Below are 135,975 nucleotides of genomic sequence, written 5' to 3'. Positions count from 1 at the left end.
ACTATGATTGAGAATATTATGATAACTGAAATTTTAGTATGTTTGTCATTATATCTTGAAGGCCATGTTTATTTGGTTGGATTATTTAATCATCATGCCTTCAGCAATTTACATCGGTTGTGCTCTAAGTAACTTATTGAATTTCAACATGGTCAAGCAGGCGGTACAAATGATCCAAATGTTATTGTGACGGCTTCATGCATATGCTCATTTATACTTGATTCTACTTCCGAAGAAGTTCTTCTAAAGCATCCTGATTTCAACACAGACAACCTGATTGCTGTTGCACAGCTGATTAAGAAAAGTTTGGATGCATCTAGTCAGGTGATTTTCGGGTTGTTTTACCAAATCATTGCTTTATATGATTTTAAATATAGTGATAAATCTTAAATTTACACCCTGTGATTGGATGATTTTGCTGTTTTAAGGCTCCATGATGCATGCTATATTGGATTGCAAGTTAACTGAACCGATAATTTACACATAGTGGATATTCAATCATTCACATGGTACCGGATGAACCTTGGTTCGCATTTTTAATTCTTTGATCCGGCTCTAAATTACTGTATTTATATATATTTATACTGAGCTTCAAAGAAAAGCATTAGTTTTTTTTCTTTGAATATAGAAACAGATTTCATTTACAGAGAGTAACAACAGTATCACTCGTAAGTTACAACTTACAACCAGACAAATAAATCAACATTTCCCCTAGTTATAATGGATCTTTGTTTTGCTCGTCTCGGCGCTTTGCCTGGTTTCAGTTCAGATTTTTGTTTTCATCGTGATTCATGTGTTTTTGTTTAAGCATATGCATAGTACCTTGGTAACTATGATCATGCAATAAATACCCATGAAAGTAGACCCTTATACACTACACTTTTGTTAGTTTATTTTGTGAGATTTTAACAGTCTGCGGTCAACAACCAAAACAGGGTTTGATATCGGAAGATGATGATTCAGAGGTTGATCTTCGCCAAATAGTAGTTTCAGGTAATTTTTAGCCTAATGGCAACAATGCTAATCCTCTAAAGGGGCAAATGGTTGTATGATTTCGCAATTCTGGATGATGGCAGGATATTCTTCTTGGGCAAATCGATTTCCTCACATAAAGAAAATTGTAGAGGGATGATCGGTTTTCCCTGTGTTCCTCCACACGGGCCACGAAGTCTTGTTATGTTACTGTCAGTGGTCGGAATGGATCGGAGACGTGATCGGAATCCGGTGTCGGATTCAGGGCTGGAGGGCTGAATGCTAGCAATGGAGAACCATCCTTTAATGCCAGCCGTAGAGGTAAAACAGCCTGCCTTGTCTGTAAGAAACAGAAAATTGATTTGATTTAGATATTTCATGTTAAATATTAATATGTTTTTGTAGAGAACTTATTTATTGATTTGCCAATTCTAACACCACGTGCATTTATTCTTGTGTTAATGTTATGTTTGAAAATGTTGGAAGAACGAAGTGGGAGTGAGCGAGTCTGTCGTGTATTTGGATAAGATTACTTTTGCACATGTGACTTGCCAAGTATAGATGAAATATAGAAGCTGAAAAAATAAATTTATTTTACACGGGAAGTAGTATTCATCGTGGACAGTTTTTAACAAATAAAAATTTAAATTAATATTCTATTTCAAAGTAATTTTAAAATCATAATCAAACAAATTCAAGCTTTATTTAGCATGGTTTTCATTAAAATATTTTGATTTTGTTATGTTCGAATTTATTTTTTCAAATTTCTTTTTATTATACAAATTAAATATACTTGTTTGTAAAAATATATTATTTTATAAAATTTTATATTTAATTATTATTTAAATTAAAAAATATATATATATATGCTCAAAGTAGAGAGAATAGGGATGGCGAATGGGCGACCGGCGACGACAGTCCGCAGATAACAAAAGGATCAGACCCACAGTTTTGCAGGAAATCAGCGAGCAGGCCCACCAAGCCTAACAGTCTCGCCTAGCAACCGCCACGTGTCAGTCATCGGGTGTCTGATCCCATCCACAAAAACCCTCGGAACAAACTCTGTCTTCCCCAACGAACCCCTTCTCTTTTGCGCCACCCTTTTGCGCTTTTCGCACTGCCCTTTTACAGCTCGCTCTATCTCTCTCTCTTGCCCATCTTCATTCGCACTCATGATCAATTCTTCCCATCTTTCCAATATCACATGAACAAATGCTGGATCTTTTCGTCCTCACCCACTTCCGCTCCCTAATCTGTTTGCGCAAAAGGAAAAAAAATGAAATTATCTACGTGCTCTGATTTCAGTTCCGATGGAGGATTCGAGAATTAGGATGTGGATTTGTTCTTACTTTACGGCTTACGGTTTCCGGAGTTTCGGTTTTTTGTCTTTTCTTTTCCACTGCTTACATAGATAGATAGAAAAAAACAGATTTGGTAGTGTTTTGCAGAGCGAGCAATTAGGTTTTTGAAAAGGGGAAATTGAAAGTGGCGAAGATGAGTTTGAGTGCTGCGGAGGAAGATTCAGCTTCCGAAATCCATCTCCCAGCCGATATCGATTGGGAGATGCTCGACAAATCCAAGTTCTTCTTCCTCGGAGCTGCTCTGTTTTCCGGCGTTTCAGGGACGCTTTATCCGATCGTCGTGCTGAAGACTCGGCAGCAGGTGATGTTAAGCCACGTCCCCTCTTTCAAATTGGCGTCGTCGATCTTCCGTAACGAAGGATGCCGAGGATTCTACCGCGGCTTCGGCACTTCCCTGATGGGAACCATCCCTGCGCGTGCTCTATACATGGGAGCTCTCGAGGTAACCAAGAGCAATGTCGGAAATGTCGCCGCCACTCAGCTGGGGTTCTCCGAGGCCTCTGCGGCGGCGGTTGCTAATGCTGCTGCAGGGCTGAGTGCTGCCATGGCGGCACAGTTAGTTTGGACGCCAATTGATGTTGTTAGCCAGAGGCTGATGGTACAAGGAGGTGGTGCAGTTGGACTGAACAAGTATAATGGTGGGATTGATGCTTTTCGGAAGATTATCCATGGAGACGGCGTCCGCGGATTGTACCGTGGATTCGGGATCTCTATACTAACTTATGCCCCATCGAACGCCATGTGGTGGGCGTCGTACTCAATCGCGCACAGAGTGATTTGGGACTGTATCGGTTGTTATTGCTGCAAGAAGAATGAGAACGGTAGTGGTAATGGCTATAGGCCGGATGGGAAGGCGGTGGTGGCGGTTCAAGGATTGAGTGCTGCATTGGCTAGTGGGGCTTCGGCGCTGGTGACAATGCCGTTGGACACGATCAAGACGAGGCTACAGGTTTTGGATGGAGAAGGGAATGTTGGTCGATCTCCCACGATCATACAGACCGTGAGGAACTTAGTTAAGGAGGGTGGTTTGAGTGCTTGCTATAGAGGGTTGGGACCAAGATGGGCTTCGATGTCAATGTCAGCGACGACAATGATCACGACCTACGAGTTTCTCAAGCGGCTGTCGACCAAGAATCAAGAATCCTTTGCTCTTAGTTAAGTAAGGGTGTTAAGTTGCAAGAAAGAGGATAGGATGGTGAGGTCAAGAATGGGAAAGGGGTGAAGAAATGTTTAGGTAATTTCAACCCCTGTTTTTACTACTGTAGTTTTATATATCCCGAATATCATCACACCATTGTACATTCTGTATAGATGTAGAAATGCATGTTTTAACTTTCTCTGGCTTTGATTGTGTGCAATCCCAGTCAGTCAATAGGTTATTTCATTTCCATGGCTTTGTCAGCTCTTATCACTTATCTGGTTTGGTATGAAACTTTTAGTTTAGTTTCCAACTGTGCCCTGCCCTATTTTCTTGATTTTGAGTTGAAGTTGGAAGGTTTAGAAATCAAGAAATTTGAAATTATTGTGTTGGGATTTTTAGTTTGATTGATCACTGATGACAGGATTATCTTATCCGATTTCGCCATTTTAGTCTAGTTTATTCCAGATCAAGATCAGGGCCCCATCCCACCCCACCCTACCATGATTGATTATGGTAAATTACAGGCAATCTGGTGTGGTGTGTACCTACCACCTGCAGGAAAAGCTAGTCTTTCGATGCAAACCCCATGCTGGTAATCACGTGGTGATAATCAGAATACCATTACTGTTTCAGACAGATCTTCTTGAGTATTTATTTTGGGGATTCTTTCTTTATATTGCTCAGATCAAGATTCTTGAGGCTTAATATAATCCCTCTTCAGGTTCATACAAGTGGCCGTTCATTATTGCAAAAAAAAAAAAACATGATTTTGAATTGTCTCATTTGAGCATGGTCAGCAAAAGATTTGGCTTATTATCTGAACTAATGTATGAAGAAAGGTTATAGAACAGGAGGATTCAGGTGGTGATGAGCCTTCGTCGTCGATTGGTTGCTGTTATCATGCGGTGGAAGTTGTTTATTCGACTGCTGCTGAAGTGTTTGGGGAAACACGGCTGCCGTAGGTCTCAATTCGGAGGGTGAAGAGTTGCAGCAGGCCCGGATTGGGATGTTGGCGCAGACGATGCAGCCGTCGTCTTCTTTGGCCAGGACATGACGTGGAGCTGAATGCTGTCTCGTCTCTCCATAGCTGAAAACAATGCTTCCTTAATTTCGTTGTTGTCGCAGCAATGGATTAAGCCCTCGGAGTCAACAGTTGAAGGTGTCAAGCTCTTCCCTTGCAGCCTAGAGACGATGAGCAGGTGCTCGCTTCTTTTCGCCTCCTCAAATAAATCGCCCAGCCCTGCGCGCGCCGCTGCTGTGCCTTGTGTTACTGAATTGACGCAGATGAATCCCTGTCATATCCGGACAGTGTTAGCGAAGGATGATTGCGTAAGTTAATGCTATTAAGTTAGTTCCATGCCTCTTCGGTTCTTCTCATGTCTAACCCGAATCTGGATTCTCCGGTTTCAGGAAACAGCTCAAGCAAAATCTCTGCAATGCCGGGGAGAAACCATAGTCGTATACCTTTTTCGATGTTCACGACGGTGTTGCTGTTGCTTTGCTGTCCGCCCCTGATTGTCTCTTTCCCGGCTGTTGCGTGGTTCCTCTCCTTCAAGAAGAACTCGAATCACGAATCTTGGCAGCGCAATGAACGAGGATTCGGAGTTAAAAAAAGAAAAGTGATTTTACCGAGGTGATCATAACTTGTTCGGTCTGGATGTTGATAAAGATTAGAGGAATCCCCGATGACATTGCTGCGGAGAACCACGCCATGGCCCTTCCAGTGATTCGATCAGTACTTGCCTCTCTCGCCCGAGGTAGGAAAAGAATGGAGCTAACGACTGTCGCACGATGATCGGGCAGGTACGTTCCTACCTTATTTTTCCAGTCGTATTTTATCCCCTTTTGTCGAAATCCCCGGAAATCCAAATTGATCACTCTCCTGCTCATCTCTGCGACACGAGCGCGAGGTAAATAGCTGTTCGATATAATATATGTATATCTGGAAATGTTAGAACTAATACTACCTTGTAGATCAAAGCATTCTTTGAAAGTAAGGTCCGCAAGAACGGCGACATGCCGTTCATCCGTCTCGGCTCTAACGGTGAACCGTTTCTGCAGCTTCCCATGTCTATCCGGGACGACGCAGACTCGGAGTTTCACTGTGCCGGGCCCCCGTCTCACCTTAAGCCACGCGTGCTCGGCGACGCGGTTGATTTTCCCCAAGTGCAAGCTGAGTTCGGATCTTGCCTTAGCGGATATGAACGCATCGTCGACATCGTGCTCGGCGACCCCTTCAATGATGTCGCCGGGCAACGGCATGCTCTCGTCCCATTCATCCGCGACGTCTTGCTTCACTTGCTTTACGCAGACTACTGTCACGGAGTGCGACGAAGACGACGACATTTTTTGGTGTAATATCAAGAAGATTGAGGAGTGTTGATTGGATATAAGAGGATAAGGGAGTGAGAGGGGATGTCCGAGCTCGACGATGTTCTCTAAGGATAGTTTCTTTAGGACTCAACGTTGGATCATCTTCCTATGTTTGTTTTGATTTCTTCGATGATTTTTTGATTTACAAACAATGTATTGTCCTTGTCTTGTTTGCTAATTTGTCTTATCTCAAGATTCAATCTTTTTCAGCACCATACTGGATATATTGATTCGGGTCGACAAGAGCAACCATGGAGTATTAACTATAGGTTGTGTTGATTTGATTGCTGGCTAGGTTTAGGGCAATGGATGGTTTTTGTAATAAAGATATGTTTGTTGGTGAATATTAAGTTGGTAATTGCATGTGCAATTTTTCTCTTTCTATTTACTTAATTTTTAAATCCTATTACAAAGATAAGTAATTTAATAAGAATAATAGTATTGCATATTAATTAAAGTCAACAATGAATATACATGTACTGAGATGCTTCCTAACCAATATAAATATAATAATAACTACCCTACATACATTCATATTCATCTTTAACTACCATTAAATATCATTTGCAAAGCCTTATAATTATAGATCAATAATTCAAGTTATGAACAAGAATCAATAAATTAGTGCCATAAACACAAATTAATGATCCACCACTAAATTCCCACTTCACTCTCTCCAACTATATATACACATGTTGTCCTGACTTTCTCATTTCTTTTCTATCAATTTTCTTACCAAAAATTAAAATGGAGAAGATGATCAAAGAGAATCATCACAAGTACAACGCCAAGCCAAGAAAATCCCACCGCAATACGGCGTCGTTTTCGTCGACACTCCTCGACGAGATCTGCCGCTCGATCGACGGCGGAGATTGCGCCAAGGCGTGCGACAACAACGGCCAAGATGGCTCGTCGAATTTTGCGAGGAGGACTTGTTTCGTTGATAAATGGATGATCGAACAAAGCATCAATGCTAACTCGAACAACAACGCCGTAAGAAGAAGATCGTCGATCCTCCCCGATTGGGAAGATTGGATAAACGACACCAATAGCGATTCGATGTTCTTGAGCTCGAAGTCGAATTCGATTTCCTCCGGAAGTACAACTTCCGGAGGAGCACGTACAAGTTCAGACATCGATTTCCCGGGACCTTTAGGTCTCTCGTGTTTCTCGACGAGACCTAAACCCGTTCGAGTAACATGCGAAGAGACGAAAAACAAATCGAGCCTCGATCAAGACGACCATGTCAAGTCTAGAAGATCGACGGCCTTAAAATTCTACGCCGGTTTGAAGAAACTTAAGCAACCGATCTCGCCGGGAGGGAAGCTCACGAGCTTCATCAACTCGATTTTCGCCAATGGTGCGAAAAAAAAGTTCGAAAAACATCAACAACCTCACGATCATTTGCAATCGGAGCCATCGTCAACTTCCTCTTTTTCGAGGTTCTATTCTAACAAGTATCGTCCGAGGGACAAGATCGCGACAAATGGCGATCAACGGACGGTCAGATCCCATCCTTCCGGCGAGCCACGTCGCCATCGGAGCATTCATTATTACAATGAAGAATGTCATAGAAGACCTCCGTTGCCACCGAAGTCCGGCAGCCAGATTCCGAGGAAGAATGAATTTTATGTTCCGAGGAGGATTCGACGCGACGAGGATGATGATGCCGACGTCGACGCCGCGAGCGAATCGAGCTCGGATTTGTTCGAAATTGATCACTTGTCGGTGATCGGCAGCAGCCGGAGATTCAGTGAACAACTTCCGGTGTATGAATCTACATACTTTTTTTAAGTTGTAGTTCTGAAATAGCCGTTGAATTGTAATATTTACTATTCAATGAATAAATAATTTGTATATTTACTTTTCAATGTAGATATTGTTAAATTTTTACAATAGTTAATTAAATTTTGTCAAGTATATTAGTTTCTCTATCTCAAATATTTGTAATATTTTACTCTCTCATTCCTTATTTATCTATCCGTACAGAATTTTACCAAAAAGATTAAAATAATTTTATTAGTATTATGTGATATAAATATAATGACATTTGTGTAATACATCTGTAAGAGTATTTTTAATGTTAGTAAAAGAATATTTATTAAAAAAATAAATATTTTATTATGGAACGAATCAAAATAAAAAAATAATACATTATTAAAGAACAAAAAAAAAAAAACTATCTGTCACAGATATTTTGTAATATTTTAAAATAAAAAATCATTAAATTCAGCTCGACTCTCGTACTGAAAAGAAATATTGCTTTGTATTCTATGCTTAAGTGAATGTTAAATTATCTTTATTTTCTAATTTTGTCTAAAAATAAAATACGAATTATTATTATTATTATTTTGAATGTTGTTCTACCTTTTTTTATGGGCAGTCAGTCGTACAAATGATTGATTGCTCTCTTTATTGAATTAAATGCAATAATTTTGGTGTCATAAAATTAATGTCACGTGTATGGTCAATGCTGCACCGCGCCGTATTCTTATTCAAACAATGGTGTGGCAAGTTTGTTTACTTTACATTTTTCTTTTGGTTTAATTTTTTAAAATAATTATATTAATATGAATATTACACATAAAATATTATATTTGATCATTATTTTACCATATAAAAAAATATATATATATAAGACAAAATAAACTGTAATGTTGTCATATTTATGCTGGCAAAAAAATCGTAGGTTCAATTAGTAAGATAAAAAAGTCATGAAAATTGTAAATTGAAATTAAACACATTTATTTGTCGAAGGATAAGGAAGGATAATTATTTTACAATGAAGTGTGGGTATATTCGTCATTGTGTTTTTGAAGGACTGAAATTTAAATGTAAAAAAGAATAGGAGGACATGATCAATTAAAATAAATCAACTACCCATACTTAAAACTCCGCAGCCAATTATGGGCGCTGCAATTAATTTCTAGTTTTTGTTTTGGTTAATAATAATAATAATAATTGCAAACTTTTCTTCTCATTAATAATACTAAAATAAAAATAAAATAAATACTATGTACTAATGAGAAGGAATCTTTTGGTATGATGTACTTGGGCCGACTATATATATATATATAGCTAAAGAGAATGAATTAATATTATCATTATAATGTTGTCTTTTGATTATTATACTAATTAATTTCAACTAATGAAGCGTAGAAGGTCATTAGGGTGGCTCCCCTTACCTTCCTATCTTTATTTTTATTATTATTATTATTATTATTATTATTATTACTGCGGGGGAAAAAATTATTTTTGGTCCAAATATAATAAAAATTCATCAATTTTGGTCTCAATATATCTAAAACTCATCATTCTTAGTCCAAATATAAAATTTTTATCAATTTTAGTCTCAATATAACCAAAACTCATCATTTTTTATCCCAATATAATCTAATATTTTCTTTTTTGGTCTCACCGTTAACATACCGACGGAAAATGCTGACATGGATTTGCAAGATTGTGCAATTTCTTCAAATATAAATATAAGGTTTGATTTCTTTTTACGTTTGTTGACGGTGAGACCAAAAAAATAAGGTTTAATTATATTATGACAAAAAATGATGAGTTTTTGTTATAGTGGGACTAAAATTGATAAAATTTTTATATTTAGACCAAAATTGATAAGATTTTTATATTGAGACCAAACTTGATGAATTTTGGTTATATTGGGACCAAAAATAATTTTTTCCAAGTCATTTAAAATTTATTTCGCATCTAATCCATGGAATAGTTTTCATCTAAATTTTACTTAAATTGTATTTGTACGTGTGTTGAATCAAAAGCAATAGTAATTCGTCAAACTATATGCATGACACAAAATATTTAAAATTTCCATTGAAATTCAATTTTGTGACAACTCAGAAGTTACAAAACTATTCGTGAATTTTCCCAATATATGATTAGAATGATATTGCAATGTGAACTCACTCCATATATAGATAGGGTCACCCAAGGAACCTATGCCAAAATATTATAAATTTGATAAGTGTGTTCATTTAATAATATTTTTTGTACTATTAAATTTTTATATTTTTAATAAAAATATATTATTGTATATATAATATTATATTTAAATCACTATTTGATTAATAGCTTAAAAGTAGACTTAACTAGTCCACAAAAATATAAACCACTATTACTGTTTGATTTGAGTCAATTTGGACTTTGTTTACACATCAACTTTGTCTTATTCTCTTAAAAAAAAACAATTACATTAAATATATATATATATATACCTTTTACAAAATATCACATTAAATTTTATTTTTTTTGGTATTTTTTTCAAACTTTAAAAAATCTTATCTAAACAGAGCTATAAATAAAATTGGGTCGTCTTTTTGTTCAGCCCAATTTTTGGCATGTTTTTATAATGTTGGGTTTTTTTCTATTTATTTATTAATTTCATATACATGTTGACATAAAGTAATTATAATTGATTAATTATTTTAAAAGTAGCTATCAAAATCATTAGAACAGAATCATGGATTATATTCAATGGATTCACGCAATTGTAACAACAATAATAATAAAGTTTTAAGTATTGATGGTTGAGTAATTTCACTTACTAAAGAAAAAGTTACTTTAGGAAATAGAAAGGGCAAGGCAACGACAAGGGTTTGTTTGGTTCGACTTTGTGTAAATGGTGTCAGTTTTTATACAATATTTTGTAAAAAAAAGAAAAAAAAACTTATATCATATATCACAAGACTTGCTCAAAATTGTTTTATTTTTATCTGTCTTTTAGTAAATATATTTTTTATTATATTTAAAACTATCAAATTTATGTATATATAAAAAAGGCAAAGAACCCTTTGAAATGAATTATTTAAAAAAGGCAAATAATAATTACTTGTTAAAAAACTCCGAGAGATGAGGTGTCACTGATAGACGCTTTTAGCTTGATATGTCCCATAATAGTAACGTCTCTACATGACATCTATCTCATATAGAAACAACTGGGAGAGAAAGATTGGAATAACTTGTCCAGATTTTCTTCCGTCAGTAGCTTCAAAAGATAATTTAATTGTGTATTATTTTTTTAAAACTGACCATGGAACCAAAAATAAAATAAATCCTCCAAAATATTGGGACGGGTCAACTCACGGTTTTGGGCTGAGCCGCACAAATTTATTTTTGGATATTTTTCAAAAGACCTCGTACCAGTAGAGTTCACTTGAAATTTATAAAATGTTCCATTTTTTTTCCCAGCTTCCGATCTGAAATTTGGGGTTGCACCCCCAACACAAAATAGGTATATTGCATATGGTCTTTAAGGGCACCTCTAATTTTGAAATATCAACTTGTCACGTAGCTCTTGTCTTGGTGTGAGTGTGAGATATAATTATAGAATAAAATAAAAAAAATCAAGCAGCTTTGGCCTTTTGCTTCCCAATTCCGAATATCGATCCTTCCTGACCCCAATTTGTCGTCTTCCCATTTGTTGGAATATTATTTTCCTTTTTCTGGCCCTAGTATCTACCGCATTCTTCATGCTTTGATTTGCAGAACATGGAGGTTGAAGTTGGGATTCCATTTCCATGCCTTCAGAGGAACGTATTTTGTTTCAGGTCGTCTTCTCTCGCCTTGCAATCCCTTGGTCAAATCTGCTGTCTATTATACTTTATAATTTGCTGCAGTAAACGACATATTCTAAGCAGTTGAATCAATTTCCGCTTTTAAGATCTTTCTCAGATCCACCCCTTCCACTCTCACTCCCACTCTTATTCACACTCACTGTTTTCTTTAGCAGTTCCTATGGCGGAAATTACGGACACGAGATCTGCATATAAAATTGCTTTCACTCTTTTCGGCGCTAGAATTTTGTGATTTTACAGGTATATATACATACATATATATGTATATATATATAGTGTGTCTGCCATGAATGTAGTAGCTGCAGATTTAGGGATTTTTCTTAAACCCTAGAACGTTCTACGAGCTGATCTGTATGGTTTCGTCGCCTAGGTTTAACCTATGGAAGCAAAATACAAGAGCACCGCGGAAATCAGCATGACGGAGAATCAAAAATCGCCGAGTAACCATGTAGTCGTGCATATTCCAGCCAGCGAAAAGGAAGACGCCTCCAAGGAGCACCACCACAAATTTGCAACCGATTCGCCTCAAAAAGCATCGAATGATTCCACATTCGGTCCTCGCAGCTCTGCCACTCCGCCGGCGACCTGCGCTTCTCCAGAAACTTCAATTCCGAGCTCCAACAAGCCTCCCAAAATCCCCACCGCCTCTGCTCTCACCAAAAGGAAATCACTGTCCCGGTCAGTTTACTCGAAGCCGAAGTCACGATTCGGCGAACAGTCAGTGGAGATTGACGCTAAGATGTTCGACGAAAGTCCATCCCTAGTTGAAGGCCACCCTCTGTCCAGTCGAGGCTCCCCTGTTTCCAAATTGGACACCACTGCTTCGACCATTAGAGAAGTTAACAGAACTGTGTCGATAACTCCGAGAACGCCGCTGATGTCGTCACCCGGAGGCCTCGGCAGAGCCATTGAGGTAGACGAGGGCGAGGAAATCTACAAAAGAGTGAGTAGCCGGAGGAAACTCAAGCACAGGAGGGTGAAAACCAAGGTTCTGGTTGAGTGGCTGCTGTTTCTGTCGATTCTCGGGTGTTTGATCGCAAGCTTAACCGTCGATAGATTGAAAGGAATGAGGCTATGGAGCTTGAAGATTTGGAAATGGTGCGTGCTCGTCTTGGTGACGTTCAGCGGCCTGCTCGTGACGAAATGGCTGGTGCATTTTGCAGTTCTGTTGATTGAGCTGAACTACATGCTGAAGAAGAAGGTCCTGTACTTCGTCTACGGCCTCAAAGGCAGCGTTCGTGTCTTTATTTGGCTGGCAGTGGTTCTCTTTACCAAAGTGTTGCTGCTCCAGGAATCGGTTGAGCGTTCGGAGCTAACCATCCGTGTCTTGAAGTTCATAACATGGACGATCACCTCGCTGCTCATCGGCTCATTCTTGTGGCTCCTGAAAAATTTGCTGCTGAAGATTCTAGCTTCGTCGTTTCATGTGAATACGTTCTTCGATAGGATTCAGGAATCGATCAATCATCAGTACATCCTGTTGACCTTATCTGGCCCTCCTCTGATGGATTCGGCGCAAATGTTGGGGAAGACACATAGCGATGGAAAGCAGTTCAGCTTTGGGATCACGAAGAAAATCAAGGAAGGTAAGGAAAAGGGAAAGGATAAGGAGAAAGAGGTGATCGACATTCACAAACTCCTCCAGATGAAGAGGGGGAAGGTCTCTGCCTGGACGATGAAGATGTTGATTGAAGGAATCACGAACTCGGGGTTCACCACGATCACGAATGTGATAGATGAAAATGCCTATGGCGGAGGTAATGAACAGATGGACAAGGAGATAACGAATGAAGAGGAGGCCATTGCTGCTGCGTATTACATTTTCAGAAATGTTGCACAGCCGGGCTGCAAGTGAGTTAATCGACACATCATTGTTGGTAAAGCCTGTACTTCTTTTTTCTAAAACGTTCTGATCTTTAACTTCTATACACAGCTATATTGATGAATACGATCTAAGAAGGTTCATGATTAGAGAAGAGGTCGAGATTGTATTCCCGATGATTGATGTGGCTGAGACTGGACAGATCGATAGAAAAGCTTTAACCGAATGGGTGGTACGTTGCTTGTTGCTTACTTTGGTAAACAGCTTCGAAAATGGTTTGAACTGAAACATTTGCACTTCGATTGCTTGTCTGTGCAGGTGAAGGTTTACAAGAGCCGGAAAGCGCTAGCCCACGCCCTTACCGATACCAAAACTGCTGTAAAGCAGCTGAACAAGCTTGTTACCGGGATCTTGATCGTTATCATCATAATCATATGGCTTTTAGTAACCGGGATTGCAACAACCAAAGTGCTTGTCTTCCTCTCTTCGCAGATACTTGTAGCTGGTTTCGTGTTCTCGAACACTTGTAAGACTATATTCGAAGCGATCATCTTTGTGTTTGTGATGCATCCATTCGATGTTGGTGATCGCTGCGTCATTGATGGGGTTCAGGCAAGTTTCTGAAGTCGACCATACTTCACTTCATTGCACCTCTTTCGGTATTAAATGAGTTCTCCTACACGTGCTTTGATTCCAGATGATTGTCGAAGAGATGAATATCTTAACGACTGTACTTCTCAAGGCTGACAACGAGAAGGTGTTTTACCCAAATTCGGTGTTGGCTACGAAAGCCATCAGCAATTACTACCGCAGCCCGGACATGGGAGATTCATTCGAGTTCTGCATCGACTTCCGGACACCTATGGAGAAAATAGGTGGGCTGAAGGAGAAAATAAAAAAGTAAGCTGCCTTTGTAGCTCTAGTCGTTAAATTCCATTCAATGAGTCTTATATCAAACTGCATTTCAGGTACTTGGAGAAGAATCCGCACCATTGGCATCCGAATCACAATGTAGTTGTGAAGGAGATTGAGAATATCAACAAGATAAAGATGGCTGTTTTCATCAACCATACAATGAACTTCCAAGACTTCCCGGAGAGGAACAGGCGGCGAACTGAGTTCGTGTTGGAGATGAAGAGGATTTTCGAGGAGCTAAGCATTAGATATGATCTCCTTCCTCAAGAAGTTCATCTCTTTGAGAAATCTGAAACTAGCAAATGAGTATTATGTATCTGGCCAGGTAATATATCATCATATAGTAAGTTCTTGCTCTGTATCCAATTTCTGCATTGGACATGTGTTAGACTTAAGATCATGTTCAAGAAACAATCGAATTTTGGGATCCCAGTAAAATTAAATGAGAAATTTCTATTTCTATCTGCAAATAGACACGTTAGATGACACATTAGCTGCTGCTGTGACTTCTAAATTGCAATTGATATGAGCAGAAGGAGACGAGAGTCTCCATACATTTGCCATTCTAAATCGAAGCTATATATATATATATAATATTTACCAGTTCATGTGGAAGGAGGAGCCTCAACTTGTACTGAAAGGAGTAGATGCTTCCATCTGCAGATTAAATCCATTTCAGCTTCTTGCAGGTAAAAATAAATCAATCAGACCAGAAGAAATGAGAAAAACTACACTCCGCAAACCCGAATAATAAGCGACAGTGGTAGAAGATAATTAGTTATTCACCTCTGCCTCCACGGACTAACCGAAGATGGTTGTCCTGAGTGATACATACCAGATATGGAGGCAGGCCTGACTGATCGAAAACAGGAATTAAAGAAATCCTAACTGGTCCACAAGATCTTGCAAATCCTCGCCTATAACTTGTGTCGATGCCACCAAGTCTTCCACTTCCACGTCCGTTGGCTGATCAGCTACTGCCGAGGCTTCTTCTCCCGTGGGGTCGTCACTGAAGAACTTCTCCCATATACTCTCGATCATAGGATTCAAATTGGCGTCAGGATCGCTTGCAGAGGCCGTGGCCTCTGTTGCGTCGCTGCTAGACGCATCATCGAATGCAGCAGACAGTAGTGTCTCCACCTCCAGGTCTTCGTGATCTTGTCCTGGAAGATACGAAGGCTGAGAGATGGCTGCAGCATCCTCGAGATTCTCTACGCTTGGGCTCATGGTTAGTCGCCGCTTCTGCCCAATTGCGATGTGCTTATCCTTCTGCCCATATTTGTCGACGCACTGCTTGAGGAAGGAAGAACTCCTGAAGGCTTTAGCAAGGAAACTCATGATCTGCTGCTGCTTCCGCTCCGTGCCTTGAATTCGATCCTCCATTGCCATGATTCGCTCTCTCGCCGCCTGCTGCTGCTGTTTGAGCTTGATGACCTCTGCAATCAGCAAATTCCGATCTCGTTTGAGCCTCTCGAGTTCTTCCTCCATTCCGTACTGCCCCAGCTCTACACAGCTGCCTCCACCTTGCTGCTGCTGTTGATTCACGTTGTGGTGCTGGACGACGTTTCGCCGGCGCCGGATATTCTTCAAGAGATGCTTCTGACCTCCTAGAAATCCCTCGTTGGCGAACTCCCATCTGTCGGGATCCACTTTTCTGAAGCCCTGCATTTTCAGCGGTTTAGAACCGAGAGAACATTGCAAATTATTGCTTCTGATGATTACCATAAGAAACAATGGGGCAAAACAATCCAGTCAGTCTCTCTCCATCTCAGGTACCACCATTACTGCAAATTTGAAAGCTTATCAGAACCAATTCATATTTTCTCCTAATTATTATAATCCTAATCTCCTCATTCAGCTGAAGATTTTATTAGGGAAGAAAAAGCCCTAGAATTTGGGCGGGGCGGAAATAGTGACAATTAATGAAGGAGAATTTCAGGATTCGGTTTGGCGGAAGAAGAAATGCAGACTATGGATGCCAAAATCCATGAAATCATAAAGCTGAAGCAGAGAAGTTCATAAAAAATTTTGAAAAATGGAAATGGAGGAACGAGGTCACTTACATACGTATTGAGCTGTCGGATGAAGCTGGAGAAGTTTCTGTGCTTGAAGTATCTAGGAAGCAGAGTGGTGGAGAATGTGTGTGAATCCCACACGATGAAGCTGTTCTTCGCCGCGTTCCACGAAATCACCGAGTCTGTCGCCGGATCCTCCACCATTTCGAACGTTTTGATCAGAAACGGCGGTGGTCCGAGCTCGTGCAACCCCTCCATCGGCTGTGGAGAAGACGACGACGACGACGAAGCACCGCCGGCGCCGGCGCTGGCTGTAGCCCCCACTTCTACCTTCACCGTCACATCTTCCATTCCAGGAAGACGGATCTTCAAATTCCGATCACAAAATGAGAATTCGTAGTCCAAAATCGATGACGATCGCTACTGCTCTGTCCCTTCACTTAAGCTGAGAGGAGAGGAAGAGTGAGAGATAGGAATCTTATTTATATGCATACTCCGATCGACGGGGAAAGTTCCAGAAAGTGCTAGAAAAAGGGCACCATGGATATTTCGGAAAATAATTAGAAGCTCCTGTGCGTCGCGCACCGTAAGCATCTCTACCGTTGATTATTAGGGCAAGAGTGTGGGTCCAACATCGCAACGGTGCAACCCGTCGGGAGCTGAAGTCCCAGGAGCTTCGAGGTGTGACGAGATATTTCCACAGATTTCCAATGGCACTGTCTGCGCTGCAAATGTCGTGTGCTGTGAGGGGACAGCAGGTATGTATATAGCTTCTGCTCAAGATATTTTTTTTTTCCCCAACCGAACAATCTAGAAAGTTCTCAGATCAATTGAATTTCCTTGAGATAATATTCAGATATTTTATGAATTTATTTATAGATTAATTTTCTCTTGAGAGTAGTCGCCCCCATTTCTTTCTATGTTGGCGTATCTATGGACCGATTTTATTTTATTTTATTTTTTAATTTTTAATTACATGCGACTATAAAAAAATATTTGTTGGATAAACTTTTGGAACCAGAATTTTTTAATAAAAAGGGCTAATTTATCAAATTTTGGAAATAATATAATATATTTATTGTTGGTTTATTTTATTGTTCAGATTGTTATATTTTAAAAATTTTACAAAATTACAAAATTAATGTGCAATAACAACTATGTAACATAATATTCATTTTTATATGGTTTCAAATCAATAAAATTCTTTAAACAATTGTGAAATAATTTTGGGTGTGTTTGTTTGAGGGTTTGGATTTTGAATTGGGATTTGAATAGTAAAAATTTTGCATTTGAATAGTTGTATGATGTGATATAAATAGGTGTTGATGTGATGTTTTGAATGTAAAATTGATTTTTAATATAATATAAAAAATGAAAAATAGGTGTTTGATTTGATGTTTTTGGGAGAAAAAATAGGATGAAATAGTGGAAATCCAAACAAATCCCTCAAACAAACACACCCATTGAAGATTCTTTACTATTTCTTCCTATAAAGAAAATAAATCAAACTTTTTCTAAAATTTTTTATGTTATAATAAAAAATAATTTTACATTCAAAATATTAAATTAATACTTATTTCTATCAAATTTCAAATAATTATTCAAAACCTAAATATATTCCTACATAAATTTTTAGCATTGTTTTGATTTATTTTAGTTATTTTTTTGTATATTATATATTATTAAAAGGACAGAAAAGTGAAAGTGTATTTTTGTATGTATATACACACACAAAGGGTGAGAGGGGCTGTTTCAGCCCCCTTTACATTATGCTGCGGCCATTCCTGATCGAACCCAATATCCTTCAAACTAGTCGTAAGTTACACTAGGCGAACCATGTGTGACAGTTGACTTGAAATTCTATAGCGTGTGAATGTAACATAACTAGTATTCAAAGGGAAAGAGATTTGGCATTGGAGAAGCAAAAAAAACGATCTAGAAGAACCGTGAATTCAACATAAAATCAAACTCTAATTCATCCCCTAGAAACACTACCCAAAAGAATTGGACTTGCCTACAAATTCTATAGTAGCACCTTACCGGAAAATCACACGTTCATACATCCGAAAAAAGCTATTGAGGGAGAGAAATGTATAGCAATGGAATGAATGACTCTCGATGTTTAGATATAGAATTGTTTGGGATATTATATTTAATAGCGGGGCACAACACAACAAGTATACGTACAAACAACCCCAAAGAAGATCCAATGTGGTTCAAACCATTGCTGCGGAAAATTTAAGAAAAAGTTAACAAGAACGCAAGAATTTGATTATCTACGTCGGAGACTAAGTTAGAATTTTACTATAAAATACGTATAATATATGTTAAAAAAAAAAGACAACAAAGGGTTTTTTTGTTTGTTTTTAACATCAGAACATCAAAATTAAGTGTAAACGATAATACTATTAGAATGAATCCACCTCTGTTTAAAGTCGTGTAAAAGATAACCTAATAATGTGAAATGAAATCGTAATTACGAGATTATAAGTTCAAACTTTATATACCTTTAAACATTTGTTAAATTAAAATTTTCATATAAAAAAAATCTAAATGAAAAACATTTGTTTGACAATAGTTTTGAATAATTTTTTTACTATTTAATCTTTATAATTTTTTATAAAAATATATTATTATTATTACTTATAAAATAACCAAATACAAATATTTTTTAAGTTATACATTTAAATTTAAATTCAAATCAAAATTAAACAAACTTTCAATCTCATGTGAAAAAGAATGACCTAGGATGATTTGATTATGTGTAATTAATTTAACTAGCTGAATAATGAATATATTAACCACTTATACTAAAGTATTTGATAAATCAACTGTTAATATTAAGTATTTATACGTATAATGATAATTAATGATATTTTATATTTTATTTTAAAAACATTTTGTTACATTTTATTTTGTATATTTTTTTAAAAAATTGTTAATTATTAATTTTTTTTAATTATTATTGTAATAATATTTTCTTTTGTTATTTTTAAATATTTGTAAGAAAATTAATATATTATTATTTTATTAAAAATAATGTATAATATAAAAGAACAAATAATTTGTATATTTTATTTTTATTATGTTATTTTTAATTAATTATTTTTTGATAAATTTATAATTTCAAATAAGTTTATTTGATTTTATTCAATTTTTTATACAAAAATTTTGTGATAAAAAATTATATATATAAATAAATAATAATATTAATATATATTTTTATTTTAACTAATTTAAATATTAACAAAAAAAACAATTCACATGAAAAAAGTAATAATTTCAATTACTTTAAGTTTATTAAAGAAAATTTATGACTTACTAATAGAAAGTGATAATCGAAATATTTAATTGATCGGATAAATATCAAAAAAATATACGATATTTTTTATATATAACAAAACTATTAAGTTATACATGATTACAATACAAATATTTTTTTTTATAAATATCATACGGTAACAAAATTGTGATATCATCAGTACAAGGTATTTTCAGTATTTTTTACCACCATACGTCCATTCCTCCAATATAGGAATCTAACCAAATAATGAAATCTAATCAAATAATCATCTGTTTCTTCAATCAAATTTATTAAATTTTACTCTATGTGCTTTTTTTTAAAAAAAAAATATATTTTTTATAAAATATTATTTTAATATTAAATTCAAATCAACTTTTTTTTTTTAAATTAAAAAAAATACCATCCTAAATAAATATAGGAATCGTTTTCTCTTCGACAGACGTCTTAGGGGTAAAAGTGTCAATTTACAAAACTACAGAGTGGTAATAGCGTAGGTGGTCTGGCAATACCATTTTGGATTTCCTCCACTAGGGTTTCTTTTATAATACTAGTAAATAAAAAAACATATTTCTATATAGATTTTTCTCTCTCCTCTCCTTCTCTCTCTCTCATTTTGGTCGACGTTTCTTCATTTGTGCTCATAGAAATTTCGATGTTCTCATACGCGTAGTTTGTTGCGAGTCGAGGGAAGGGGGCGAACTCTAGCTGGTTGTCTTTCCGTTCAATTCTCGGCAATTTGAGATAAAAATATGGCTTTCAGGCGGCTTCTTATTGAGGTCAGTTGCAAATCTCGATCATTTTCTTGATATCTAATCGATTTTCTTTCATTTTTAGATTGTTAGATTTGTGACGAGGATAAATCACTATTGTGATTTTCTTGCTGCTGTTAGTGTGCCCCAAAAAAGCCCTAATTTTGAAGATCTTTTCATTTTTAGGATTTCAGAATTATTGTGCAATTATTTTTGTGGGTTCTTTTGGGCGTTTAGAGCGGGGGTTGGAGGCGTTGTTGAGCATTTACATTAATATTTATATTCTTGTTTTCCGTATGTTAGAAATGGAAATAATTGTTGGTTTTTTAGGCTATAGATAGCGTCCTCCTTTATTTCTGCACTCTGTAGTTGTTTAATTTGTTTTTCATGGTTGACTTGAAGTTTCTTGGATTCGATTTTCTTGTAAATGCCTCTGTCATTGTGTTTGTTTTTATAGATATGACTTGGATGGGTCATTTTCTTGCTTAAAGTTTGTTGTTTTACTTTAGGTCAATAGGCAGGAATCGCGACTGAGGCAATTAAGCAATTTGGCTTCTCGAACTTATAGAACTTCACCATATGAAAGGGGAGGTATGGATTAATTTATCTGACGCCTGCTCTTTATATTTTTGCTATAAATCGATTCGGTGGCATTTGCATTTTCTAGGTGGAAGCTAATTCTTGTCTGTCACATTTGTTATTGCAATATAGATTTGTGAGGCCAAATGGTGGAATCGTGTTTTACTTGATCAAATATCGTTTATTTACTGTTCTGAGTGTTCTTGTAGCTTTGAAATATCGGATATGTTTGAAATTTGATCTACTTTTTAATGCTCCTATGTATCAGTTTCATGTTAATGTTAATTGTTGGTTGCATAGTGTTTTCCAGAGTAGCATTTATCATTTTACCAGTGTTGCTTCAATCTTGCCATAACCATGTTGCTGATATTGTTTGTCTTCTAAGTTTGTTTTGTTCGGGAAGGATAAAAACCATTTTTCTGAAGCATAGCAGCGTAATTTTTTCATTTATATCTTCCATCTTCTACTGCAGTATCAACATGACCACTACCCTCTTATTTACTTATGTAGTGCGAAAGGCTTCGAGTACTGTTGGGACAGGTAGCTATGGAAGATCTGGATATTTTGGTAGTTTACCTCGTAGAGTGCGTGACACTGAAGGATCAGTTGATGCTGCATATCTTAAGGAACTGTATCATCGAAATGACCCTGAGGCAGTCATTCGGTTATTTGAGAGTCAACCTTCCCTACATTCTAGTCCATCTGCTCTTGCCGAGTATGTCAAGGCCCTGGTTAAGGTTGACCGGCTTGACGAAAGTGAGCTACTGAAGACATTGCACAGAGGTCAGCACATAATAATTTCTTCTATAAGTTTAGATTTCCAATCATCGAAAAAGTTTCCTTATGATTGTTAGGTCAGATGCCTGTTGAACTATATTTAAATTTTCAGTTTTGATTCCCTATTCGTGATTTCTATTAACTTCAATTACAGGGATGTTGGGAGCTGCTAGCGCACACTTGGATGAAGAAAGCAGTGGAGCACTTTCAGCTCTTCGAAATGTGGGGAAGTCTTCGAAAACTGGAATTCTTGGCACTGCAAGTGCTCCCATACACATGGTGACTGCTGAAGGGGGGAATTTGAAGGAGCAATTATGGCGCACTCTCCGAGCTTTGGGGTTGACCTTCCTTTTGATTTCTGGTGCTGGGGCACTTATTGAGGATAGAGGAATCGGAAAAGGTAATGTTAACGAGCATTTCCTTGCTGTTTTATATAGTGCATCCGATGCATCTCTGGCTTAAAAGAAGTTCTATATCTGTATTAATTTTATTTGCTGTTGACAGGGCTTGGTTTGCACGAAGAAGTGCAACCTAGCATGGAATCTAATACAAAATTCAGTGACGTGAAGGGAGTTGATGAGGCAAAAGCTGAACTCGAAGAAATTGTTCACTACCTTCGTGATCCAAAGGTAACTGCATCACAGATCGGTTGTTTAGTGAACTTCTGCATTTCAAACACATACTGGATATTAAGAGCATCGAGTGATGGCGTTGGAGTCTTTTTTTGCGAAGCTAAATTTATGTGAGTTCTTATTGTAGCTATCATGTAACTGCAGCGGTTCACACGTCTTGGTGGTAAACTTCCTAAAGGTGTTCTTCTTGTTGGTCCTCCCGGAACTGGAAAAACTATGTTAGCAAGAGCCATTGCTGGAGAAGCCAGCGTACCATTTTTCTCTTGCAGTGGCAGCGAGTTTGAAGAAATGTTTGTTGGCGTTGGAGCCCGTAGAGTGAGAGATCTCTTTGCTGCGGCAAAAAAGAGATCACCGTGCATTATTTTTATCGATGAGATTGATGCCATAGGAGGAAGCCGAAATCCCAAAGATCAGCAATACATGAAAATGACACTAAATCAATTGCTCGTGGAGTTGGATGGCTTCAAACAAAATGAAGGGATTATCGTGATTGCTGCAACTAATTTTCCCGAGTCACTTGATAAGGCGTTGGTGAGGCCTGGCCGGTTTGACCGACATATTGTTGTCCCAAATCCCGATGTTGAAGGGCGGAGGCAGATCTTGGAATCCCATATGTCGAAGGTAATTGTTTCATTATCTTGATTGCGAATCAGACTCTTTTGGGTCAAGCTGCTCTCTTATGGTCAGTAAACCTTCAAATAACATCTCTTTTACTTATATTTGCATCCGTTTTCTTTCTTTTCCTTAAGGTTTATTTATGTATTTTGTTTGAAAATATCGACATCTGATCAATAGGAAATCAATATTCTAATATTACAATATGCTAGAAAATAAGGCTGTAGCTGTTGATATGGATTCTCGATTTGATTCGTATAAGTTGATTTATGTCGCATGTTCTTTCTTCGACTTTCCATCTTTACTTGAATACCATATCCATCTTGCAGGTTCTGAAGGCAGACGATGTCGATCTAATGATCATTGCCAGAGGAACTCCCGGATTCTCTGGTGCGGATCTTGCAAACCTTGTCAATGTAGCTGCTCTCAAGGCCGCCATGGATGGTGCCAAAGCGGTAACCATGGTTGACCTCGAGTACGCCAAGGATAAAATCATGATGGGAAGCGAGCGTAAATCAGCAGTAATATCCCCCGAGTCACGAAAACTGACGGCCTACCACGAGGGGGGTCACGCTCTCGTTGCCATCCATACCGACGGCGCTTTACCAGTGCACAAAGCAACTATTGTCCCGCGAGGCATGGCTCTCGGCATGGTTTCCCAATTGCCGGACAAAGACGAGACAAGTGTCTCCCGCAAGCAATTGCTCGCCCGTCTCGACGTTTGCATGGGAGGAAGAGTCGCCGAAGAGCTCATCTTCGGAGAAAGCGAAGTCACCTCAGGCGCATCGAGTGATCTCAAGCAAGCCACCAGCCTCGCCAGAGCGATGGTCACCAAGTACGGGATGGGGAAACAGGTCGGAGTTGTCACCCACAACTACGACGACAATGGTAAGAGCATGAGCAGTGAGACGAGACTCCTCATCGAGCAGGAAGTCAAGGATTTTCTTGATCGAGCCTACAACAACGCCAAATCCATCCTCACCACACACAACAAGGAGCTTCACGCCCTCGCCAACGCCCTCCTCGAGCAAGAGACACTTACAGGTAATCAGATCAAAGCCCTACTCGCTAACGTAAACTCTCAGCAAACGCAGAAACAGTCGAAGCAGATGGTCAGCTCACAGTCGAGTACAGCTCCGCCGTCGCCGCCCAATGCAGCTGCCGCCGCAGCTGCAGCGGCAGCTGCTGCCGCCGCTACTGCCACTGCCGCAGCCAAGGCTAACGGCGCCACACTGTAAGTCCCTTATAGTTTCAGTGCTCGAATTTAGATTCTCTACCTGAAAAATCTTGACACATGAGAGTATTCGATAAAAATTTCTTCGTCATCATCATAACCATCTCTTCGTCTCCAATGTGAATACGGTTAGTTGTTCTTTCGTGCATATACCCGGTTATTATCCGTTTTGCGCGAACCGGAACCGGTACGTCTGGAATGAGATGATTATTGTTTTGTGTAAGCTTTAGGAGGTGAGCAGAGGAGAAGAAATAAACAGTGAACATGTAACTCTCAGTTTGCCAACCTTACATTATATTTGATACATTATCAATATGGATATTGAAAATTTCGTAGCGGTATACTATAGTTGTGTTGTGTGGTTGAAGGTGGACCGTTGGATGTTGTGGTGTGATGGACGGCCGAGATTAGATTAGATTAGATTGTAGGGCAGGGATATCGCCATCGCCAAGTCCCAGGATGTGTATAAATTGAAATTTAAGCCCCCCGGCTCTTTCAGCCTCACTAGATACGCCAGCCAGCTAGCCCATTCGTGTTGTTATGTGACAGGTGTCGAAATATAATTGGTTCCTTTGATATATATACTGAATATTCTATTGTGTTTTGTTTTGTTTTGTTTAAAGAGGAAAATACTTGTTTGTGCACTTATTCTTATTCCATCCTCTACAGGACACAGCACCTGCCCCCACATAGATATATAAGCTGTGGTGGATGGCCATTTAAAATCATTACTGTAAATGATTTATATATATATATATTTGATATAACTAATTTGTATATGCAGATATTTATTTATTTTATATAACACTTTATTTTTTTAATAAAAATAAGAATTCATTATATGGTAAATATGTATAACACAATAGTATAAATTTCCTATTATTTTTTACATATTCTTACAATATAAAAGGTATTTAATTTTTATATACTTCATAACATATTTGCATTCAATAACAAAAAATAATCATATATACAAAATTAATCAAACTTCCAAGAAAATAGTATATCAATATGCTAAATTTGCTTAACAACTTATACATATTGATCAACATCTTATTTTTATATATGTATTCAATATATAATAAACAAAAAGTTGTTTTCTTTTTAAAATATATAAGATAATAGTTTATTTTTATTGTTAAGATGACATATTTTATGTATAAATTCTGCATATTAAACCAAACCGACAACAATGATATCTTATTTTTGTTGTGGTTTGTATTTTGAATTTTAATATTTTTTAAACCAAATGTAATATCATGTACGAAAATAAATACTAAAATATATTTTATAAAAATATTACTAAAAACAAGGTAATAAAATATATGTAATTGTATCCGCACCAACTCCTCGTTGCTACTACATACATCACACAGCCAGCCACCTACCAACCACGAATCCCTACCTTTTACCCACCCTGGTTTATTTTAATACTATCACATATTTTTCATTAATAAAAATATATATGCACACAAATCAAAGCACTTTTTACAATAACAAATGAATAAATAGATAAATGAATAATAGATAAATGTTATGTGAGGTGGGAAATAAAGATAAGCCAAGTGTGTTACAGATTACGCCATGCCACGCTCCCATCGCCCACAAATATTCATCCTTTCTTCCCCAAACTATTGCTGCTTTGAAATATGATTCACTGACACGTTTGATCCCACCCCATCTCCATTTTTAAAATTATTTTATTTTCAATTTTCTGGCCCTAATTTTATTTATTTGTTTTATCCCTAAATTTGGATCCACTGAATCCCAATCCATCCCCATCCATTCCCTTCCATTCATTCTTCCTTTGGGCTCTCTTCAATTCCAACTTGGGCTAATAAAAATTGGATCTTTTTTTTTTACCAAATTCAAGCTTTTGTATGTATATGTATGCATGTGTATATACAGGCACATACACAAACGTGCGTATGTGTGTGTGTTTTCTGTATATAGAGGCAGTGAGTTGAGTTGCACTCTCAACCTCCCCTAACAACCCATCTTCTCTACCCACCTTAGATCAGGGCGCACTACTGCACTGCACTGGTTCTTCCCCAATTTCCTTGAACCGGCCGTTAATGGAGCGCGCCAGAAAATTAGCGAACCGGGCGATTCTGAAGCGCCTGGCGTCGGCGTCGAAGCAGCAGCAGCACCACCAATTCCGCAGATCGTCGTCGAGGTACGTCTCCTCTTTATCTCCCAGCGTCATTCAATCCCCCAATAATGTCTCCAATCTCCGGCGGAGCTTCGCGCAATTCAACGCCGCTCGATCCATCTCCATCGACGCCCTAAAACCAAGCGACACCTTCCCCCGCCGCCACAACTCCGCCTCGCCGGAGGACCAATCGAAAATGGCGGAGTTCGTCGGATTCCAGTCCCTCGACGCCATGATTGACGCCACCGTTCCTCGATCTATTCGCATCGATAAGATGCAGTTCCCCATCTTCGATTCCGGATTAACTGAATCCCAAATGCTCGACCACATGTCCTATTTAGCTTCCAAAAATAAGGTTTTCAAATCCTACATAGGGATGGGATATTACAACACATTCGTCCCCCCTGTAATCCTTCGAAACATCATGGAGAATCCCGGCTGGTACACTCAGTACACTCCCTACCAGGCCGAGATTTCGCAGGGCCGACTGGAATCCCTCCTCAATTACCAGACCATGATTACGGATCTCACAGGTCTCCCCATGTCCAACGCTTCCTTGCTCGACGAAGGCACTGCAGCCGCCGAAGCCATGTCGATGTGCAACAACATTCAGAAAGGGAAGAAGAAGACCTTTGTGATTGCCAGCAATTGCCATCCCCAAACCATCGATATTTGCCAGACTAGAGCCGATGGATTCGATCTTAAAGTTGTTGTTTCCGATGTTAAGGACATCGATTACAAGTCGGGGGATGTCTGTGGTGTTCTTGTTCAGTATCCGGGGACTGAGGGCGAGGTTGTCGATTATTCGGAGTTTGTAAAGAATGCTCATGGTAATGGAGTGAAGGTCGTGATGGCGACGGATTTGTTGGCTTTAACTATGCTGAAGCCTCCCGGCGAATTTGGGGTTGACATTGTCGTTGGCTCGGCGCAGAGGTTTGGAGTTCCGATGGGCTATGGAGGCCCTCATGCTGCCTTTTTGGCGACGTCGCAGGAGTATAAAAGGATGATGCCGGGACGGATCATTGGAGTTAGTGTTGATTCGTCGGGGAAGCCTGCTCTTCGTATGGCGATGCAGACTCGGGAGCAGCACATTCGCCGCGATAAGGCCACGAGCAACATTTGCACAGCTCAAGTTAGTGTGTTTTGTTTTAGTAGCGCATTCGTTTCGAAAAGATTGTGTTTTTACTTGATCATGTTGCTACTTTTTTGTGCTGAGCTGATGTCGATATATATATATATTTAGGCGTTGCTTGCGAATATGGCTGCGATGTATGCTGTTTATCATGGACCCGAAGGGCTTAAAACGATTGCGCAAAGAGTTCATGGTCTTGCGGCAGCATTTTCTGCAGGGCTGAAGAAGCTCGGGACTGTGGAAGTTCAGGACCTGCCTTTCTTCGACACGGTGAAGGTCAAATGCGGAGACGCGAAGGCCATTGCCGAGGCTGGTTACAAGAAAGAAATAAATTTACGGATTGTGGATGACAAGACTGTAAGCATGTTTAATTTGGCAGACGACGTATCCTTACTGTAAATTCAATGATTTGGAAATTTGGAAATAACCATATGCTCTGTTGATTAGGTAACTGTTTCTTTTGATGAAACGACCACATTAGAAGATGTTGACAAGCTGTTTGAAGTCTTCGCTTCCGGAAAGCCTGTAAGGCTGAATTTTAAGTGCCGATTCTGGGTAGCTTGTAGTGTTGTACGTTTGTTTATAATTCGATTATTTGTTTGTTTGTTTGTTTGTCAGGTTCCATTCACGGCTGCATCTCTTGCTCCGGATGTTGAGAATTTGATCCCTTCCGGCCTCGTGAGGAAGAGCCCTTATCTAACGCACCAAATATTCAACTCGTGAGAATGAGTTCTTTAGTATGATTTTATACGATCTTTTCGATCATTGCGTGTGATGTAACTTTAGGTGTTGCATTGGCGTAGGTTCCATACCGAGCACGAGCTTCTTAGGTACATTCATAAGCTTCAGTCCAAGGATCTGTCCTTGTGTCACAGTATGATTCCCTTGGGATCTTGCACGATGAAACTAAACGCCACCACGGAGATGATGCCGGTCACATTCCCTGCGTTTTCAGATCTTCATCCTTTTGCCCCAGTCGAGCAGGCTGCCGGCTACCAGGTCAAATAAAACTATTTCAAATCCAATTTACTAAATGTTTGCTTGATGAAACGCCATCATCAAGATCCAGATTAGTTTACTTATCGAAATTGTTTCTGGTTTGTTTTGCAGGAAATGTTCAAGAATTTGGGTGAACTTTTGTGTACAATCACTGGCTTCGATTCTTTCTCTTTACAACCGAATGCTGGCGCTGCTGGAGAGTATGCTGGACTGATGGTTATTCGCGCATATCACAGGGTATATTTCGTTAATATAACTAATTTAGACACCGAAGATGGATTTATTTTTTCAGCGAACCATATGTATATATATACTCTGCCCTGGTATCTTCAAATCTACATTCGTGTGCAGTCTAGAGGAGACCACCATCGCAACGTATGCATCATTCCAGTGTCGGCGCACGGCACAAACCCTGCAAGCGCAGCCATGTGCGGGATGAAGATCATCACAGTTGGAACGGATTCTAAGGGAAACATCAACATTGATGAGCTGCGAAAGGCTGCAGAGACGAATAAACAGAACTTGGCTGCACTTATGGTGAGGAAAAGTTTGTTGCTCGAATTTGAACACTATAGTGTCTTTGTTGCTTTCGTGTTGGGGATGAAGAATGTAATATCTGAATTTAGGTTACGTATCCTTCGACACACGGAGTTTACGAGGAAGGGATTGATGAGATCTGCAAGATAATTCACGAGAATGGCGGCCAAGTTTACATGGATGGAGCTAATATGAATGCTCAGGTATAATTCGCTTACTTATCATCTCCATCCTTTGTTGCGTCGATTTCATTACTTTCTTATTCGCATTTGTTCCTTTTTATAGGTTGGTCTGACGAGCCCTGGGTTTATCGGTGCTGATGTTTGCCATCTCAATCTCCACAAAACGTTCTGTATTCCTCATGGTGGAGGCGGCCCGGGCATGGGGCCTATTGGGGTGAAGAAACACTTAGCGCCGTTTCTACCATCGCATCCTGTGGTACGTAAAATAGCATTGGCGGGGCGATGTTGATATTCTGCTGGATTTACATACGGTGGGCATTGTTATATTCGAGTTTTGCATTTTCGATTCTGATCTTGCAGGTAGCTACGGGAGGCATACCAGCGCCGGACGAGTATCAGCCGCTCGGTTCCATTTCAGCTGCGCCGTGGGGATCTGCGCTCATTTTGCCCATTTCATACACGTACATTGCCATGATGGGGTCGAAAGGATTGACTGATGCATCGAAGATAGCCATCTTGAATGCCAACTACATGGCTAAACGTTTGGAGGTCTTTTCGTCGTCTCTAACACTTGCTCGATTGATTTCTTGATATGTCGTGTTGATACATCTTCGTGTTTTTGAACTTCAGAAGCATTACCCTATCCTTTTCTGCGGTGTGAACGGGACAGTAGCCCATGAGTTCATTGTAGACCTGAGAGGATTTAAGGTACCTCGCGAAGCTTGATTTCTGTTTTGATTCCGAAGCATCGATCCCTAATTCTTGCAATGATTGTTGTAGAACACGGCTGGAATTGAACCCGAAGATGTTGCGAAACGTCTCATGGACTACGGTTTCCATGGACCGACTATGTCGTGGCCAGTTCCCGGCACACTCATGATTGAACCGACTGAAAGCGAAAGCAAGGTAAAGAGGCAAAAAAATATACCTGCATTGTATACTGTATATACTAATCTCTAATCTCGAACCGTAATGCAGGCGGAGCTGGACAGGTTCTGCGACGCGCTGATCTCTATTAGGGAAGAAATTTCGATGATTGAGAAAGGAAACGCCGATGCTCAAAACAATGTTCTCAAGGTACCATTACTACTTCCGACATTGATTCTTTGATGATTTGACGACACATATGTTGCTGATTTTCGACACTTGGTATCAGAGCGCTCCTCACCCGCCGTCTCTTCTGATGGCTGATGTTTGGACAAAACCGTACACCCGGGAATACGCCGCCTACCCTGCTCCATGGCTCAAGGCTGCCAAGTTCTGGCCAACGACAGGTTTATATAAACAATCGTACAATTTCTTGATCAGTCGAATCTTAACCAAATTTAACAACGACGGATTGGATCGTGTTCAGGGCGCGTGGACAATGTGTATGGCGATCGCAATCTGATCTGCACGCTGCTGCCGGCGTCTGCGACGGCCGAAGAAGCTGCTAAGGCTGCCACTGCCTGAGAGCTGAGTTCTTGCTCTGGTCTGGACTGGACTGTACTCTGTTGTCTGTACATAACCAACCTACATTATTATTATTATTATTATTCCTTATTAATGCTTCGTCTTCCACAACGCACGTTCTTCTTTATTTACATTGCATAAATATAAATGTTGCTGCTGCCGATGATGATGACGATGATGATGACGATTATGAAGTACTTAGACATTATTATTAATATCAATTATTGTTGATCTTCCCTCCCAGTGCTCTCTCTTCTTAATTGCCATTTGTTCAAAAGTTAGTTTCTCTTTGTTCTATTTTGGTGATCATTTTATACTTCAGCCTGTGATTTTATAGTGTGAGTAAGTCCTTTTGTCTTCACATCTTTCCCATCTTCGATGCGATGAATGTGTTTGGATTTGAATTTGAATTTGGTATTAAAATAATACGTGACAAAGATATTTTATAAAAGTTTTTTTTTCTTTTTTTTTTTTAAGAAACAAATATAGAGTCGGGTGTTAAGATACAAACACATTCTTAAGTTGAGTTTCAGAAAAAATAATAGGATCATATATTTTATTTCTTAAGTTGAGTTTCAGAAAAAATAATAGGATCATATATTTTATAAAAAGTTCGTCTAGAAATTTGTATTTAAATAAAAATTAAATAACTTAAAGCCACATGTAAAATTAACTCCACACACATATATATATATATATATATATATGAAGTTTCATTCTTTGTTTCACTCTATACTTTTCATTCTATACTTCATCGACTCGATCATGGATAATTCTGAAGTTGTCGAATGCTTGGTTAATCTGGCCAATTATATAGAAAAAGATCTTTCAAATAAGGCGAAGATCTCCTCTACTGAGATGGTCGATAATGGCCCCAATAACCTCGAAGAGAACAAGAACGACGGCCACCAAGAACTCCAAGAATTAGAATCACATGAGGAGGCTGGCGATACATCGACAAAAGTTGCTGCCAATTTTTTCACCAAAGGTTTCCCGACCTCGACTTTTGCATTTGTTAATAGGCCTAATCTGCCAATTCATGATGATGATCTTGGCACGAGGCCACAATTAGGTGAACTTCAAGATTTTCAAGAATTGACATCACAATCCCCACAATTAGTTGAAACATTGCCGTCGCCACCACCATCTCCTCCGGCAGCTCAAAATAGTAATAAGGAGGTTTTAATAATGAGGAGGAAGCTGAATAATAGCGATGTGAAAGAACCGCTGTCGATGCCAAACGGGCAAGCCGGTGCTAATTTCAGAGATTTCCTCACCAAAGAAGAGCTGCAAATGCTGGAGGAGAGGCGCCAGCAACTGAGGATCCGAGTGGTGGATCTTTCCGGGAGAACATACGAGTTATTTTTGAGAATGTCGATATTCAAAGACAAGCCGCACAGCTACATTATAACGAAGCAATGGCAGGAAGTTGTGATAAAGAATGGGCTCACAAGTGGCATGGACCTCAACATCTGGGCTGGTCGGGGAGATGACGATCAGATCATCATACGTCTCGAAAGCGGAAGTGGCTGACATTGCATGCCGAGTATTATCTAGATGACACGTGGATAATAATATTTGACGATCATTTTTGTCAAATTTTTTTAGTTACGGGATTAATTGAATACAAAGTCTAGCTATTATTTTAAAATGATTTTCAAATGCTTTTTACTTGTAGAATCTCTGGGGTGCCATGACACTGTCATGTTAACAACTCTAGCGTTTTTGATACATAGTCTAGTCTACTTATGGTCTTAAAAATATACATTGAGTTAGCACCGTAGAATATATTTGTATATATATGCTCTTCAATGTGTACTTTCTTAAATATATTTATTTGTCTTATTGGAATGTATTTTTTTGAGATTTTCTAATAGATACAAAAACAATACTATATTATTGGTCATAAAAAATGCGTAACAGAGTAAAATAATTATATGTGTAATGTTATATTATAATTTAAATAAAAATTAATGGTATTTTATTATTAATATATTATTATTTTTATTAATATAAGAAATTGAGAAATAGAGTAAGAAGGGTACTTTGAATTGACAAATCTTTTGAATTGAGACTAAAAGAATATTAGATTTATTTTTACTATAAAATAATTTTTTGGCAAAAAAAAAAAAAAAGAAAATTTACAAGATATTCAATAATGAGTTATTATTTTAAAGAATTTATTTTTAATTATTGTGATTTGGTAAAATTTATTAAAATAATTATTTTTTTATTATTTTTTTCAGAAGAAAAGTAAATATTTATGAAAATTATGCTTCTCCAAATAAATATTAACAAACAATTAGATAAGTGGGTTAATATAAAAATTTGTTAAAAATTGACAGTAATAATGAAGGTGAATAGTTAAAAGTTTGTTAAAAATTTGGATTTTGAGTTGTAATTTGAATAGTAAAAATTTTGAATTGAAATAGTTGTATGATGTGATATAAGTAGGTGTTGACGTGATATTTTGAATTTAAAATTAATTTTTAAAATAATATAAAAATAAAAAATAGATATTTAATTTAATATTTTTGAGAAAATCTTTTTTGAGTGAACAGTGGGGCTTTTTTTTTTTGCAAAATTCCTCCAACAAACAGGCCCTTAGAGTTTGTTAAAAATGGACACTAATCATGGATAAGCGTAAAGAGAACGGTACACGTGTACTAATTTATTATTTATTAATTCTTAATAAATAGATAGTTTAAATTATTTGAAATTATGACCAATGGATTCAAAGAGCTATATCGAAGGAAATCATATCAGAATCCAATTACACTTATCAAATCTGTTAGCTGTTAAGATTTAAACTCTAACTTTGCGCGCGCCATGTCTATAAATTCTCGTAATTCTCCAACCTCGGTTCATAATTATATATTTCATTCTTCCTTGGCTATTTCTTTAATTTCACCGCTTTCAGTTTTAGTTTCTGCATTCATTCTTTGTTTCTTTCTATCAATTCATCGACTCGATCATGGGTAGCGTCGAAGAAATTAACGAAGCTGTGAATGTGAATGGAGCGGGACAGCCATCGGCACCTGCAGCAGATTCTTTTACCGACGAAGACTGGGGAGCTGTCGAATGCTTGATGAATCTGGCATTTAATATGGAAAGGGATCTTTCAATTAAGGCCAAGGCAATGTCCAACGAGAACAAGAAGAAGAGGAAGGCCGACAGCCAAGAACTCCAAGAATTAGCATCGCATGAGTCTGGGCCACAATTAGGACTAGGAGAGACATCCACAAAGGTTACTGCAGATTTTTTCACCAAAGGTTTCCCGACCAAAAGACGAACACCTCGTAATCTCGTATTTGTTAGAAGGACTAATCTGCCAATTTTTGATGCCATGGAGAGGCCACAATTAGGTGAACTATCTCCTCCACGTGCAGCAGCGCCTGTCGAGGCTGGAATAGGCAATGGCGATGGCAATGGCAATGGCAATGGCGATGAGGAGCAGCGTAATAATAGGGATACTGAAGTTTTGATTATGAGGAGGCAGCTGACCGTAACTGACTTGGCGAAACACCAACAGCGGCTGTCGTTGCCGTTGAACCAAGTGAGTGCTGAATTCAAAGATTTCCTTAGCACCGAGGAGAAGAGGACACTGGAGAGTAACGAAGTTTTGGAGATCCAAGTGGTGGATCTTTTGGGGAATAGAAAGGAGTCGAGCATGAACAAGACAAAGTCGGGACCCAACACGTACTGCTACGCCATAAGGAAGCCATGGTATGAAATTGCCCAAAAGAATGGCCTCATAAACGGCATGTTTATTGACGTCTTGGCTAGTCGGGGAGACGACAATCGCCTCATCATCCGTCTCCAAAGAGCTGCCAACCAACATTGTCATTCGCTTGTCGGCCGAATGTAGAGTCCTGCAAATTTAGCTCTATGTAGATTTAAAACTCATCTCTTTTTTTTTTTTTTTTTGAATTATTATTTGATTTTTATCCCCACAAAATGTAATCTATTGAAAGTAAATTTGATTTAAATTTTATTATTTTGTTTGGATGAATTAAGCATAAAGATTTTTGTAATTATTAGACGAAATCTAATATGAATTTGATCTCTATGTTCCATCACATGGAACATATCAAATTCTATATTTATTTTGATTTCCTTATATATAGATCACTTGAAAATTTAAAATTATTATCTATCTTTATTGAATGTGTCTAATTTTAAATTTTTTCGGGCTTCTTCCCTTTAAAGAATAACATTGAAAGAAGGTAATTTATCCCAAAATCCATTAATCCCGATAAAGACGATAGAGAGATGAAAAGTAGACAATGAAAGTATTAGGGATTTAGATATAACTAAATAGGATTGTGGAAAATAATACTTTTATCCATTATTAATCTACATTATTAATTTTAAAATGGATTAAAAGGATATATTTTTTCACTGAATTAGCATTTGTTAATCGAATCTAAAGCTTTGAGCAGCTATAATACTTGGACAGATACTAGTAAAAATACTTGATTTGACTGTGAACTGTTATATTTTGTGCTTGTGTTCATCTTGATTTCTACTACGGGTGTGTTTGTTTGGGGGTTTGGATTTTGAGTTAGGATTTGAATAGTAAAAATTTTGAATTTGAATAGTTGTATGATGTGATATAAATAGGTGGTGATGTGATGTTTTGAATGTAAAATTTATTTTTAGTATAATATAAAAAATAAAAAATAGGTGTTTGATTTGATGTTTTTGGGAGAAAAATTTTGGATGAATAGTGAGATTTGGACCAAATCTCTCAACCGAACACACCCTACGAGACAATCAATCTTGTGAGTTTGTGTAAAAGAACTCATATGAAAAATTACGAAAGGATATACCAAGAGCAGAATACTAATACTAATGCAACTAAAGATAATAACAAGAATTAGAGTTTATCTTCCAATTAGTGAATCGAAAAAAAACGAGATGATCGAATCCATGCAAAATTTCAAAATTTGTACACAGCTGCTAAATTTCTAGACGCATTTATAAGGCTCTACATTTCGACGACAGCGGCAATGGAGTGTAAGGACGAGCTGCCGTTGATTCCGAATTCAAATAGCGATGAAGAAAAAGAAGCTGCGAATGAAGCCGAGAAGTCGCCAACGGTGATTCTGAGTTCAGATAGCGATGAAGAAAACAAAGGTAAGAATGAAGCCGAGAAGCAGCCATCGGCGCTATGAAATTATTGGCGGCGTGGCTGAATCATTACAGCAAAATATTAAACCGTTCATGGTACCGTGCTCCTTTAGATAAGATGGTGCATTGTATGAGATCTTATATCGAAAGCTTAAATCGCAGCCACTACTGCCGCGGCCATGAATTCCGGCCAGCTACGATCGCGTGGAGAAGATGGCCGTTTACATCAAAGAAAACCTACTTCCGTATAAGGATAAGCTGATGTCTTATGATGAGATGATCGAAGATATAGCCTTTAACAAAGTAGAGTACGACAAGAAGATGAAGCGGGCTGCCATGGTTGGTCAAGATATTTTCGCCGGAGTATATATCCCAAGAAAAAGACGAACACCATGTTTTCGTATCGACGAAGCTGGCAACATCATATTACCTGTCGAGGCTGGAGCGTCAACGTACCACAGAATTTTGTGATTATTAGAAGAAATCTAATATGAATTTGATCATCTCTATAGTTCTATCACATGCAACATATCGAACTCTATATTATATTTTGTTTTCATTATTAATCACCCAAAATATCTCATATTGTAGAATCAATTTTATTTTTCCAACATATTATCTTCATTCCCTTATTGAGTTAGGGCCAAAAATCATACTAGGATGAAATCGATTAAAAATTCAAAAAACAAAGACATATTCGTATGATTCTACAAATCGACGACAACGAAAACGTACAACACAATGTGTACTCACTCGGGAACTCTTTGGAGACAGATGATGATCTCATTGTTGTCTCCTCCTCGAGCCCATTCCTTTTTGCAATTTGGTGCCATGGCTTCCTTATAATGTAGCTGTAAGGTTTGCCTCTCCATATTGTCATTTTCAAACTTGAATCGTATCTTCTCCCCTCAAGATCCACCCTTCGATCCTCAGATGGTGGCTATCCGCCAGCATTTGCGCCTCTTCTACGATAAGGAAATCTTTGAAATTAGCATCGGCTTGCTCCCATGGCATCGACAGCTTTTCTTTAACATCACTTTTACTCATTGTTATTATTATTCTCAGCTGCCTGAGGAGATGGTGGTGGCGACGGCAAAGCCAGTGGCAATGTATCTCCGGCGGCGGCAGTCTGCTCAGTTAACGGCGGCGCTTCATCTCATGCTGTTTCTTGAAGTTCTTGGTGGTTGGCCGAGTCGGTTTCTTCGAAGAGGTTCCTAAACATATTCCAAGCCTCTTCCATATCACGCAGCTCATCCGCACACACATCATGAGGTGAACGCGGAGGAGATATTTCACGTAATTGTTGCCTCGCACCGAAATCCTGATCATCAAAAACAAATGTGATTACCAGTGGCCATGATTGATTGGAAGATGTTTCTCCCACACTTGTTGTGTGGCTACATTGTGGCTGATCAGGTATCAAATTGGAGGCACCGGAATGATGATCGATGAAGAGATCAGATGGTGACTGAGGAATATTATCCTGTTTAACTTTCTTGATTCGAGAACCTTGGCCGTCGTCTTCATCGCCGCCGGCGTTCTGCTGATCAGTTGGCGGTTCTTGGCGTTTGATCATAGCCTTGTCGTCAGATGACTCTTCTTGGTGGCCGTTATCCTTCTCCATTTTCTTCTTCATTGTCTCTTTTATCATGCTGCTACTTGTGTCATTGTTGTTCGATATATACAATTGTAAAAATTGAAGCGAGTCTACTTTTGGGTTGGAGCTCGGGCCGGGCTCTGGGCTGTAATTTATCAGCCGGTTCATTTTTTGTTTTAATAGCATTTGGTTTTTTTAAGATAATGATTATTATTTTAAAAAGTATTATATAAAATATTAAAATATAAATAATAGTGATATTTGTGTAATACTGCTAAAAGTCTCCCTGTATTGATTTGTCATTGATCATTAGTGAATTGGGTTAACTCATCTCTCAATAAATGAATGTTTATTTTTGTTGTGAATTGAAATTATCCTAAATTTGTGTTTAAGTAATATTTGATTTTATATTTTATAAAAAAATATTATATTTTTATTAAAAATTATGCAAAATTTATAATATTGATTTTAGATTAAAATTATGAAAAAAAAAAAAAAAAAACTCTAAGATTTTGTCTATGCTTATATGAATTTCGATGAATACAATTTATAGTAAACCCAGAAAAGTTTATGAATTATAGTTAATAAAAAACATACTCTCCATCTTTTATAATATCAATGTAATTAATCAATATAATCTTCAAGCATCAAGTCATTGCAGATTCGTTGTTAATGGCCAAAAAAGAGAAGGCAATGAAAATAAATAGGATTGTGGAAATAATATTTTTACCCATTATTAATCTACATTTCTAAATTAAAATGGATTAAAAGGATACATTCTTATTGAATTAGCATTTGTAATGTTGTGAAACCCAATCTAAAATTTTGAGTTGCTATAAATACTCAATGTTTGTATAGACAGATACTAGTAAAGATATTTGATTTGGCTGTTAACTCTCATCTTTTTTGCTTGTGTTCATCTCGATTTCTAATTTGTTCGTTTTAGCGCTATGCTAAAAACAATATTCGACATATAGTTTGCATACTTCTATGAGTGTGTACTTTCATTTCAGCCATTGGGCCGGTGCCATAGAAGGTCGAAGAAACATATCGGGACAATGTTTTATTTTGGGAGTAGCTACTATATCATGGAATTCAAATAAACAGCCCACCGTTGCATTATCATCAAAATATACGATCTGTGTTTTTTGTATTCTTTGGAATTATTTTCTTTTTGATTTCAGTATATTTGTGATTTTACTTCTAACAAATGTTTTCTAACAATGAAAATAGAGATCTAGGCACATTTGTAAGACTCTACATTTCGATAACAACGACAACAACAAAATGCGTACTCACTCTTTGGAGACGGACGATGATCTGATTGTGGTCTCCTCGACGAGCCCACATGTCGAGCTCCATGTCACTTATGAGCCCATTATTTTTCGCAATTTGGCGGCAGGGCTTTGTTCACAAAATCTTCGTCTTCAAACTCGAGTCGTATCTTCTTTAACGGCAATATATCAACTAATTGTGAGGTGTTTACAATTCTTTCTTCTTGGCTATCTCCGGATTGCTCGGCCTCATGTAATGCTAATTCTTGGAGTTCTTGGTGGTCGTCCTTCCTCTTGTTCTTGTTCTCTTCGATCTTATCGGAAACATATTCAGCCATGTCAATATAGGACATCATCATCATCATCATCCCCTTCTTTAGAATATATGTTTTCATAAAAGCGGCCATCTTCTCCAAGCGATTATTGTCGATGGAAATATCATCTGTGCCGTGTTTGCTGTTATTTAATTCTTCGATCGATGATTTCAGCCATTCGACGATCGAAGGAATAGCGACGCTGTCCCAAGAATAGTTTGCTTCTTCGCTCATACGGCCCATCCATGGCGCCGATAAATTCATAACTTCCATTTCTTCTTCGCTAAAAGAATCTGCTGCAGGTGCCGATGGCTGTCGCGCTCCATTCACATTCACAGCTTCTCTTGCTGCAACACTATCCATTAAAACTGAAGTATGAGATTGAATCAAAGTTGGGGGAATAAAAGAATTTATAAAGGCAGACGCGCAGAGTAGTTAAGCAGTTGGGGGTTTAGAGGATTTGGGAATTTGGGGTGATTTTAGTAGACTGCAAAACGGTCAAATTCATAAAATATTGGATTAAAATATTATTTCTAAAAAAATTAAAATAAATTTTCAAACTCAAATTAAAATCAAACTAATCCCATTTGCAATATAATATTATACATTTTTAAAATAATTAAAATTATAGTTGTTTTTCTTTTAGATTATATATATATATATAATTTTCTACTATTCAATTTATAATTATTCCTTCCGAAATGTATAGAGTGTATTTGTTCAATGTTGTCAATTTTAGATGTTTTTTTATGTTAAATATAAAGATAATATTAAAAATAATATTTTATTTTAAGTTATTAATTTTTTATAAATATAAAATATATATATATTATGTGAGTTTGTATATAATGTATTCCTTCTTCCCAAACAAAGTGCAATAATATTTGCTTTTGGCACAAAATTAAAGGTGGGTAGTATCAAATATAATAATTTAAAAATAAGATGATGTGATACAGAAACAAGTGTATATTTTCATTTTTTTTTATTTGAACGATGTGAGAGGATAAAGTGTGGGCAGATGTTAAGTATAATTACTTATTTTATTTATTTATTTATTTTTCATGACGTGGAAACCTGCGGCCACTATCGAAGTAAACCCACTGTCGAACCTAATATCCTGCAAACCAAGCTCGACAGGACATACCAAGGAAGTGCGGATACATCCATAATAGTATACTATAATATTATTAAATATAATTTGTAATTTTAAAATAAAAAATAAGAATTCCAACACAACAATTTTCAAGGCAGTGAAAATTCAAAGTTTTTTTTACTATTTTCAATATTAATAATTTTTTTATTTACTATAATTAATTTTTCTATAAATACCCATATAATATGAGTACTTGAACAATAAAAAAAAAAAACATCAAAATTTCTTTTTAATAAAATTTTTTTTCACTACAATTCTCTTCCACAACTCCTCGATTTCAAAAAATATAAATGATAAAATGTTGCAAATAAGAATAAGAGAAATTGTGTCTCAATGCACGCAAACCATATGCAATGTCTTTGTACATACATTTGTAGAATTTCCAAATAATTTAGGCTGCATTTTCATAAATTTATCACGACATTGAGTCAATTGAAAACTATGTTGGATTAGAATGGATTGACATGAACATGAAGACATAGCCATAAGGATGATAGCAACAAAGATGACAAGCATTTGAGTGAGTTGAGTCGTCGTACTAGATAACATCTGTACGATGAAGTATCTGGCTTTATGGCTAAGTACTTGTTCATCGTCATCATCACAGGCACAGCGGCAGCACATTTATATTTATGCAATGTAAATTTAGCAAATCTTGAAATGCATCAATATAATTCAAGTCAAGTCTCTTTCTTGAATCATTATTATTAATAGCCTGCATTATTTTGTATCCTATACGGAGAATAATGCATCCTTATTTTCCCAGCAAAATATGTACTCATTACATTCGCTACTTCAGTTTATCTATGGAACCCAAGCAAGGCAGATTCCATCAAGAATTCAAAAAATAGAGACATATTTGTGAGACTCTAAATTTCGACACCAACAAGAACACAATGTGTACTCACACTGATCACTCGGCAGCTCTTTCGAGACGTATGACGATCTGATCTTTGTCTCCCCGACAAGCCCAGATGTCGAGCTCCATGCCGCTACTGAGCCCGTTCGTTTTCACAACCTCGTACCATAGCTGCCTTATATTGTAGCTGTGGAGCTTGTCATTGTATATTGACATTCTCAAAATTGAGTCGTATGTTCTCCTGGAAAGATCCACCATTTCGATCCTCAGCTGATGCTGTCCATGCGCCAGCACTTGCACCTCTTCTTCGGTAAGGAAATTTTTGAAATTAGCATCGGCTTGCCCTCTTGGCATCGACAGCTGTTTTTTCACATCGCTATTATTCAGCTGCCTCCTCATTATAAAAACCTCCTTATTACTATTTTGAGCTGCCGGTGGTGGCGACGGCAATGTATCAACTAATTCTTGAAAATCTTGAAGTTCACCTAATAGTGGCCTTGCGCCAAAATCATCTTCATGAATTGGCAGATTAGGCCTATTAACAAGAATTCGAGGTGTCCGCCTTTTGGTCGGGAAACCTTTGGTGAAAAAATCGGAACTAACCCTTGTCGATTTATCAACTAATTGTGGATCAGCCTTGTGGAATTCTAATTCTTGGAGTTCTTGGCGGTCGTCCTTCCTCTTGTTCTTGTTCTCTTCGATCTCAAGAGAGGACATCATCGCCTCCATTAAAAGATCTGTTTTCATGTAATTGGCTATATTCTCCAAGCATTTGGCAACTTCCATTTCTTCTTCACTAAAAGAATCTGCTACAAGTGCCGATGACTGTCCCCTTGAATTTACAGCTTCTTTCTTTTCAACAGTATCCATAATCGAGTCGATGAAGTATAGAGTGAAACAAAGAATGAAACTTCATATATATATATATATGTATGGAGTTAATTTTACATGTGGTTTTCAGCTAATTTATTGATAAAGCTTAAATACATTCAGATATAATTTAAGCTACTTTTTATTTTTAATTTATTAGCTATTTTCTTATGAATGATTTTAGTAAAATTTTAATGTTACTGAAAAATTAATGGGTCAATAGGTTGGATTGTTAATTGGCCATAAGAAGTTGATTAAAGGTTCAATGCACTAATCACATATATTCTTTTTAGAAGTTGTATTGAACGACTGTTTTAATTTTAAAGTAATTTGAAAATGGGTGACACTGAGAAGTCTCTCGCGCTGAATGGAAATAACCATACTTGCAAGTTTGGGTGTCACACTGATATCATGTTATGATCGGAATGACCATCTCGCATCATTAATTACTTTCTTTTTAACATATGAGAGTCACCAACAATGTGGTTTTCATTTTTCTATTTTATCAAAGCAATCAATATGCACAACGATTGTTCCATTTGTTCTTTGTTTTTGCCTCAATCTTCGATTTTGGTGTAAGAATGTCTTTGGTTGTTTTATAACTGTTGGAATATGAAATCCAAATTTTTCAAAAAACAAAAAAGAAGACATATTTGTAAGACTATACATTTCAATGACGACACTAGGGAACTCTTTGGAGATGGATGACGATCTCATCGTTGTCTCCTCGACGAGCTCAGATGTTGAGTTCCATGCCACTTACGAGCCCATTCTTTTTCACAATTTGGTACCTAGGCTTACTTATAAAGTAGCTGTGCGGCTTGCCTTTCGACATCTTCATTCTCAAAAATGAGTCGTATGTTCTCCCGTGAGGATCCACCACTTGGATCCTCAGAAGGCGGTTTTGTGCCAGCTTTTGCACCTCTTCTTGGGTAAGGAAATATTTGAAGTTAGCATCGGCTTGCCCATATGGCATTGCTAGCTGTTGATTCCTGGTATCCTCCACGTTGATTTTATTCAGCCTCCTCCTCATTATAAGAATCTCATTCTTATTATTAGTATAGTTGTTGTTATTTTGAGCTGCCGAAGGAGATTGTGGTGGCGACGGCAATGGCGGTGGCAATGTATCAACTAATTGTGAGGTCTCATCATCACCATCGCCATCGCCGCCTATTCCAGCCTCGACAGGTCCTGCTGCACCTGGAGGAGATATTTTCGCCTAATTGTGGCCTTGCCGCGGAAGCGCCAAAATCATGAACATGAGCTGGCGGTGGATTAGACCTATCAACCAATACGATGCGGTCGACAGGAAAGCGAGGTGTTCGACTTTTGGTTGGGAAAATTTTGGCGAAAATATCGCCAGAAACATTTGTCAATCTATGAACTAATTGCGGCTTTGTTCCTGATGTGGAGGCGTCGTCTCTGATTCTTTTTGTCTGGCAAACTCCGGCGACGGCCATCGGCTCAGTTAGTGGCGGCATTTCTTGGAGTTCTTGGCGGTCGGCCTTCCTCTTGTTCTTGTTCTCTTCGATGTTATAATCGACCATCTCAGTAGAGGACATCGTCATCGCCTTAATTGAAAGATCTGTTTTGATATAATTGGCCATATTCTCCAAGCATTCGACAGCTTCCCAGTCTTCTTCTGCAAAAATATCTGCTGCAGGTGCCGATGGCTGTCCCGCTCCATTCACATCTTCTTTTTCTTTAACACTGTCCATTAAAACTGAAGTATGGGATTGAATCGAACACACGCAGAGTGAACAGTTGAGGAACAGAGGATTTGGGAAATTGGGGATTATGATTTTAGTAGAGCTGCAAAACGTCCAATGGCATATACAGCCGAACAATTATACTAAAATATTAGTATATCAAAATACTGTTTAAATTAAAATTATATATTTTCAAAGTAATTAAAATTATAGTTATTTTTTCTTTTGGTCCCACCGAACAAATTATATTTGCTCTTGTGCCACAAAATTATTATTAATATTGTGCGTCGTCTTTGGCGTCAAAATTTTTTTCTTTAATTTTTTTTTTTGGCGCCACAAAATTATTATTTAATATTGTTGGTACCAAAACTTTTTCCTTAAAAATTTTGTTTTGGATTTCAGCATCCCAAAGATATTTTTTCTTTTGCGGCGGTCGAATTTGGCGCCACAAAAATTTATTATTTTATATTGTGGTGTCGCCTTGAGTACCATAATTTTTACCTTTCAATTTTTGTTGGTGCCGACATCTGGAACCAATCAAATAGTAACCATCAATCAACAACGAAGGATGTGGTAATTAAATCTTTATTATGATTTATGAAAAGTTGATAGAGTACAAGAATTATATCTAAATACATATATAGTTGCGGCTATACTGCTAAATATAAAATTCAGCATTGTACTATATAGCACATCGTGTGTATACGGAAAACACACGGTATTACCACAGATAGCACACGCTGTAATTATGAATAAACAACACATGATATAGTCTCATACGGCACATACCATAGTTGATTTTAGCATATGACATACTCGTATACAACAGACGTTGTAATGATGAACAAACAAACAACACATGTTGTATGTAATGAAGATATGTATTGTTTATTTTACGTGTGTTAGATTTGAAAAATTTAGCAAAATCAGAACCTTAACACTCTCCAAATAAAGTGTGGATATTTTTCAAGCCAAGAAAGAACTCTGCAGCGCAGGAGGCAACCAACAAAAGAATTGTTTTGAAAAGATTTCCAGTTCTTTCCTATGTAAACAATTTTACTTGTGATTGTTGAATTGAATTAGGTTTTTTTTTTTTGTAAGGAAAATTTGGTTATTTGGTGTGCATCCTGTAACTAATTTATTTATAAACAACAAAGCTAAATATTAATCTATGATTAAATATAAATAAGGAACTTAAATATCAATCGATGATTAAATTCACTTTATGTTAATTTTATTCCTAAACTTGAAACCTTTTATTATTAAAATGAACTTTTGTTTTTAGTCTTTTAATTAATTTATTCTTTTATTTTTATTTATTAAATCAAACTCTCTTTTAAATTTATGTATTAACATTGAGAGATGGAACTTTTTAAAATTTCCAATGAGATAGAGCTACTCTCACTCTGTTACTGCTATTTTTATTGTAAAAGTGAGTTATTAGTATTTAATTTTGCAGAAACGATGTCAGCAACTAACAAGAAGAATACGACCACAAGAACAAGATCCATAATCAAGAACAGAATAGTAATGCAACTAACATGAAGGAGACGACGACAAGAGCAAGATCCATATATAATGCAACTGATAGGATGAATATGCCCCATATTATTATCTCTTTTGGCTTCGACATCAGTTTCATCTCTAGCTGGCGACGATGACTCTTTGGAAAGTGTTTCACCCACATTTGTTAGATTAAAAATCTAATTGCGAGTTAAACGTAACTATTTTGCTATATTAAACCTATATTAAGTGATTTATTAATTTAATGGGGTTAGATGTAGTTAGTAAATGTGGGCCAAAACCACGAAGTCAACTAATAATAATAAGGGATAAAAATAGGGTTGTGATCAGGTCTAGTCGCAACACAAAACCAAAACCCTTTGTCAATTTGCAAATCCAAATCCGATTATACCGAGGAATAATGTAGATCTAATTTATTTTATTATCTCAATTATTTTAACACGGATCTTGGACTTATGGTACAATTCCTGATAAGTTCCAACAAGTCGATTGATCAAGGGATCAGAAGATGACTGAGGATTATTATCCTTTTTAAGTCTCTTGATCCGGGAATTTAAATTTGATATGTTGCATGAGATACAACCATAGAGATTATCAACTCGTATTAGATTTCTTCTAATAATTACAAAAATCTCTATGCTACATTCATTAATAAAATAATAAATTTTTAAAAATCAAATAATAATTTCAAAAAAAATATATATATGAATTTCTGCTCTTGAAGACTACATGACAATGTTAGTTGGCAGTTTTTTGGAGACGGATGATGAGGCGATTGTCATCTCCCCGACTAGCCAAGACGTCAATAAACATGCCCTCTATGAGGCCATTCTTTTGGGCAATTTGGTACCATGGCTTCCTTATGGTGTAGCAGTAAGTGTTGCTCCCGACTTTGTCTTGTTCATGCTCGAATCCTTTCTATTCCCCAATAGATCCACCACTTGGATCTCCAAAATCCCGTTGTTACTCGCCAGTGTCCTCCGCTCCTCGGTGCTAAGGAAATCTTTGAATTCAGCCCTCACTTGGTTCAACGGCAACGACAGCCGCTGTTGGTGTTTTGCCAAGTCAGTTACGGTCAGCTCCCTCCTCATAATCAAAACCTCATTATCCCTATTATTATGCTGCTCCTCATCGCTATTGCCATCGCCATTGCCATTGCCATTGCCATCGCCACCTAATCTGGCCTCGACAGGTAATATGATGTTGCAGGCTTCGTCGACAGGAAAACGTGGTGTTCGCCTTTTTCTTGGAATATATACTCCGGCAAAAATATCTTGACCAACCATAGCAACCCGCTTCATCTTCTTTTCGTACTCTACTTTGTTAAAGGCTATATCTTCGATCATCTCATCATAAGACATCAGCTTATCCTTATATGGAAGTAGGTTTTCTTTGATGTAAACGGCCATCTTCTCCACGCGATCATAGCTGGTCGGAATTTCATGGCCGCGGCAGTAGTGGCTGCTATTTAAGCTTTCGATATAAGATCTCATACAATGCACCATCTTATCTAGAGGAGCACGGTACCATGAACGGTTTAATATTTCGCTGTAATGATTGAGCCACGCCGCCAATAATTTCATAGCTTTCTTTTCGTATTTGCTAAACGTATCTTGCGCCGATGGCTGCTTCTCGGCTTCATTCTCAGCTTCGTTTTCTTCATCGCTATCTGAACTCAGAATCACCGATGGCGACTTCTCGGCTTCATTCGCAGCTTCTTTTTCTTCGTCGCTATTTGAATTGGGAATCAACGGCAGCTCATACACTCCATTGTCGAATCCATGGATCGAAAGAGACGAAGATTAATAATGTATGCTAGCTAAGGAATGAACTCAACTAAACGAGTGTAAATTAATGAACCGAAGGTGGGGGAAATTGAGAATTTATAGCATTCAGATTATTTGTATGATTCCTCCTGCAACGAAATATGATTTAGTATCGAATCTAGTTTGAAAATCAATATCATATCTAATTTTTGTAAGGATTTTTTTATGAATATATAATACAAGGATACCAGATTTTCTTTATTTCTTATCCATAGATTTATGAATCATTGTCAATTTCTGAAAAACAGACTTTTAAATAAACTCACCTGCTTATCCAAGTGCAATTCCTACCTTTTATAATTTCTGTCAAATTTTAAATTAACTCACATACTTATCTAATTGTAACTAATCAAAAAAAAAAAAAAAATTGACATCCAATTATTTAATTCTTTTTTCATTAAATATAAAATAAAATATAATTAAATTAAATATTTTCAAAATAATTAAAATCATAGTTTTTTAAAATATCGAAACAAAAAATGGATCGAATCAGCAGAGCATATATCATTCCCTCTTTCAGTTTATCTATTGAACTCAGGCAGCCAAGGCAGATTCCATCGCATCATTATGGCCGAAAATCATATACTGTGATGAAACCGATAAAAATTTCCATTGAGATTGATGCCCTAACCCTAAAACTCGCAACCCAAACCCGTATTACTCAACCCGTGACCCATTTATTCCAAAACTTGATCTTGTCAGTCCATTCAAATTAGGATTAATCCGGACTGATGATTTCAAATTCAAATAAACGATCGTATCAAATTCTATATATATTTATTTAAAAAATTCGTGAATAAGTTTTTCACGGTTAAATTCCATCAATATATGATATAAACTGATTACCGTTGGCCTTTCTTAATTTGACAGCTCCATTAAAATGGATTCGATCATCCCTCTCCCCCAACTGCTCGCGTGTCTATAAATATATGTTTATTCAATTCCCCAAACTTTGATTCATTCACTCCACCGTTTTAATTTTTGCGTACTTGTTTGTTTCTTTCAATCCATCCTTTCGATCCATGGATTCGACCATTGAATCATCCAGTAGCAGCAATGATGAACAAGAAGTGAATTCAGCGCAAGATACGTTTAGCAAATACGACAAGAAAGCTATGAAATTATTGGCGGCTTGGCTGAATCATTACAGCGAAATATTAAACCGTTCATGGTACCGTGCTTCTTTAGATAAGATGGTGCATTGTATGAGATCTTATATCGAAAGCTTAAATCGCAGCCACTACTGCCGCGGCCATGAAATTCCGACCAGCTACCATCGCGTGGAGAAGATGGCCGTTTACATCAAAGAAAACCTACTTCCATATAAGGATAAGCTGATGTCTTATGATGAAGAAGATGAAGCGGGCCACCATGGTTGGTCAAGATATTTTTGCCGGAGTATATATCCCAAGAAAAAGACGAACACCACGCTTTCCTGTCGATGAAACCGGCAACATCATATTACCTGTTGAGGCTGGAATAGGCGGCGATGGAAATGGCGATGGCAATGGCGACATTAGATTAGGTGAAATATCTCCGCCACGTGCAGCAGCACCTGTCGAGGCTGGAATAGGCCATATAGAAGTTCAACAACTTCAAGAATTTCAAGAATTAGCATCGCAATCCGCGCCGCCATCGACTCAGCAGATCATGGGAGATGGCCATATAGAAGGAATTAGACCCTCAGAATCCGTCGATACATTGCCACTGCCATCGCCATCTACATCATAAGGAATAGCTGTATATGGCGCGGAATTGCGAAAAAAGAATGGGCTCAGAAGTGGCATGGAGTGAGACAACAATGAGATGGTCATCCGTCTCCAAAGAGCTGCCGAGTCAGTACATGTTGTATTGTTGTCGTCGTCATCGAAATGTAGAGCCTTACAAATATGTCTCTGTTTTTTGAATTCCTGATCGGTTTTATCTTAGTACGTACATATATGATTTTTGTGATGGAATGTGCCTGAGTTCAATAGATGGATAAACTACTAGTGAATACATACATACATACATACATATTTTGTTGGGAAAATATATTATTCCCGATTGATGATGATATAAGAAGTAATATGCTTTAATTTGCCTATGAATGTTGTCATGATGACTAGATTATAATTAATCATTAATGACCAGATACTACAAAAATAATAACGATTCTGATTCTTGAAAAGGATAAGAAAATAAAGGGCTTTGAGAAGTGTGAATTTTGTATGGCAGATACTTTAGTTTCATTGATTTTGCATATATACCTCCAACACATAATTATATAACCGTGGGAGAAAAAAGACAAGCTAAGAGGAGTGCATCAAATTTGGAATTAAATTTGACAACAATAAAATAATACTATAAAATAAAAAATTAATATATAATTCACTTCCCAATTATTTTCCAAACTCATATCATCAACACACAATGCGCATGATAGATTTATTTAAACGGGCTATAAGTTGCAACCCAGCCCAGCCCGAATTACGATCCAATTAACTCAATCCATTTCACAATTCTATAAATACAACTACAATGGCAACTAGCAGCATCAATGATACAAAAAGAAAACGACAATCAAAATCAAGAAGAACAATGGAGAAGGATAACCACCAACAACAAGAAGAAGACGAAAAAGCGATGAAACGGCAAGAACCGCCGACTGATCAGCAGAACGCCGACGGCGATGGAGACGGCCATGGTTCCAGGATCTGTAAGAGAGTTAAACAGGATAATACTATTATTATTCCTCAACCATCTTCTGATCCCTCCTCCAATTCGATACCTGATCAGCCACAATGTGGTGACGCAAGTGCCGGAGAAGAACTTCCCGACGAACCATCATCATCATCATCCTCATCCTCATCCTCATCATCATCATCTTCCGGAGATGAAACTGATGATGAAGCCAAAATAAACAACAACCAAGTCGATCATCATCCCGGTGCCTCCACTTCAATACCTAAACCACAATGTGATGAATCATCATCATCGTCGTTGTTGTCGTCGTTGTCATCCTCATCAATTGCCGGAGACAAAAGTACTGATGATGAAGCCAAAAGAAACAACAGCCCGATGGATGAAGAATCATCCTCGTCGTCGTCATCCTCATCATCATCATCATCATCTTCGGGAGATGAAACAGATGCCGATGATGGTGAAGCCAAAGGAGACAACGGCCCGATCTTGAAGGTGGATGACGATGATTGTTACATGGAGCTTCTGATGATGCAGAAGCAGATGACGAATATCGACTTATCGGGATGCAACCAATGGCTGACGATGATGTGCCAAGATGTGAATGATAATTTCGAACAATTCCTTAACCAAGAGGAGGCGCGGTTGCTGGGGAATGACGAGGCTGTGAACATCCAAGTGGTTGATCTTCAGAGGAGAACATACTATTCGACCCTAAAAAAATATGTAACGCGAGAGGAAGACTCGGATAATTACTATGTCATAAGGGAGCCATGGAACCAAATTGTCGAAGACAATGGCTTCACAGCCGGCATGAAGCTCAACATCTGGGCTGTTCGGGGAGACGCCAACGACCTTATCATCCGTCTCGACAGAGTTGATCATGACGACTAGGAACATTTCCGTTGTCGTCGAAATGTAGAGCCTTATAAATGCGTCTAGAAATTTAGCAGCTGTGTACAAATTTTGAAATTTTGCATGGATTCGATCATCTCTTTTTTTTTTTTCGATTCACTAATTGGAAGACAAACTCTAATTCTTGTTCTTGTTATTATCAAGTTGCATTAGTATTAGTATTCTGCTCTTGGTATATCCTTTCGTAATTTTTCATATGAGTTCTTTTACACACAAACTCACAAGATTGATTGTATCGTAGGGTGTGTTCGGTTGAGAGATTTGGTCCAAATCTCACTATTCATCCAAAAATTTTTCCCCAAAAACATCAAATCAAACGCCTATTTTTTATTTTTTATATTATACTAAAAATAAATTTTACATTCAAAACATCACATCACCACCTATTTATATCACATCATATAACTATTCAAATTCAAAATTTTTACTATTCAAATCCTAACTCAAAATTCAAACCCCCAAACAAACACACCCGTAGTAGAAATCGAGATGAACACAAGCACAAAAGATAACAGTTCACAGTCAAATCAAGTATTTTTACTAGTATCTGTCCAAGTATTATAGCTACTCAAAGCTTTAGATTCGATTAACAAATGCTAATTCAGTGAAAAAATATATCCTTTTAATCCATTTTAAAATTAATAATGTAGATTAATAATAGGTACAAGTATTATTTTTCACAATCCTATTTAGTTATATCTAAATCCCTAATATTTTCATTGTCTACTTTTCATCTCTCTATGGGATTAATGGATTTTGGGATAAATTACCTTCTTTCAATGTTATTCTTTCAAGGGAAGAAGCCCGAAAAAATTTAGAATTAGACACATTTAATAAAGATAGATAATAATTTTAAATTTTCGAGTGATCAATATATAAGGAAATCAAAATAAATATAGAATTTGATATATTCCATGTGATGGAACATAGAGATCAAATTCATATTAGATTTCGTCTAATAATTACAAAAATCTCTATGCTTAATTGATCCAAACAAAATAATAAAATTTAAATCAAATTTACTTTCAATAGATTACATTTTGTGGGGATAAAAATCAAATAATAATTCAAAAAAAAAAAAAAAAATGAGATGAGTTTTAAATCTACATAGAGCTAAATTTGCAAGACTCTACATTCGGCCGACAAGCGAATGACAATGTTGGTTGGCAGCTCTTTGGAGACGGATGATGAGGCGATTGTCGTCTCCCCGACTAGCCAAGACGTCAATAAACATGCCGTTTATGAGGCCATTCTTTTGGGCAATTTCATACCATGGCTTCCTTATGGCGTAGCAGTAAGTGTTGGGTCCTGACTTTGTCTTGTTCATGCTCGACTCCTTTCTATTCCCCAAAAGATCCACCACTTGGATCCCCAAAACTTCGTTACTCTCCAGTGTCCTCTTCTCCTCGGTGCTAAGGAAATCTTTGAATTCAGCACTCACTTGGTTCAACGGCAACGACAGCCGCTGTTGGTGTTTCGCCAAGTCAGTTACGGTCAGCTGCCTCCTCATAATCAAAACTTCAGTATCCCTATTATTACGCTGCTCCTCATCGCCATTGCCATTGCCATTGCCATTGCCATCGCCATTGCCTATTCCAGCCTCGACAGGCGCTGCTGCAGGTGGAGGAGATAGTTCACCTAATTGTGGCCTCTCCATGGCATCAAAAATTGGCAGATTAGTCCTTCTAACAAATACGAGATTACGAGGTGTTCGTCTTTTGGTCGGGAAACCTTTGGTGAAAAAATCTGCAGTAACCTTTGTGGATGTCTCTCCTAGTCCTAATTGTGGCCCAGACTCATGCGATGCTAATTCTTGGAGTTCTTGGCTGTCGGCCTTCCTCTTCTTCTTGTTCTCGTTGGACATTGCCTTGGCCTTAATTGAAAGATCCCTTTCCATATTAAATGCCAGATTCATCAAGCATTCCACAGCTCCCCAGTCTTCGTCGGTAAAAGAATCTGCTGCAGGTGCCGATGGCTGTCCCGCTCCATTCACATTCACAGCTTCGTTAATTTCTTCGACGCTACCCATGATCGAGTCGATGAATTGATAGAAAGAAACAAAGAATGAATGCAGAAACTAGAACTGAAAGCGGTGAAATTAAAGAAATAGCCAAGGAAGAATGAAATATATAATTATGAACCGAGGTTGGAGAATTACGAGAATTTATAGACATGGCGCGCGCAAAGTTAGAGTTTAAATCTTAACAGCTAACAGATTTGATAAGTGTAATTGGATTCTGATATGATTTCCTTCGATATAGCTCTTTGAATCCATTGGTCATAATTTTAAATAATTTAAACTATCTATTTATTAAGAATTAATAAATAATAAAATTAGTACACGTGTACCGTTCTCTTACGTCTTATCCATTGTCGATTTTTAACAAACTCTAAGGGCGTGTTTGTTCAAAGAATTTTGAAAAAAACCACTATTTATTCAAAAAAAAATTAAAAATAATAAATCAAATACTTATTTTTTATTTTTTATATTATTAAAAAATTAATTTTATATTCAAAATATAACATCAACACCTATTTATATCATATTATACGACTATTTCAATTCAAAATTTTTACTATTCAAATCTCGACTCAAAATTCAAGCCTTCAAACAAACAATTATCTAATTATTTGTTTATATTTATTCGCAGAAGCATAGTTTTCATAAATATTTATTTTTTCTGAAAACAATTAAAAACTATATTTTAATAAATTTTACCAATTCTCAATAATTAAAAATAAAATTCTTTAATATAATAAATCATTATTGAATATCTTGTGAATTTTTCTTTTTTTTTTTTTTGCGCAAAAAAAAACTACTTTATAGTAAAAGTAAATCTAATATAAGAAGTCGGAGGTTTGAAACCCATGATTTCATGGGTCACAAGTCCAACCCCTACACCATCGGACCATTCTATAGTTTCCTTACGTGAACATGTGATGCAGATAAACAACTAGCACAACAGTATCGAAAGCAAAAATATATAAATAAATAAATGGATTCGAGATTTTTATGTGAAAATCTTTTCAATGCGAGAATAAAATCACGACACTGTAGTTTATTTAGGAGCATTTGAATATATTTATCAATTATTATTGTATATTTTATTATTTAATAATATTCATATTTATTATGTTTCTCTAATGATAATAACTATTAAATAATTATGCAAATTATTTTTTTAAATATTATTAGCGTGTATAATGTAAAACATCAACAAAAATAATTATATATATTTTTTATTTTTAGTAACAAAAGTAGTATGGTATATTCATTTTATATTTTTACTTGTATTTTTACGTTAGGTATATATAATATAAAAATATTACTTTGTATCGAATTATTAACTTTTTTTCGAAATTGATAGAATATATAATATATGCAGTATATTGTATTAACGTATATATTTTTTATTTTTTATAATACTTATAAAATATCATGACACTCAAAAATAAATTGAATAAAAAAATTCTTAGTGTCTACGTATATTTAATAGGATATATAATATTACGTGAAAGAAATAATATGAACAAAATAATTTATTATCGCACTTTTACAAATAATAATATACGAATAAATTATAAAAAAAAAAATATTTATTATCCTCCTTACATAGCATGTCTATACACTAGTTACATATATTATCAAAGTTAGGAGGTGCGTGTATTGTTTTGAGGTTTAAGTGTGTTTTTTTAACTAAAATTAATTTATATTATTATTTTATTAATAGAATAATTATGATATAAAATAAATATTTAATAATATATGAACCGTATTTTTTAAAATTTATTTACATTTTTTCATTTAATATAGTTATTAAGTTTAAAATATGCTTTCTTTTTGTTTAGATTTTATTTATTTATTTAATTTAGTTTAAATATAATAATTTATTAAATTTATATAATTGCAATACTATTTTTTGAATAGGTTATTATTATTATTCTATTTGTGGTTGTGTTTGATAATTTTTTTTTTTTTTTGGTTTTCTATGGCAAAAGTGTGATGATTTTGTACTTATGTGATTTTTAATATAGTTTATTTAAATTTGGAATGTGTAATTAGGGTGTATTCAAATTTTTATTTGTTTTGTTATGATAATTTTTTTAATTGAATTTTTTCATCATAAATTATCATATATAATCATAGATAAGAAATAAATAAATAAAAGAAAAGAAAATAGTATCATAATTCATCCATGCAAACAAAAAATAGATTAAATCAATTAAATATCAGATCAATAGAACTAGATCTTGTTTATTATAAATAAATCAATTCAAATATTTATATATATTAAGCTAGATTACATCATATCATACCACAATCAAACACTTATTTGATTTGTTAATGTTTATTAAAAATTGAGAATCATATATATAATCATGGATATGAATAAATTATTAAACTAATTAAATATCAGACGATATGAACTCGATCTTATTTATTATAAATAAATAAATCAATTCAAATATATATATATATATATAATATTAAGCTAGATTATATAATATCAACTCATATCATATCACATGTCTATAAATTCTCTCAACTTACTTGCAAATTCATTCATTCCTTCAATTCTAATTTCTGTATTTATTCATTCTTTGTTAATTTATATCGATGGATAATGCAGAAGAGCACGTGTAATAGATTCAGATTGAGATTGTTTTAGACACAAGTTATGAATTTAGCAGCGCCATAGATCCGCTCTATTAGCGAAGGAGCAAACACTCCTTTGGACCAATTTCTCATTCCTTCGATCGTCGGGCAGTTGAAAGAATTTCTGGAAATCTTAAACCACAACCAATACGGAAGCGTATTTTCATCAACTGCGATCGTTTGGAGAAGATGGCCGCTTTCATGAAAACAGACGTTTTAAAGAAGCCGATGATGTCCTATGATGAGATGGTCGATTCAATCCCAATCATCACTTTGGCTAGATGCTGGCGCCGCGACGACAATGGCGATATATGACGACCAGAAAACCATCGTTTATTTTATTTTAAACTCTTCGATTTTTTTTTATTTGTTATTATTTGATTATATATAATTTTATTTTTTGAAATCCCCAAACCATCCGAATTACTTAGCCACCACTTTCAACATATACAAGAGGAACATTCTAATAAAAATACACATGACAATAATAATGATATTGATATTACAGAAAATTAGTACTGTCGTACACTATTATTAGCTCAATTATTTCTTTTAATGGAGTATTATTAAATATAATTATGGGTATAATATATGATGTTATAAGTAATATATATTTAAGAAAAAAAAAAAACAAAAAACGTCCAATTAAATTTTATTAATTAAATATTTGAAATTTATTACTTTTTCAAATATATATATATATCAAGTTAATTAATTACAATCGGGTCGGGTAGGACCAAATACCCAACTCCAACTCCCCCTCCTCTCTGCCATCGTTTATAAATAAAGAATGGAAAGTAGCAGAGCACGCATGCAAAATTAAAGACTGTCAACAAGAAGAAGAAGAAGAAGATTTCCAAGGAAAGCCATCAAGAAATTAAATCAGAAAACCGCCGGCCGGCGATATCTGTTTTCCGACCGAAGGGAAGGCAGGAATAAAAATGAAACCAATCGGAGATCGCGATATCAATAACCAGAGATATAACAAAGATAAAAAGAAGTCGTCCTCCGACGACTACCAAGAAGCTGACCGCCGGAAGCATTCCGGCAATTCCAACCACCGGAGCTACCCTCCGACAAAAATAAAACTCCAACCATTAGGCGAAACCAGTAGAATTAGGCCTCGAGAAGCGCCGGCGTCGACTGAGGAGATCGCCGCCGGCAATGTCGACGGCCAAGGTCCCCGGCTCAAAAGAGTCAAACAGAAAATGTCTTCTTATTCTTCCCACGCCTACCGATCGGACGGCAAATCGGAAAATTTGGAACCACCGCCGTCACGATTGCCATTAATAAAAATCAGGCGAAGGAGGAGTCCGGAATCGACGAGGAACAAGGATAAAATTAGTAGGATTTTGATTGTGGAGAAGGATCTGATTAATAAGGACTTGTCGAATCATCAACAGCGGTTCAAGATCCCGTGCAATGAGATCGATCATTTCAAAAAATTCCTTACAAGGGAGGAGCTGTCGAAGATGGAGGGTGGAGAGGATGTCCCGATCGAAGTGGTGGATCCGAAGGGGAGAAGATACGAATCGTACATGAAGAAGAATCAGGTCGGAAAAATGTTTTACTACGACATAAGGAGGCCATGGATGCAAATTGCAGAAATCAATGGGTTTGTAAAAGGTATGCATCTCGCTCTTTGGGCTTCTCGTGGACATCGGAACAAGCTCGTGATCGAGCTCAAAGTAGGCGACGGTGACGATGAAGATGATGGAGATGATGAAGATGATGAAGATGAATGCGATGATGATGATGATGATGACGATGACGATGGCGATGACGATAATGATGATGGCGATGATGATGATAATGATGATGGCGATGACGATGAGAACGAGAATGAAGATGAAGATGAAGATGACGAGATAGTAGATATTATGACATGAAAAGTGCTACCACTGAATACTGGGATTGCGAGTCCATTTTGGATTAGTTAAGAAAATTTGTGGCTCGATTTTATTTTTAGAATTTTTTTTTTAATACAATAGTCAAGATTTTCTATAAAAATATAGAATTAGTTTCGTCCTATATAATTTGTTCTTATTTTTTATTTTCGTCAATTTTCATGTAATTTATTTTTTTTTTAAATTTAATCATACACTTTAATTTCTATTTAAAATTTAAAATTTATAATTATTTTAATTTTAATTAAATTATTTAATTATTTTAATCTACAAATAGTTTTACTATATAATAATTATTTTTACTAATACACTTATTAATTGTTTACTAATAAACCCATTGTCTTCTACGATTTGCATCCATGGCCTCCTTATGTCGTAGTAAACTGTGTTTTTGACCTGATTCCTTTTCATGTACGAATCATATTTTCTACCCTTGGGATCCACCACTTCGATGGGGACGCACTCTTCACCCTCCATCTTCGACAGCTCCTCCTCGGTAAGGAAATCTTTAAAATGATCGAGCTCTTTGCACGGCATTTTGAAGCGCTCGACAAGTCCTTATTAGCCAGATTCCTCTCCACAATCAAAATCCTACGATTTTTACTGTTGTTCCTAATCGTCGAATCCGGACTGCTTCTTCCCCTGATCTTTATTGATGGCAATTGTGGTGGCGATGGTTCCCAATCTACCGATTTAGGCTCCGACTGGTAGGCGCGGGAATAATAAGAAAAGGCATTTTCTGTTCTTCTCTTTTGAGCCGGGGACCTTGGCCGTCGACATTGCCCCCTATTCCAGCCCTGTGAGTAAATATTTGGATTTGGTGTTCCTGTCTTACGGCCACGGCCAGTTGGTCGCGTATCTCCGGCTGGGCTTCTGCGGCCTTCGCCAATAATTTTTGAATGTCTATGAATAACGGTGTCTTGTTGCTTTCCTCACACCATCTTGTCACATGATCCACCATGTTGTCGTACGATATAATGATCTTACTATTCTTTCTTCATATGTTGGGCCATCGCCCGGAGGCGATGGTCCGGCACCTTAATAATTTTACCTGCATAATTGTTTTTGTTAAGAATTCGTATGAACATTTTCAAATTCGCCACCGCCAAATCGGTGGGGAACTCCTCGCACGACAGTCGCACTCCCTGGAAAAATTTATTATTTCCTCTTCGGCATCATTGAAAGCAGCGGCTGGTTCTTCCACTTCTAATGAATTGAGCCGGTCGACATTGCCGGTGGCGGTGGTGATCTGCTCCGTCCGAGGCCTAATTCTACTGTTGGTGGGAGGATAGCTCCGGTGATCGGAATTATTGGGAGGAGAAAATTTGCTTCCCTTCCCTTCGATCGGCAACGGCAACGGCAACATATATCGGACTTCTGCTTCAATTTAATTTCTTGATGGCTTTCCTTGGAAATCTTCTTCTTCTTCTTGTTGACAGTCTTTAATTTTGCATGCGTGCTCTGCTACTTGCCATTCTTTATTTATATACTATCATTGGAGTTGGAGTTGGAGTTGGGTATATATTTGAAAAAGTAATCAATTTCCAATATTTAAATAAAAATGAGTTGGGAGTTTTTTGTTTTTTAAATACTATATATTACTTATAGGCTGCTGCTACAACACACCGCAACACAAGGTGTGTTACTGTCGGCAGCACACAGTCTACATTAATATAATACAACTATAGCACATGACATAGTTTTATACAGAAAAATCAATATTTGATTTCAGCACACCGCATACTGTTATACAGTAGTCTTATAGGGCACACATATCCATTTGATTACAGCATGCCACGTACTGTTACACAGGACGCTCGCTATAATTATAAAGTAACATCACCTGTCATTGTTATAAACAACATGTACTGTGTATAATAAGATTTTATGCTACTTTTAGAAAAATCAGCACCCTAATCGTTCCTATTATTTATAATATTATATATCATAGCCATAATTATATTTAGTAATACTCCATTCAAAGAAATAATTGAGCTAATAATAGTGTACGACATTACTAATTTGCTGTAATATCAATATCATTATTATTATCATGTGTATTTTTGTTTAGAATGTTCTTCTTATATATGTTCAAAGTGGTGGCTAACTAGTAAAAATCTTTTGATCAATATATCCTCAAGTTAGCTTTATACTTTCTGATAAAAAAATTCATGTAATGATTATGGTTGATTGTAATTTACTACTATAACAGTCAATTTAAAAACCAAACTAATTTTATTATTATCGTTTTTAAAATTATTAATATTATTGTATAGTTTGAAAATTATATTTAAAAGTGAATATGTAAATAAAATAAAATAAAATTGAATGAATTTGATGCGATCACTTAAAATAAGAACATGCAAATAGAAGAAATTTGATACACAATTCAAAAAAATATATATATATATATTTGACTCGATAGAATAAAAAATAATAACAAACAAAACAAAATCGAAGAATTTATAAATTTTTTCTTTGAGTAAAAAGAATCATACTCCCTCATTTCTAATATAATAGTTTTATTTACCATTTTTGTCGGTCTCAAAATAATAATCTCATTTGCATAAATATTCGTATTACTAAAAAATTATTCATATTTTTTTTCATTATTATTACACAAATATCACTATTTTTTACACTAATACATCCAAAAAAATAATAAAAAAAATGATATACTCCCTCCGCCCCACAAGAAGGTTGTCATTGCCTTTTTTTCGTGTTGATCTTTAAATATTAATTATTATATCAATATGTGGTAGAAATCAAGAGAAAAAGAAAAAAATAGGTTTATTAGTCTCTTACAATACAAATACAATGATATTTGTCGAGTAAATTATTTAAATATAAGGATATTTTTAATGTTAAGTATAATGACGCAAAAACTAAATGACAACTTTCTTGCGGGACGAAGGGAGTATATATTTTACTCATATTTTTTACCGACTATTAATATAATACTTCATCCGTCCCATTGGAATGGTAGCGTTTGTTTTTTGCACGTAGATTTTTGAATACTAGTATTATATTGGATTGTATTGTAGTAAAAAAGACAAAAATACTCCTATTAGTACGGTGTAATATAAAAGTAATGACATTTGTGTAATATATTATAAGTTGAAAAAGTATTTATTATGTTAAGTAGGTTAGTACAATTATTAAATTGAGAAATGATAACCGACGGATAAAAATGAAAAATGATAACCTTTCCTGAGACTGAGGGAGTATTAATATTTTTTAAATTTCATGTTTGATTATTGTTATGAAACTGAGAGAATATATATTTTTTGTTTTTTTTTTTTGTTTTATTTTCTCACAAATCACAACAATCAAGCAAATAATTTACATTTTTCTAAAGTATATTTTAAAATATTATATATTTAATAATAATAATAATAATCATCTAAAAAATTATAATTAATTAATTAATTAAAAAAGCGTAATTAGTTAGTACTAGTAAATACCAGTAGTGATTAGTGGATTTGTATTGTATTGTAGTGTAGTGTATAAGAAGCGTAGTTGGAGGGAATTTAGCAGCAGTTAAGTTAAGTTAATTTAATTTATTGGGACTGACTCTGCACGTTAGCTTGACGACGAAGACTCCTCCTTCCCCTCTTTCCTTTCCTCATTCATTCCCTTGTGCGCTGCGCAGGTAAAAACCTAAAAACCGCATCTCCCCCAATTCTCCACCCACCGCTCCTACTACCGCCTTCATCACATGCTTTTCTTTCAATTCCCAACCCCTCTCCCCTAATTCCGATCCATCCGATTCCTGTTTCTGATTCTCCTTGGGGTTAATCGCTTTTTTCCGCGTTCCGATCGATGAGAGACGGCGAAAATGTCCAAGGTGAAACACTTGTTGAGGAAGCTTCACATCGGCGATCACCATCAACACGGCAGGCCGCCGCCGCCGCTCGATCCATCTCCGCAGACAGCGCCGTCGGTGCCATCGACCTCATCCTCGCCTTCGTCGCCCTCTGATTTGCCTCCGCCGGCTTCGTCGTCGGAGAATGAGAGATCGACCAGCGGCAATTTCAATTACTTCGAGGAGGAGTTCCAAATGCAATTGGCGCTGGCAATTAGCGTTTCAGATCAAGGTCAAAGCTGCGTTGACCCTGAAACCGCACAAATCAACGCTGCCAAGCAGATTAGCCTTGGCCGCCTGCCTTCTCAGAACCTTGCGGAATTTATGTCGCTCCGATATTGGGTAAAGTAGCTCTTCCTGATAATTTATGCCTGCCTATTTTGAGATTTCGGGTTTCAATTCATTGCATATATCTGTTTAGTGGAGATCTGATGAGTGGGTGATTTTAATTTCCGGTTAACTATTTTGATTTTGCGCTGCCCTGCCCTGCCCTGCCCTGCCCTGCGCCAAATTGATTGTGTTTTACATGTAATGATGGTTTTAGCTTGTACCTTATTTTGGGCAATCATGTTAGGTAAAACTTTAATTCTCTTGAATTGTCGTTACACTAGTTTGTAAGAATTTCTCATTCGACAGTCTGTTGTGTGCGGGGTTTGGATGCTGAGTAGTGGTATTTTATAACCTAAATATTCCAGAAATAGTTAGTGAATGATGAAATGGTGTCAATACCTATAGTTCTTATGAAAACAGTGATTTGTGCATCATGCTGTTATTCTTCATTAGGCAATTGACTGACATGCCACAAAACTGCAATTTACATTTTATGATAGACAATCATTTTTGCAATACATGATCATGCTTGATTACACAATTGACAGGCATACACATACCAATGACTATATACTATGTACATTGACAGAGAAGCTTAATAATTCGGCCTTTATAATTAATGAATCCAAGTTCTGGTGAAGGTTTGCCTGTAACTGCTTGGATTCTAAAATGCTGCGTGTTTGCTTCTCTTAAACATTGGCAGTAGGTCAAGTTTATTTGATTTTCAAGTGGAACTGGTGGTTACATTTGAGGGTCAATATATTTTAAAACAGCACTGATGTGTACTGTTAGGTATTCATTTGAAATAGAGCCTTTGACATGCTAACAGCAATATAGATCTAGGGCAATATGAAGCAAATTAAACAAGTAAAGTGGCACATCACTTATATATTGTGGTTTCCCTGTAATCTCATAACCATTCCATCAAAAAACTGTCAAAAATAAAGTGCTTTTTTCTTTTCTTTTTTCTTTATTGTCTCTCTCTCTCTGTGTACGTGAATCACTTTTAAGTTTTTAAACAGTTGCTGAATATCTTCCTTCCTGTGATGCAGAGTTCTAATGTTGTAAATTATGATGAGAAAGTAGTAGATGGATTCTATGATGTGTTTGGAATAGACTCAAATTTGGTGGTACAAGCAAAGATGCCATCGCTTGTAGAACTTGAGTCCATTTCACCAATGGATGATATTGGTTGTGAGGTTGTTTTAGTGAATCGTACAGTTGATGTAGAACTTCGGAAACTTGAGGAAAGAGTACGGTATATGTCCATGGAATGTCATGCTTTGGATAAGACCTTGAATACGAGTTTTCTAGTTCAAAAAATTGCTGAGCTCATTGTTCAAAGAATGGGAGGACCAGTGAGTGATGTTGAAGAAATGTTCAGGAGATGGAAAGCCAGAAATCGTGAATTAAGAATTTATTTGAATACAATTGTTCTTCCACTTGGTTCTCTTGATATTGGGCATTCACGTCAAAGGGCCTTACTTTTTAAGGTAATAAGAACTGTTGTTTGTTATGTTTGGTTCAATATCTGCTGATATAAAATATATTGTTTCCATTGTAATCAAGTAGACCTGTTAGTCTGTTACTGTATGATGTGATATCATTTATTGAAGATAGTTTATATGAATTTGTTTACTATTTATAGGTAGCTCATTAGCCTCATAACATATTGTTGAAGCCTGATAATTCAATGTTCTCCATGTTTGTGAGAAGCCTATATCTCAATATGAACACCTTACTGACCTGCTTCTCCCTTTATGTGCTGTATGTCATGGTCACTTCATACCTACCAGAAAAATGGATTTCTGATCATTTAGTTGAATGGTTGTTTATAGGTACTTGCGGACATGATTAACCTTCCATGTAAGCTTGTCAGAGGAAGTTATTATACAGGCACTGATGAAGGAGCTGTGAATTTGATTAAATTGGATGATGGAAGGTACGGACTTGCTTTTGTTTTACCTTTTATATATTTGATCTCTCAATGCTGTTTTTACGTGTCTGATTTCATGAGTATCTTGTTTGGTTGTGGTGGTTGTGTGCATTTTAGCTGGTTAAACTTTTCCCACTAGTTGGTTTTTAATTACCATCACTAAACTCCTCTCTCTCTCTCTGTCTCATCTGTATGAATCACGATAATGCAACACATTTAGCTCCGCTCGTAGCCTTTTTCAGCTCAAGCTGTATCATTGATCCCTTATGGTTCCATCCATGAGATTGTGTATTTCAACCATTTTTTAAGCTACTTTATTTGTTTCCATTAAAGATTGTAGGGTGTCTGTTTCTTCTTTTGAAAGAATATAGCCTCGAAAACCAAAAAAAAATCCACTACAATCATTATTAAATTTGTTACAGGCCATGTGCTTCATGTTTCCCAACATGTTACCAAATACAACACTGCTCACAATCATTTGGAAGTTGCAAAAGTGGAAAATAGTTCATTAGCACTCTCCTGCTATGAGCACTTCATCCGGTTAGAATTGTCAAATTTGGTGTTTGAACTAATAGTGTTAAGTGAATCCTAGAATCCGGACATCTTGCTGCTCAGGTTTAATCTTTAAATGGAATTCTCGTGGCATACTGATCCAATTGTTGTTCTATAGTTCTTTGATATTTATCTCTAACAGGTCTTTTGTACGGTTGCAATATTTTTTCCTTAATACTACCCTTGGTCCCCATTTCTTTAGTTACTATTTTTGGACTTACTCTACATCTTTGGTGAACATTTATAAAAATAATTAAACTATTCCTGTAACTGGTGCAGCGAGTATATTATCGATCTCATGGGTGCTCCAGGCACACTCATTCCTGCTGAGGTGCCGTCTGGTCATTGTCAGAGTTTTGGTTTAGATACCAGAAATATTCCTACGATTTCAGGGATACCCAACTTGATTGAAACTCACAGTGCAAGTATTTTGAGCTCAGAATCATCTGCTAGTGCAAGGCGGGTAGGAAGGAAAATGCCGGCAAGGAAGATGGAGCATGATGTTGGAGATGCTGATCTCACTCCATGGAAACCATCTGAAGCATCATTGCACGCCGCAAAGAAAAAGTCAACCAGACAAGAATCTGAGAGTGGAGGTACTTATAGTTACTCTACAAGTAATACCAAGGAACCGTCATTTGAAGAAGTCCCTGTACTGCATCCAAAGAGTTCTGACTCAACAGGCAAGGATTTCCTTCCAGATGTAGGTCCTCATGATTTTATGGAAGAAGACGCACAGGAAAGAAGTGGACTAGTGAGAAGAGAGAGGCTATTTGATCCGTACCATGGAGAGACAAATCATTCTCTCTTACCTTTCAGTGGATTGCAGCAATTAAGCATGGCATATAGTGGCAGTGAAAGGCCACTTCCTGAAGGTTTGGGAACACAGCTGTTTCACCTGGATGCTGAAAGACAAAATTTGACTACCACTGCTCCAGGGGAGCAAAATGTCAGAGTTAGTCATGATGTGATTTCTTTAAATGGTGCTAGCATTTATCGACAAAATGTTGAGCAATCTGGAGATACGGGGGCTATGCTAATGTCCATCACTGACCAGCCAGAAATTGACAGAATCCATAATGTGCAACTTGATCCAGTACTCAATGGAGTTGCTGAGATCTTGTGGGAAGATCTTCAAATTGGTGAACGTATTGGCATAGGTATGAATTTCTGCATCAAATTTATTGTCCATCATTGAATGTGTTTTGTTATCATGGGGGTGTTCTAAGTTCCTTCAGATTTAGTTTCAGTAATATTCATGTCTACACAGTTGTTCCTGAGTTGGAAATCTGTGCACTATGAAAAAAACTGCATCTTGACATATATTTTTGACAATTTTATTTAATTAAGTGAAGATTGGCATTTTTTAATATGCATTAACCTCAAAACCTTCTTGTTTGTGTTAACCTTTGCTTTTAGGCAATCCTTATAAGCTGTAAATCATTTAATTTCAATGTGTTTTCTGTTTTCAGGCTCATATGGTGAGGTCTACCGAGCAGAATGGAATGGCACGGTGGGTTATATATTGTGATAGTTGCATTCCTTTGCATAAAATTATCAACTAGTTTACTAGTACTGTTTTTTTAGTGAGTTATGATATACTTCTTGCATTTACCATATTTGTGGGATTCTATGAAGTTGTGTTGGGATATTGTTTGGTTTTATTTTTGTGTTCAATAGAATGAGTTGCCAGTCCATATTAACATCCTCTTTGCAAGTTTCTTCACAACCATCTGGTACTATTGGGAGCATTTCTGCATTAATATTCAATTTTATTGGCATATCTAATGTCTTTTAATTACAGGAAGTTGCGGTAAAGAAGTTTATGAACCAAGATATATCTGGAGATGCTCTTGCCCAGTTTAAGTGTGAGGTATATGCTAATATTCTAACATTTCACCATATGGTTATACTTTCGCTGCTAGAAAGATGTTTCTTTCTGTTTATCTATTTTTTCATTTTCTAAATTCTAATCAGCTGCTCCCTGTTGCCTGATGCAGGTTGAAATCATGTTAAGGCTGAGACATCCAAATGTTGTTCTTTTTATGGGAGCAGTTATACGACCCCCAAATATGTCCATATTGACAGAATATCTTCCAAGGTTTGTCGGATATTCAAACTTGAGCATGTATGATGTGTTGATAAAATTTGCTCTCAAGTCATTATATAGCTTCATATAACATTAGTTTCTTTACAATTACCTGGAAAATAGAAGCTTCTGTTAAAATTACAGTGTCCCATTCTACTTGGGGCATGCATATTAGGTAGAGCCCGTTATGCACTTGTATAATATGCATGATGAGTTTTATCTTTATTCTTTTAGATATTATAAAATAAAATGAGAAGCGATTAATGTTTAAGTTGGAATAATCGGAATCAAGGGCAGAGTTTAACGTAAGTGAAATTCTTTCAACCAACTGGCATTTTCAGGTGTTTTCAAACTATTTTATTGCTCACTTTATGCTCTTTTTTTAAAATAAGAATTAGAAGTTGATACATTGTCCTGAGGATCATTTTCTTCCTATCATATTATAGCTTCTCAAAACTTACTATTCACTTGCAGGGGTAGTTTATATAAGCTTTTGCACCGTCCAAATATCCAAATAGATGAAAAAAGGCGAATAAAGATGGCCCTTGATGTGGTATTGGTTTCGTTTCAAGTTTTTATTTTTATGCTTTTCCTCTCATTTGCCACTGATATTTTTATTTTACCTCTGATAATATGCTCATCTTTTGCAGGCCAAGGGAATGAATTACTTACACACTAGCCATCCCACCATTGTGCATCGAGATTTGAAGACTCCGAATCTACTTGTTGATAAAAATTGGGTTGTGAAGGTTTGTACAGTTTCTCATTGAGGCAATACTAGATTATGAACATGAACATGAACATGATCTCTCCTCTAATGTATCTATTATCCTGTAACAATATGCTAGGTTTGCGACTTTGGTATGTCACGCTTACAACACCATACTTTTCTATCTTCAAAGTCCGCAGCTGGAACGGTAATGCCTCTGAAGCCACAGCTTCATTTAGCTGTTGTTTGTTATATTTTACCTGTTACGAAAGTTAACCTGCATTGCTAGAAAGGGAAAGGGAGTGGGGTGGGTGGTTTGTCATAAATGAAAATGGAGCAAACATTATAATTGTGGCTTTGTATGCTTACTAGTTGTCTTCATGATACCTGCAGGCAGAATGGATGGCCCCTGAAGTCCTGAGAAACGAACCATCGAACGAGAAGTATCTTATCTACCTTTACCTGCATAGATCTACTTTGCTGCTTCTAATTCATCTATGTGATGAGTTTTTCTCTATAAATAAATTGGCAGATCCGATGTATATAGTTTTGGAGTGATACTGTGGGAGCTGGCTTCTCTCAAGGTGCCTTGGACTGGAATGAACTCAATGCAAGTTGTTGGAGCTGTTGGCTTCCAGGGTCGGAACCTGGAGATCCCGCCTACCGTAGATCCCCTGGTGGCAGGGATTATAAGTGACTGTTGGAGTAGGTTAGTTTCTAATTCTTCCCAGCCTACACATCTTCCATAAGTAACCTGGAATATACAAATGTGTGTATCAATATAATTTAATCCATGCATTTTTTATTTTTATTTTTTCTGCAGAAACCCGCAGGCACGGCCGTCATTTGCACAGATTATTACCCGTCTCAAGAGTCTGCAGCGCCTGAGCATTCCACCAAATAAATCACAAGGGGCCGTGTTTTAGAATTAGGGCAGCTCGAATCTGGAATGAAGAAGAGATATCCAGAGAGCTGAAGTCACGAGTTTGGGTAAATGTCAATTTATATATAGAGGGAGAGAAAGGTTGCTGCATTGGCGGGTGTCGGTTCATTCGAAGTGGGAACTCTACACAGCCAATTCAGAACTGAGCAACCAACTGTCCTCAAGCTGAAGAGGAAAGGGCACAAAAGTGTTCATGAAAGAAAAAAGGAATAAAAACCAAAAAAAGAAAAGAAAAGACTAACTTGTGAAAGGCCTAAGATGTGATGGAGAAAATTGTACACAATGACTTTTTCTCTTCATGTCCTCCTCTATTTGTAAGAATCTTTTAAATAAACATGAAAAAAAAAATGCAAAAAAGGGTGGGGGTGGAGAATTGGAGTTTTTGAATCTTTGTTGAGACCATAGGAAAATGCAACTGTGTATAAGAAGGGTCTCAACAGGTTCATCCAAAAAGAGAGTGGCTGAAAGTGTGGGTTGAGTTTATGAATTATCCTACTAGTAAAAAAAAAAAAAAGGGAAAAAAAGCACGCATGTAGCTGGTACGAGTCAGTCTCAGTCAGGGCAGGGTTTTTATCTTACATTCCTTGACATGCTTGCATTTGTCCTCCAATGAAAATAAAGACATAATGAATGTATAAAACAAATCTCCACTCTCCTCCGGTGGCTTATTTCATTGGTTTAGCTCTCTCTCTCCCTAACTCAGTATGTTCCTTTTGATTTTGCTTGTGATTTAACAATACAAAATAGGAAAAAAAGGATTACTTGCTACTACGCCCCCACTTTATCAGCATACGCATGTCTTCTTTAGTCATTGATAGTATTCTTTTTTGGTAACACTTTCCATTTTCTTTATAAGTAAGATTTTTTAACAGATATTTTCAATAGCAAAATATCTAAAAACAAAATCAATCAAGACGGCCTCCATTCCATTCCATTCCATTCTATTCTATTCCAACAACAAAACAAAACGAAAAAAAAAAATGGCCAGTTCTAGCGGCAGCAGCTCCACCTTGTTCCACCACCTGCTGCTCTATCGAAGGCCAGGAGCAGCAGCACCACCACAATTGCCATATTCATCGTCCTCCTTCTCCAGCAGAAGCAGCCACTGGCACTCCACCCTAACCCTAATCCCCAAATCTAAGTATCATGATGATCGGCGGCGGCGGCGGTTGTGGTCGTCGTTCAAGAACAGGCCAGAAACAGAGTGCCCGGTGCCGGTGGATCAGCAGCCGATGAAGGAGTACGAGGCACTGGCGGATTCGTTCCCGTTCTCATGGGCCTCGGCCGACCTGGTGGAGTACTGCTCCAGGCTCTTCGCCACGGGCGCTTTCTTCGCCCTCTTTGTGGGGCTCCCTGTGTCGTGGGTCGGGTCCAAATCCCACGAACCCTTGAGCCTCGCCTTGGGCGCCGCCTCCAGCGGCCTTTTCGTCGCCATTCTCGCCGTCGTCAGGATGTACCTCGGCTGGGCTTACGTCGGCAATCGCCTCCTCAGCGCCACCGTCGAATGTATTAATACTAATATACTCTTTCTAATTTTTTATTTTTTTTATCTCCATTCCATTCCATTACTGAGTAGTAGTAAGTGAAACGGAGTGATTTGGTTTGGTTTGTTTCAGATGAAGAAACAGGATGGTATGACGGGCAGGTTAGTCTCCAACGCCACGCCACGCCCCCTCCCTCATTCATCCATTCAATTTGATTCAATGATTTATTTTTAATTGTATATAATATAGATATGGGTAAAGACTGCAGAAGTATTGGCTCGCGATAGGCTTCTTGGTTCATTCTCTGTAAGCACTGCACCGAACTAACTCATCACTTCCTCACATGACTACATTCTCGTCGTCCTCCATTAATTTATGTCTATATATATATATAGGTGAAGCCGGTGCTGGGCAGATTAAAGAACAGCCTGGTCGTCCTCGGCATATCATTGCTCATCTGCATAGTCCTCCTTGTAAACTCCGACGACAACAACAATAACAGCAATGTTGGCCTGAAGAATGCATCCTTTTCAATTTCAAGTGATCACAGAAGAGCCATACCGGGAGTTTACAACGACGAGGCTGCAAGAAACTTCGAGCCGGATGCTTTCTGCGGCGATCAAACTCTTGTTCAATAATATATATGTATGTATATGATTGACCTGAAATATTTGTGTGTGTATAGACATAATACATTACATATATGTAAGTGCTTGCTTACTATATCTTCTTCTTAATTTGTATAGCTTCCAAAGATTGTGTTATTCTTGTAGGTGTCGGTTTTGTTCAAATCAATATGGGTTTGTTCCACAAAAGTGAGGTTAAATTACACTATCCCAATTTATTTTGTCTTATACTAACCGATCACCAACCCTCCTCATGTCTATTTAAATTTTTTATTTTTATTAATTTTTTGTTTTAAAAATACATATGTTGTTGGTAATTCACAATATAGAAGAAACACAATATATATTAATACTGCACAATAAAATTCATATTTTTATTAAAAATTTAAAATAAAAATTTAATATATACTTATATACAATATACAGAGAATATATAGATAAAGTAATTCTACTATTTCTTTAAACAAGTTTATCCATGTATAATTTTATTATTTCTATTTTAACAAATAATAAAATAAAAAATACTATTTTTTTCAGTTTATCCCACTATATTTTTTATCAATTTTTTAATAAATATTTTATAATATTTTTACTTTATTTTTTATTCATTTATTTTTATATTAAAATAACATTATTTGATAGTATTTTTGTCCAAATAAAAGATAAAATTAGTTCGAACAAATGAAATGCTTCAAGTTAAAATATTAAACAAATACACTATTTATTCCTTATTTTTTTTAATTATAATTTGAATGTAATATTAATTATATATTAAAAAAAAATACTCCCTCCGTCCCATAACAAAGTATCCATTTTTTTCATTTTAGTCTCTCCCATAACAAAGTATCCATTTTCTTTTTCAGTAACTGTACTATCTACCTAACGTTACAAATACCCTTGTAACTTACAATATATTACACAAATGTCATTACATTTATATCACACACACTAATAAGGTTATTTTAGTTATTTCTACTTTATTTCTACTTTATCCTAATATAATACTAATATTTCTAAAACTACGTGCAAAAAGCAAATAGATATTTAGTTCCGGGACGGAGGGAGTAGTATAATTGAGGTTTGCAAAAATTACTGATTAATTAAGATTGCATTATTTTAAGAAAAACAAATTTATTACTACATAATAGACTATTTTATATCAAGGGAATGGATTAGTGTCGATGAATATATATATTTTTTAATAGTTTATATTAGAATATACATATTTTCTAATTGATTGAAAAATTGGACTTGTTCTTATATGTTTTGATGTTTTTTTAATTGTTTTAAAAACAATTAACAATTGAATTAAAAAAATATATAAAGTATGATGTAAATAGACATTTAATATAACAATTGGAATATAAAATAATAAATTTTTTATTTGAACCTCTTCATTTCCACCTTAAGGCTTAATGCATGCATATATATGGAATACAGAATTTTGCTTATCCAAAGCTACATTCTAATAATAGAAAGGTTATTGTCCTGATGTCCATCCAAACTTGTCTTTGTTTCTATTTTTAGTCCAATAACATCATCATGGTACAATCCCACCAAAAGTATCCCACCCCATTTATTCATGAACAATCAATATATTTTTCCAACAAGTTGCTTTGAGTAGAAGGAATTTTATTTATTTATTACTTTCAAAATTAAATATATTAATTTTAATAAAATATTATATCAAAAATACTATTTAAATAAAAATTTAAACTATCATCTTATTTAAAACCATTTAAAATAACAACCAAATAAACAATGACTTCGACAACTTATGATTTTGATTAGAGTTATTTTAATACTCGATCCATCATAATACATTTGTATTACGGATTTTTATCCATCTTAAAATAATAGTTTTGGTTTTAAAAATAATTATTGTGATCTTCGTTCTATAAAAATATTATTTTCATATTTTTACTATAATTGTGTGAATACCATTACAATATTCTTTTTAATTTTATAATAATAAAAGTAAAATTATCTTTTATTATTTATTTTATATCCACTCTTGACTCTAAATAGAATGCTATTATTCATTAAATCTACTAAAAAAAATAAATAAATTATTATATTAATAATGAGATAATAGTATTTATAAACAATAGTATCATTCTTTTTTTATTAACTATAACAACTTTTTTATATAAAAATATGCTTATGTATCATTATTTAATACTACTTGATAAAGTATTGTTTTTTATTTTGTGTTATTATCCTTAATTTAAATATTTTTACATTTTTTTAATAATATTTTATACAAATTCATTTTATTTTTTATACAATATTAATAGGTATTTTTATTTTATTTTTTTCTCTTAATTTGTATTATGTATGAATATTATATTAATAATCAGAATAAAAATAAAATTAAGGTGTACTTACTCGATGAACTTTTCTAAATTTTAATTTAAATTATTAATTTAAACAATAAGTAGAATATATTACTATTTCATAAATAAAAAATAAAAAGTACTAGTAAAGATAATATAGTAAAAAATTTAAAATGAATAGAGACTTAATGACTATATATATATATATATATAAGTGAACTTTGTATTAATTTTTAGAATATGTTTAGAATATATAGACATTATATTATTCACTTATTATTTTAATTAAATACTGTAATTTTTCATTTTTTGTATATTTATATTTTTCCTTCTTCGCGAAGAACTGTCTATTTTATTTAACTTATATATATATAGAGAGAGAGAGAGAGAGAGAGGGGGGGGGGGGGGGGGGGGGGGTCTCTCTAGGCGTGTGTGTATATATATATATATAATAGTTGGTCCTTGGTTTTCTATGTAGCTGTTCCTCCTTCATAAATCCACCATTGGCATTTGGCAGTGAGTGTCTTGCATTTTGTGTTCGTCTTTTCCAACTTCAACTTCATCAATACCAAATTGAATTTGAATCTGAGCTGTTTGTCGATGGAGGGGAGGAGGATAATGGAGATGGAGATGGAGTTGGGGCTAACGCCGCAGGAATTGGCGCGCCTCGACCCTCTCATCCGCGCGCACCACACCTTCGACGCATTGCCCAACACATGCACTTCTCTCATCTCCCAGCGCATCGACGCCCCCGCCGACGCCGTCTGGCCGCTCGTCCGCCGCTTCGACAATCCCCAGCGCTACAAGCACTTCATCAAGAGCTGCACCATCACCGGCGACGGCGGCGTCGGAACCATCCGCGAGCTCACTGTAGTCTCCGGTCTCCCAGCCTCCACCTCCACCGAGAGGCTCGAGATCCTCGACGACGAGAGGCACATACTCAGCTTCCGCGTCGTCGGCGGCGAGCATCGCCTCAACAACTACCGATCGGTAACTTCCGTGAATCAATTCGACGAGGATGGAAAAACCTACACGATTGTGTTGGAATCGTATATTGTGGATATACCTGAGGGGAATACCGGCGAAGATACCAAAATGTTTACAGATACCGTTGTGAAATTGAATCTCCAGAAGCTTGGGGCTGTGGCAACATCCAGCAAGCAAGGGGAACGATGAATGGATCGATTTTGGAGCTAATTTGGTGGTAAAACTCTTCGATTGTTGGAAAATTGCAAGCCCTAGGTTTGAGAAACGACGCAGCAGAGGATGAATGGATCTGAACTCTGATCGATCTTCAGGTATACAAATACAATGACTGTGTGGGTGAAGCTTGAAATTGAAATTGGTGATTGTTGTTTTCCATTGATGATAAGCTCTGATTATTTTTGAGTTACAAGGGTTACTTTCATCATAATGCAATTTGAGATTACTTTGCAATAATTGCAGTTGTTGAATAGAATAGTTTTCATTTCTTTATCATGTGTTTCTTGGCTGTGTCTGTGTGTGCTTATAATTGCAGCTACCTCCATTATACAAATACTCATGATTCATTTTTGGCTAGAAAAAGAAGAGTGATTTTGGTGATCAATGTTTCTTTACTTCTTCTTCTGCTGTGCATCATCAATAGATATGTTTTGCTGTAGGGGTCAAATCTGGCTGTTTTCTTTATCAGGATTGTTTGTAGCAATCAATTTCAACATCTGTGTTGCAGTTAGTCCATTATGATATGTTTGCTAATGTCATTATGTGTGTGTGTGTGTCTCTCTCTCTCTCTCTATATATATATATATGAATCTTATTTGGTTTGGCTGTGTTTTGATTGGATCCAGTTCTTGTTTCTCTGTTCTTTCATTTGGATGTGATATGTTTAGATGTAACAAATTTTGGTTTCTTTTTTTTCTTTTTCCTTTTTTTTTTAAATTTTTTTGTGGGTGTATAAAAAATGTGTGCAAGTTGCAAGGAGAATAAGTGGGGGTGGGCTATTAATGGTTTCTACAGCAAATGCCATGTAAAGGACTGCTCATTTGCATTCTATAGAATTCAATGCTAGCTAGCTGTTTATTTAGAATACACATCACCATTTTGACTTTTTTTTCTTTTTACCAAAATATAAAAATACCATCTACTATACATACATACATTATACATATACACACACAAAAACTGGGATGTACATACATATATGTTTCTGGTCTGAGTGTGTATATCTTGGACCATTTCTTGGCATTCACTTTGAAAATTGAAACTGATGAGAAAACTAGTTAATACATTCATACTTCCACATAAAAGGGTCTTTTGTCTTTTTGTTCATTTTTCTTGTCCTATAATTAGTTTGATTTCATAATTTACTGCTATCCTCCTACCCACCCCCACAGAAATATGTACATACATATGTGTCTATATATAGAGAGAGAGAGAGAAAGAGGGTAAGCAAGTTGTAGGGATTCTTGGATTTTCTTTTTCAAACCCCCCCTCCCCCTCACTTCTTTTATTTAATTGATTCATGATGCTTGCTTTATTTATGTGGTGTGAAGAAAGGATATAGGAAAGGGGATCATGCTTTTTAGCAAAAAAACACACACACACACAAATAGATAATGTATACAAACACACATACTATTTATGAAAATACAAGTAGGTGAGCAACTTGCAAGAAAATTTTTGAACTTTTCAATAATGTCAACTCACACTCGAATGGAAATTGATGATGATGATGATGAGCTATAGGTTGCTAAAGCCATGTGACACCATCACCACCACCACCACCACCACCACCATCATTGTAGTGTACATTTTGATTGGGCATGAAATCCAATGCATGGTAACTATGATACTTTCTACTTTCTAGTCATTTCTATAAATTATACAATGAGTCTATGGTGATTTTTTAGATTATATTAATAAGATTTGATGTAAATAAATATCATATATGATATTTTGACATTTTGGTCTGTCAAAAATTAATGTATTCAATTTTGAGTAATTGTAATTTACACTTAAATAGAAGATATTCATACACTTAAATAGATTATTTCAAGAATGCCAGAAAAGACATTAAAAATAATTAGTTACTAGGGGTAAAGAAAAAAAAAAAAAAAAACTTTTTATTATTCTATTGCATTATTTATATATATATATATAATATGTAATAATATTCTAAAATATGCTTGGAAAATATAAACTGATAAATAGATAGCAGAAAGAAAAGTATAATATTTTAAATAAATAAATAAAGTATAGAATGCAACATGTTTTGGAAAATGATTAACTTTCAAATACTCTCTCTAAATAGTGGCTTAATATTATATTGAATTGAGGGTATCTAGTTGCTTGTGAAAATGGTTCAACAAACTATATACAATATTGATTGGACCAACCAAAATAGTAGTAATATATATGTATTATTATATATACACAAAACACACATTTGTATATATATATTTTAATTATTTATTGAGTTTTGTTGTCATTGTACGAAATAATAGCACTTTCTGTAATAAAAATAACTATAAATTTAGATAATAAACAAAAACGAAAATGTGTATATATATATATATATAAAAAAATTCTAGGATTTATTGCACTTCCCTTCGTCCCTATATATATTATTTATTTATATCTCTTCATTATTTAATTCACTGGCTAACTTAGTACTGCAATCTTTGGACCAATCGGAGCCTACTAAATAAAATTATTTGACATATTTATATCAAAATGGTTGAGTTTATTATATATGATGGTTTATCCGTTCATTCAATTTTAAGTTGACATTTTTCCTATGCAAAGCTGCAAACTTGTTGGCCCACTCCATTTATAGCTTTGCTCTCCACTTGCTCTTTAATCTTTATATATAACTCAAATTTCAAACAAGTATTACCATCATTCAAGCTTAAATTCACATTAATTTTATTAAGATTATTTTATTATTTCAAGTTATATTCATTTTTAAAATAAAATATAAAAAATCTCTCCTTTTATCTGTTATTTATATTCTTTTTCTCAAATTTACTCATATATATTTTTATTTTTTTTCTACCTGTAAATTTATATTACTAATTTTGACAAAATTGAAATATTAACATTTAATTATTTAATATTTATTTATAATAAATATTCCCCGCTATTTTTATATTTTTATCATTTTCTTTTACTCCGTGTGCTATATTTGTTGTATATTTATATTATATTAATACAAATTTTGTACTATTATTTTATATTTTATTTATTGACTATTATTCTCTCCGATCTCAATATAGTATCTCATTTACTATTCTAGAAACAAATTTTTTAAAAAAATATAATCAGTAGATAACTTAAAATATATTAGTAAATATAATTATATTATAACAAAAATAATTTTAAATTTAAATATATATAAATTAAAAAAATATAATAAAACTAATAATTTTAAATTAAAATTAAATTAATTCATTAGTAAAATTAAAATTAAAAAATATATATTAAAAAATTTAAAATAAGATTAAAATATATAATTTTTTTTAAAAAAAACAAATGACATAAAAAGTGACTAAGACTAAAATTAAAAAATTAAAAAACAAAAACAGTAAGTGAAACAAAGCCAGTATAATATTTAAAATATTATCGGAACGCTGCTCAATAATTTTATTCACCCGATAAATATATATATATATATATATATATATCTTAGCAAAATAAAAATAATCGAACTCAACTATGCTTTGCAGTCATTGCAAGCTAACCTTTCTCTTGTTAAGCTTTTCTGGTGTTTCCTCGGAGCAAAACTTTTGTCCCAATCCACCAAAAACATTGCAATAATAAACTCCAACCAGTTAAACCACATCGATCCATTTTTCAGCATCGCGGCGTCGCTCACAGCCCGGGTATCGGGAACTGGGTTGCCAATGCTTCGACTCTTGATTGCAGATCCTTCACCTTCCCGAGCAATGGAAAGTCGGGAGAGGTCACGAAATTCATGAAGTCTTGAAGCTTGGTGCCCGAAACAGACTTCTTTGCTTCCAGAGCCATCTGGACGCCCTCGTCTATGAAATCTGCGACTGCCACGAATTCCTTCTCGCCAAAACCTCTCGTCGTCATTGCAGGAGAGCCTATTCGAATGCCACCGGGCACTAGCGCACTTTTGTCGCCTGTAAGATAAAAAATACAATGGAGCTTCAAAAAGGTCATGAAGTTTATCCATAGTCTATATCGGGTGAAATAATGGTTTACGGTTCGCGAACCTGGTGTGGAGTTCTTATTGAGTGTGATCGACGCCATATCTAGGATTTTCTCAACTCTAGCACCATCAATGCCCTGGGAAGGTATAAGAAAGTCGATTGATTAGCTAAATTATGGAAATGGATAAAATCATTGAACAAGAATGGTCCTAAAATGCTCACCATGGGACGAAGATCCACGAGAACTAAATGATTATCGCTTCCTCCGGAGACCAGTTTGTATCCTAACTCCATTAGCCTACTTGCCAGAGCTCGGCAATTAGAGACCACCTATAGGATAAATCAGTAGAATTAATGTAATCGAATAGAGAGGAGGGAACAAATATAGTGATCGATTATACCTTGTTTTGATAAGCCTTGAACTCCGGTGATTTGGCGTGCTTTAGACAAACGGCAAGGCCACCGATTGTGTGATTATGCGGACCTCCCTGCATAGACAGAACCAAAAGTTTGCATAAATTTACAGAAATCAAGAGTTGAGCTATCGAAATTCAGATTGTATTTGTTAGAGAAATCTCAAGAATAGCTCAGACCTGTAGACCTGGAAAGACGGCATTGTTGATGGCTGATTCCAATTCGACTCCAAGAACAGGATCCTTCTTAAAAAAGATCATTCCACCTCTGGGTCCCCTGAGAGACTGAAGAAAATGCCGACATCATAACCACAGAGCCGAATGGCGTCAACAACTCAACTAGCAAACACAAAGAGTCCATAAATATTATGTAATCAAGATTAACCTTGTGTGTGGTAGTTGTTACGATGTCACAATACTCGAAAGGATTAGCAACGACGGACGCAGAGACAAGTCCACTTATATGAGCCATATCCATCATGAGAAATGCACCGACAGCATCGGCAATCTTCAATGTAAAACAGGAGGATAAAAGCATTAGAATATCAAAAGTACGTGAGGCAAGACACTTTATAAGTTTACCTTTCTCATACGAGGATAGTCAAAATCCCGAGGATAAGCACTAGCACCGGCAATAATAAGTTTAGGGCGAAACAGGGTCGCAGTTTTCTCAAGCATATCGTAGTCAACAAGACCTGCACAACAGTTTAATTAGTTAAAAGTAAAAATTTGCTTCTTTTTTTTAACTTCTTAAATATTTTGTAGCAAAGTGAAAAACCTGTAGACTCGTCCAGTCGATAAGGCATTGATTCAAAATATATAGATGTGCCCGACACCCGCCTCTTTGGTGTCATGAACCCATGTGACAAGTGTCCACCATGAGGTAAATCCAAGCCCTAATCAATTCAAAACCCAACCAAATAATCATCGTTCCAAATAGATATTCAGTGCATCGACTTAAACAGCCAGAAAAGACAACAATGTGTTTACCATTATGCGGTCATGTGGATTGAGAATTGCAGTGTAGACCTCAAAATTAGCCGGAGAACCAGATAATGGCTGCACATTTACACCCCATTTGTTTTCATCCAAATTAAATGCCGCAAGAGCCCTCTTTTGACAAAGGATCTCAAGTTCATCAATGTGCTCGTTGCCACCATAATACCTAAGCCAAGAAAAAAGAAACGAAATAATACATAACACAAGACTTTGATTCAATGCCAGTCTTGAATTTATAAGACACCGAATACCTTTTTCCAGGTAGTCCTTCAGAATACTTATTAGTGAGGCAAGAACCAACAGCCTCCATAACTGCTCGAGAGGTAAAATTTTCAGAAGCAATAAGCTCCAAGCTTCTGAATTGACGATTCTTCTCACTGTCAATAATGGCTTGAACTTCAGGATCAGCTTCAGCCAAGCCATAGTCCACAAAGCTGCTTCCAGAACCTATTTATCTCAAATTACATGAGATCAACATGTGCAAAGAACAATCAAATTGAGTAATAGCATACATTCTCATATCACAACAGTTTCTACCTCCAATTTCTGATTTAGGAACAGATGTGGAAGACATTGTCCTGCCAGTGCTTAAGCTCCCTTCTATTTTCAACGATCGAAAAGGCTTCACCGAACTCACTTTCATGTTTTGGCTGCCCCCAATTCCAACCCATTTGGAAGGATACATTGAGCCATTGATCCCAAATGGTTGTTGAATAGAGCTCATTGTGGCAGATCCACTGCAAGCCTGCATTGTCTCCCTTACTCTACTTCAAAGTGGTACCTGCCAACAAGTATATATTGAAATAATTGAAACACAAACCAATCTACACAAACAAACGAGGATGAGATTAGAATCATTTGAAATCAGATAATCATGCAGGTAATCCATCCAAGCTTAACCAGAGGTACTTGTTCAAGATAAAGTAATTAGCTAAGATGAACATCAAAATAAAGAATACACAAGTAAGCTTTAATCACATCATGCAGTAAAACACCAAACTGCAGCTGAACATGGAAAACTGTTCAAAATATTACATGTTATAACATCATAACAGGAACAAAAAATCATGAGCACTGCTGCAAAATTAAGGAAAATATAAGCCATTCCAGATATTTACATCCAAGTATGTTCCATAAACAGGTCTTTACAACCTCAAAGCACTGCTGCAAAATTAAATATAATGCAAAACCAAAAAGTTAACAACACTGCATATACTTACAAAATAATTAAACGCTACGGGTCAGAACTAACTTAAAAAGAGAAAATTTTGAAACACCCAATTCAGCCCAAAACAATCACTCTCTAAATAAAAATCAAATAAGCATATACAAATTTTAACTCAAGTGATGCAGCCCAAAAAACTTTGAAACAAAAGGAAACCCCTTGATTCGAAAGCTTTAATTTTTCATTTATGTTTTTATCGAAAAACAAGTTGAAGGCATAATTATCCAACCCAAAACAGGCTTGAGAATTTCTTTACAAAAAAGAAGCAGATAACAGAGCATAAAACTCTGAAGTGGCAAACAAAACTGGAGCAGACAAGGAGAGTTCTCCAATTCATTGAAACACTCAATAACGGACACGGCCTAAACCATAACTCACGAGGAGAAACAGAAAACTTACAGTAAAATTTTCAATCTCTCGTTCGGTTGGGTGAGAAGAACGATTTCTGTTTCCTTATTTCAATTACCAAGCTCCGCTCAGGCTTTTGCGCTCTTCTCCGACCAAAAACGGCCGACAAAACCCTTACAAAAACCTAATGGACCTGTCCGTGCGTTGCAAAGTTTTATTTTTGAAGGTTGGGGAAAAGAGAAAGCACTATAATTTATTGGTATGTATTTCGAACAATTTTGATTTTAGTATTGAAACCATGTATAATGAAATATTTTATAAAATAAAAAAATAGAATTTAAATTGTGAAAATTTTAGATTTGAATTAAAGGAAACAAACCCTAGATTTTATTGTACATTTTATATTTAAAAGAAAAATAATTAATGTAATCTTCAAATAAAAAATCGTATTAACGGCGAACTAACAGAATGAACGATTCCGTCAGATCACTTAACGCCGTGAATCAAAGATCGTTTCTACTTGCCCATTCGGTTTCGAACACCGGTCCAGACCGGCGGTTCGATTTTCGAACCGATTGTTTACGTTCAAATTGAAATCGTTGGAAAATCGAAACGAAACTGAATTTATTATTTTAAAAATAAATGGACTCGAACTATCATTTTAAAAATAAAATAATTAAAATTGATATATTAATAAATAAATAGATCAAAATTATATTTTATTCTTAAAATAATTTATAGAGTATATTAATTAAATTAATATTAAAAATATAACATATACATATAATCTAATAAATATATTTTCAATTAGCGTCAAATTGAAATTATGATCGGAAAAATCGGTTTCCGTTCGAATTTTTTATAAACTGAAACTCGCAGTTGGAATCGTTTGGACAAACCTAATTCATTTTGGTCCAAGAATTGGCGTGGGACCCGCCTTCCAAAGTGAGAATAGAACTCCGGATCCGAACCGAACCCATGCCCAAAAGCTTCGGAATCCGCGTTATGGCTGACCCGCCAATATTACTATCCAAGATTTTTTTGTAGATACACATTAGTGTAGAAATAGTTACAGAGAAATCCAAATTTACCCGACCATTTTGATCTGGACTCGAATCCTTTTTGTCTATGGCGGGTCCGGATCGGTCCCGGAATGGCCGGCCCGGTTGTTTTCCATGCTTGGCGAGCCGCCTCATGAGACAGCTTTAAAAAATAAAATTACAGCTTAAACAAGAAGAGATCCTGACCGTAGATTAATATTCAACGGCTTAGATAGGGTGTGCAAAACTGCACTGTATAAAGATGGTATTGGTGGGTTGAGGAAGAAATAACAGAGTGAGTTCGAATTTTCTCTTCATTCATCGTTCTGCAACAACAAAGACCTCTCTCTATCTCTGCCTGTCTTCCTCCTTCCCTCTTTCTCTCTCTCCCTCTCCTCGCAACCACACACGGAGACGGATTTTATTAATCAGTTCCATAGAAATTGATTAGGAGACAGAAAATTGGTTAGCGGCATATGGTGAGTGGAAATGTGGCGAATTGACGTGAAATTGAACGATCTAATCCTTTTCTTCTGATATGTAACAATCTAATTTCATGTGTGCAGTTCTTCGTGGTAGGGACGTTGAAGATGCAGATTTTGGAAGAATGTCAATTGTTGAACTGCCGGTGTAATTTAGGATGTTGAAACTTGATTCTGTTCGCTGAATTGCCGAAGGTTGGTGGATTCTGATTGGATTTCCAGGAAGGTGTTTTTAGGAGATGCGTTTTGCTTTGGTTTACAATTTCAACTATTTCGAATTAATTTGGTTTTTTGTTCAGCAGGAACATTATCGGGAGATTTGAGATCAGTTAACTGGATATAGAGATCTGAAGTGATCTCGGAAATCTCTGATGAAGCTTCGATTTGTCATAAATTTACCTTGAAAGTGCCGTCTCTAAAGCTTCTGAAAGTTGCATCGACGGAGTTTTGAACTCTACGAATTTTGTTCGCCCAAGGATAATCTGCGCGTTTGAGAGAGAAATGAGACCGTAACAGGTAACCTATTTTGTCATTCATAAGAGAACAGCAACCGAGCAGTGAATTTGAAGCAGATTGTGAAACTTACGGTTGCTGTAATTGCAGATTGACGCCTCTGTTCCAGTAGTTAATCTCGTTTCAGGAGCTGAAAAGTAGATCAAATTCTCTCTACAGAAGAACAAACAGATAGATAATTCCCAGGTAAACGAATTACGGTACACAATCCTCTAATTTTCTATAGGATAGCCAAGAAAACCCCGATCCATTAAGACCTAGGCGTTTTTGTACGTCTTGATCTTTTACCTATTTTCTCCAAAGAAAAAGGCGCCTCTATCTGCATATGATTACCTTCCGGGAGTTCTTAATCTCATAATTCACTGGTTGGACGTCATTTTTTCGTATGTGTATCAACAGATTTTGATGCAAAATTTTCTGTCCTAAAAATATTCCGGGAGTTATACTTCCAGCTGTGCTTTCTGGATTCTGATGAAGAACAAATTGTCTCGGAAATCTGAACCAGAATAGGGACATGAGTTTATACGCTTACATTTCTTCCTCCGGAGATCAAAATTGAACTCTCCGGTTCTCCTTTCCGGATCATTTCTTTCGTCTGCAAACTGCCAAATCCAGCATGAATACAGATCTTACCTCCCCTCTGATATTAGTCTCTGTTTGCTAATCTTTCTATTCTTTTAATTTCCCGCATCTTGTTTTTTACCTGCAGTTTGCTGAAAATAAATGAGCCTAGTTGTTTTTTCTTCCCCCTTGACCTTTTACTTCTCAATCTAAAGGATGTTGGTTGGCAAGATTTGAACAGAGTACTTCTAACAGAAAATGGAACGGCGTTAATGGCTAATGCGATCGTTGTTGTTTGACGGCTAACAGGTGGGTGGGTGGTGTATAAAGGCAGAGAGCAAGTAAATGGAGAGAAAGAATTCCTATTCTTCCAATTCCAATAAGGACGGATTTCTACCGAAATCTGAGCCCCGGTCAATCTCCACAACGTCGTCTGAATTCGTCCTGCAGTGGGGGAACCGGAAGAAGTTGCGCTGCATGAAGGTCGCGGGTGCGGCGGGCAAGGACAAAGCCAGCAACAATGAACCGAACCGTTCGCGTTCGACGGCCCGTGTAGACCGGCGGGCTGTGGTTTTGGGGTCAAATCATAATAACAATAACACCAAGGATTCAATCCCAAATCAGAAAAGTAACAGCCATTCTTTGAAGTCGATCGGCGGTGGGATTGGGTATCTGAATCTCCGCCAGCGCCCGGTTTCCCCATCCCGTCGGATTTTGAGGTAAGCCCGATTTGAATTCGTTTATCATTATGTGTGCGATTGAATCGATTCTGTGGGTGGATGAGCCACGTGAGTGGCACGTGGGAGGAGTTTTGGGGATTATCTTTTGTGTTGATTTTGTGATCTTCTAAATTGGCGCATACCTCGCTGCTCATAAATTTTCTCAGGAAAAGTAACTGATTTTGTCTGCGTTTATGATCTGAAATTTCAAATTGCGCTGTTTCGTTAAATCATTGCAAAAGATAAGGTAGGAGGCGGTTTCACTCAATGCTTTTCCTTTTTCTTATTAAATTGAATAGACTCTCTTTTCTGGCCGTCGATATCTGCCTCCTCATGAATTATGATGAGGTGCGGGGATTTATATGAACTTAGTTTGGCTTTTTAGGTGTTCTTCTGCAATAGGCCAGTCTTTCTGGTTGGAGCATTTTTCAAGTTTGTAGTACTCTCGCAAATAGCATTATGTTTAAATGATTTTCTTTGAAATTCAGCATACATGATTGGTTTTATGTACACCAAATATCGAAATCAGATGATGCTTATACAAAAATTGTATGAAACACTAATTTTTTATTATTTTAAATTTTTTAAATACTCCAAAAATTTTCAAAAGTTTCTAATAATCTGTCTTTTACTTTACGGAAGAGAGTCGTGTTTTGAATTGGAATTTGAATTTAATTAAAATAAAAAAATCGTTGATCTGTTTCATCTGGGTGTTTATATGACGACTGTGCCTTTTGTCTTCTTTTGATGCCCTTTCGTGCTAATATATTTCGCTTATTGAATTACTGGTCGAGTAATTAATGCCATTGATTGACCATTTATTTTTCAAAGTTAAACCTAATATATGTGCGTATATATTTAATTTTTTCATTCGGACCATGCCTGGGGTTTAAGTTTTGAGTATTGTATTTGTGGGGTATGGTAATTGTGTAGAGTCCTGGGCAAGTGGGCCATCGTCCTGTTTATATGCATAGCTCTTTTGCTCTCGATTAAATTGTTTTATCATTTATGGTAGGATTCATAGCACACCTAAGTTAAGATTGGGACACGCAAACTCACTGATGAATGCATCTAGGATGTCAATCCGACGGTCCAAACTCTGCCACTTGTACCTTCATTCTGCACACATTAGGTTAGAAAACACACACACACGCACACAACAGAGTTCTCAAATTATTATCCACCTTGAATTCTTGACCCTTTTAAAATAAAAACCCACACCACACCTTCTCTTAAAAATTAACATCTCTTCCCAATCCTCTACGCAACAGCGCTTGTTGCCCATATTCTTGATCCAAAAATTCAACCCCCCACAAGGGTATTCCAGTAATTCTCTTTTTCAATATATTTTGGCTTGTACTATTGTTTTACTTTTATTTATTTATTATTCTTATTTATTTATACAGTTCTGTATATTCTCATCAATACCATTTATTTTTACCGGCGCAGTACTTTTAAATTAGTGTGTTTTTTCATCACAAGCACAAGTTCTTTTTCCCTGTCAATTTATTAATTTCTATTCATCGTATGTGTTGAGTGATGTGATGCCTCGTGCTTATTATGTTCTGATTGCTGTTTCTGGTTTTTAAATTTCACTGAATCACAGGAATACAGAGAATTCAATTGGTATGAGAGGGCAGAACAATGGGGTGAGGGGGTTAGCCTCCCAAGATAGAGGAGATAGAAAGGGCACAGGCGCAAATACTGCCACCACAAAAAACACCAACGGAAAGAACAGTAACAATCATCATAATGAGAACCACCACAACAGCGGCGGTTCTGGCTCGTCGGAGACTGCCCATGACTGCAGAAAAGGAGGATCCTCATCGGACACAATCGTTTGGCCACCAAAATTCGTGATCGCCTTAACAAATAAGGAGAAAGAAGAGGATTTCATGGCAATCAAAGGGTCAAAGCTTCCTCAAAGACCCAAAAAGAGAGCAAAGTTCATCCAACGCACCCTCAATGTGAGTTTACTTCTCTCTCTACCTTTTATTTAGTAGTTTATGCCTAAATTATAATTGGAGTTAGTAGTAATATATATCATTGAGTGCTATTAGAAAGTTTTATGATGCTTAATTCTTGCCTTGTTAAACAGTAGTAAAGGATTTCTTGCTAATTGAGTAGCTGAAATCTCTGTCTCTTTAATGAACCAGAATGGTTAGATATAGAGAGTTGGGTAGTAAAATAAATCAATTTCTGGGTAACGGAAATAGAGCAGGGAAATATCCTTTGTGCGAAAAATCAATTTAGAACCTTTGGAAGAAATATTTGCACGATAAATATATAACATAAAGTTATGGGGTGAGTTGAATTAGAATGGAAAGGCAATAGGGGCTATAGAAAATTTCAATATATTGAAAGAGCACTTGTATTATATTATCCAAGAATTTAAATATTACTTTTGCTGGGTGGTGGCAGCCATGTGGGGGCCTGTCATACACTGATAGGTTTGGCTTGCACGTGTCCCTTTACGGCACACCTCACATCACTGTCACATATAGATATATATAATATATATATTATTGAAACGGGTCCATTGTTTGTTTGTTTTCAATTTTATTCTTATGGTCTTTCTTTGAATTAATTAATTGTGAACATCTCACAAATTTAGAGCGAGAATGGCATGCAATCCATACATTTTTACATGGTGGTGGGCCTTGTCTTGTTTCTACGGTTTATTTCTTTTATCTTCTCAACAACTATGAGCACTTTTTATTGAAATCAAAAGCCTTAGGGAGATACATAAAATGAATTGTGTATGTGGTTTGATGACCAAACCTGAAACCACCCTTTATAGTTGTCATATAATTGATATAAACTACTATGCAAGTGTGAAATAATAATAGTAATAATGATGATGATGATGATGATACATGAAGATTATTAAATGTGGGTTTGATTATTAGTTAGTATTGTAAGCGAGGAATTTTTGGTTTGCAGTTGGTGAGCCCTGGTGCATGGTTGTGCGACCTAACTCTCGACCGCTATGAGGTTAGAGAAAAGAAAGTTTCCAAGAAGGTTGGTATAAATATTTTCTGATTGACTGAGGTTTTCGTTTTAGTTTCTATTCTTACTGTTAAATTAATTATGTAACAATTCTATTAATAAAAAGTCATTCCTCCTCTGATTGATTTTGAGTTAATGTTAAATTGTGTTTTTTAAGAGACCAAGAGGGTTGAAAGCAATGGGAAACATGGAATCAGACTCAGAGTGAGGAAGCAACAGCAGGTGGTGTATGAAATTTCTCTTCTCCTTTTCTTTTATTTTTTGGATGAATAATGAATGAGAGACATAGAGAGAGAGAGAGAGAGAGAGAGTCTGTTTGTACACCTCTGAGGCACAGAAAAGATGAGTGAGAGTGATAAGTTGAATTAGGTGCATGCATGCATATCCTTCTTCTTCACTTCTCGGATGGATTGGATCATATCTATATGTCTTTGGTCAGTTGTCTTCTCATACACAGCTTAGACCCTTACGAACAGCTTCTGTTAAAATGTAAAGTTCAAATCAAATTTATCTATATTATGGTTTTTTATTTGACCAGTTCTGCATCAAAGAATATAGAAAATTATGTCATTAATATAAAAAATATTATTTTGTGTTAAATTATTATTATATTTTTTTTGTCACTTAGTAGAGTATATATATTATATATATTGCTTTAATATGTGTATATATATTCTTTCTATCATTAACAAAAGCTATATTACTTTTTCTTATTTTTTACAAATTGTTTATTAATTAAATTTTATTTAAGAAAAGTCTATATATACATTAAAGTTTATGTTAAAAGTGAATGATATATTATATTTCATTCATCCAATATTTCCTATTTTATTATTTCAGTCCATCTCATATTTTGTCTCATTCTTTAAAAAAATAGAATAAGATAAAATAAATTAATAACAATTGTTTTATTAATTATATCGTTTTTAAAATTTCATGTTCGGAAGGAAGCAATAAAAAATAATCTAACCATTTTAATTTATAACAAAAAATATAAATGAGTTATATAGTCAATTGTTTTTATTTGTTGTTCAATATTATAACTTTTTTTATCATTTAGTATATAAATATAGTAGTATAATATACTCCTTTAAAAAATTTAATTTAAAATGAGATTAAATTATATAATTATTTTTTTTAAAAAAAAATTGAGATGGAATGAATAAAAAGAAAAGTGACATGAAATGAATAAAAAGGGAAGTGACATAGGATGATCGATTTATTATGAAATAGTTAGGCATATTTTAAATATAATTTCATAAATTATATTAAAATTCAGTAATTCAAGGTGAACTGTTCTTCTACACTATTAGGATGTATTAAAACATGATAATTGTGTTAAATAGTTGTTGAAATTTTCCCTTGGGTGTGTTGCCATTCACCATTTATTTATATTGATGAAAATATCAAATTAAATATATTTTTATTCAAATAATATATCCAAAATTTTATTATATCTAAACTTCAAACAAAGCTTCTCATAATCTACTCACAACTCAGTGGTATAGCCTCCAGATCTGGTTCACAAGTACCACTTTCTTCTTCTCAGTTGGATGTTATCAAATTTTGAACCAAAATACAGTTCCAAAATATCAAAAGCATGCGATTCCACAAAGGCTGGTGTCGATTAGATGAGAGACGGAACAGGAACAGAAATAAAAAGCAACCGGAGAAATCAGAACTACGTTAACCAACAATTACAGTACCGTGGAATATATATAATATGCACACAAAAATGTCTAATGAGTACACGAATGCTCAACACAACAACTCTAAAAGTATATCGATCAGAAAGCACAGACCGCAATCCAAACATCATCTCTGCACAATCGGAAATAAACTACATAGAATCTATAATCATATCATCAAAATATAAACATAGTCGTCCTAAACACACACTCAAACCTCAGATTCGGATCGCAGATCCAAAGAGGAACGAAACCACACTCAAAGCGCAACTAACAGCTACCGCCGGCGAAACGATTCCCGAAGAGGAATCAGGAGCCGGCGCCGGAGCCGGAGACTCCTGCGCCGCTACACTTCCGAGGAGCGCTAAAGCGGCCACCGTCGCCGCCGCAGCCAGAAAAGCACGACCGTGTATAACCGCCATTGCACTCTCGGAGCTATGGGATTTCCGGCGAGGCGAGTGGAGGAGCGGAAAGAGAGTCTCACGCTCTTTATATAGGAAGGGCAGGACAGCGGAATCTCGGGCAGAGGATGGTCGTGCGGGCAGCTACCCGGCATTTACAGACTGGCAATTTGGAAAAGCAGCGGGACGAAACGACGCCGTATCGAGTGGCAAATCACTGATTAACATCTTTCTTAATTTTAATAAGAAAAAAAATTAAGGAATGATTACACATTAGCGCTGATGAGGCACAGCTGTGACAACTCTGTTGGTGCACTGCTCCCCACCAATAGAAGAACGACACGTAAATTTGACCGTTGTTCTGCACCATGTAGACCCTTACAACAATGAAAATACAACAACTTTAACATATTCCAATTTTATAATCGGTAATCTTAATTAAGGCATGATAGAATTAAAATTTTGTAAATAACAACTTTTTCGTTTTAATTTTAAAAGTTTTTTTATGTTGTATGTAATGCTCACACATACTTTGTAGATTCATTCTGTATTACACCATTTGACTTGGTTGGTATAAAAATATATTCAATAAATCTTACAGTACATTATTTCATGGACTTAAATTAAATATAAATAACAACGTACGTGTAGACATGTTAAGTCAATCAACTCGAGAAAGTCAGAATTTATAAAAAGAAATTGCCTGTGGAAAAGGCAAAGCAACTGCCAGTAGCAATTTTCAACAAAAAAATTATGTGAAATAACATATGATGTTCTTAGAATGAGCATTGAGTAAATGTCAGGTCGAATGCAATAATTTGAATGTAAATTATGCAATCAGACAAACAACTTTCTTTAGACGAGCCTTAAAGGGCTTCTAGTACAAATCTAACTCGTGATATTGCAAATATACCAACCAACACTATTTAGCCTTCGTTTATATATAAAATCTTTGGAGTTGCGAAAAATCATAATCAGAGTAATAATAAATTAAGCATTTAATTTAATATTATATATATATATATATATCTGACAGAGAGGCAGACGGACGCGGTGAGGTGAGGAGAGGAAGCAAATAATAAAGAGTATCTTAAATGAGGGGCTCATTGGACGCCTTAAGTCCACCGCCACCCCCACCAACACCAACCTCTTTGCTACGGTGCCCTGCCCTTTATTATTATTATTATTATTTTAATTCCGTTACGTTACAGAGCACCCACAGCACAGCCACAGCCATGAGCCATCAATATCCAGCTCAGACACACCCAATCCGTTCCTTCTTCCCACTTTCCCTTTCTCCCTCTCTCTCTCTCTTTATGCCTTGTGTATATATATACACGAATCTACCATCTCTTGGCATTCCATCTCAATTCCACGAAGAAATTAATATTCTCTCAGTATCATTCAGTAATTCATTAGAAATGGCTGCTCCTGCTTCTGCATTGCTATTCTCTATCATCTCCCTAGCGGCGGTCCTCTTCTTCATCGGCAGCGCCAATGCCGACTTCAACCGCGACGCCGAGATCACGTGGGGCGACGGCCGCGCCAAGATAGTCGACGGCGGGAGAGGCCTGAGCCTGTCCCTCGACCGCTTCTCCGGCGCCGGATTCCAGTCGAGGAAACACTACCTCTTCGGCAGATTCGACACGCAGCTCAAACTCGTCCCCGGCGACTCCGCCGGCACCGTCACCACTTTCTTCGTAAGCACACACACGAACACTACTTGTACTAATTCCATTAACCAAAATAATAATAATAATAACAATGGTTGGAACTGAATGGATGATCAGCTGACGTCGGAGGGAGAAGGGCACGACGAGATCGACTTCGAGTTCCTGGGGAACTCCTCCGGCGAGCCGTACACCGTCCACACGAATGTCTACGCCGCCGGAAAAGGCAACAAAGAGCAGCAGTTCCGCCTCTGGTTCGACCCCTCCGCCGCTTTCCACACCTACTCCATCGTCTGGAACCCCCAGCGGATCATGTACGCAAGCCTGATTAAAACTAATTATTGAATTTTACAAACCGGCCTCCAACTTATTTATCGATCGATTTGATTGATTTCAGATTCTTGGTGGACAACATTCCGATTAGGGTTCACACGCACCACGAGGCCCTGGGGGTTCCGTTCCCGACCAGGCAACCCATGAGGGTGCAGTGCAGCCTCTGGAACGCCGACGACTGGGCCACCCAAGGGGGGCGGGTCAAGACGGACTGGAGCAAGGCCCCCTTCGTCGCCCATTACCGGAACTTCAAAATCGACGGATCCGAGGCCACCAACACAAACAAGAATTCGAATTCATTGAACGCTGGGGCATGGCGGACTCAGGGACTGGACGCGAATGGCAGGAACAGGCTGAGGTGGGTGCAGCAAAAATACATGATCTACAATTACTGCACGGACCACCCCAGATTCCCTCAGGGCATTCCCACCGAATGCAAGCAGTCCAGATTCTGATTCCCATTCCCAGACTTGTTATTGTAATTATCGATTTCATTCATTCATTCATATTATTAGTATTTGTGTACTCTTTTTTTTTTGTGAGATGAGGAATTGAGGATCCTCATTCCTCCTCTTAAAATGAACTTTAAAAAATAAGTTTCGAATTCGAATTTCTCTTAAACAAAAGAAGCATAACAATTAACAAACCTAAATCGATCAAACACAATCACCATAAAACTTTAAAAGCGGTGATAAGAGATCGATTATGTACGTAGATCCTACTTAAATCTAATATAAAAGATGAAGACGGTACATGTCTGTAGATAGATATATATATATATATATATGTTGAGAATTATCTAGAAAGTGCGAGAATCGGCAGGAGCCTCAAGAACATAATCGTACCGACCTGGATCCGTCTTGATGAAGAAGCTGGTACGGCAGGAAGGGCACTTGATCTCAAATCTGTAAATCTTCACGTCGAAGATTGAATCCTTTCCGACTTCCTTTCGCAACGCCAAAACGCGATCGCCTCTGTTCGTCGGCCTCCCACACTCATTGCACTCGACAGCGAACGGAATCTGCATCTTCACCGGCATGCTTCTTGCGACGCGGCCATCGCTCTTCACCATACTGTTCTTCTTCGAATCAGTTGCCATGTTAATTTGATAGGATTGGGGGAAGATTTGAAGGATAATATAAGGAGTATTAATTTTTGAACAAGGTAAGTGAGAAACGATTTAACCTAAATCTGTGCTTTTACTTATTATTAGGGATTGTACATTTTAAAAAATGACCGTTTGATAAGCAAATAAGTAAATTGAATTGGATTATTACGAGGTATTTTCTCCTTAAATTATTATTTTTACTTTAAAAACAATTAAATTATAAATAGTAGTAATATATATTTCTATAAACAAACCGATAATTTTGCAATTTTCTTTTAGGATAGAATTTCAGCAGTTTTCATCATTACTATTTTAATTTATTTCAATTAATAATATTATAAATATCTTATTTTTTTAGTATCGTTTTGAATGAATTAAATGTTTGCAACTTATTTCAATGTAATTAATAGTGTTTTCTAATAAAATTTTTAATAAAAATATATTACTTTTCTATTAAATATTATTATATCAAAATATTATTCAAATTAACATAAAATATTATTCTACTTTTTAGATTATTAATACAATTTTTGATAAAGAATACATTCATAAAAAAACACAAAATAAATAAATCAATTTCAAATTACAACTAAATAAATCTAAAATATTTGTTTCATTGTTATTTTAAAAATATACTAAAAGATTTTATTATTTTTTATGCATAAATTTTTACAATATTTTCTTACATTTTATTTATTTATTTTTTATATTTCTCACCGATATTTTCTTGTTAAAACAATATACTGTACTTTTTATTTCAGCTTTATTTTTTATCAAAATATTAAAAATTATATTTAATATTTAAAAAATTGTTATTCTTTAAACATGTTAATATTAGAACTTAAAATGTTAGAATGTAAATAAATCCTATAGAATATTAATTTGAATACACACTTCATAAAGATAATTAAATCTCCTCTTATTTGCTGAGGTGTATTTATTCAAGAACAGAATACAATACATACATACATACATACGTACATAAATAATAAAAATGAATAAACGAATGAGTAGCTGCAAATCGATAATTACAATAACAAGTCTGGGAATGGGAATCAGAATCTGGACTGCTTGCATTCGGTGGGAATGCCCTGAGGGAATCTGGGGTGGTCCGTGCAGTAATTGTAGATCATGTATTTTTGCTGCACCCACCTCAGCCTGTTCCTGCCATTCGCGTCCAGTCCCTGAGTCCGCCATGCCCCAGCGTTCAATGAATTCGAATTCTTGTTTGTGTTGGTGGCCTCGGATCCGTCGATTTTGAAGTTCCGGTAATGGGCGACGAAGGGGGCCTTGCTCCAGTCCGTCTTGACCCGCCCCCCTTGGGTGGCCCAGTCGTCGGCGTTCCAGAGGCTGCACTGCACCCTCATGGGTTGCCTGGTCGGGAACGGAACCCCCAGGGCCTCGTGGTGCGTGTGAACCCTAATCGGAATGTTGTCCACCAAGAATCTGAAATCAATCAAATCGATCGATAAATAAGTTGGAGGCCGGTTTGTAAAATTCAATAATTAGTTTTAATCAGGCTTGCGTACATGATCCGCTGGGGGTTCCAGACGATGGAGTAGGTGTGGAAAGCGGCGGAGGGGTCGAACCAGAGGCGGAACTGCTGCTCTTTGTTGCCTTTTCCGGCGGCGTAGACATTCGTGTGGACGGTGTACGGCTCGCCGGAGGAGTTCCCCAGGAACTCGAAGTCGATCTCGTCGTGCCCTTCTCCCTCCGACGTCAGCTGATCATCCATTCAGTTCCAACCATTGTTATTATTATTATTATTTTGGTTAATGGAATTAGTACAAGTAGTGTTCGTGTGTGTGCTTACGAAGAAAGTGGTGACGGTGCCGGCGGAGTCGCCGGGGACGAGTTTGAGCTGCGTGTCGAATCTGCCGAAGAGGTAGTGTTTCCTCGACTGGAATCCGGCGCCGGAGAAGCGGTCGAGGGACAGGCTCAGGCCTCTCCCGCCGTCGACTATCTTGGCGCGGCCGTCGCCCCACGTGATCTCGGCGTCGCGGTTGAAGTCGGCATTGGCGCCGCCGATGAAGAAGAGGACCGCCGCTAGGGAGATGATAGAGAATAGCAATGCAGAAGCAGGAGCAGCCATTTCTAATGAATTACTGAATGATACTGAGAGAATATTGATTTACTGAAATTGAGATGAGAAGGGACAGAGATGAAATCACATATATATAGATATAGGTGGAGAGGGAAAGGAAAGTGGGAGGAAGGGAATGAAGGAGGTGGAGTGGAGTTAGCTGGTGACGGTGCCAGCTGGCGGTATCCGCGTCCCCGTCATAAAAGAATATTAAAAAAAAAAAAAAGGAATATTAAAACCATTGATGCGCGTCTGCTGTCTTTGCTGTGTCCCGCTGTGTGTGTCCTGCCACTGTACTACATATATTCAAATTCCACAAAGCTTCCACTTTATAATGCCATTTTATGCCTCGGTTAGTTTGGATATGGATATTTTTAATCGTAATATTTATATTTAAATTTTTAAAAAAATATCAAATAAAATCTGCTTTCGTAAAATAATTTTAAATATCAATTTTATGTTAAATAATTTTATATTTACTAGTTTCAATAATTTTAAAAACTCCAAAACTTAAAAATAAAAGAAAATCATATTTAAATGAAGATAAATCGTTGGCTTTGTTAAAATTAAAATACGGCCGTTTAAAATAATTCAGAATTTCAGAAAGTTTGTTGAATTTTGATTTGAAAATAAATTTTTTATTTAGATAGTATATTAATATAATATTTTCTCTTATATTTGGGTTTTTGTTTCAGTAATCAAATATACATTGTAATAACTGCTAGTCGTAATTGCTATTTTACCGTTTAAACTTGAAAAACACGACTTCCCTTTAATTTGCTCTGCCTCCATTCTAAGCAAAGTCGTTAACGTTTTCTCTCCTCCAAAAAATCACACAATCGGTAGCAACTAAAGTCGTGTTTCCTAGTTTGAAGGTTCAGTTTCTCCTTTCCCATACCACATTTACACAGTTCACATCCCCAAATGGCAACAATATGATGATTTGGAAAGTAAGTCATACAAAAAGCACAGAATTCCATATTTACAATTGCAAAACCACAATTTGAACTCACTACATATAAATAGATAACCAAATAAATAAATAAAGACAACCTCAAAAAATGGAACTATTACAATGTCCAGTGATAGTGTTGTTGTTATTGTTAGAAGCCAATATGGTCACTTCACTTATCACCACAATTAGAACCATTAAGGTACACCTAAATAACCTTTCATTCCTACACAATTTTCATTCTTTAATTACTTCAATCTTTTCACTCTTGCAAACATTTTCTTTTTCTTTTAATTTTTGCTTCTTTTTCCAACTATGCAATAAATTTATTCGATAGAGCGAAGATGGCGATATCATCGACTGCGTGGACATGTTCAAGCAGCCTGCCTTTGATCATCCGGCTTTAAAGGGCCACAAAATCCAGGTACATGTATTTTCACACTATCCGAAAATAAGGCATGGATTCATTGAGACAAACATTAGCTAATGAAACTATGTTGTAAGAAAATCATTCATTTTTTCCAGTTGAATCCCAGTGAGGAAATGCATGAGGAAAGAAGTCAAGATCCTGCAGCAACAATACCAGCACAAATATGGCGGAGAAGGGGAAGTTGTCCGAAGGGCACCATCCCCATCCGGCGAATGAAAAAGATTAATACACCGTCCAAAGCTAGGACAGAGACGAAAGTTTGGAAGTTCGACAAGTCGTTGAATGAAAGCAAGGAATTGTATCTTATGCAAAAGAACCACTCGGTTAGTGTATACTTATATCCATACATAGAGAAGAATGTGACTTTAGTCTCTAAGCTATTTACTTCAAATATATGACGTTAGTAATTTTTATTATTCGAATAAAAGATTCAAAACACTGGATATGGTAGATTCAAATGTGTGTAATACTCATGCACTCTACCCTCAACCTTAAGAATATCAATGAATATTTAACCGCTTGAGCTACATCTCCTCGACTTGTAGGTGGCAATCTTGCACACAGAGGGATACGCATATTTTGGGGCGAAAGGAGACATAAAGGTATGGAATCCCAAGGTGGAGTGGGACGACGAGTACAGCACGTCTCGTGTGGCGTTAACCAACCACTATCAAATGGTCCAATCCGGGTGGGCTGTAAGTTTACTTGTAATTATTCTTTCATCTACGATCATCATATATATATATATGTATTAATTATGTACATACATATATGTATATAGGTTAATCCCAAGGTGTATGGAGACAGACAGACCCGAGTGTTTGTGTATTGGACTGTAAGTTCTCAAGAAACAATGTCAGCATCATTACTTGATTAATTAATTAAAAATTAAATTATTTTCAACAGCAACATGAATCAACCTTGCTCTTGCAGGCAGATGATTCGAACCAAACAGGATGCTTTGACCTGACGTGCCCCGGATTTATTCAGACAAGCAACGAAATAGCACTTGGCGCTGCACTATATCCCGTCTCCAGCCCAACCGGACTTCCATCTCAAATCACCATTTACATCCACAAGGTATGTTTTTTATCTAAAAAATTAAATTTGATCATTAAACATTTATCAATCTCAAAATTGATTAACTAAAATTTTATATAGGATCTCACGACAAGCAACTGGTGGGTGCAATACGGCGAAAAAACCAACATTGGGTATTTTCCGGCCGAACTAATGGACATGTTGAAGCACAACGCTGAAGTCGCGCAATGGGGCGGGGAAGTTTATAGCTCGAGGGTGGGTGGGGCGGGTGGGGTCCCACATACGGCGACAGCTATGGGGAGTGGCCGGTTTGCGGACTTCATTTTCGCAACGTCGGGATGTGTGAAGAGGATGAGAGAGCTGAGGGGCAATGGGGAGTTGGTGAGGCCAGAATGGGTGAATGCATACTCGGATGAGTACAATTGCTACAATGTCATGTACGTGCATGACTATGTTGAAGATCCTGAGTTTTACTATGGAGGCCCTGGTAGGAATCCTATGTGCCCCTAATTAATTAAATAAGGAAAAATAAAATTGTTAAATGATTTATAATCATATCATGTAATCAATACAAACAAAGCTCAATGATAAAAGTATATAAAAGAATCACACATGCATGCATCTCTCCACACACCATTTATCCAATACAAATACAACCATAAAAAAACATCTATAGATAGATAGATATGTGCGTATATAATATAGTTTGCAAAAATTAAAAGTTTGCTCACTTCTGGAAGTTTCCGAATTGGTGTTGCTGGTTGCTTAGGCTAGAGAAGAAATCATCGTCGGTTGCTGCTGAACCGAATCCCGGTTTACCGATTCCTTGTCCCATGCCCATAGCTCTTCCCATGGAATATGTAGGCATCGGTCCCTTGTCTTTCTCATCAAACCCATCTCCCAACCCACCAACAATGCCAACATCTGCCAAGTTTACCTTCTTGGCTGCCGAAATGAATAAGCATACAAGAAATTAAACTCTAGCCCGGTAAAATTCTAGGTCCTTAAGCTACATGGGTAACACGATAGATATCGCTATGGTTAAGAAATTTAAACAGACATTAATCACCATTCACCTTTATAACAGTCTAGGTCCACGACAGATAATTCTAGATTTTACAGCAAGGTCTAAAATTATGCAGTATGAACACAGGGAACTTATACTTACGTGCACTAATGTTTAGGTCGATCAATCCCCGGCTCAATGAGTCCGCCCATATTCCAGATTTGACTTGAAATCCATCTTTCTTGACTGTAGGTTTGTTTTCAACTGAAGATCCATTTATGTTCCCAGGATTCCCACCATCAGAAGAATTTCTAGAAGCTTCTGTCAATGAAGGATTCGACTGAGAAGAGACCGGGCCAAAAGGGTCAGTCCCATCAAAGTTATTCAACGGAACTGCAGCAAATGGATCAAAAGCACTGCTAGTTGCTTCAGATTTTGAAGCCTTATTGTCAGGCTGGGGAACTGGACCAGGTGCAGCGAAAAAATCTATTGTGGACGAAATGGAAGGAGCCGGCTGGGAAGCAAATAGATCAACATTGGTCTGCAGTAAGGACAAGTGAACAACCATATTTCTAGTTATTGTGAGGATTAGTTGGTTAGAAAAGAACTACTTAGAAGAGCAAACAAAATCTGGACAAGATCTCCGATTCCCAACAACAGACCGATGCACAAGAACCACCCTTTCCAATTCAGGGCTTTCTAAAACGGCACTCATATATGCTCAGAAGACACATGAACAAAATAGGAATTCCCAGCCCTAAAACACATAATTATGTACTCAGTAAAGCTTTATGCTCATTATGTTTCCAAACTCAAAGCACCAAGGGCCTTGCTAAGTAAAATGCTGGCGGAAGCCTTACCTGAGGGACAGTACTAGTCCCAGCGTTGGGTTGTGGTGTTGCCGATACAAAATCCGCATTGGCAAATAAATCTTCTGATGAATCATTATCCAAATTAGTGGAGTTATTGGTTGGAACAGATGCTGGAATATCCAATAGATCAACAAGATTTTGTTGCCCAAAAAGATCCACTTGGTTGCTTCCAGCAGAATTATCTGTGCAATGCAAAGACAATGAACTATATAAAACAAACATAGTTAAGTAGAATAGCATTTGGCCAAGGTAACAAGCCTGTCAAGAATGCTAAACCAGCAAAGGCGAATGTTACTACAGTCAATTCCAAAACATTTCATCACAATGAATTCTACTCATGTAAAAACTCAAATGTTGCCCCAACCTTCATGAACAGAGTTGCATCCAAAATTGATGATATGTACATCTATAAGGTATCTCCCAAACCCCGTCCACATTTCAGTTGTCCAAAAATTTAAAGTTCATATTTTGTATCACTAAAATATACCCAAAAAAAATGCTTACTAGAATTTGCAGTGCCCCGAGGATCAAAATCATCATCATCATCGTTTCCAGAAGGTGCATTTTGTGAAGGAACTGAATCATATTTATCTGACTTGCTGGATTTTTTTGATGTTTCTGATGCTTCGGTTACATGAGAATCCTGTTTATTGCTGCAACAAAGTATACAGTTCAAAGCTGTTAGAAGTGTAACTCTAAAGTAGCACTGTGGGGTGTTTCTTATATGTATTTTTTCAGTGTTATTTAGTCAGAGAAAATAAGGCAACTCTATGTGCTATGCTGCACACCAAGATGTGACAACACAAACCTGCCATAGCGAGAAGTTTCTTTCTTTGTTCTGGTAGTCTTCTCAAATTTATCATCACCGTAGTGATCCTTGTCCCTATAACTATCTTTAAATGTCTCACTGTCACCTGTACTACCAAATCCTCCATAACGATCATTACTCCTAAAGTTACTGCTACTGAATGAGGCTGCACCAGACTTGTATGTTACTCCAGATGATGAAAGCCCAAAATATCTGATACGAGATACAAAGTTCATACAATCAAAACTTAATTACTCATGACAGTTGGACCTTTGAATATGGAAGTCCACAACGATAAGATTAACAACTAGGTTTCGTGTACTTTGATGTTGATATCAATGTTATAATTTCATATTAAATGATAAATCAAAGTAACATACCCTAAGAATAAACTTACTTTTCACGATTTGCAGAAGCTTTATTCCTGACTTCTTGTATTTTGTCCTTGTTGTTGAGAAGATTCACTATGGTCTCTGCCTTTTTCCTTACATTAATTCCTTGATCTTTTCCACTTGGCTCAACATACTCAAAACTCGCAAGAGCCTGAAAAATAAAAATGGGAAGACAAACATTCAGTAAGAATAGAAAGAGAAATGATAAAATACACCATTTACATCTGATAACATCAGTAAAATTTGGTATGGTAACTACAAAATATATATTACAAAGAGAAAGATAACTAACATACAGAAATCTGAAATGTATGTTCTATTATGTCATCAACTGCGCGTTCAGAACCATGTGCCACCAGATATTCTATAACAGCAAGGGCCTAGCGAAAAATAAAATGTTAGTTCACACATATCTTAAATGTCACCAAAACAGGAAATGAATATAGATTAATATAAGAATAAACGTAATAAAAAGTTCAGATGTCAGGTCTTCTCATAGGGGGATGTGAAACACAATGAATAAATAAGCAAAATTTGCAACTTCTACCTTGTAGACGAATCGCCAATTCTTGCCTGTCTCAGTTATTCTAGTCCAGATAACATTCATAACCATCTGGCATTCAGAGCTGCAGAAGATATAAGATAGGGAAAGGAAATCAGGTCGCTTTAAGTAAACCTGAATCAAAGAAGATTATAAACTCAAGCAAGCATGAAAAATATGAATTATAGAAAGTACAATTTCTTTGTTGCCTGTGCTATCTCTGCCAATGCTGTGCCATGAGGACCCCAAGGTTCATCATCTGTCGCATCCAAAACCTGATTATAAAAAGAAATGTCAAAATTCTTTCATTCGAAAACAAAATGTATGTGTCCTTAATATCAATCAAATATAAACGGTTGCCAACAACATTCAGTTATTGATGCTTGGCCAAATGTCATTCCTTTCTTAAATTTTTACAACACTTTACAGGTTAGTTCTTAACATCGCAATTAGAATGGGGCGCCATCGTATATAAGATAAATGTTATTCCTACAGTCATATAACACAAAATTGTCCACAAAAAATGTATTTGATGCACAAAAGGATTGATTAGTAGTGAATTTTCATAACCTGATTTTGTAATGAATAAATACTTTACCAGAATACAATGGTTTCATCACTCACAAAGGTTCCAATAAACAGTGGCTGGAGATCATTAACACCAATCATTCATCATTTCAATCCATATGATCACAAATCAGCAGATAGTTTCACACACCAACAGGATTTCAGATTTAAAAAAGTTCATGCTCTACTTTGTACACGGCTATTATTATCTCCTCCCTATCTCATTACAATCTCCTAATCGACCAAAACACCACATACTACCAAAATTAGCAAATCTAATGACCTAGCAACAATAACCCATTAATATAAAGAACTGAATTCACAATTTTAATTCGTAAAAAAATAAAATAAAAGAAGGCCAGAAACTTCAGCTAAATATGATTCAATACTATTATATTACCTTCTGCTCGATCTCCGGAACCTTCAAAACCTTCAAATTCACCTCCCTCTTTCTATATTTGCAGAAAAACGCATCAAATATTGCAGTGAATTCCCAAGATAAGATCAGTAAACTGCTGTATTAAAATAAAACGACAGAGATGAGTGCGGAAGGAACAAAAAAATCGTACATGTCGCGAACAGTTTGATCGAAGACCTTCATGAGATCCATGGCTGGATCTGCCAAATTGGATACAAGATCAGCAGCAAATCAAGTAAAATTATTTGAGATTGATAGAGATGTGTATTCGCTGAAACGAATCGCTTTTCAGGATCGATTTGCGATCTGCGGTTGGGGAAGGACCTCTGCGTAAATAAGATGAAAAACAATCGATTACAAATGATAGACCCGACCCGACCCGACGGTGGGTGGTGAGGGGTTTCAATTCGCGACCCAAAAAATCCCAGCCCAACGTGACTGTATGTTTTTTTAGAATTTCATAACTAATAATATTAAATTTTCTATGCTAAAAAATTTTTAAGACGGAAATTTAAAAAATAATTAATATTTTTTTTATATAAAAATAGTATTGAAAATTTATAGAAATAATAATATAATTTTTATATTAAAGTAGAATACTTGTAAATTCAAGTATAATAGAAGTATGAAATATATAAATTTTATTCTTTTTTTCATGTAAAAATATGATATGGACATGAATTTTAATGTGACCGTATAATTTTTATTTTTTATAATAAAATTTTTAAAAATAATTAAAAGGATAACCTGTTAGAGTAAAAATACACTTTTACAATGTGGTGCATATCGTAACCTGTTAGTATCAGCTTATATACAACGTGAGTTCATATAGGCCCAATTAATAATAGTCCAATGCGATATAAAATATGTGAGTTTAGGTCTAGTGGTCCAATAACCTAACCCAACAAGGCTCCACCGGTTATGGCACTTGGGTCATTCTTTACGGGACATTTTTTTTTTTTTTAATACAATTAAAGTCATCTTCAACCATCAACTCTATTTTATCCAATTTTATCTCCAAATATGCAGTTGCTACGGTAATTTTATTCCAACCATAACTTTATTTTTTCCTATTATTCTTCAAATATTCAATTTTTCCTATTATTTTAAACTTTTTATTTTTATAATTTTAAATAATTTTTTTTAAAATTTAAAAAATAAAAATTAATTAAAAATCAAATTTATAATTTTAAAAATTAAAAAAATTACATAAAAAAAAAAAAAACAAATACACCATAAATGGTGTTTGCTACAGTGCAACACCATTTTGCACTGTAGCAAACACACAAAATGGTGTTGCAAATGGCGTTGGGTTGGAGCTAGGTGGCGGCAGAAATGGAGTTGGGACGGGAGAAATAGAGTGTGATTGGAGATGGCGTAAGTGGATTTATTTACACAATATATAATATTACTTTCATCCGACTCTAAGGGTTTCATTTATTTTTTGCGTTATAATATTTAATATTAATTGTTATATGGAAACGTAGTACAAATTAAGGTAAAATAACAAAAATATTTCTATTAGTGTCTTATAATACTATTGTAATGACATTTGTGTAAAATATTATACAAATATAAAAATATTTTTAATGTTAAGTACAATGACGTAAAATATAAATGGAACCCTTAGAGTCGGACGAATGGAGTATATTTTTCGTCCGTCAATTTAAGTTTTATTTTTTTGTAAATTTACCAAAAAAAATAAGTTAAAATTGGCGGATGAAGAACATATATATGCTACTTCATTTGTCTGTTTGTAAATATTATATTTACATTTTGCATCATTGTATTTAACATTAAATATAATTTTTTATACAAAATGTCATCATATTAATATCATAAAATACAAATAAATATATTTTTTTGTCAGTTTTTCCTTAATTTGTTATATATTTCGATATAATAATTAATATTTAAAGATCAACATGATAAAAAATAAATATGACTCTTATAAGTTATAGCCCAACGAAAGTAATATTAAATTTATTCAAAAAAATTAATAATTTAATAAAAAAATATTATTATTATTGTTTTTTATTATATATAGAACACATCATTCCAAAAGCACAAAATGGACAGACTCTGTATGCATGCATTTCTATAACGTGAGCCAAAAAGAAGAATATCTCATGCGGATAAGAAGCAAATGAAAAAGACTTTCCAGTGGTCCAAATTTAAAAAATGAAGTCCTATTAAATTTCTCAATAAAATCTAATCACAGTTAAAAATATGTATTTGTAATATGATTTTATTCTTGAATTATTTTAAATATAATGTCATACTATTTAAATATAAATTGAAATCGGATTGTTCGTGTTTTAAGGCTATGGCTCAAAAAATGTTATGATTATTTTCTCTTTCATAAATTAAATTTTTTTTGTCCATTACAAAATTTTTAAAATTTATTCTTGCATCAATACTATAACAAATATAAGAGCCAAAAAAAAAAAAAAGAAAACTCCTATATACAAAAAATACCATCAAATTTCTTAAATTTATAATAAAAGTAAATGTATATATATGAAATGAATTATTAATTTCTTATATACAATAAATTATACTCATTTAATAGTTATTTATTTAAAATTTCAAATCACAAAATACAAAATAAAAAGTAATATAATCAAATGAAGATGACAACCAACCATACTAGTAGCGGAGCTCGCGTTATATCCCGGAAGGACCGAGGAGTTTTATTGAAGTTAAAAAAATCAGATATATTTATCATCTGAGATTAATAATAAAAATATATATTAAAGTAATAAATTAATATAAAATTATTTATTTTGATAAAGATTGTTCGAATTTAGCGTATCGATGGTCAATATAATCAACAATATAATCGATCTAACGGCATGAACGATGACTCGGGACTCAATTCCCCCAAAACCCAAACAAACACACCCCTAAGTGTATTTGAGAAAGTCTAGATCTTATCCTAAAACATTAAATTGAGTTTTGTTAAATTATTTATTGTTTTCAGTATATTCAAAGTCATTTTAATTACTAAAGATTAAAGTTATTATTTATACAATGGGATAAATATTAAAATAAATTTTAAGAAATACCTGGGAAAGGGCAAGCGAAGCGGTTGTCTTAGTTTCCGTACGACCCAGTACGGGTGCGGCCGTAGATAAAGGCGCAAGTTAGCACAAGGAAATGGGAGTATCTATGATGAGCCCCAACTGTTCGACGAGTTGCGCTATTGGTATGCTTCCACGTGTCCTCACTTTTTACTGCTGAATAGTCCAAAATATCTGTACGACCACCCGGTATTACGACAACCTAGTTATGCTAACTCCACCTGCCTGTGACTGAGTGGGGTTACACAGGCTACGTTTATCCGTAATTCATTGGGGCCCACCAGTCCTGTTTGTCGGTAATTGGCTGTGACATGTGAGTGCGGATTTGAGGGGTAGGTTTAGTATGTTGAGGTTAGATTTAGGGTTTTGGCTGTATATTCTAATTTGGCTGAGGACTGGGTGTGTGGATTGACACTAATAAAATTAAATAAATAAAAAAATGTATTTATTGAAAGTAAAAATATTTAATCCAATAAATTTGATACTAAATAAATAACAGGGGATATATTCCAAATTTGCAATAAAAAATTATCCGTTTCTATACAGTGGATTAGAAAAAATTAAGGAAAGTGAAAAGGTGGATGTGATAATCCAACCATGGTTAGGTGGGGGGTCTAACGATGGTTAGGAATCCAGTTTATATAAGAGCCTCCGCATGCGAGTATACATTTAAGCAGAATAGGAAAAGATGATGATGATGACCGGCGATCATACACGGTCGAATCGGACCGTCCAAATCCCATCCTGGGATTACAATTACCCGGAGGATCCGACGGCGCAGATTTACTCTCCCATCAACGGTCCAGATGCTCCCTCAGATTACAAAAAGGTATTGGCGGCGCTGCAGCGCTACCTGCCGTCTAACAAAGAGGACGCCGCCGTTCCGGCGGAGGATGGATGCTCGGAGTTCGATTTTCCGGTGGATGCGTTTTCGTGTGACAGCTTTCGGATGTTCGATTTTAAGGTGAAGAAATGCGGTTTTTCTAGATCGCACGATTGGACTGAATGTCCGTTTGCGCATCCCGGCGAGAAGGCGCGCCGCCGCGATCCGAGGAGGTACAGCTATTCCGGCAGCTCATGTCCTGATTTTCGGAAAGGAGTTTGTAAGAAAGGCGATTCGTGTGATTACGCACACGGCGTATTCGAGTGCTGGCTTCATCCTTCCCGCTACCGTACGCAGCTCTGCAAGGACGGGATCCACTGCCGCCGGCGTGTCTGTTTTTTCGCTCACACGCCGGAGCAGCTCCGCGTGCTACCGAGTTCCGACGAGTCACCGGTTCGACTCGGTCAGGATTCGTTCGCTTCTACACCTTCCGGTTCGCCTTTATACCGGTCCTCACCGGTTCTTTACTCCCCTCCTCTATCGTCGCCGGCGACCGGATCGCCGCCGGTTTCTCCGACGCTTAACCAACTCAGTGAGTCGATGCGGCGTCTCGAATTCAATAGGAAGAAAATGGGTATCGGGTTGAGTGGTAGCCCGCCGGGTTGGGGTCTCGGGCAGGGTCCATTTACAACCCGACCCAAATTCACCAGCCTACCGACAACTCCCGTTCGGACTCAATTTCGGGGCGGGCTAAGCCCATTTGAAATATTTGGATCTTCTTGGGAAGAAGAGCCGGCTTTGGAAAGGGTAGAATCTGGGAAACAGCTGCGCGAGAGGATATATGCAAAACTCGTTGAAGAGAACTCACTGGACCGATTCGTGCGGGAAAACTCGGTTGGCGGGTCGGGTTCTCAATGGCCCGGCCCAGAGTAAGTGGAGAGTACTATGATCATGTAGAGGGACGTATGTAAGTATGGGTATTCGGGTCAAGTTCATTAACCATTTCGTTTTTCTTTTTTTGTACATGATAAGTTTGAGTATGGCAGCTATGTTGCATTATATAAATAATTTTTAAAGTATATTTATAGTGTTTTATAACTCAAAATAACTATATATATGTATAAATATAGAATCTATTCAACACATTTTACTAAAAATTTATAAATTTAAATTAGTTTTATATACAATTTTTTTTTTTTAATAACGTTATACAACATTTTGTTGATACAAATATATCATTAATATTTTGTTAGCAATGTACACAAAGAATAGTTTATATAAGTTCAACACACTATGTTAAAATAATTTAGGGTTTCTTAGTTTTGATAAGTTTGAGAAGTGTTTTTTTTGAATTTGATATTAAAATAATATATAATAGAATATTTTGTTAAAAAAAATGTATATATATATATTTTTTTTAAACACAAAATTACATAGCTGAAACTTGGAGTTTTTTATGTAAAGAAACACACTCTTTTGCAATTTATACATCAGTATATGTAGATACAAATAATATATTACTTCTTCACTCAGATACCGTGTCTGTTACACTGTAGACAAATTATTTTCCAAAAAAAGGAAGTGACATGCTATATGGGACGGACAGAAACGGCAACGTAGACATGGTACGTGGGCATGATATCTTAGACGGAGGGAGTATTAATATTCATGTTTTAATTTAAAAAATAAAAATGTATAATATTTTCAATATAAATACATATAACATTAATACCTAATCAGCAATTTATCTAGATACAAGAACACACCTATAATAGATGAACAATTATAACTACTATATATATATATATATATATATATATGAAATTACTGAATAAGTCTTATAAAATTCAATGCTTTTATTTTCCACATGACTAATATAAACGAAATTGAGTCAAAGATATGATATATAATATATAACTATATCAGATTAAATAACTATTTTAATTTTAAATTTTATTATTCACAACAACTAAATTTTCGATCCAATATCCAAACACAACTATAAATTTATGCTTTACACCAATATAAATATATAGATATATAGTGACCAAACTAGCATTTAAATTCCTGGAGGACAAAATATTATAGTTTATTTAATACTTAGAATTATATACTATAAATTTAAATAATTTTGAGAAAGTAAATTGTATATAAATATATAAAATTAATATTTTTAACACTAAAAAAATTATAAAAAAATTAGATTTGGGAGGTCAATTGACCCCCAAACTTTAGTGTAGTTCCGTTCCTATATATATATATTGACCCCCAAATTCTAGTGTAGTTCCGTCTCTGTGTATATATATATATATAGACTCCAAAATCCCAGTGTAATTCTGTCTCAGTATATATATATTTATGCTCCAAAAATGGGCACAGCCTCTGTATATGTCTATTCTACGTATACAGTATTGATTCGATTCAATACATATACATGCATTCATCCACAGTGCGACAACGACCATGACGATAATAAGTGCGAGCAATAATAATACAAGACAATATAATTAATAATTAATGTTTGTTGTCCATTCGGTAAGAAATTTTGTCTGCTGCAGGAATTTTGGGCGCTTTCGTAATTATTTGATTTGGTGAGTTGTAATTGGTACAAATTGGATGCTTGCTACCGTAGAGAAAAAAAAGAAAAAAAGAAAAAGGACGCCACTTGGAACTTTGCTTGCTTTTATGTACTTCTCATCTTGGAATTAGTGCTACTGCTGTACTGATGTACCATTCGATATTATCCTCTTCCATTTTTTTCTTTTTCAATTTTAATAATTTGTGACATTCGGAGAAGATTATTATGTTTATTTAAGTTTGATTTTGAGTTTTTATATTTTTTAAAAATATTATGATTTTTTAAACAAAGCATTAATTTTTTAGGTGGATTTTGTCGTGATCATTATTTGTTTGGGTGAATTATAAGGGCGCGTTCGGTACTGTACTGGAGTACTTAAAAGTACTTTTTTTTTTTGTTTTCTTAATTGATCTTTTAGTAATATTTTGAGTTTGAAAATTTTTTAATATAAAATAAATTTTAAAGACAGATTAAGCACTTGGATTGTACTGATTGTATAAAATTATAAATATATTTTAATTTTTAATTGCTTCAGTAAAATTAATGTTGAAATCTGATATTTTATAAAATGAAATTAAAATACATATATGCGCACATATATATATAGAGTGTGTGATAATCACTACTTTCTCGGTCCCATTTACTATGTCCATATTACCCTTTTTGTCCGTTCTATATCTTATGTTATTTTTTTTTTAAAAAAATATTATTCATTTTTAATATTCTTTTAAATTTTCTAATTTAATTTTTTTTAATTTTAATTAAAATAATGAATTATTTTAATCTTAATATATAATAATTTATATTAGATTAATTATTTTTATTAATACATTTTTAATTATCTACTAATTATACTTATCTTAAATTCCTGTGTCGTGACCAAGATACCCATTATGGAATGGATGTAGTATTATTTTGTTCAATCAATACAATTTTCAATAAAAATATGTTATATATATATTTATAAAATATCATATTAAAATATTAATCGAATAAAATTCTAATATGAAATGAAAACCAAACAAACCCATATATTCTAGTACGAAGATAAAATAAAATAAAAGATAAAATATGCAAACAAATAATTATTGCTTCATCTACTAACAATAACAAATTTTATAGCTAAAGGAGTACTTTTTATTCCTCTCTATTCCAGGCCATCCTTTTTTATTTAATTTGAATGGCCCAATTTTCTTTTTGCCCCGGCCCAATTTTGATAAGTTGCTATTGCTCGCTCAATCCAACTTACTTTACTTTAAGCAAATATTTAAATATAGTAAATTGTGTTTATGATATATATATATATATATTAATTTAAATTTAAACAAATATACAAAGTTTATTAAAGTTTGTAGCCAATTTCTACTTTTTTTTTTGAAAGGCTATTTAGAGTAATTGCTAATTATAATAGCTTACTTAATTTTAACAATATTTTTTAGTATTAACATATCATTGTAAATATTTTTCTTTTTTTATACCATATATTTGAAATTTTGGTACTATTTAAAATTTTAAAAAATATAATGTCAAATATGAATTTTTTATAAACATCATATTAGATATACTATTTTTAATTTTTTTTTTTTTTAAAACTTTAAACCTCCCAATAAGGTGATCTGAGCCGTACATTTTTTAATGTATTAAAATTTATCAGTTACTAAATGCATATAAACAAACCACTGGCAATTAGTGGGGCCCAGCGACGCTCCTCATCTGTAAAGTTTAGCTATTAAATAATCAGTAAAATATTTATTTAATAAAGAAAAAAAAGAAAAAAAAATATAAAATTAGACAATGTTGAAAAAGAAAATAAAAAAAAAATTGAAAATAGATGTTGATTTGTATATACATATATTTCATTTAAGTAGCGAAAAATGAATTCATAATAATACGATTTCTATATATTTATTTTAAAAATAAGATTTATAATTACGAGAGAAAAATTGAAAACCGAAGGCACGTGCGAAGTGCGTGCCTCATGTGGGGGTAATATGACCGTTGCTACATTTACACAATAAAGATCTGTTGTGCATTTCAATTCAAATCAGATCGCAAGATTTCTGGCTCTCTCACACACACATCCCACCCACCGTTGGCTTCCTCCTCCTTTTCCCTCTCTCAATTTGTGTGCCAGTGTTTTTCGTTCTCTGAGATGGGGATCGACATGGAATCGCAGCAGGAGCACAAGGTAACAACGCCTGTTGTGGTGGTTTCTGGATTTATAATTTTTTAGGGGAAGATTTTTCTATGATTTTGGATGTTTTGTTTCAATTAGGCTCCGATTTCCGAGGCATTAGACGCGATGCTTCTTTGTTTAATTTTCCTCCATTCTTCTGCATGTCTCTCGTTATAGATTTTCGTTTCTTTCATTATGGATTGTTTCTCACCCTCTCGCGATGTTGAGGTTGGAACGAATAACTTATTAACCAGAACGTTCTGGTTGATTAACAACCCTTGTATTTGTTGATTTTAGATGTTCTCAAAAGCAGAGGGGAAACACGGACATTGCAATTATGACCTTGTTATTCAATTAAGGCTGATACTCTCGATTTAATTTTAGGGGATATGGTTGTCAAAATTAGGGCGTGTTTTCTGGAAAATGGTGTACTTACCGGTTCTGAAAGCCGATCTATACATTGTTGTGATAGATCTAATGCATATGTTGGATATAATAGCTGGATTCTACAATTGCATTTTTGTCAAATCTAACATTCGTTTAATTTCCACGAATAGTTGATTTTTGCGGTAATCTGTAGATTCGCAACCAGAGAATTTATTATGCCCTTGTAGTTGACCTTTTTTGAAAACTCATAAACTAGTTTCTGATATATGCAATCATTTCTCTTTTCTTATAGGCTTCTTCAGAAAGCACAGCAGCAACAGAGAAAAAGAGGTGGACTCTCAGTGACTTTGACGTTGGCAAGCCTCTGGGAAGAGGAAAGTTCGGACACGTATATCTTGCCAGAGAAAAAAGTGTCAGTACTGCTCACACCAATGATTTTATAATCCATTGGCATCTAAATCTTGTTTGTATGTGAGAATCAAGTACTAACTTGTTTGATTTAGAATGTTGCTCCACATGAACCATGAGTACTTGGATTTGTAATCCTTGATGTCTTAGGAACAGGAAAACAAATGTAACATAAAATGGGATTAGACAGTGAAATTGTAACTTCCATTTTTGTCTCTCAAATGGAGGAAATGTTTATCTGATAACTGGTAATGTTGAAGTCTAACAGATATATACTCTCTTTTTTCGAAGCAGAGCAACCACGTTGTGGCACTAAAGGTATTGCTCAAGAACCAGCTAAAACAGTCTCAGGTTGAGCATCAGCTCCGGCGTGAAGTGGAAATACAGAGCCATCTTCGACACCCTAACATCTTGCGACTATATGGTTACTTCTATGATCAGGCATGAGGCTTTTCTTTCAAGATAGATTTGCAGAAATAATTTTTCTAGACTTCTCTTAAGCTGATAATCTGTGTCATCTGCAGGAACGGGTTTATTTGATTCTCGAATATGCTGTCAGGGGTGAACTCTACAAGCAGCTACAGAAATGCAAATATTTCAGCGAGAAACGTGCTGCTACTGTGAGTAATCATCCACTCTTCATTACACTTCCCTCCTCTTCATTCATCAATTATCCTCTTCAATACTGATCTGTGAATCTTGGAACATGCATCAGTATATTGCATCCTTAGCTCGGGCCCTCATATATTGCCATGGAAAGCATGTGATACATCGAGACATCAAGCCCGAGAACCTTCTAGTTGGTGCAAAGGTAAACTAACTACAATCCCTTCCCAGTTATGTACAAATGCCAAAAAATGCTACACTACATGCATTCTCCTGATTTACTGACTTTTTCCAATTTGCTCAGGGTGAGCTAAAAATTGCAGATTTCGGGTGGTCTGTGCACACCTTTAATCGCAGGCGAACTATGTGTGGAACTCTAGATTATCTTCCCCCTGAAATGGGTATGTTTATTCCCATTTTAAGATTAATTCATCATATTTCCAGCTGCTTTTTTAACCATTGTTCAAACATTTCAACAGTGGAGAGCGTCGAGCATGATGCAAGTGTTGATATATGGAGCCTAGGTGTCCTCTGCTACGAGTTTCTATATGGTGTGCCTCCTTTCGAAGCAAAAGAGCATTCGGGCACCTACAGAAGGTATGTAATAAAACTGAGTACAGCAACATAAACATGATCCACTAAATTGCAACTTGAACAAAATAATTGGAACCCCCTTGTGTTGTACAGGATTATTCAGGTGGATTTGAAATTCCCTCCAAAACCCATAGTCTCACCTTATGCCAAGGATCTCATAAGTCAGGTAAATTTTGTTGACAATGCACAACATGTGCTTTGTGTTAGTCCTTTCGTATTTTAAACTTCTAACAGCATTTTCGAATTTGGGTGGTTTCTATTCATTTACACCTACTTCAGATGCTGGTGAAGGATTCCTCACAGCGTCTTCCGTTGCACAAAGTGCTCGAACATCCATGGATCGTGCAATACGCAGATCCCTCGGGAGTTTTCAAGGGCTGATGATGAACTACGGTTCGCGCCGCCAGCCAATTCTTGAATCTAATAAGAATATAGAAGCAATATATATATATATATATAATAATCTGTTGTGTAGCCAGGCTGAGAGGGGTGTGTGTGTGTGGTGTTGTGTTGTCTTCTTGTTATGTCTGTTTTTTCATTCCATATTAATCATCTTCTCCTGGAGGTGTTGTAGACTTTGGAATTCTTTCTTAATTGGTAATGTGCTATTCTTACATTTAGAATATGGTTCATATGTGACTTGGTAGGCGTGGTTGTTCTTGTTTTTACATCATTCTTCTTTAAGAATGAACCAACTTTTAGATTAGATTATGTTTTTTTTCAACTTCTTTACAAAAACATCATATTCAAAGATTATTTAACACAAATCAAACACACCCTTATGGATTGAATCTGAGCATTGATTATCATTTGTTGCCTTTTGATTTGGTGAATGACAGAATTGAGAGAACCAGGCATGCTTCAAAATTTAGAATGACCAATAAATAAAAAATAAAAAATGCTTTCTTCTCAATGTAAATTCCATTGCAAATGAACATTTTATTTAATTTACTTCAATCATTAGATATATATATATATATATATCCATAAACATATAGTTTTACAAGAGGTCATGTATACAAATGATAATCAGAACAAGCTCACATCTTATGTTTCCTAAACCATAAAAAATGTGTTACAACAACTCTCCAACCTCCTCCATTCATCAAAAAGGGAAAAGACATGATCATAATAACACACACACTGAACTTCAAATTCAAAACTTCGATCATCCCTAAGGAAAAGAAACCCTCAAGTAGTACAATAAATCACAACCACCTGCTGCTATAAACAGTCCAAAAAAAGGGAAAAATATAAATAAAGAATCTCAAGTGGAAGATACAAAGAGCTTCCAAGCAAAGAAAATAACAACAAGTGTTCCAACAGTGATTTCACTGGTTGAAGCTGTAAACCCTAACAAATTGTTGGCCTTGGACCCGGCCTTCTTGGCCTTGGCCTTGAAAATCCCTCCTACAACCAACCACACAATACATCTATCATACGTCGTAGTATATCTCAATCTCAATACAATCATCTTTCTTTCAATCTCACTCTCGCTCGAAAAAAATTGCCACTGTATTATTAGTATTAGTTCAGTTCGTGCTTGAGTTATTACCTGGACCGTGTTCTCCATTGTCCTTATATTCCATGAAGCTCGGCTGATTTGTCGACGACAGTAGCCTCGCCCACATTCGGTCCGTTGTTACAACCTTGTTCTGTTTTTCAGTGATTCGCTGCATGTATACATACATGTCATTTATTGTTTTTTTTGGTCGAACATAAGTACGAAATAATATACTATAACTTACATTGAATGGAATGTAAGTATGCCGGCCATTGACAAGCCCTGTCGTGAAGCCTGTGTACCCTGCCATTGCTCCGTGAACGGTGCTTTGAGCGAGGAGCGTGCAGTACACGTTGTCAGATGCATTGCTAGGAATTGCGCGGATCATGTACGTTGGATCTGCAAGAAAATCACCTTTACTACACAAAGTCGGATGGTAATGAATTGGATGAAATAGTTTCGATAGTAAGTAAGTACCTATGTATTTTAGAGTAAGGGGAAGCCGCTTTGCAAAATGTTCCTGTCGGAAGCCAAGACTCAACGATAAAAAATCGATCAATGTAAAAAAAAAGAATCGTATCTCCATGACTTTAACCTTTATTTGTTGAGAGAGCCATAGCCCGACATCTTGGAGTAGCTTGTTCCCCGAAGCATCCCTTTCAGTTTTCGATTCTAGAAGCTCCTGTCCGGCTCCCTCAGCAACTACGATGACCATATGTCCATTCTCTTTGAGCCTTCGCTCAACGTATTCGAAAAGTCCACCTTTTCCTTCGAGATAGAAGGGAGACTCTGGAATCAAACAGCAGTCCACGTCTCGACTGGCCAGCGTGGCGTGCATTGCAATGAAACCTGAGTCGTCCATAAATAATTCGAATAATTTAGAGGAACCTGAGGTCATCACGACACAGGACAGCCACATAATTATGATTTGGAAAATTTTCAAGTTTGGATATTTATGTTACCGCTGTAGCGTCCCATGAGTTTTACTACACCGATACCATTCTCTGCACTCTCGGCTTCAACATGTGCAGCATCGATGGCTCGTTGGGCCTCCTCTACAGCAGTGTCGAAGCCGAATGACTTGTCGATGACCTGTTAAGTTCGATGTGCAATTGTAAGAAACGGCGAAAGAGATGGGTAGAGTTTCGGTACATTCAACTTTTCATGATCTTTTTGTCAGAAGTATTTATTTAGATGCAAAAAGTTACATTTTTCGCGATAATCATTCAAAGAGGAACTCAATAAAATAGTACCGGGATATCATTGTCGATAGTCTTGGGGACACCGGCAACAGCAACCTTAAGACCTCGTTTTCTGATTTCCTACACGATAAAAATTAGATGTATTGGGGGCAAAGGGCTGTTTGCTATCGAGAACACAACAAGAATACCTCGTAAATTAGAGCTGCTCCTTTCTGGGTGCCGTCTCCTCCTATTATATAAACCTGATCAAGAAATGCTGTTCGTCATCGACCAACACAAGAGTGCACCGATGGAAACGGAACAAATAACATTTGAAGCTTAACGCATACTTGATTAATTCCACGGTCCTGAATGCTGTCAACGATCTTCATAGTATCATGACCACCTCTAGATGTTCCCAAGATTGTTCCTCCACGCTTATGTATATCGTTGACAATCTTTGGCGTCAAATTTATGGTATTCTTCGAGTAAAACCCCCTATAACCCCCCTAATAAAAATTACATTCGATTAGTAGATCAACAATATGTAACAAATTATCACAGCCGACTGAATGAAACTGCTCCTTTTAAGATATGAAAGTTTTAAACCAGCTAAAATTGCTGATGCAGTCATGCAGATGACAGAAGTACGAGCATTACATTAAAGAAATAAAGTCGTAGTTTTGATACTGAGGTTTTGGGCTTGTTTCATAGATCGTGGGTAGAAATAGTGACTACTGCAGTTAATATTAACGAGCAACTAACTTACATCGATGCCGAGAACTTTGTTGACTCCATACATATAATCAAGGCTGTGAACAATCTCCCTGACCACTGTGTTTAGCCCCGGACATAAACCACCGCATGTCACAATGCAAGCCCGTACCTCTTCTGCCGTAAAATAAATCTGCATCCATGAGATGTAATTTTTACCATTCGTTTGTGAATACCCTACCCTAATAGCCAAACACGAGGAGACAGCAAATATACCCTCTGACGAGGTCCGGCTCGCCTAAAATGAATCCCTCTCGGTGTTTCTTTGTGAACAACCATCTGTAAAAGTATCAGCAAGTACGGTTACAATGGATGCACTAACAAAAAACATGACTCCTAAATCTGATGGTAAAACAAGTTCTGAAGTGGGAGTAACCTTTTGGGGGATGGTATCATCCACGTCGACAAAATACTGCCTGAAAAGAACATCACAATTTATTCATTTGTAATTATGAAGTAATAACATCTAATATAGGGAGTGAAGGAAAAGAGAAGAAGATCAACTTACTTGACAACTGAATAAGCTGGATTGGAGTCCAGCGGATTGGGATATGTCTGACAAAAATACAATTAACTTAGATGGCAGTATCAAAATCTTTTTGCTAAGGACAAAAACGTATTAATTGCAAAAGCTAAGAAACAACGGTGGTTGACAAGAACAAGACAAAAGTCTATGAATAAATTTGCATTTAAGGGTCCTATGTTGGTAATAAATAGAAAACAGGGGAATCATAATTTATAAAATCCCATAAAGCACCATTGTATCTCCTCATGAACTTCTAACAAAAATACCACAACTAAACCAACATGAGACAACCTTTGATCAATGCACCGAGGAAAATGTAAGAAAGTGTGCAATTTATCTAATAGGTGAGGGATGAGTGCATATTGGAGTATCGGTTATTTCTATGAGGATGATTAAACAAGTAGATGTCCGGAATCTTTGTGATGAACTCAGGCCTGATTTTGCTAACATAAGTTTTCACAAGAAAGCATGCTCAACTCAAGCTTTTGTAGTCGGATACATCGAGCTGCAGGATTTGGGGAAGATTGTACTATGTAAATTCGCCGTTTTAGCTTGCTTTGACAATAGATCATTAAAACACTAATGCTAACTAACTAAACTAGATAAGCTCAAACAATCAGCAATACGACAAACGAATTCACATAAATAATTCTTGCAGGAGTGCAATGAACAAAAAGGTGCAACTTTTGAGGGAGTTCCAACACCAGAAAGAACTATCAAAATAGCCTCACTTGTCCGATCAAAAAAAAAAAAAACCTCACTTCAATGAATCATTATGCCGTTACTGTCAAAGATGTGAAATCAATTCTCCAAAAATGATATTCTTAAACCAAAATCTATACATTCAGACCAATACAGTAGTAAGAAACTGAAAACAAATCTTCCAGGAAAACAGATTGTGCAAAATCCATGAGAATTGTACACAATCTATAAGCCAGCAACTCTGAATTAAACACTTTATGGCACTAAGAACATGAACAGATAGGGAAAATGAATGCAAAGGAATGACGGCCGTATCAATTTCTACCGAACGATATAAACTCCATGAATTAGCATAACGTCGATAAATATCAATCAAATGCGCATTACCAACACAGAAAGAGGCAAAGTGAGATGCAGCAAATCAAAAACGGGCGCGGTAAACACGTAGCGTGTGGACATACGGAGACCGTGGAAACCGCACATTCATGTAACAATTGAGAGTCAATACAAAATCAGATAAAAATACATAAAAATGCAACGTACTTTGAGATCCGAGATATAATCAGTGAGGTGAGGTACATCTTCGAGTACGTATCCGAAGTCTCCTTTAACCACCTTGCTCTGCAAACCAGCCATAATTTCTCCGACGAGACACAGCTTATTCTGGATGACAAGCCGAAGGCAAAATGAGCAGCAAATGGATAAATGCACGCACTGCAACTATTGATTAAAAATGGAAAGAATGGCTACGGATCTTGACGTGCGCCCTTGATGGTAGGAGTGATTGTAAGAACAGCTGCCAAAAATAGGAACGCTGGGAAGACAGGCGGCGCGTGCATCGCAGTTGCTGCTTTTGTGGTGTCCGGTCCGACGGCGATGGGCCACACCGGCCGCTTCTATTTTCCTGCCGTCGGCTCAACACATTTACATGCGGGCCTGATCCATTTCATACCGGGTCGGACTGGCCTTAGTGAAAAATCTTGGCCCAACTAGACTTGTCTAAACGGGTTCAAACCGTCAGTTTTATAAATTATAATTATAATTAAATTATTATTATTATTTAAGTTGATATGAGAAGTGATATCTGCATAATCTCCATTTAAAAAACGCCTATAAAGCCCATAAATTGAATTGAAGATTTAGTGCCAAAGTACGACCTGCGAAGTGCTGTCTATCGCCGGATTGCTGGAGCTGCAATTCACTGGCCACCGTCCCGCGGCGGCTTCCCGCCGTCAGCCATCTAGCTAATTACCTCCTCACTCGATCTCGTACGGTTCGGTATTCTGTGCTAAAATCCCTAATCCCTAATTGCTGTATCCGCAACATCTCGTTTTCGTTTGTGCGATTTAAGCGCCTATATATTGTATGAAACTTGTCGGAGATGTGGTAGAAAATTTTCAGCTGCTTAATTTTCTGGTGTTAATTCTACAATTAGTACTGTTGACAATTGCATGACTCATTTTTATTTATGTCTATGATTTTAGAAAGGAGGCTTTAGTTGATTCGTGAGCTAGACCAATTCAATGTATAAACCTTCCGATTCAAACATTGTGAGAGCATCTTAAGCTTCATTGCCGCGATATTGCTCTCTGTCTGCTTGGATTTGCTGTAAACATGGACGGAGATATTGGAATATCACTGGACAAGCTCCCGATAAAACGGCTGGATGCCATAGAGGAAAATGGCTTCGAACGCTTTCCCACGTACTTTTTACTCACTTCTATTTGCTAGTATATACAAAATTTGCGTAGGGATGGATTGTGTGAAATTGATGCATATACGCATTATGTGTGGTAGTGATGTAGGTTATGATGAAAAGCGAGTGAATTTGATAAGGAGAATAGACTTTGGGTGGGCAGTAGAGAGAGAAGATCCCAGCAAGAAACGAAAAACCGAAGGTGCGGAGACTAAGGAAGGTGCAGCAACTGGTCAACAACAATGGCAGTGGCACAGCTTAGTGGAGAACCTAAACTTGGCTCGCCAAGAACTTTCTGTCATCATAGATCTCATCAACACGGTAATGATTTTTAATATTTTGCCTGCTTTTTGTTTAGCTTGTTATGTATCTGACTGATATCTTGTAGTGTTGGATGGTGCGGTAGTTTATTGGATTGTTTAAAGTACCTATGGAATGAACATAGATAGGTGTATATGTGTGTATAAATATATTGTTGATTTAGTTATGCATACATGTAATGTGTGCCCTTGAATGCTTGGGTATATATATGTATATATCTATATCTAGATAGATATGGATGTAGGAATTGTTGTTGTAACTGCAATAATTAGTGGCAAATACCAAGTGGTGATATGCAATCAGTCAATCCTTTGCAATTAGATGAAATTTAGTTTCTCATTGTATTTGTTCCACAAGTCACACTGAAATTTGATGGCTTGATATTTGTGTGTTAGTGTGATGTTTACGTGATGCATCAGCTGATAACTGAAGCCAGAGGCCTGCTTTGATGAATTATGTAAAATCTTAACTGAAGCTACTCTTTATGGGTATTTGAAATGGTAATGCTTGCATGCATGCTTGACACAATTAAATGTAAATGTTGAAATTCTGAGGGCAGAGCACTGATGGTAGCAAATGGAATTGGAAACACCAAGCTGTGAATGATAAGTGACTATATATTACGTTACATTTAGTAATATTTTTGCAGTAGATGTTAGCCTATCAATTCAGCTTCCAACCTAAAAAATTTGCTCTTGTCTATTAGTAAATGCTTGCTTTTTAGCTGCTAATTTAGTCACATTTTTCATGGTATGTTGAACAAAAACAATAAACAGTTGAATCACCATAACCTATAGAAACTTTAGTGAAAATACAAGTTTTTATTAGATGTATAATGATTTATGTACACAGGTAGAAGCAAATGATGCTGTAACAGTTGCAGGCATGACTCGGCCTAAGCCACTACCTAATGAACAACTATCTGACCTTGCCGTGTCTATGGCAACCAAGCTGCAGTGCTTCCGGGTATTCATGTCTCTTCCCAAGCTTGATAGATATAGGCCTAGTCTCTCTCGGGAAATGTTTCTTCTTCAACTTGAGATTCTATTATGCATTGTATGTGGATTTTCAGAATCTTGGAAAATATTTCAAGCAAGCTGCTCAAGGATTGGAGGAGCAAATAGCAAGAGAAGCTAGATTTTACGGTGCTCTGATTAGGTGAGTGTTGAAAGCTGCAAGAGCCTATGCATTTACTGTTTTACCTAACTGGCATGTCCTTTTCCTCCCAAAATAAATGATAGTCCCGTTTTGTGTTATGAATGACAGATTGCAACAAAATTGGAAAATTAAGCGACATCGTTTGGTGGCTGCTGCATCTGGCAATGAAGGCTTCTATATTGATTTATTCGACAACTCCTTATATGACTCAGGAAATTTATTTCGTCCATCTTCTATATCGACAATTCCTATTGAACATGACAAAGCTGGAATGCTTGCTGTGAAGTTGCCTCAAAACTCTTATCATTTCCTTAGGTTTGAGTTTCTTGGTTATGGATCCGATGATAACTTGAGAAAATTCAGCGAGACTAAAACCGATGTTGTGAAGGAGGAATCCTCAAAAAAATTCGAGAAGGAACATACTAATGATGATGAACGAGTGAAAGGGATGCATTTAACGCTCAGAGAAGTCCATCGAGCTATACATGATGAGCAAGTACGTTTTGCTTTTGTTTCTTATCTTCCTAATTACTTAATTTATGAAAAAAGCGAGCTCATCTGACAGTAACTTATCATCGTTTGGCATTTCAGGTGTTTGATTTGGTAACTCGTGAAGCTTGCAATCCGTCATTGGTTGTTAATCTAACTGGAATAAAAGATAAATATATGCGCCTCAGCATCGGTCAAGGATCTTCATTTTTCATTTCACTTGTGTCATCCGATATGACTGGTGATGCAGAAAACAGTGCCGAAACTTCACCTGATCGAGTAAAAGTGGAAGAAGGGATCAATAAGGTGAAGAAATCTGTAACCCCAAGTAAACTTGGTTATGAGATTTATTTGCAACAATTATTTCATGAATATGTGTTCGTGAAAGCAAAAAACAAAGCCAATTCTTCATCCAGTCATCAAATCAGTATGCAGCCTAAGGACAATTCAGATATACTTGGGCATTTCTGCATGTCTCTTGCTCACAGAATCTTCTCGAACAAAGTTCTCTCCGTGCTGGAAAGTCTGGTATGAGTCTAGTTTCTTTCTCAGTACATACTACATTTAATTTGAATAATTTACATCTTCAGATACTCCAAAATTTGAAATTGTGAAAAATGTGCAAGTATAGTTTACTGTTATGCTACTGATGATACCTTAACTATATTTTGTGAATTGAAGGTGCAAAGAACGCCGTACGTCTCCATGATTTCTCACCCAACCTGGCATTCACGGACATCTTCATGGACGCTCTCAATGAAGATCCCTCAATCCATTCTTCATGCTGCGACCCAAATCCATGCATCGGGCACCGGCTCCAGCACCACAAAGGCTATAAGGTCTCAGTGTTGGACCAAGGTGGTGGTGATCGACGAGTCCATTACTGTAGAAGGTGAAGGTGCTCCCAATGTTGTTGGTCTATTCAAAGGGAAGTCCGAGGCCGTTTCTTCTATCAACAGTTGTGATTGCGACTTGGCTGATCTCCCTATACTACTCTTGCAGCAGGTGCACATTTTCATACCTGATTTAGGATGTTTTAGGTTAGAATATATCCAAATTATAAATATATATCTAATATGTGCCACATTTTGGAGAAAAATATCATGCAAAATTGATTATAAACTACATGTGGTTTAGAAAATTTGCACCATCCTCCCTCGTGTTTTAGAAATTTCATGAAGCTCCCTTGTGTTTTCGAATATATTGAACGGAAAAGGAGCCATATGCAGTTTTTAAGAGATTTTGTGCAATATTTCCGAAAATTTCTGTGTTTTCAAAAGTATTGAACGAAAAGGGTTGCATATGCAATTTCTAGGAAGAATTTATGGTTTGCGTAATCAATGTGTAGGTTGCGAGTCAGATTATCCAGTGGCTGCACGAGGAAGCCCGGACAGTGGGCATCAAAGCCAGCAGGGATTTCTTGTCGCTGGCGTTGGAGCTGGAGCAGGGGGAGATAGTTACGCTCGTGGCTCATGTGGATCCAGAAGATGATCAGTCGTGCATCACCTGGTGGGTGACGATAGAAGAAGGATTTGCAGAAGAACGGAAGCTTCACTCGGACATGTCGACAACGACCATGTCGTATGTTGAGTCGGAGAACAGGAAGTTCTTAGGATATCTGCCCCTGGATACTCTATACTCTACATTGTTGGATTTCCTCAACATGTGCAGCTGTTGAGGGACGGGTATGAATATGATATTTACGATTATTTGTGCCGAATTTTGATAACGCATTTGGATGTCCAGATCTAGAAATGTTCGTTTCTGTGATTCTTTCCTGTGAACCTCTGCACTAGTGCAAATTTTACTTGAGAATTGTGCTATGAAAGTAACGTATGATTATTATATTAAGAAACTATGTAATATAAATATGTTGAATTTCTCTATATAAAATTGTAATTGTATTAGAATTTAATTGTTTAGGCTTTTTAAATGGAAGTTTTGAAAATTTGAAAATTTTAAAAAATTAAATAAATATTTAATATAATATTTTATGAGATAAAAGAATATTTAATATGATAGAAAATTTAAAAAATATATATATATATAAAATATTTTTAATTTTTTAAATATAAAAAATATATTAATTGTGTAAAAAGTAATATTTTTATATTAAATTATTAATTTTGCAAATAAAATGTATTGTATATTATATAAATGTATAAATTTGTCGTAATTTCTAATAAATATTAATTGAAAATTTATATAAAATAAAATGTATTGTATATTATATAAATGTATAAATTTGTCGTAATTTATAATAAATATTAATTGAAAATTTATATAAAATATTTATATTTTTAAAGAAACAAAATTAAAACGACGACGTTTTAACTATTTTCATCACAATTAATTATAATATGCTGATCGGGAAGGCATAAAACCGAAACCCTATTATATATCGCATTTCCATTTCCGGAACCTGGGTTTCTGATTTCCCGTTGTTTATCAGTTCGCCCTCGCCGCCGCCACCGCCACAGCTATCACAATTACCCTCCGATTCATCTCGATCTTCGTCATTGTCATGAACTAACCTCTGAATTTCATTGGAAACTCTTCTCGAGGCGATATTGATATGGCGACAGCGCTCGTTGCGAAAACAGCATCAACTACAATCGGAAAAGCTTCATCCCTATTCAGAAGCTCATGTAGCTTCCTGCGCAATCTGAGCACGGCAGAGAACTCGGCTGCAGCGGCGGCGAGTGCCGAAGTCAAGAAGCCGAAGCGGAGGAAGAAGAAGAACCTGTTCGAAGTGGCTCAGTTTCTGCCAAATTGGGGCCTCGGCTATCACATGGCGAAAACTCACTGGACTGGCGTCTCTTATGAGATAACTAAGATCAATCTATACAAGGTAATGATCGAGCATTCTTTACTTTCCTGTAACGGCTGCCATTCCGGTGTACTGTGATTTTTTCATTACGTTTAGCATCGCGCATCCTATGCTATACGCACCTGCATCGCTGTTTAAAGCATCTCAGTTAGCCTTATTTGGAGCCTTTTAGCTGCGGTTCGTGTTTCTATTTTTGATTTTCAAGTAATTTCTATGGTATGTATTTGCAGGACGGAAGGCATGGAAAGGCATGGGGACTTGCTCACAGGGATGGTAATTTTCTATCTACTTTGTTTAAGCTGATTTGGGAAAGCATTTCTTATTTTTTATGCTTTTAATTACTTTGGATGGTTGTGTTGTTTGTGTTTTTGGTGGTTGTAGATATTCTGTATTTGAAATTTTTTTAATAGAGAAATAGATTATGGACATGTTTTAATTTTAAATGAGAAGTGTGTTGAATCTGAATGAAAGATAAAATTAGGAATATGATAGTTTAATGACTAAAGTATGTTGTTTTGAATATGCATCTAATCTGATGATAACTTGCTTTATTATTCATTTTACTGGAATCCATTCCCTCGTACTCTCGATCTATGTTAATTCAGGACATTGTTTTAATTGCATATTTGTGTTCTTGCTATGCTGTTTCTGTGGTTTATTTCAGTTCTTGTATCATGCAAAATAAATTGGAGAACCTTGGATAGGCGTGATTGTCTGTACATGTACTAGATGTATACACATAATTATCCCCGGGGCAGAATCATTGGATGTTAGGCCGGTCAAGCATTGTCAAAATTTGAAACTTCTTGCTCGTAAGATATAACTAGACACCAAGAGCTACTTAGTTGCCAATGAGAATGTAGCCCGTTGAATTCGGGGTTAAAGATAAAGAAAGGGATACTGCCTTATGGAGCATCAAACCCGTGGAGCTGGTGACTTATATTAGGTTTTAACAGGTTTGCTTGGGATGGGTTCTTTTCGGAAATAAGTAACAATATAGATTAGTTCAAGTTACATGACCAGTGTTCGCATGTGGGATTATATATCCATGTCGACGTAGTCATGGAAGGAAAATTAAACCAAATTAAAATGGAGGTTTCTCTTTATAAATTAAAAGTATTGTAGTCGATTCAACTTGTTGCCTGCCTATTGGTTTGAGAATGTTTAATTTTTTATTTTTATTTTTATTTTTTGAGAATGGTTAGGGTCTTGATTAAAGACCTAATCAGCACATGGAATATAATTTGTCTAACACATGGATTGAATTAATATGACATACACAATACATTATTAACATGAATTGTCTGTTCTATTTTAAGTGTCGTGTATGTTGATTAGACTATTGTTAAATATTGTATTTGTATTATGTTAGCATATATTTTGTACTGCCGCATTATATTTTGTATTACGATCAGCACTTCAACTCCCCATTCTGAACTTTTGTTTCCTTTTTGTTTTTGTTGTATAATATTAGTGTGGGAAATAGGATAAGTACTGACTAAGTTCAACTTACTGTAGGGTCACCAATTGCGGATGCCCCGAAGAAAATAAGTGGCGTCCACAAGCGTTGCTGGAAATACATCCCGAACGTCAAAAGAATAGCAGAAAAGGCTCCAGAACAAGAGCCACAATCAATCTGATTTGATTTGGATTGGTTTGCTCAACTAATCTTCCCTCCATTTGATCCGTTGCAAGTTCCATAATTTTGTTCATGTAGCTTTGAAATGTTGTGCAATTTTTGTCGATCTACTTACCCTACAAGCTACTATAATCCTCCTATGTGTGCCTCCTGCCAATAAAATTTAGAGATTTCTACATATATATTCCAAGTCTGTCTTTTTTGAGAACACCATTTGTCAAGATGTCACATATTCATCCTGAATTCATGTTTGCATTTCGATAGAAATAAATATATAGCATCACATTGATTCTCTGTTTATGTTTATAGTTTGACATGACACCATCGATGGATTTAGGATTTTTACCGTAGATAACCTTAGTGAAAAACAGGCTACATCAAACTAGGTATAAAATAAGAGGCGAAAAAGAAAACAACGTGAACCTCGATTCCATGAAAAACAGTCGATCCCTCCCTCGATGTGTTTCAACTGATACCTGCCCATTTTCTGAAAAACTTAACATACTCGATCCTCTTTCTTTGAGTATCACCTTTTACCCTCTATCAGCAACATCTCCAGCGCATCGCGGCTACACACTTTATGCTGACTCTCCATGCTCCGGCCCATAGGATAGGATAGGATAGTGATTTCGCGATGGAACAGTATCCGCAAATGAGATGGAAAAATGCTGTGCTATTCGGTTAGATCTTCATCCTGTGCATTTTCAGGTATGTATGTTTCGCATCTTCGATCATTTGGCCTTTGCGAAGAAGTAAATAGGGGAATTATACTCGTGAACTTCTCGATCCTCTTCTCTTGATGATATAGTGGGCCAAATCTGTTTTGCATTTCACAGCGAGCTCTTTCGATTCGATTTCAGCCATGGAAACATTTCTGTCGAGACAAGCTATGGCGAGACCAACTCTCCTCATCTGTCGAGCGAGACCTTCTGCTTCCCTAAACATTTATTCGATTTGTTAATGTTTGTTAAAAATTGAACTCAATTTTATATATTATAAATAAACAAATAAATTTAAATATATATATATATATATGTATATGATATTAAACTAGATTATATCATATCAAATCAAACACTTATCTGATTTGTTAATTTTTTAAAAAAATTGAACTCAATCTTATTTATTATAAATAAATAAATTCAAATATTATATATATATATATATATATGATATTAAGGTATCATATCTTTGTGATATGATATAATACGTATTATATTAAGTTAGATTATATCAAATCATATGATATTATATTTTATATATATATATATATATGATATTAAGGTATATTATATCATATAAAATCATATCATATCATTGTGATATGATATTATATTAAGCTAGATTATAGCAAATCAAATCATATCATATTATATCATATCACAATAAAATACTTATCTGGTTTGCATGTATGCCTATAAATTCTCATAATTCAATTCTCCAACCTACCTGCAAATTTATTCATCCCTTCTTTGTTACAATGGATAGTGCAGAAGGAAAAGAAATAGCGAATTCATTTGCACCTGTACCTGCAGATTCAGATTGTTTTAGCGAAGAGGAAACACAAGTTATGAATTTAGCGGCGCCATGGATACATGACATTATACGTGACGAAAGAGTAAACATTGTTTTGGATCGATGTCCTATTCCTTTTATCGTCAAACAATTGGAAAAATTTCTCAAAATTTTAAATCACAACCAATTCGGCAGCGCAGGTATCTCCATCAACTGCGACCGATTGGAGAAGATGGCTGCTTTCATGAAAACAGATGTTTTAAAGAAGACAGTGATGCCCTATGATGAGATGATGGCTTCAATGCGAATCTTCACTTTGGCCAGATCGTGGCGCCGCCGAAATATCTCTTTGACGGAAATTTAATTTTATATTTTTGGATTTAGTTATTTCAAATTTTGTTTTATTTGTTATTATTTGAATAAGTTGGCTCAAATGTACTTTTATTTTTTTAATCATCTATTAAATTTCTTTTAATATATATCGTCTTTCCCCACTCTTCTTATTTTAAAGTGATTTCATCAATTTTGTTAAATTTTGTATTTTATTTATATATTCACTTTCAAAATATTGTTCAAACAATACAATACTAATAATTTTAAAAATGAGAATTATAAAATTATTTTGCTTTTCAAGTTGACCGTGATAGTAATAAATTACAATCGATTGTAATTATTTTATACGGTATTTTAATTTTTTTTTTAAATTTAAGCCAATATCTTTGACGAGAAAACCTAATCTAAATTAAGGATTGATTAAAAGTTTTTTACTGTATATATATATGCATATATCTTTATGCATATTTTTTAATATATATATATATATATTTATATATTTAATAAGATATATAATATTGTGTAAAAAATATAATATCAAAAAAATCAATTTATTATTGCACCGTTACCAATAATACTAATCTATAAACAAAGTAATACACCACGCTCGTTGCGAAAACAGCGTCAACTACAATCGGAAAAGCTTCATCCTTATTCAGAAGCTCATGTAGCTTCCTACGAAAACTGAGCACCGCAGAGAACTCGGCGGCGGCGAGTGCCCAAGTCAAGAAGCCTAAGCGGAGGAAGAAGAAGAACCTATTCGAAGTGGCTCAGTTCTGCCAAATTGGGGCTTCGGCTATCACATGGCAAAAACTCACTGGACTGGCGTCTCTTATGAGATAACTAGGATCAATCTATACACGGTAATGATCGCGCATTCTTTACTTTCCTATAACGGCTGCCATTCCGGTGTACTGTAAATTTTTCATTACGCTTTAGCATCGCGCATCCTGTGCTACACGCACCTGCATCGCTGTTTAAAGCATCTCTGTTAGCCTTATTTTGAGCCTTTTAGCTGCGCTTCGTGTTTCTATTTTTGATTTTGTAAGTAATTTCTATGGTGTGTTTTTTGCAGGACGGAAGGCACGGGGAATTGCTCACAGTCACAGCGATGGTAATTTTCTATCTACTTTGTTTAAGGTTGATTTGGGAAAGCATTTCTTATTTTTTTTATGCTTTAAATTATGCTGGATGGCTGTGTTGTTTGTGTTCTTGATTGTTTTGGATGCTATAGATATTTTGTATTTGAAATTTTTTTAATAGGGAAATCGATTATGAACATGTTTTAATTTTAAATGAAAATTGTGTTGAATCTGAATGAAAGATAAATTTAGGAATACGATAGTTTAATGACTATAGTATGTTGTTTTGAATATGAGGATAACTTGCTTTATTATCCATTTTACTTGAATCCATTCCCTCCTACTCTTCGATCTATGTTAATGCAGGGCATTGTTTAAACTGCATATCTGTGTTCTTGCTATGCTGTTTATCTGGTTTATTTCAGTTCTTGTATCATGCAAAATAAATTGGGTCCCTTTGGAAGATTCCATAAATTCATTGGAAAAATACGAGTCTTTAGGAATTATGTAGCCGGAGAACCTTGGGTAGGCATGATTGTCTGTAGCATTTACTAGAGGTATACGCATAATTATCCCTGGGGCAATATCATTGGATGCTAGGCCTGTCAAGCATTGTCAAAATTCGAAACTTCTTACTCGCAAGATGTAACTAGAACACCAAGAGCTACTTAGGTGCCAATGAGAATGCTTTGTAGCTGGTTGAATTCGGGGTTAAAGATGTAAAGAAAGGGACAACACCTTGTGGAGCTGGTGACTTGATATTAGGTTTTAACAGCTTTGCTTGGGATGATTTGGTTTCGGAAATAAGTAAAAAAGTAGATTAGTTCAAGTTACATGACTAGTGTTTGCCTGTGGGGTTATATATCCATGTCGAAGTAGTCATAGAAGGAAAATTAAACCAAATTAAAATGGAGGTTTCTCTTTATAGTTAAAAGTATGGTAGTCGATTCAACTTGTCGCCTGCCTATTGGTTTGAGAATGTTTAATTTTTTATTTTTATGTTTATTTTTTGAGAATGGTTAGGATATTGAATAAAGACCTAATCAGCACATGGAATATAATCTGTCCAACACATGGATTGAATTAATATGACATATACACAGTACATTGTTAACATGAATTGTCTGTTCTATTTTACGTGTCTGTGTATGTTGATTAGACTATTGTTAAATGTTGTATTTGTATTATGTTAGCGTATATTTTGTTCTGCCGCGTTATATTTTGTGTGCCCTCGGCACTTCAACTGCCCATTCTGAACTTTTGTTTCCTTTTTGTATTTGTTGTATAATATTAGTGTGGGAAATAGGATGAGCACGGACTAAGTTCAACTTACTGTAGGGTCACCAATTGCGGATGCCCTGAAGAAAATAAGTGGCGTCCACAAGCGTTGCTGGAAATACATCCCGAACATCAAAAGAATGAATAGCAGAAAAGGCTCCAGAACAAGAGCCACAATCAATCTGATTTGATTTGGATTGGATTGGTTTGCTCAACTAATCTTACCTTCGTTTGATCCGATGCAAGTCCCATAATTTTTTTCATGTAGCTTTGAATTGTTGTGCAATTTTTGTCGATCTACTTACTTTACAAGCTGCTATAATCCTCCTATGTGTGCCTCCTGCCAATAAAATTTAGAGATTTCTATATATATATATTCAAATTCTGTCTTTTTTGAGAACACCATTGTGTTAACTGATTAATGCAAAATGGATTTGTCAAGATGTCACATATTCATCCTGTATTGTATTCATGTTTGCATTTCGATGGAAATAAATATACGCAACAGGTTTTGCGAATTAAATGAGCAAATGTGTATTATTATAACAGGCTTATAGTTGGACGCGACACCTTCGTGGCTAGATTACTGTACTATATGAAATGTAAATGACTGAACTTCTTATCGTTACGACAGGAAAAAGACTTGCTGTTCAAAAGGATGGATTAAGGATTTCACCGTAGATAACCTTAGTGAAAAACAGGCGAAGAAGACAACAACCCTAACCTGGATTCCATGTGAAACAGTCGATCCCTCGATGTGTTTCAACTGATACCTGCCCATTTTCTGAAAAACTTAACATACTCGATCCTCTTTCTTTGAGTATCATCTTTAGCATCCGAAGCAGTTAGAGTTCTATAGAGATCCCTGTGAAGCTTCAAGAACTCATTTTTACATCTCCATTTGTCGAGGAACATCTTATTCTTCCTCATAAATCCAATAATCTCCATAACCCTCTCGAAATACCCTCCCCGAATAAAAGCTATCAGCAACATCTCCAACACGTCGCGGCTGCACACTTTATGCTGACTCTCCATGCTCCTCTTCACATCGGCCCATAGGATAGTGATTTCGCGATACATTCCCACAGAACAATATCCGCAAATGAGATGGAAAAATGTTGTGCTATTCGGTTGGATCTTCATCTTCTGCATTTTCAGGTATGTATGCTTTGCATCTTCGATCATTTTGGCCTTTGTGAAGAAGTGGATAGAGGAATTATACTCGTGAACTTCTCGATCCTCTTCTCTTGTATTCTTGATGATACAGTTGGCCAAATCTGTTTTGCATTTCACAGTGAGCTCTTTTGATTCGATTTCAGCCATGGAAATATTTCTGTCCAAAGCCATCTTGTCGGGACAAGTTATGGCGAGACCAACTCTCCTCATCTGTCGCGCGAGACCTTCTGCTTCCCTAAACATGTTCTTGCGGTAATAAGCACTCAAAAGAAACGTGTACGAAGCTTCTCTAACACAGTAGTTCTCCAATTCTAAGTCGTCTAAAATGTCGTGAGCTGTCTCAAGCCATCCCAAACAGACGCAAGCATCGATTACATCTGAACACAGACTATTATCCTGCGGCGGATTCAACATAGAATGAATGCTAACAAGTAGTTTCGAGAGCTCATTAGTTCTCCGAGCCTTCCTGTATCCTATTACAAGCTTCGCCAAACCTTTGTTGCTAAGAACAAATTTCTCATCTTTATACGATACAAGCGCCGGCTTCTTGTCCCCCTTGCAGACAAAATCCCTCTGCAATTTCTGAGGTAGAAACTGCAGTTTCAATCCTGTTTTAGCATTGTCGGATCCAAGTGAAACAGCGCAGGATTTCTCCTGCTCGATTCGACCCACCTTGAAAGAATTTCGCTCATCATGCCATCTACATAAGTCCAATAAAAGTGTCGATGCACCATCAATGTCATCGAACTTAAAATGCAGGCTAAGCAGGCAATCATACAACGATTGATAGTGCCGTACCAGTGCATCTGGGATTACGTCGCCATGGGGCTTAAATTTCTTCAGCTCATCTCTCAGGCCATTCAATTCATGTAATCGAGCAATAATAACAGCAGTGTGAGCATCAGCTATCACTCCTAATTGCGGCATCAGCTCTAAAATCTGTTGCCCCTTCAATGGAGCTTCAAATCTCACACAGGCATCAAGAACAAGGTTAAAAATTACAGCATCAGGTTTTGTCAATCCTGTTTGCGCCGATCTTTTCGCACCCGAATTCAGAAAGCAATAAGAAATCTCCTCCAACACGTTCGACGCTAAGTATGTCCCGGTTTCTGTCTTAACTAAATGTAGAAAAATCATCTGTAAGACATCCAATGAAGGCAAATGATTCTTCTCCAGCATCAGCCTAAGAATGCTTGAAGCTGGAACAGGAATTTGAGCTCTTGACAAAGAAAGAGCCAGATTTGTAAGCATTTTCGGCCTGAGTAGAACCGATTTCTCCTTTGAAATCGTAAGAACTAAATCGAAAGCCCTACGGAGACACATCGAATCACTTGAATACGATAAGTTAGTTATTAGATTAGCCATAGAGCACTGATCAGGGAAACCATAAAGGCTCTTGAATTCCTTGTAGGTTTCCCAAGCCTCTTCTATTTCATACTCCTTCAAAGCTCTTTCGAGCTTTGCCAGCAAAATCGGCCGGGAGGACCGTTTCTGGCAGACCTTTCCCTGCTTGGAATGCATTGCAGAACATTCTAGAAAATAGAGATTACTGCTTGAGCTACTGCTGCTAAATCTGTTCAGTTGCTGAAAACTCTTCACATTGTGGCTCGAGGTAAATCTCCTACCAATTACCAATCTTAATAATCCGCTCTGCTTATCTCTAAATAATTTTTGCACCATAGATATTAGCATACTTCGCCGGCACGCCGCAAAGATGTGTCTGTCTACCGGCGAATCAAAACCAGAACAGGAAATCACGATACAATCTCCGCAACTGAATCACTTCAATAATTATTTTCGTGTGTGAATCGGTGTAACTCTGCCTCTAGAAACGGTTGAAACAGCAACAATTCGTGGATATCGCCTGAATTCTCTCCGATATCGAATTACACAGGAAACACATCAAAATTGCACTAATGCTCACATTTGTTTCTCTTTTCAGAGTTATAAAAAGTGAAGAACTTGACTTACAAATTTCTGCGCCGTACCCGTGCGAGACGAAGCCAGCTGACGGAGAGGGGGAAAAAAGACAACGAACTCTGTTGACGGAAGATTGGGAGAAATTCCACCCACGGTCAGATTAAGGTGCTGAAAGCAGTAACTATTTCAAAAACCCTATACTAAGTACTGTGTAGTCTAAATTTGTTCTTAATTTTTTTTTATGTCATATAAATATATTCTTTTTTCTTTTAATATTTAAAAATATATATATATTTTTTTATTTTTTAAAATAATAAAGGGTATATTTTTTTATGGATTTAAAAAAAATTAATTTGAATTTAATATTTAAAATAATATATAATTGAATATTTTGAAAATAAAAAATAAAAACAAAATATAAATAGTAGAAATGTGTAAAAAGAAATAATCCTCAAATAAGTATAAATATTGATGATATAGAAAGTAAATAAAAATAGTAAAAGTTTTGAATTTGAATAATTGTATAATGTGATATAAATAGATATTTTGAATGTAAAATTGATTTTTTAGTATAATATAAAAAATGAAAAATAGATTATTAATTCAATAGTTTTGGGGAAAAAAAATGAGAAAGAGTAGTGGATTTGAAATACAATCCTCTAAACAAACACTCTCTTAATTTGTATTTCACACTTTATTCATCATTACTTTAATAAATATACATTTCTCTTTTTGTCATATATTAAACAAAACTCTAAAACCCTTCTAATGCACATACAAAAACACAGCCTTAAATGATTACCCTACTAGAGAAGGCTCACATTGGCATCCCTAAGCTTCTTTGGATCACATCGATAGCTCCAAATATACTTACCCTCTTCCTCTCCAAGGAATGGAGACATGGACATGTCCCAACTACCTTTCCTCCCATGGTTGCCCAATCCCTCAAGTACCTGCAACACTTCCTTCATCGATGGCCGGCTTCCGGGCAGCCAACTGGTACACATTAGCCCCAGTTTAAAAACCATTCTCATTTCCTCCAAGTACCATTCTCCTCTCATCTCCTCATCTATCGCCTCGACGTCGTTTTCGTTGTTATCATCGCCTCCCAAGTGTTTCTTCCACGCCCACTCTGCAAGGCTCGTGTGCTCGTCTCCCCGGCTAGCTTCCCTTCCGGTCACTAGCTCTAACAGCACCACCCCGAAGCTGTAAACGTCGACTTTCTCGTTCACTTTTGTCGTGTAAGCATACTCTGAACGACGAGTTAAGAAATATTCGTCAGGTGAAACTAATGAATTTTTACGCGCCTCGAATTGACGATGATATTATGTACCTGGGGCGATGTAGCCGAAGGATCCGGCGATAGTAGACATGGTGTTAGCCTCGCCGTTCTTGATCAAAATCTTCGCCAATCCGAAGTCCGCGATCTTGGCGTTGAAGTCGTCGTCCAGCAAAATGTTGCTGGACTTTACGTCGCGATGAATGATCGGTTGGATGCAGTCGTGATGCATGTGGCAAAGGCCTTGCGCGGCTCCGACAGCGATCTTCAACCTAGTCGGCCAGTCCAAGGCGCCTTTTCTTATCTTCCCATGCAGCCATTGATCAAGGCTCTCATTTTCCACGTACTCATAAACGAGAAGCTTTGAATCATCGCTGGAAATGCAGCACAGCAGCTTCACAATGTTGGAATGGCGAATCGATCCCAGTGTTTGAATCTCGGCCAGAAAAGCTTTCTCGAGGAACAGATTCGTGGTGTTCTTGTCGCTCCAGATCCTCTTAACCGCGACATTCTGACCTCGATCCACCGCGACTTTATACACTTTTCCGGATGCACCGAAGCCAATCACATTGCTTTCAACCAAACTAGACAGAACATTAATCTCAGTGAAATCCAGCCTCTGGAACGAGGTTAGCTTCCACGTAGTCAGACTACGCTTCCTTCTCCAGTTTCGAACTGTAAACAGAACCACGGATACGGCGACCAGGAGAAGAATCAGCGCTAGAACTAAAACCACAGCAAGAATCTTCGGCGACATTTTCTTGGCTCCCCTGTATTTGTCATAGCTGCAGCTGAGAAGACCAGAAACTGAATTAGATGAACAAAGATTCGGGTTGTTTAAGAAGCTGTTTTCATAAGCCATGTTGTCTAACTCATACGGTATTCGCCCTGTTAACTTATTTGAAGAGAGGTTAAGAGAGCCAAGCCTCAACTGTCCTAACTGAGGAGGGATTTCACTATCGAATTGATTCTGTGACAAGTCGAGATACAGAAGGTTCGGCAAAGAACCGAATGCGGATGGAATTCGACCCCATAACTCATTCCTGGAGAGATTCAAGGTATTAAGAGATTTCCAGGATATAATCTGTGATGGAAGTTCTCCAGACAAGGAATTTCCATCAAGAACCAAAGTGATCAGATTAGGAAGGCTTGTTAATCCCTGTGGAATTGTCCCTGAAAATGCGTTGTTACTCGCTAGAAACACGATCAAACTCGCCCAAGACGACATATTGGGAGGAATCACACCAGAAAACCTGTTGTTGCTGATCTCCAAACGAGTCAAATTCCAAGCAACTTTGCTTGGGAGCTCACCCGAAAAAGAGTTATCACTAAGCATCAAACTAGACATATTTGGAGCAGACCATATACCAAAAGGAACCTCACCGGAGAAGTTGTTATTGTAGAGCTGCATCGTGCGCAATGTCTTGCAGTTTCCAAGGGAATTCGGAATCTGTCCGGATAATCTGTTGTTGAATGCAACCACACCAAAAAGAGTTCCTCCAGCACATAGTTTATCTGGTAAGTTGCCGATGAATTCATTGTTGCACACTTCAAAGGATTCGAGTTTGGAGTGGATACCTATTTCAGGAGGCAGTGTTCCACTCAAATTGTTCCTGAAAATCCTGAAGTTCTTCAGATTTTGGAGTAGGCCTATGCCTGGTGGAACTTCTCCATAGAGATTGTTCGAGTACAGATGCAGAATCTCTAATTGTTTCAACTTTGCAAAATCTTCTGGAATACCACCAGTTAAGTTGTTCATGGAAAGATCAAGCTCAATCAAACTGAATGATTCTATCACATGAGGAATGGAACCAGAAAATCGATTATGATACAGGTAAATTGCAGTCAAGTTCTTCAGCGAGAAAATTCCTCCAGGAATTTCTCCTTCCATATTATTCATAGATAAATCCAAATGCATAAGACTCGACAAATTGGAGAAGCTCTCAGGTATTCCACCGAACGCATTAGCTTGTGTCATCCATAAATACTTTAGGTTTTTCAACTTACCAAACTCCGGCGGGATGGACGCCATCGAGAAGTCATTGTACGCCATCCTCAGGTTTTCGAGGTTCCTCAAATTTGAAATCTCTGCTGGATAGCTGCCGTTGAGCAAATTCATGTGGAGGTTCAGAGTTCGCAGTTGAGTCAAATTCCCTATCGTCGAAGGAATATCTCCTGTGAAATTGTTTCCCGATAGGTCGAGGTGTTGAAGCGATTTGAGCCTATCGATACTCGCCGGTACATCTCCGACGAAATAGTTCTGTGATAGATCCAGAAATCGGAGTCTCGAGCAGTTTAAGATGCCTGGCGGAAAATTCCCCGTGAAAAAATTGAATCCGAGATCGAGAACAGTCAAGTTCACGAGCACGGAGATTGCATCTGTGAGGTTTCCACTGAGGTTGTAATTGTTGAGAAGTATTCCGGTGACGGAGCCGTCGCCGGAGCACCGGATTTCCGGCCAGCTGCACGGCGACGACGAAGCGGTCCAGGAGTGAACAGCCGGTGAATCTCCCCATCCTCGTTTGAGCTCCAACAGAGCATCCCTTTCTGTGGTAGAGAATTGCGAAGTTACCAAAAAGGGTACGGAGAAGAGAAGTGTGATCAATAATAGTTCTCCGGCGAGGAAGAAGGGCAATTTAGTCATTTCTCAAGCGGCTTTGAAGATGTAGAGCGATAGTGTGAGAGTTTGGCATCCAATTTGGATATGATAATATTTATAATATGGGATTAAATTCAAATTAAATTAATAAATTATTTTCAAGTGGTAGTGGTTAAGAGTGGGACTCCAACTGTAAGACGGTAATTATGCACACTTAGTAATATTCTTTTATTGCAATAAGATATAGATATATGCATATTCTACATGTGTTATTTTAAAGAATAATTTATATTATACTAAAAAATCAATTTTACATTTAAAATATTACATGACCGTTTATTTATATTACATCATACAACTATTTAAATTTAAAATTTTTACTATTCAAATCTCAACTCAAAATTCAAACCTCCAAACAAATACTCTAATGTAAAATTTTCACTATTATATAATTTAATAACTTCTACTTGTACTTTAAAATATTTTTATAAAGTTCGGCCACATAAGTACAGTGCTAAATTATAGATTCCATATTTTATTAAAAAATTTAAATACTATTTTATTAAATTTGTATCTATAAAATTGCTGCGTGGGGCCCATATCTTTTGTCGTATGTGACAATGACCTGGTTGACTTTATAGACCACACTTTAATGTGTGCCCCAGTTTCTAGAACACAATCATAACTTTTGACTTTGACCACTCTTTGTGTTC

General features: G+C 36.1%; 24 protein-coding genes across 39 annotated transcripts in view; 16 read left to right on the top strand and 8 right to left on the bottom strand.

Moving 5' to 3' along the window:
- The window catches only part of LOC127243600 (uncharacterized), a 7,375-nt gene extending 5,953 nt beyond the window's left edge, over positions 1–1,422 (top strand). The window contains exons 15-17 of the mRNA XM_051263692.1: positions 161–324; positions 936–993; positions 1,077–1,422. Of these exons, the coding sequence (XP_051119649.1) occupies positions 161–324; positions 936–993; positions 1,077–1,132 (278 nt within the window). The 3' untranslated portion in view covers positions 1,133–1,422. The remainder of the gene's footprint in view (positions 1–160; positions 325–935; positions 994–1,076) is intronic.
- A 608-nt stretch (positions 1,423–2,030) lies between these two features.
- On the top strand, positions 2,031–4,695 carry LOC127243345 (uncharacterized). 3 transcript variants are annotated; one of them, XM_051263317.1, is made up of 3 exons: positions 2,031–3,567; positions 3,999–4,066; positions 4,159–4,695. In XM_051263317.1, the coding sequence occupies exon 1, from the start codon at positions 2,467–2,469 to the stop codon at positions 3,490–3,492; it is 1,026 nt and encodes a 341-aa protein (XP_051119274.1). In that variant the 5' UTR covers positions 2,031–2,466; the 3' UTR covers positions 3,493–3,567; positions 3,999–4,066; positions 4,159–4,695. The 3 variants fall into 3 exon arrangements, with proteins under 3 accessions (XP_051119274.1, XP_051119272.1, XP_051119273.1); XM_051263315.1 differs by having other exon boundaries at positions 3,999–4,695; XM_051263316.1 differs by having other exon boundaries at positions 3,925–4,695.
- LOC127243557 (uncharacterized) lies at positions 4,440–5,820 on the bottom strand. Its single transcript, XM_051263644.1, has 4 exons — positions 5,442–5,820; positions 5,104–5,366; positions 4,835–5,023; positions 4,440–4,766 (listed from the first exon to the last, which is right to left on the bottom strand). The coding sequence occupies exons 1-4, from the start codon at positions 5,818–5,820 to the stop codon at positions 4,440–4,442; spliced, it is 1,158 nt and encodes a 385-aa protein (XP_051119601.1).
- A 768-nt stretch (positions 5,821–6,588) lies between these two features.
- Positions 6,589–7,641, top strand: LOC127243539 (protein BIG GRAIN 1-like A). Its single transcript, XM_051263624.1, has one exon. The coding sequence runs from the start codon at positions 6,595–6,597 to the stop codon at positions 7,639–7,641; it is 1,047 nt and encodes a 348-aa protein (XP_051119581.1). The 5' UTR covers positions 6,589–6,594.
- Positions 7,642–11,195: 3,554 nt separating this feature from the next.
- Positions 11,196–15,008, top strand: LOC127243277 (mechanosensitive ion channel protein 10-like). 5 transcript variants are annotated; one of them, XM_051263217.1, is made up of 7 exons: positions 11,196–11,684; positions 11,815–13,295; positions 13,378–13,498; positions 13,585–13,878; positions 13,964–14,166; positions 14,235–14,506; positions 14,871–15,008. In XM_051263217.1, exons 2-6 carry the CDS (start codon positions 11,824–11,826, stop codon positions 14,485–14,487), a joined length of 2,343 nt encoding a protein of 780 aa, XP_051119174.1. In that variant the 5' UTR covers positions 11,196–11,684; positions 11,815–11,823; the 3' UTR covers positions 14,488–14,506; positions 14,871–15,008. The 5 variants fall into 5 exon arrangements, with proteins under 5 accessions (XP_051119174.1, XP_051119173.1, XP_051119170.1 ...); XM_051263216.1 differs by having other exon boundaries at positions 14,861–14,980; XM_051263213.1 differs by having other exon boundaries at positions 14,786–14,927.
- LOC127243278 (heat shock factor protein HSF30) lies at positions 13,543–16,547 on the bottom strand. Of its 3 annotated transcripts, none has more exons than XM_051263219.1 (4): positions 16,245–16,547; positions 14,783–15,843; positions 14,257–14,470; positions 13,543–14,146 (listed from the first exon to the last, which is right to left on the bottom strand). In XM_051263219.1, exons 1-2 carry the CDS (start codon positions 16,545–16,547, stop codon positions 15,055–15,057), a joined length of 1,092 nt encoding a protein of 363 aa, XP_051119176.1. In that variant the 3' UTR covers positions 13,543–14,146; positions 14,257–14,470; positions 14,783–15,054. The 3 variants fall into 3 exon arrangements, with proteins under 3 accessions (XP_051119176.1, XP_051119177.1, XP_051119175.1); XM_051263220.1 differs by having other exon boundaries at positions 13,543–14,470; positions 14,783–14,838; positions 14,968–15,843; XM_051263218.1 differs by having other exon boundaries at positions 13,543–14,470.
- Positions 16,548–20,074: 3,527 nt separating this feature from the next.
- On the top strand, positions 20,075–24,687 carry LOC127243365 (ATP-dependent zinc metalloprotease FTSH 4, mitochondrial). The gene is made up of 7 exons (XM_051263343.1): positions 20,075–20,276; positions 20,759–20,840; positions 21,339–21,611; positions 21,760–22,005; positions 22,110–22,234; positions 22,382–22,858; positions 23,182–24,687. The coding sequence occupies exons 1-7, from the start codon at positions 20,250–20,252 to the stop codon at positions 24,088–24,090; spliced, it is 2,139 nt and encodes a 712-aa protein (XP_051119300.1). The 5' UTR covers positions 20,075–20,249; the 3' UTR covers positions 24,091–24,687.
- Positions 24,688–25,979: 1,292 nt separating this feature from the next.
- LOC127243419 (glycine dehydrogenase (decarboxylating), mitochondrial) lies at positions 25,980–30,783 on the top strand. The gene is made up of 15 exons (XM_051263423.1): positions 25,980–27,370; positions 27,482–27,727; positions 27,818–27,895; positions 27,989–28,089; positions 28,174–28,369; positions 28,481–28,606; positions 28,721–28,906; positions 28,996–29,109; positions 29,192–29,344; positions 29,449–29,637; positions 29,719–29,796; positions 29,869–29,994; positions 30,067–30,165; positions 30,245–30,362; positions 30,443–30,783. Exons 1-15 carry the CDS (start codon positions 26,162–26,164, stop codon positions 30,538–30,540), a joined length of 3,117 nt encoding a protein of 1,038 aa, XP_051119380.1. The 5' UTR covers positions 25,980–26,161; the 3' UTR covers positions 30,541–30,783.
- A 29,743-nt stretch (positions 30,784–60,526) lies between these two features.
- On the top strand, positions 60,527–67,908 carry LOC127243421 (serine/threonine-protein kinase EDR1). The gene is made up of 13 exons (XM_051263425.1): positions 60,527–61,167; positions 62,208–62,648; positions 62,994–63,097; positions 63,923–64,803; positions 65,116–65,156; positions 65,448–65,516; positions 65,644–65,744; positions 66,207–66,285; positions 66,383–66,481; positions 66,581–66,649; positions 66,835–66,884; positions 66,974–67,150; positions 67,265–67,908. Exons 1-13 carry the CDS (start codon positions 60,799–60,801, stop codon positions 67,365–67,367), a joined length of 2,583 nt encoding a protein of 860 aa, XP_051119382.1. The 5' UTR covers positions 60,527–60,798; the 3' UTR covers positions 67,368–67,908.
- A 143-nt stretch (positions 67,909–68,051) lies between these two features.
- On the top strand, positions 68,052–69,632 carry LOC127243420 (uncharacterized protein ycf36). The gene is made up of 4 exons (XM_051263424.1): positions 68,052–68,890; positions 69,001–69,029; positions 69,118–69,174; positions 69,264–69,632. Exons 1-4 carry the CDS (start codon positions 68,365–68,367, stop codon positions 69,504–69,506), a joined length of 855 nt encoding a protein of 284 aa, XP_051119381.1. The 5' UTR covers positions 68,052–68,364; the 3' UTR covers positions 69,507–69,632.
- A 2,612-nt stretch (positions 69,633–72,244) lies between these two features.
- LOC127243672 (abscisic acid receptor PYL2-like) lies at positions 72,245–73,235 on the top strand. Its single transcript, XM_051263805.1, has one exon. The coding sequence runs from the start codon at positions 72,431–72,433 to the stop codon at positions 73,004–73,006; it is 576 nt and encodes a 191-aa protein (XP_051119762.1). The 5' UTR covers positions 72,245–72,430; the 3' UTR covers positions 73,007–73,235.
- A 3,160-nt stretch (positions 73,236–76,395) lies between these two features.
- Positions 76,396–80,239, bottom strand: LOC127243527 (serine hydroxymethyltransferase 3, chloroplastic). The gene is made up of 12 exons (XM_051263604.1): positions 80,023–80,239; positions 78,936–79,179; positions 78,650–78,845; positions 78,390–78,564; positions 78,178–78,295; positions 77,982–78,094; positions 77,785–77,907; positions 77,580–77,684; positions 77,388–77,474; positions 77,209–77,316; positions 77,050–77,122; positions 76,396–76,956 (listed from the first exon to the last, which is right to left on the bottom strand). The coding sequence occupies exons 2-12, from the start codon at positions 79,147–79,149 to the stop codon at positions 76,682–76,684; spliced, it is 1,587 nt and encodes a 528-aa protein (XP_051119561.1). The 5' UTR covers positions 79,150–79,179; positions 80,023–80,239; the 3' UTR covers positions 76,396–76,681.
- A 1,055-nt stretch (positions 80,240–81,294) lies between these two features.
- Positions 81,295–86,832, top strand: LOC127243439 (uncharacterized). Of its 3 annotated transcripts, none has more exons than XM_051263451.1 (9): positions 81,295–81,490; positions 81,578–81,688; positions 81,796–82,009; positions 82,097–82,192; positions 82,877–83,286; positions 84,302–84,418; positions 84,893–85,253; positions 86,230–86,307; positions 86,453–86,832. In XM_051263451.1, exons 5-9 carry the CDS (start codon positions 82,913–82,915, stop codon positions 86,501–86,503), a joined length of 981 nt encoding a protein of 326 aa, XP_051119408.1. In that variant the 5' UTR covers positions 81,295–81,490; positions 81,578–81,688; positions 81,796–82,009; positions 82,097–82,192; positions 82,877–82,912; the 3' UTR covers positions 86,504–86,832. The 3 variants fall into 3 exon arrangements, with proteins under 3 accessions (XP_051119408.1, XP_051119409.1, XP_051119410.1); XM_051263452.1 differs by having other exon boundaries at positions 81,793–82,009; XM_051263453.1 differs by lacking the exon at positions 84,302–84,418 and having other exon boundaries at positions 81,296–81,490.
- Positions 86,833–89,734: 2,902 nt separating this feature from the next.
- Positions 89,735–90,912, top strand: LOC127243336 (xyloglucan endotransglucosylase/hydrolase protein 24-like). The gene is made up of 3 exons (XM_051263303.1): positions 89,735–90,084; positions 90,175–90,368; positions 90,452–90,912. Exons 1-3 carry the CDS (start codon positions 89,806–89,808, stop codon positions 90,840–90,842), a joined length of 864 nt encoding a protein of 287 aa, XP_051119260.1. The 5' UTR covers positions 89,735–89,805; the 3' UTR covers positions 90,843–90,912.
- A 1,481-nt stretch (positions 90,913–92,393) lies between these two features.
- On the bottom strand, positions 92,394–93,645 carry LOC127243338 (xyloglucan endotransglucosylase/hydrolase protein 24-like). The gene is made up of 3 exons (XM_051263304.1): positions 93,309–93,645; positions 93,025–93,218; positions 92,394–92,941 (listed from the first exon to the last, which is right to left on the bottom strand). The coding sequence occupies exons 1-3, from the start codon at positions 93,585–93,587 to the stop codon at positions 92,551–92,553; spliced, it is 864 nt and encodes a 287-aa protein (XP_051119261.1). The 5' UTR covers positions 93,588–93,645; the 3' UTR covers positions 92,394–92,550.
- A 1,048-nt stretch (positions 93,646–94,693) lies between these two features.
- LOC127243555 (uncharacterized) lies at positions 94,694–96,468 on the top strand. Its single transcript, XM_051263642.1, has 8 exons — positions 94,694–94,732; positions 94,868–94,954; positions 95,056–95,283; positions 95,506–95,708; positions 95,768–95,795; positions 95,894–96,040; positions 96,122–96,417; positions 96,462–96,468. Exons 1-8 carry the CDS (start codon positions 94,694–94,696, stop codon positions 96,466–96,468), a joined length of 1,035 nt encoding a protein of 344 aa, XP_051119599.1.
- LOC127243466 (clathrin interactor EPSIN 1) lies at positions 96,140–100,929 on the bottom strand. 2 transcript variants are annotated; one of them, XM_051263500.1, is made up of 12 exons: positions 100,757–100,929; positions 100,588–100,639; positions 99,816–99,895; positions 99,627–99,705; positions 99,376–99,459; positions 99,085–99,230; positions 98,688–98,900; positions 98,384–98,532; positions 97,868–98,061; positions 97,170–97,548; positions 96,733–96,946; positions 96,140–96,507 (listed from the first exon to the last, which is right to left on the bottom strand). In XM_051263500.1, the coding sequence occupies exons 1-12, from the start codon at positions 100,795–100,797 to the stop codon at positions 96,498–96,500; spliced, it is 1,641 nt and encodes a 546-aa protein (XP_051119457.1). In that variant the 5' UTR covers positions 100,798–100,929; the 3' UTR covers positions 96,140–96,497. The 2 variants fall into 2 exon arrangements, with proteins under 2 accessions (XP_051119457.1, XP_051119458.1); XM_051263501.1 differs by lacking the exon at positions 96,140–96,507 and having other exon boundaries at positions 96,525–96,946; positions 100,757–100,928.
- Positions 100,930–104,199: 3,270 nt separating this feature from the next.
- On the top strand, positions 104,200–105,613 carry LOC127243448 (zinc finger CCCH domain-containing protein 23-like). Its single transcript, XM_051263467.1, has one exon. The coding sequence runs from the start codon at positions 104,377–104,379 to the stop codon at positions 105,442–105,444; it is 1,068 nt and encodes a 355-aa protein (XP_051119424.1). The 5' UTR covers positions 104,200–104,376; the 3' UTR covers positions 105,445–105,613.
- A 3,527-nt stretch (positions 105,614–109,140) lies between these two features.
- Positions 109,141–111,925, top strand: LOC127243456 (serine/threonine-protein kinase Aurora-1). The gene is made up of 9 exons (XM_051263479.1): positions 109,141–109,277; positions 109,945–110,064; positions 110,355–110,501; positions 110,585–110,680; positions 110,776–110,871; positions 110,971–111,067; positions 111,146–111,263; positions 111,354–111,426; positions 111,540–111,925. Exons 1-9 carry the CDS (start codon positions 109,242–109,244, stop codon positions 111,639–111,641), a joined length of 885 nt encoding a protein of 294 aa, XP_051119436.1. The 5' UTR covers positions 109,141–109,241; the 3' UTR covers positions 111,642–111,925.
- A 333-nt stretch (positions 111,926–112,258) lies between these two features.
- On the bottom strand, positions 112,259–116,835 carry LOC127243396 (ATP-dependent 6-phosphofructokinase 3-like). 3 transcript variants are annotated; one of them, XM_051263387.1, is made up of 15 exons: positions 116,698–116,835; positions 116,491–116,610; positions 115,228–115,274; positions 115,096–115,135; positions 114,936–114,998; positions 114,715–114,852; positions 114,296–114,454; positions 114,155–114,208; positions 114,018–114,086; positions 113,727–113,856; positions 113,360–113,613; positions 113,242–113,284; positions 113,009–113,163; positions 112,816–112,933; positions 112,259–112,670 (listed from the first exon to the last, which is right to left on the bottom strand). In XM_051263387.1, exons 2-15 carry the CDS (start codon positions 116,581–116,583, stop codon positions 112,528–112,530), a joined length of 1,506 nt encoding a protein of 501 aa, XP_051119344.1. In that variant the 5' UTR covers positions 116,584–116,610; positions 116,698–116,835; the 3' UTR covers positions 112,259–112,527. The 3 variants fall into 3 exon arrangements, with proteins under 3 accessions (XP_051119344.1, XP_051119343.1, XP_051119345.1); XM_051263386.1 differs by having other exon boundaries at positions 116,491–116,835; XM_051263388.1 differs by having other exon boundaries at positions 112,538–112,693; positions 116,491–116,835.
- Positions 116,836–117,054: 219 nt separating this feature from the next.
- LOC127243395 (mediator of RNA polymerase II transcription subunit 17) lies at positions 117,055–121,480 on the top strand. Of its 2 annotated transcripts, none has more exons than XM_051263383.1 (9): positions 117,055–117,215; positions 117,432–117,650; positions 117,745–117,964; positions 118,817–118,930; positions 119,037–119,122; positions 119,231–119,618; positions 119,714–120,139; positions 120,293–120,616; positions 120,960–121,480. In XM_051263383.1, exons 2-9 carry the CDS (start codon positions 117,562–117,564, stop codon positions 121,287–121,289), a joined length of 1,977 nt encoding a protein of 658 aa, XP_051119340.1. In that variant the 5' UTR covers positions 117,055–117,215; positions 117,432–117,561; the 3' UTR covers positions 121,290–121,480. The 2 variants fall into 2 exon arrangements, with proteins under 2 accessions (XP_051119340.1, XP_051119342.1); XM_051263385.1 differs by having other exon boundaries at positions 117,057–117,225.
- Positions 121,481–121,993: 513 nt separating this feature from the next.
- LOC127243378 (uncharacterized) lies at positions 121,994–128,656 on the top strand. 2 transcript variants are annotated; one of them, XM_051263363.1, is made up of 3 exons: positions 121,994–122,462; positions 122,672–122,714; positions 128,349–128,656. In XM_051263363.1, the coding sequence occupies exons 1-3, from the start codon at positions 122,187–122,189 to the stop codon at positions 128,477–128,479; spliced, it is 450 nt and encodes a 149-aa protein (XP_051119320.1). In that variant the 5' UTR covers positions 121,994–122,186; the 3' UTR covers positions 128,480–128,656. The 2 variants fall into 2 exon arrangements, with proteins under 2 accessions (XP_051119320.1, XP_051119321.1); XM_051263364.1 differs by lacking the exon at positions 128,349–128,656 and adding an exon at positions 123,960–124,378 and having other exon boundaries at positions 122,004–122,462.
- A 133-nt stretch (positions 128,657–128,789) lies between these two features.
- Positions 128,790–131,549, bottom strand: LOC127243377 (pentatricopeptide repeat-containing protein At4g17616). Its single transcript, XM_051263362.1, has 2 exons — positions 131,436–131,549; positions 128,790–131,328 (listed from the first exon to the last, which is right to left on the bottom strand). Exon 2 carries the CDS (start codon positions 131,154–131,156, stop codon positions 129,051–129,053), a length of 2,106 nt encoding a protein of 701 aa, XP_051119319.1. The 5' UTR covers positions 131,157–131,328; positions 131,436–131,549; the 3' UTR covers positions 128,790–129,050.
- Positions 131,550–132,010: 461 nt separating this feature from the next.
- On the bottom strand, positions 132,011–135,347 carry LOC127243529 (receptor-like protein kinase HSL1). Its single transcript, XM_051263607.1, has 2 exons — positions 132,718–135,347; positions 132,011–132,636 (listed from the first exon to the last, which is right to left on the bottom strand). The coding sequence occupies exons 1-2, from the start codon at positions 135,305–135,307 to the stop codon at positions 132,191–132,193; spliced, it is 3,036 nt and encodes a 1,011-aa protein (XP_051119564.1). The 5' UTR covers positions 135,308–135,347; the 3' UTR covers positions 132,011–132,190.
- Between the last annotated feature and the right edge of the window lie 628 nt (positions 135,348–135,975).

This window comes from Andrographis paniculata, unplaced genomic scaffold, assembly GCF_009805555.1.
Source record: "Andrographis paniculata isolate CXL003 unplaced genomic scaffold, ASM980555v1 Contig95END, whole genome shotgun sequence".
Classification (NCBI taxonomy): Eukaryota; Viridiplantae; Streptophyta; class Magnoliopsida; order Lamiales; family Acanthaceae; genus Andrographis; species Andrographis paniculata.
The sequence above is the reverse complement of the archived record's forward strand: the minus strand, read 5'-3'. Positions and strand labels throughout refer to the sequence as shown.

What these genes read in the sequence shown, in the direction of transcription:
- LOC127243345 (XM_051263317.1), top strand. Translation starts at nt 2,467, where the DNA reads ATGAGTTTGAGTGCTGCGGAGGAAGATTCAGCTTCCGAAATCCATCTC.
- LOC127243557 (XM_051263644.1), bottom strand. Translation starts at nt 5,820, where the DNA reads ATGTCGTCGTCTTCGTCGCACTCCGTGACAGTAGTCTGCGTAAAGCAA. An exon ending in AGAATGCTTTGATCTACAAG is followed by an intron (nt 5,367 to 5,441) that starts GTAGTATTAGTT and finishes CTCGTGTCGCAG; the next exon opens with AGATGAGCAGGAGAGTGATC. An exon ending in AACAAGTTATGATCACCTCG is followed by an intron (nt 5,024 to 5,103) that starts GTAAAATCACTT and finishes TTCTTCTTGAAG; the next exon opens with GAGAGGAACCACGCAACAGC.
- LOC127243539 (XM_051263624.1), top strand. Translation starts at nt 6,595, where the DNA reads ATGGAGAAGATGATCAAAGAGAATCATCACAAGTACAACGCCAAGCCA.
- LOC127243277 (XM_051263217.1), top strand. Translation starts at nt 11,824, where the DNA reads ATGGAAGCAAAATACAAGAGCACCGCGGAAATCAGCATGACGGAGAAT. An exon ending in GTTGCACAGCCGGGCTGCAA is followed by an intron (nt 13,296 to 13,377) that starts GTGAGTTAATCG and finishes TTCTATACACAG; the next exon opens with CTATATTGATGAATACGATC. An exon ending in CTGAAGGAGAAAATAAAAAA is followed by an intron (nt 14,167 to 14,234) that starts GTAAGCTGCCTT and finishes ACTGCATTTCAG; the next exon opens with GTACTTGGAGAAGAATCCGC.
- LOC127243278 (XM_051263218.1), bottom strand. Translation starts at nt 16,547, where the DNA reads ATGGAAGATGTGACGGTGAAGGTAGAAGTGGGGGCTACAGCCAGCGCC. An exon ending in TCCGACAGCTCAATACGTAT is followed by an intron (nt 15,844 to 16,244) that starts GTAAGTGACCTC and finishes CTGAAAATGCAG; the next exon opens with GGCTTCAGAAAAGTGGATCC.
- LOC127243365 (XM_051263343.1), top strand. Translation starts at nt 20,250, where the DNA reads ATGGCTTTCAGGCGGCTTCTTATTGAG. An exon ending in GGATAGAGGAATCGGAAAAG is followed by an intron (nt 22,006 to 22,109) that starts GTAATGTTAACG and finishes TGCTGTTGACAG; the next exon opens with GGCTTGGTTTGCACGAAGAA. An exon ending in TGGAATCCCATATGTCGAAG is followed by an intron (nt 22,859 to 23,181) that starts GTAATTGTTTCA and finishes TCCATCTTGCAG; the next exon opens with GTTCTGAAGGCAGACGATGT.
- LOC127243419 (XM_051263423.1), top strand. Translation starts at nt 26,162, where the DNA reads ATGGAGCGCGCCAGAAAATTAGCGAACCGGGCGATTCTGAAGCGCCTG. An exon ending in TAGACCTGAGAGGATTTAAG is followed by an intron (nt 29,797 to 29,868) that starts GTACCTCGCGAA and finishes TGATTGTTGTAG; the next exon opens with AACACGGCTGGAATTGAACC. An exon ending in CAAGTTCTGGCCAACGACAG is followed by an intron (nt 30,363 to 30,442) that starts GTTTATATAAAC and finishes GATCGTGTTCAG; the next exon opens with GGCGCGTGGACAATGTGTAT.
- LOC127243421 (XM_051263425.1), top strand. Translation starts at nt 60,799, where the DNA reads ATGTCCAAGGTGAAACACTTGTTGAGGAAGCTTCACATCGGCGATCAC. An exon ending in TTATGTCGCTCCGATATTGG is followed by an intron (nt 61,168 to 62,207) that starts GTAAAGTAGCTC and finishes CCTGTGATGCAG; the next exon opens with AGTTCTAATGTTGTAAATTA. An exon ending in TTGCCCAGTTTAAGTGTGAG is followed by an intron (nt 65,517 to 65,643) that starts GTATATGCTAAT and finishes TGCCTGATGCAG; the next exon opens with GTTGAAATCATGTTAAGGCT.
- LOC127243420 (XM_051263424.1), top strand. Translation starts at nt 68,365, where the DNA reads ATGGCCAGTTCTAGCGGCAGCAGCTCCACCTTGTTCCACCACCTGCTG. An exon ending in CCTCAGCGCCACCGTCGAAT is followed by an intron (nt 68,891 to 69,000) that starts GTATTAATACTA and finishes GGTTTGTTTCAG; the next exon opens with ATGAAGAAACAGGATGGTAT. An exon ending in GGCTTCTTGGTTCATTCTCT is followed by an intron (nt 69,175 to 69,263) that starts GTAAGCACTGCA and finishes ATATATATATAG; the next exon opens with GTGAAGCCGGTGCTGGGCAG.
- LOC127243672 (XM_051263805.1), top strand. Translation starts at nt 72,431, where the DNA reads ATGGAGGGGAGGAGGATAATGGAGATGGAGATGGAGTTGGGGCTAACG.
- LOC127243527 (XM_051263604.1), bottom strand. Translation starts at nt 79,149, where the DNA reads ATGCAGGCTTGCAGTGGATCTGCCACAATGAGCTCTATTCAACAACCA. An exon ending in GAAGGACTACCTGGAAAAAG is followed by an intron (nt 78,565 to 78,649) that starts GTATTCGGTGTC and finishes TTCTTGGCTTAG; the next exon opens with GTATTATGGTGGCAACGAGC. An exon ending in CCGTCTTTCCAGGTCTACAG is followed by an intron (nt 77,475 to 77,579) that starts GTCTGAGCTATT and finishes CTGTCTATGCAG; the next exon opens with GGAGGTCCGCATAATCACAC.
- LOC127243439 (XM_051263451.1), top strand. Translation starts at nt 82,913, where the DNA reads ATGGAGAGAAAGAATTCCTATTCTTCCAATTCCAATAAGGACGGATTT. An exon ending in CCATCCCGTCGGATTTTGAG is followed by an intron (nt 83,287 to 84,301) that starts GTAAGCCCGATT and finishes CATTTATGGTAG; the next exon opens with GATTCATAGCACACCTAAGT. An exon ending in TCATCCAACGCACCCTCAAT is followed by an intron (nt 85,254 to 86,229) that starts GTGAGTTTACTT and finishes TTTGGTTTGCAG; the next exon opens with TTGGTGAGCCCTGGTGCATG.
- LOC127243336 (XM_051263303.1), top strand. Translation starts at nt 89,806, where the DNA reads ATGGCTGCTCCTGCTTCTGCATTGCTATTCTCTATCATCTCCCTAGCG. An exon ending in GCACCGTCACCACTTTCTTC is followed by an intron (nt 90,085 to 90,174) that starts GTAAGCACACAC and finishes ATGGATGATCAG; the next exon opens with CTGACGTCGGAGGGAGAAGG. An exon ending in TGGAACCCCCAGCGGATCAT is followed by an intron (nt 90,369 to 90,451) that starts GTACGCAAGCCT and finishes GATTGATTTCAG; the next exon opens with ATTCTTGGTGGACAACATTC.
- LOC127243338 (XM_051263304.1), bottom strand. Translation starts at nt 93,587, where the DNA reads ATGGCTGCTCCTGCTTCTGCATTGCTATTCTCTATCATCTCCCTAGCG. An exon ending in GCACCGTCACCACTTTCTTC is followed by an intron (nt 93,219 to 93,308) that starts GTAAGCACACAC and finishes ATGGATGATCAG; the next exon opens with CTGACGTCGGAGGGAGAAGG. An exon ending in TGGAACCCCCAGCGGATCAT is followed by an intron (nt 92,942 to 93,024) that starts GTACGCAAGCCT and finishes GATTGATTTCAG; the next exon opens with ATTCTTGGTGGACAACATTC.
- LOC127243555 (XM_051263642.1), top strand. Translation starts at nt 94,694, where the DNA reads ATGGTCACTTCACTTATCACCACAATTAGAACCATTAAG. An exon ending in CCACAATTAGAACCATTAAG is followed by an intron (nt 94,733 to 94,867) that starts GTACACCTAAAT and finishes TTTATTCGATAG; the next exon opens with AGCGAAGATGGCGATATCAT. An exon ending in ATCATCATATATATATATAT is followed by an intron (nt 95,709 to 95,767) that starts GTATTAATTATG and finishes GTATGGAGACAG; the next exon opens with ACAGACCCGAGTGTTTGTGT.
- LOC127243466 (XM_051263500.1), bottom strand. Translation starts at nt 100,797, where the DNA reads ATGGATCTCATGAAGGTCTTCGATCAAACTGTTCGCGACAT. An exon ending in TCGGGGCACTGCAAATTCTA is followed by an intron (nt 98,062 to 98,383) that starts GTAAGCATTTTT and finishes TGCATTGCACAG; the next exon opens with ATAATTCTGCTGGAAGCAAC. An exon ending in CGACCTAAACATTAGTGCAC is followed by an intron (nt 96,947 to 97,169) that starts GTAAGTATAAGT and finishes TCATTTCGGCAG; the next exon opens with CCAAGAAGGTAAACTTGGCA.
- LOC127243448 (XM_051263467.1), top strand. Translation starts at nt 104,377, where the DNA reads ATGATGATGATGACCGGCGATCATACACGGTCGAATCGGACCGTCCAA.
- LOC127243456 (XM_051263479.1), top strand. Translation starts at nt 109,242, where the DNA reads ATGGGGATCGACATGGAATCGCAGCAGGAGCACAAG. An exon ending in ATCTTGCCAGAGAAAAAAGT is followed by an intron (nt 110,065 to 110,354) that starts GTCAGTACTGCT and finishes TTTTCGAAGCAG; the next exon opens with AGCAACCACGTTGTGGCACT. An exon ending in ACCTTCTAGTTGGTGCAAAG is followed by an intron (nt 110,872 to 110,970) that starts GTAAACTAACTA and finishes CAATTTGCTCAG; the next exon opens with GGTGAGCTAAAAATTGCAGA.
- LOC127243396 (XM_051263386.1), bottom strand. Translation starts at nt 116,583, where the DNA reads ATGGCTGGTTTGCAGAGCAAGGTGGTTAAAGGAGACTTCGGATACGTA. An exon ending in AGGACCGTGGAATTAATCAA is followed by an intron (nt 114,209 to 114,295) that starts GTATGCGTTAAG and finishes TTTCTTGATCAG; the next exon opens with GTTTATATAATAGGAGGAGA. An exon ending in ATACTTACATTCCATTCAAT is followed by an intron (nt 112,934 to 113,008) that starts GTAAGTTATAGT and finishes GTATACATGCAG; the next exon opens with CGAATCACTGAAAAACAGAA.
- LOC127243395 (XM_051263383.1), top strand. Translation starts at nt 117,562, where the DNA reads ATGGACGGAGATATTGGAATATCACTGGACAAGCTCCCGATAAAACGG. An exon ending in TCATAGATCTCATCAACACG is followed by an intron (nt 117,965 to 118,816) that starts GTAATGATTTTT and finishes TTATGTACACAG; the next exon opens with GTAGAAGCAAATGATGCTGT. An exon ending in GAGCTATACATGATGAGCAA is followed by an intron (nt 119,619 to 119,713) that starts GTACGTTTTGCT and finishes TTGGCATTTCAG; the next exon opens with GTGTTTGATTTGGTAACTCG.
- LOC127243378 (XM_051263363.1), top strand. Translation starts at nt 122,187, where the DNA reads ATGGCGACAGCGCTCGTTGCGAAAACAGCATCAACTACAATCGGAAAA. An exon ending in CTAAGATCAATCTATACAAG is followed by an intron (nt 122,463 to 122,671) that starts GTAATGATCGAG and finishes ATGTATTTGCAG; the next exon opens with GACGGAAGGCATGGAAAGGC. An exon ending in GGGACTTGCTCACAGGGATG is followed by an intron (nt 122,715 to 128,348) that starts GTAATTTTCTAT and finishes AACTTACTGTAG; the next exon opens with GGTCACCAATTGCGGATGCC.
- LOC127243377 (XM_051263362.1), bottom strand. Translation starts at nt 131,156, where the DNA reads ATGCTAATATCTATGGTGCAAAAATTATTTAGAGATAAGCAGAGCGGA.
- LOC127243529 (XM_051263607.1), bottom strand. Translation starts at nt 135,307, where the DNA reads ATGACTAAATTGCCCTTCTTCCTCGCCGGAGAACTATTATTGATCACA. An exon ending in CTTCGGCTACATCGCCCCAG is followed by an intron (nt 132,637 to 132,717) that starts GTACATAATATC and finishes CTCGTCGTTCAG; the next exon opens with AGTATGCTTACACGACAAAA.